Source organism: Falco rusticolus, chromosome 2 (genome assembly GCF_015220075.1).
Source record: "Falco rusticolus isolate bFalRus1 chromosome 2, bFalRus1.pri, whole genome shotgun sequence".
Taxonomy (NCBI): Eukaryota; Metazoa; Chordata; class Aves; order Falconiformes; family Falconidae; genus Falco; species Falco rusticolus.
This window is the reverse complement of record NC_051188.1, coordinates 66,863,117-67,007,295: the sequence shown is the minus strand read 5'-3', so window position 1 is coordinate 67,007,295 and position 144,179 is coordinate 66,863,117. Positions and strand designations below refer to the sequence as shown.

Sequence of the window (144,179 nt, the reverse complement as noted above, 5' to 3'; positions counted from 1 at the left end):
GTGATCCATGCAAGATATTGGTGGCAAGCGCAGATGGTAGCGTCCTGGACGTTGCCATCCATGAAACACTAGAGGAGGGTGAACATCTTTCCACAGGGTTTCCTCTGAATCACATTTTTTTCTGTTACCTAGGCACAGGTATTAGCTGGCGGCTTCCAATTGGTGCAAACCAATGTGAGATGTCAAGTCTATTTCTGCCTCTATCCTGCCTGAGATAAGTGCCAGGCATGAGTGTCCTTTCTCATCCCACTAGGCCCACTCGCTTTCCTGACCCATTGACCATTAGCTTGAGAGTCTTGCTCCCTGGTCCCTTTACTGCTGCAGTTGAAGGTGAGAAGTAGCTCTGAAGGGTCTCCTGTATCTTATGCCTGCTCAGATCACTACCCTTTCCCCTTATCAGGAGCCCTTGGCCTTCTCTTTCCCCACTGATTACTTTCCTCATAATTTCGCCCTGCTGTTATTCCCCCATTTCTCTTTAATCCAGATTTTTCTGGCAGAAAGAATTAGTTTAGCTTCAAGTGCTTTTTTGATTTCTTGCTGCACTCAAACTGCAGAACCTCAAAGTGAGCCCTGCCTCTCCCCATCGCCTTCTTAGCACAGCCAGGTTGTAAGAGTGTGCCATTACTTTAATTCCTTTCACTCCCTGATTGAAGAACACATTTAGTGGGTATTGTTCAGGTTTTGGGGCTAGCAAACCCTCCCACTGATTCTGTTCAGTAAAAGACAAAAATTGAAGGCTAGAAATTTTCTTGACCAGATCAAGCATGCTTACCGAGACCTGTTTGGCTGCACCTGTTCCACGTATGACTGCCTGCTGAAGACCTCAATTGTTGTGGCAATACAGTGTTGAATTGTCCATGTCCCAGGAGGGACTTACTTGGTGCTACTTAAGTGGAAATGTCAACAGGTTTGCAAGTATGATGCTATGACCAGAATCTGCTCATGAGCGAGCTCTGGTAGACTTCTATCCACCTTAAGAAAATGATGGATTTGTCTGAAGATCGTATCCTCTGGTTTGCACAGCCAAGAAGCATCAATCTCATGGAGTTATTTATGGTGTCTGCCTCACATCAGTGATATTTTCCTCCTTTGGAGCGCTGTGAGCAATCACTGGGTACAGCCAAGTTTGTGAGATTTGGGTGGGACTTTTATTTCAAAAGACTTCTACATAACAGCTAAATAAGGTTTGATTTGAACCCTGAGGAGGAAAGCACAACAAATAAGCAACAAACTCCCACTGATTTAGAGAGAAAAACATCTACTGACATCCCTTGACAAACGGACTTGAGTGAAGCTTAACCAAGAACACTAAGCCATGGGCCCAGATGAAGAAGCTCCCAGAGAAGTCTTCTTGCAGCTTGTCCTTTCCTTTGGCAGCCCCAAGGTGCTGGAGGCTCTAAGTTTTGTTCCTCTCCCAACCCAAACCCTAACCCTATGCATGGGCTAAGCCCTTTTCCAAGGACCACAAGCTATAGCAGGAATCAAGAAGCTATTAGAGGAGAAATAATTTGGCAGCCTCTCTTTTCAGTCACAACCCAACTGGAGTTCAAGGATTTTCCGTCTCCTAACCCTAAATACTGGCCTTGGCTGGACTATCACCGAGTAGCACAAGCCACACCAGTGATGAGGTTTTCAAAGGCAAAATCCTAACGAAGCCAGTCCCTCCCTCTGAGGGAGCTCCTTGGCAGCTCCACATCACATGGAGCTCTAGGATTTGACATTCTCTGAACCCAACCCTAAACCCTGCATGAGCTGAGCATTTGCCAGAAAGACCAAGCCATTGCCAAAATAAAGAAGCTGCGAGGAGAGAAAGCTCTTTGCAGCCTCTCCTTTGGCAGTGCATTAACAACCCCATGCTGGCTGGAGCTGTAGGACCTGTAAGTGTCCTCACTGTAAACCTAAGCTGGGGTGTGGGCTGCTCCATGGATAAATACGCTCAGCCATGGCTGAGATGCAAAATTTAGCAGGGGCTAAATTTTTTGCTGTTCATTCCAACCTTTTCCAAACCCTTTTCAGACTTGTGCCAGCTGGAGCTCTAGGCTTGTCCCTCCTCCATCCCTAGCCCTAAAAAGCTTGAGCACAGTTGATGCTTAGCCAGGCACCCAGAGCAATGGTCCAGAAGAAAAAAGGATCAGAGGAAAAGTCTGTGGCCTGCACTTTCCCTCAGAAGCTCCTCACCAGTGCCATGCTAACTAGAGCTTTAGGCTTTGTCCCTTTCCCAACAGTAACCCAACTCTAACACTGTGCAGGGGATGAACCCTTTGCCAAGGACTGAAAGCCCAAATCAAGTTGTCAAAGGATTGATCTTTTAGGAGACTGCTACTTCTTTTGGCAGCCTGTGGGAAACACGACATCAACTGAAGCTTCAAGGCTGCTCTCCCTCCTAAAGCAGAAGTCTGACCTGAAGTTAACTATAGCTAGGGACAGCCACCCATGGTTCCCATGAAGATATCAGAGGAACAATCTTTAAGGTAGCCCACACCTTAACCCTAAACATAAGAGTGGAATGAGCCCTGGGCCATCATTTAAATAAAAAAGTTGTTGGGGAGAAACATTTTTGCTGCCTCTTCCTTCAGAAGCCTCTTGGCAGCCCCATGTCAGCCAGAGCTCCTCTCCCACCCCTCTCCCTGTTCCTGTCCCAGACTCTTACCTCATCTCATCTGCAGCCAGAGGCCTGCATCTGTGGCCAGAGGAAGAAGTTGTCAGGGGATACGTTTTTTTCAGCCTACACGTTGCTTTGGCAGTCCAGTGCCAACTGGCGCTTTAGGCTTTGTCCTGTTCTCAACCATTAATGTTACCGTAACCTGAATTTTAACTTTAACCCTCTCCCTAAACTGGACTGTTCAGGGCATAACTAGGTTATTGCAGTGCTGAGATGTTGACAATTTCTAGCCTTCCTTCTAGCTATAGTGACTCACTTTTACTCTTTAAGGCCTGTGTTCCTTTTCACTCTTTTTTTAATGCCACAGCTAGGCACAGTACAATTAAAGATTATTAACAGAGCCATGTGTTGCTAGTGTGCTTGTGAGCATTACTTAGGGTTCTTCTTCTTTAATTAAAAAAGAACTAAAATCCTCTGCCAGGTAGTGCTGTTGTGTCTGTGACTAATTATGGGGAGGGTGGAAGACCAGATCCTTCCTATAGGTACGCTAACCTATGTGGACTGGTATGGCTGTGCGATGAACTGGTGATGACATGGACTCCAAACACCAAGTATCTTCCTGCTTGTTCTGGTGCAGGCCAAGCCAAGCACCATTCCCCCCTCTCAGAGTCTCTCCCCTGGCATTCAGCTGGGCGGAACAGAAGGATCAAACCAGCTCCCTGTTCTTTTGCATCCGGCTTTTGCTGTTCCTGCCAACGGAGCTGAGAGGAAGACTGCTTGCTTATTTCCATGCAGTATCTCCCACCCATCAGCTGAAGCAAGCCATGGTTCCCCACCATCTGAATCCTGCAAGCAATTTCCTTTCCCCCTCTTCAACTCTGTGTGCCTATGCTGGAAAGTAACTTAATAATAATACTAATATTAAAATAAAAGACTTCCCATATTAGAACATGTTCCAGTGCGTACAAGTCACAGGAGTGCAACTGTGGGCTTCTGAATCTCCTCTGTTATGCTTTGATGCTGGCAAGGCTGGGGCATCCACTCCAGGGCATGTACGGAAACCTCAGCGCACATCTGCCCCAGAGCTATAGCCACTGTGTCCACAGGGGAGGGCTCGTAGCATGTGACACTAGTGGGTCATTCTTAAACAAGACATCAAAATCACCCCTGTGCCCATAGGTAACTGGGCTGTGGAGGAGTTTGGGACTTTTTGATGTGGAGCATGCTGGTAGGCTGGAGCTGTCAGCCCCAGCTGGTCTGTTTATGAGTTGTCATCCCTGCCAGCTCCTGAGACTGCTGCTTTCCTCCACGTTGTCCCCCTCAACCAGAGCTCCTCTCCTCTGCAAGCAAATCGCAAAGTCATAGGTGCCTCTGTCATATATTCCAAGGCTCAAACTCTGGGGCTGTGAGGGGATACCTATCATCCTGAATAAAGACACTCAGGGAGATGGTGTTGGGTGGCCAGAAGGAGAAAGCAAGCAGTAAGGGAAATACTTTCCATCAGGAAAAGGAACAAACCATGTGTCTGGAAAATGGAACAGTGGATGTTAACAGATCATTGCCCTGTGGCGTGCCCTCTGCTGATTAGTATTTCAGATGGCCCTGAGAGAGGGTTATCGGATCCTGAGCAAAACAAGGCAACCTGTTTCTTGAGATCAGCCCAGCTGCAGCTAAGTCCCTAATCTGAGCCACAACTCAAAGCTTTAGGAACTAATTTAGATTAGTGCAATGGAAATTAAGGTAAACCTGGTGTACGTGCAATCGCTTTTTCAGAAAGCTTGAGGGTGTGGGGCCAGGAAGGGAGGATGGCTGAAAGTTGGAGGAAAAATGGAAAGAGTCACTGATAGGAAAGAAAATTTCTGTATTAAGGATTTCTGTAGGCAAACACCAGGTCAAGTGTTGACAAATGTTAACTGCCCAAGCCTCACTCATGGGTTATTGTGGGATGGAAAGTAATAGATTACATTGAGCATCCTCATTCAGCAGGGAGGGCCCAGCTGTACTTTAATGTGATGCACAAGGGCTTTTCTAAATGGTTTTGGTAGTGCTTTAACTCCATCTGTAACAATTAAATCAGGACAGCCCTCTGGCATGGATGCAGTTACACCGACAGGACCCGGTTCCCCCACATCTAGCAGAGGAGGCTGCGTGTGAAGAGCTCCAAGCTGATACAGCCATGACTCACCCAAAGGTTTGTACCGTTGTGATGACACTGGCAGTAAATCACAAGTCTCTACCCAAAGCTAGAGCAAGTCACTAAAAAACCCAAACCCAATCCATGTGTTGTAATTTAAAAAAGAAAAGGCAAGTTGTGTTTTGCTGCATGTTCACCTTTCCAGCTCCTTGAAGCCAAGAGTCAGAGGGATACGTGGATCTGCAGGTAGCAGCAGAGGGGAAAGGCAAGGTGAGCTAAGGGTACAAGAGCTGTCCTTGGCACAGTGCACCGAAGCCGTGCTGTGCCCGCAGCAGAGCTGCTGTTGTGCAGTTTAACAGGCAGCACAAAAAGAGCAGGGTCTAAGGGAGGGTTTGGTGAGGCTGGAGTTGCTTGAAGGGCTCTGCAGCTGTAGGAGACAGTGACTGGGAAGGTGGTGAGGGGAGGAGTGAGTGGATGGTGGAGCACGCACAGGGATAATGCAGTTGGCATTGGAAAGTCATAAATCTTCAGCTGTGGCATAGATCTGACCATTTCGTTTGCTTGCTAGGTCAATCGTGGAAGGCTTATTCATCAAATGGCTGTATCCTGAAATGTGCTGCATTTTAGTAGAAATAACGCTTTGGAGCAAGATATATTATTTATTCTAAATCCTTTCACTACAGCCAGAACGTTTCTTCATGTGATTTAAGTGAATTAACAAGTAGGCTGTGTGATCTGATGAAGCAGTGAATTCTGCAGTGGTGCTACAGGGCAGAGTCTTCTTGTCCCTGGGCATGGGTTGTGCCATCAGATCAGAGCTTGAAAGAGCAGCCAGAAGGAAAAAAAGGAGCTAAAAAGAGCATTTTTAAAAAATACATGTTGAGGTGGTGTGAATGGGCAGGCTGGGGTGAGGGCTTCAGCTGACCTTACCACAATGTTGTCAAACCTGAGTCAGCACTCATGCAGAGCAGAGAGAAGTAGATGAGGAAGCAGCAGAACTAAGTTTGCCAATAGTTGCTGCGACATCTTTTCGTTAACAGCAGTCACAAAAGCTTACAAAAGATCACATCTTGCTCACAGGACCAAATTAAACATTTTTTTCTAGAATAGAAACGAGGCTGAGTTTATTGGATTATATATCTACGATGAGCAATATGCCCATTCCTAGTACGGAAAACAGCTGTATGTCCAGAGGTCCTGTTGTCCTGCTGCATTACATTTAATTGTTACAAAGCTTCTGAAGTGCACTTTCAGCAGGAGGCATGGAGGACATGCATGACCACCACTCACACAGCACTCTGAAAACGTGCTTGTAAGTGATGGTCCTCTCTGGTCGCAGAATTTGGGGTGACATTCAGAAAGCCCAAGGAAATCTTGTGAGCCTTGGAAATGGCTGGCTGCCTCTAGGTACATTTTATTTTTCCAGGAGTAAGTGACCGTTGCTTCCCATGGTTTCTCTGGGTGGGGTTTGTGCTGGCTGTCAGGGCGGTGCCTTGTTGCACACCCTGTTCCCCAGTTTGGGGTCCCTTTGCTACGTCTGAGAGGGATGCACTGGATGAAATGTGTTTACTAAGCCTGTCTCAAAAAGTACAGTGGAAGGAAGAAGAGGGCCCTCTCCCCTCAGAAAGTGCCAGCATTAATGCAGGATGCGGTTGTAGATAGAGGTTAGCTTTCTCCTTGCTCCCCCCAGCTCCCTGGGCACATCTGTCGCACCTTCCTGTTGAAGCTGCTCTACCTCACTTCAGCAGTCACTTGGCTAGAGAAAAAAAGAGCCAACATAAGGCAATTGCAGCAACAATAATAATGATGATGATGATGATGATTTACTGTTGGCAGCTGCATGGATCACACTGGGATGTGACTGCTTTTCTGATGACTTTTTCCCCTTGCATGAGAGGGCAGGAGATTTGGTGGCCCTGCTATCCACAGGTGAGTCAGAGAGACACTGAGGAAGCAAATCTGCATCACCAGAGTCTCAGCCTGCTGTGCCTGCAAGACACTTCTTCTTCCTTTCCATCAGAACCAGGAATGAAGGGTTACAGCCTGCTCAGCTCTGCCTGCGAGGGAACACAGCTGACGCTCAGCAATCAGGGTGAATAATTCCTTTTGCACAAAATAAATTTAAAATGTAGGGAAATGACCAGAAGGAAAGAATATGCAAAGGTGCTGAAAATGATTAGTATTTGCAGATGCAGAATTTGCCTGATCAGGAAGGTAAATGGCTGGGGCAAGGCAGAGGCTGATGTGGGAAAATGTATGTTTTTTCCAGCTTTGCACATCATGACTGGATTTAAGGAGGCAGCAGATGGGGGAAGAACTGGCAGTAGTGAGTGTCATTTCCAAAAGCAAAACCGAAAGAAACCTTTTACAAAAGCTAAACCTTGATCCCCATCTCCCCTTCGCCCCTGCCTTCAGATCACTAACCACTGGTGGCAGCTACTCCAGGCTCAAAGGAGAAAATGCTGAACTAGGGCAACTCTTCCTCCTCCAGGAGATTTATTAAACTAACATCTTTATTATTCAAAATATTTGAACAAGTGGTAGCACAGCCACCTCCCTCTTTCAGAGGTCTGCTGGCGCCGGCTGTAACACAGAGGAACAAAGCGGAGACTTTTGTTCAGCGCTCCATCTCCCCTCTCTCCTGTTCCCCCCGTGTGAAGTGACCCCTGCCCAAGGGCAGGTGGAGGCCTGAGCTTTAGAACAGATTATTTTGTTCACCCTTGGAATTGAAAGCAAACACTCCTGAGTCTCCTTTGATGCCAGCTGACCTGAATCAAAGCTTGCAGACCCCTAGCTGATAATGTTTACCAGGTGCAGCAGTGAAGAAGGGTTTCCAATCTAGTTTCTCGCTTGCGAGGCATCCGTACCGAAAATTAAGTGCACGGGTAGGAGTTTGGCATCTCGCTGCTGTGACAGAAAGCTTGCAGAAGCGAAAAAGCAAATAGAAAACGAAGCAATGATCTTCCTGCATAGCACAATACATTCAGGTACTTGAGTAATAGCTTGTAATAATCTGGGTGAGTGCAAAACCCCCCGTTACAGGTTCTGCAGTGCTGGGGTTCGCTTGCAGCTGGATCCATCCTAACATAGTTTGCCATTTGGGAGAGCAGGGGGAGTCCTGTGCGGCAAATACACATCGGCAGAAAGGCAGAGCCAAGGGAAGGGTAGGAGCAGCAAATGCAACGTTATTAATTTTGCTGACAGAAGCAAAAAAAAATGGGAAGTGTCACCTGAGGGACTGTCAGTGGCAGATACAGGCACTGGCAGGGCCTGACGGTGCTGGGTGACACGGATACCTCTGTCATCTGCCGCAGGGAGAGTGAGAGAGACAGTGACAGCTACCCAGTCACCACATGCCAAATAAAACAGATGCAGATATTACTTCATAACCAGCGATCGTTGTCTCAGAGGGTCCGGTTCTGCCTGCAGCTCTGTGACGGCAAAGCGGAGGAGCCTCGGTACAGGGGGAGGAATGAAGATGTCTTACCAGAAAAGCAAGAAAGGCCCACAAACGCCCAGCTTCCAGAGGCACGATGCGTTACGCGAGCACTTCAGCTGAGCCTATTGAGATGGGGAGAAGGAGAAAGAAGGGGGGGGGATATATGCATTCATATTTCAGAGGCCCAGCTGCTCAAAGCAAACCCAGACAAAAGGCGCTGTTGTCCTGTTGCTGGAAATAGCAGCAAGATCAGGCTTTCAGGGCAGCAGGAGAGAGCTAAGCATCGCATGACAGGATATGCCCACCCTTACAAGGGCCACAGTGCTGTAGGTACAGCTCTGTATAAAATACAGAAAAATACCACACAAAAGACAAAAATCCAAGCCCCACAACTCACATGTGTGTCCTTGTGCTGTGGGGCAGCTTGCCAGCCAAGTAGTCACATCCATTCTCCTGGGCTCCTGGGAATGCACTGGCCATCCTGGGGGATGGACCCTCCTTTCAGAAATTGCCTTAAAAAGCAACAGCAGGCTGGGGGCAGGGAAAGCAGCCAAAAGATGCAATGTTGCGCTGAAATCTTCCAGGCTTTTGCAGCGAGCAGGGGAGCAGGGGGAGCTGCTATTCTGAAACAAAGGCTGGTGAGTGCAGCCAGTGTGGGGAGTGCAGCCCCCAGCTTGTCCGGGGTTCAGGGCAGTGGCCCGGGGACCCATCACGGCTGCAAGTCCTGCATCTGAGGAGGGGGAACATAAAACAGGGCTAGATCTGAGTCCACAGGGATGCTCTCCCGTCCTCCTCCTCTGGCCTTCTGTGCGTGTGTGTGTGCCAATTACTGATTAATTGCCATCCCCAAGAGATGGTGTTAGGATAGTTTGACCTGGGCTAAGACCTCTCATCTATCTTTACTTTTTAAAGAATTGGGACATAACCACATTGTATGGCCAGAGAGCTTCACGCTGCCCTCCTTCACCCCAGGCTTTGCTGTCTTTGAAAAATCATTAACTTGCTCTCAGCTCCATGAGTCTCTCTAGGGGTGACAGCCAGAAGACCAAAGAGCACTGCATGGGATGTGTACAGCCCCTCCAGAGGTCGAAGCTGCTACTGCATAGTAGCTGGGCTCTCCATTAACTGCCAGACCTGCCTCAGCTGTGTTACAGCTGCTGGGGTGCTCCTGCAAGCCCCCACCCCACGTATCACTGACACACAAGGGCCATAGCCTCTTCCCCAGCACTGGTCCCAACTAAGTCCTACAGCCTTCTCCCAAAGATGTTTTTCCCTCTGTTATTCTGCAGCCCCTTTGCCTGAGCAGGATCCTGACACTTGGGATTCAGGCAATAAATGACACAATTAAAAAGTATACATGACCTTGTCTACCGCATGCTGTTAACCTGTTCTTTGCAAGGAGCAACTGGTAGAACCCATCTCTCCTCAGCAGGTCTTATCCTTGGCTCCCAGGAGCCTGCCTTCTCCACTCCCCGTGTCATCACGGAGCTGATAAGACATCACTGTGATGTCTGAGCCAAACCCCCATACAGGTCCAAGTTTTGCTTCCTCCCAGCTCCCTTGGTGCATCCTGCTGCAGCCCCCCACACCCAAGATGCAAGCCAAGGATAGACTAAAAGGGACCCTCTGCAGTCAATGCAGATCCCCAATGCGCAGTGAGAGACAAGGTCAAGGCTCTCCCTGTCAGATCCTGAATCCTGGGATGCAGCATGCCTGGCATGCCTGTGCTTTACTGTAAGAATGTCAGTCTCAAGCTCACTATAAGCCTGGCTGAAATCTTGCCCCCAACCCCTTCCCAGTCTGCCCGGTGCCTTTGGTTCAGTCTTAGACTGGAGCAGCCTGAAGTGAGACAATGGCTCTCTCAGCCAGGAAACTTGTGCTTGGGGCTGGCGCTGGTTTTTGGGTTGGGCAGCGCAGGTGCACATGGCTGCACCCGCCTAGCCCTCCCTCCATGCCCAAGCGGTGCTGGTGTTGCAGCGCCTGCAGCCTGTCTTTCCCTCTTTTCACCCAGAGCACCTCAGGGAGGTCACCCCGGCACAGAGCTGCCTCCCAAAAACAGGGCTGCTAAAGATGACGTGCATTTAAATATTCTGTAGCATGCGGTTTGCATGCTGTCTAGTCTTTGCTTGAAAGAGCAGTGTATAGGAAAAGAATGAACAAGACACGTTTTTTTAAAGTCCTTGAAGAGCTATAAACCCTACTGCTCAAAAGTAAACCAAATCACTGATGAAAGGAAGAGCCATGTGTTGTTGCCACAGGTAAGCAGCCAGGCATCTGCTTTAACAAGGAGTGTTTAAAGGCCCCCAGTGAGCACACCCTTGCTCAAGTTCCTATCAAAAGGAAATTCAGTCTCAGAAGGATATTTTTTTTCCCCTGAGAAGTTTTCCAGCCATATGGTGCAAGTCTCAAAAAATCGTGTCTGAATCATTTATTTTTAATAGGTAAATATCTTCCTTCTGTCTCTTCCTTATTCAGGCTTCCTTACTGGGAACAGAACGAAATTATCATTTTTCTTTTTTCTTTTTTCTTTTTTTTTTTTTTTTAATAGAGAACAGGCTTCCCAGTCTTGCTCCCTTGGATTTGTGGAAATTTTTCCTTGAGAAGTCTCCCCAGAAGTGGAAGGTGGACACACTTGCCCCATCCCATGGGGTGGCTTGAGGAAGTGCAGCTCTTCACTGCCTTGTATGCAGCACAGGGCTGCTGGTAAACTTCCCTGCTGACATGGGGGGAAGTCACTCAGAAACCGCATTTATGCAATAGTATACTTATGTTACAATATATCTGTCCAGCTCCTCTTACAACGTCGTTTTCTTTCTGCTGGCTGTCTTGCAGCATCTTTGGAAAATACATTTCATCAATTCAGCGGTCCTGTTGTTCTCCAAGTTGCCTGCGATCATCTCTTGCAAGCTGGAAATGAAACTGTACTTTCTATATCTCCTTTTACCTCATGGAAGCCAGTAATACAGATGTGTGTGTGCCTGGATGGGCATGGTTGTTTGAAATGTGTCACCTGTTCCGTTGCTCTATACCCAGCAGCTGAGCAAGAAAACCAGCACTGCAGTTGTCCTCCCCTTGTTCCTCTAACTGGACCCTGCCATTTTAGTGCTAAAATGTCCTCCCAACAGGGGACTGAGAGCAACAGTGGAAAGATGCTCTGCGTTCAACCTGATATACTCAATTTGGGCTGCAAAAGTGCCTGAATTACATATTGCAATTGCATTGCTATCTGCAGCGATTAGGTGTGCGCTAGCTTATATAAGCAAGTGGGTGCATCCAACTTTGTAAAAGATTTTAAATAGGCAGTTTAGACAGTCCTGTCGATTACTCTCAACATGAGGATTTTCTGCTTTACTGGCTTACTTTTGAACATGCAGACTGCAGAAAAAGAAATTTTCTTAATAGAGGTATGGAGTCTCATTTGTGAAAATAACTTTTCAGAAGTATGAGGGAACATTGTGCTGTTATACTTAAATCTATACATGTTTTGCTGACTTGGAAGTTGGTACCGCATTTCAAAGACTAACTCGCTAAGCCTGATCAGTGTCCTTTATCTTTTGATGTTTAAGAAGCTTTTCTTTCCAAAATCTCCTTTTCTTTCAAGGCACTTCAATGGAAGTCTTCTCTTGCCCACCTTCAGAACTGCACATAAGATCCTTCTATTCTCCCTGATTTATCTTATCTATTCTCTTGACTAGAGGCAGACCATAAATTTGCCCTAATTTATGATCTGATGATTTTCTTTTATCTTTTATTTCAATTCTGCTATTTTCAGAAACATTTATTCTACCCTAATGAAATAATGTATCTACTGAGGTATGCCCATACCTCTGAAAGTAAACTGTGATGGTCTACCACTGCAGAAAGGACATTAAATGCATCGACTGGAAGCAAAATCAACTGATTCTTTGCTGACATTTTATCAAGCATCTGGCCCTTCCCCCCCCCCCCCCCCCCTTAAACTACTACTACTTATGCAAAAAAGTGTGTTTAAAAATAAAGTGAAGGGTCAAACTCTGGCCTTGTCTTCTGTGGGAACTGCACTGATGTGGTGCTTAAGACCATGTTCTGGTCAGAATTCTGCAGTAGAAAGAAGAGCATTATTGTTTTATTTTGGCTTTTTTGGGGGGGAAGCAATAGCTACAGGGTAAAAGACTCACTTACGTCTTTTTTGGAGGCTTTAAAACAAACCATAGTCTTCAGTGACAGTTCTGGGACTTATACATCACTTCATTTTTGTATTTCTCTTCTTCTGGCTTTTTGTCACCAAAGATGTTTGCAGGAAAAGAGGATTATCATTATTAATTTTAAAGAGGTCATCTGCTCCTTATTCATATCTTTCTCTCCTGGAATCATTATTTTCTGTTTGTGACCTCAAAATCATTGCTGTGGAAGTGTTTATCATCTCAAAAATAGCAGCACATGACATCATGCAGGAAAATAACAGCAGGAGCTGAGGAACTTTTAAAGGTGCCCTGATTTTTATTTTTTATTTTCTTAAACTCTGTTTTAAACTGCATTTCCCTGAATAAATTAATTTGTCAGGCAATAGGCCTCCTGCCTACCATGTCCCTTGCCAGCATGTATGACTTCCCAGAGCTTTCATGTTTCAATATGAGATGATCAGCAATGTCTCAGGATTTAAACTTCCAAACCAGGGTTGATCAGGAAAATGTGGCTAGATCTTCAGCCACAGATTCCCTGGCAAAATGATCATGACTCCTGCCAAGTTGGTGTAAAGATTAATTGATCCCATGTTCCTGATGGCCCTTTGTAGGACCCAGGGTGCATCATGTCTTCCCTTCATGCTCATTTTAGTTGAGGGGAATAGAAAGGTTTTGGAGAAGATGCCATGCTTTGTGTTCCTCCTTTTGGAGGTCAGAGGGTGGCTACAGCAGGAATGGGGAAGGTGGACAAGAGGCAGAGGTCCTCTGTGTAGGACCAAGCAACCTTGTGAGTGGTGAGGTCATCTCTTTGGTCCTCAGACTTAGAACTGAGATGGTCACCAGGTCAGAATTAAGAATCAAATCAAGAACCAATGGAGATGTTGCCTCCCGAGGTAACACAGGGTGCAGTCCAGCCTGAAAGATCGTCTGGGCTTTTTCCCCTGACAGACTTCTTACTCTGGCATGGTCCTAGGGCTCTAGGACGCTTTTGCTACTTTTCTGTGGTCCTTTGAGGTGGCTGTTGTGTGCTTTATTTCTGCACCAAAGATCTTAAGTTTGTCACAGATTAATGAAGTGTTTTGTGGCAAAGCAAAGAAGGGGTGTGGATCCTTCCATTGTATGGTTGCTTGTTACTGCCAAAGACTGGATTTAATGACTCAGCAGGCTTCTTCCAGTTGCATTACTGATCCTAGTTGTTCAGGCTGAGCTTGTAGGGGAATCTGGACTATTGCCCTGACAATGCCTTCCTTACTTGCACTTGGGCCTGGGTTGGGAAGAGGACTCTTTTAATGAGCTCTGAAAGTTGCAAGGTACCCAGAGGAAGGAGCTGAGGGGAGCAGTGTACCGCCTGAAATCCACAGCCTTCACAGAAGCCTTTTGACTTTGAATCCTGTACTCTTCTGAATTGTTGTCGGTTTGGTTTTTTTGGTTTTTTTTTTTTAGAGAAATGCTTTCTCATTCTCCATGTAGCAATGGAGTGTCTTCTGTTATCACAGTCCGAAACTTGCCTGAGGCCTCTGGATGCTATAATCATGAAACAATAGTTCAAGAACCAACAAGGAAGACTTTTGGCAGCCACCGCAACCCTGAAGACCCAGTCCCCTCCTTATACAGTGCACCGGCTTGTGGCAGAATTTGACTGAAGTTGTTGTGGGATGACTCCTTCATGCCTGTTTTTCTTCTGGGGTTTTGGAGGCCTCTGCAGAGTTCTTATCTTTACCTTCTCTGTTTATCTTGTTTGTCCTCTGTTTATCAGGTGAGACCATGCGGTCAACATGTAGAGGCTGTAGGAGCAGCATCCTCACCTCACCCCACAGGCATTTAATGAGTCCACATGGCTGCATTACCATCCTGGCCAGGGAGGCATGACCCTGGCATGAGAACCAGAGACCAAACAATTAGGGTACATGGAAGGGCTGAGGTAGAACTACCCAAGTGATTCTTCAAGGCTTCATCATGAATTCACATGGCCAAAGGGTCTGAATGCAGCATTAACTATGACAGAACAGAGGTACACCCTGCACTGCACCGCCAGCCCTTCTGAGCATCTCAGAGGCTTTTCTGAAATGGAGAGCACAGGGGACCACGGTGCATGCTTCTCAAGGTAGCTCCATGGCGGCTTTAGGGAAGTTGGAAAGATCCACGCTGGTCTTGTGGTAATGAGCCCTGCCTGGCTTCTGGAAGGAGTTATAAGCGAGGAAGCCACCCCTGTCTTCTCAACAAAAGAAAATACGAGACAAAATGTTGCCACAGCAGTTTTAGAGGCCTGCCTTAGAACAATCTTGATAGAAAAAGCAGCAACTAAATGCACACAAGATAATGGAAAATAGAAGATTTAGAAAATAACAATTGTTATGTGGAGATAAGTAGATGTGATTTAATGATGGGAGCTTTATCCTTATATTTTTATTTAATAGAAAAGATGATTACATTCTCTTTCATATGAAAAATAAAGCAGACTGTAAAGGAGTGAATAGTAAATTGTTGGCTGCCTATTGAAAAACACAGGAGCTGCAAAGCATTATTCCAAAGGCATTTTCTTCATCTTGCTCACTAACTTGTAACTCAAGTGGAATAGCTAATGAATCTGAGACATTCTGAAATGTGCAAGTGTGTTTCCCAGCATGTCCTGTAATTGATCGCTCTACAGGGAGATGACTAATTTATCAAAATTAGAAATTCTTGATAGGGCTGTTTCACAGTTCCTCTACGCTTAAAGAGGAAAACAAAACATTGAATTAAACAAAGGGGGGAATTTCTCCAACATTATGATTCCCCAGCCAAATAAGACTGAACTTATTGTGATAATGGATTTATTTTGGGCTTGGTGAGAAACTTGGTGAGCTCAGAAGGTAGGCAGCAGACATAGAGACCAGTGCCTAGAACCTGTATGAGCTCTCAGTCTGGAGCACTGATAAATTATCAGTGCCAGGTCTCTCAGCACTTCCTCCTAAGCTGCTCAGCAACACTTTGAAGCAGCGGCTTAATTTTAAACTTGTTGGCTCACTGATTGACTGCCGAGGTGCAGTTTCACCAAACACGTGGCTGCTGGGATTGGACATCTGACCAGCTGCCCCCTCTGCAGGTTGGTGTCACCCTCAGGAGGTGCTGGTGGTCATGGTCCCTGCAGCAGCCCCTGCTGCGAGACGTGACTTCTGTCCACCCCAGCAGAGTGGAAGCCACCAGGCCTGAGGCTACCAAGGATGGCTGCCGGGCTCTGCCATTTCTCAGGCTCCAGCAGCCATTAGGTAGACATTCACTTACAAATCTTGATGTCTTCCTGGATGCTTATCTGGAGCTCAGCACGATGGTACTTCAAGTTTGGGACTTTTGAGTGCTCCTACAATGCAAATATTAGATAATAATTCATTAAAGCAAGAATAGGAAAACAAAAACCAAAAGCTTGGTTCAAGCTGTGTTGAAATCAGTGAGGCCTTTCTTTTGAGCCCATTAGGACTTTGATGTGGCTCTTGAGAAAAAATATTCTTTCCCATGAAAGAAACACTGAAAGCGTGTTTGTTGTTCTTGTGTTCAAGTATGGGACTCTCCCATGTTTTCTCTGCATAATGAAGAATTATAGACTTACCCCATATCAGTTAACAGCAAGGATTGAAGAACAGATCCTACACACTAGGCTTTATTGGAGAGATGATGAAACCCAGATGACATTTCAGGAAGAACTTTGAAATCCTTTTTCCTTAGATAAGCTATCATCTGCTCTGTAAGCAAAATTATTGTGACTATGGTTTTTTTCCCCTTGGTTTTCATTAACACAGCCATTTGCATAAAAAACAAGACTCTTGTTTCTGAAAAGTTCATATTCTCCTGCTGCTTATTCCCCCCGCCTCCCCCCGTCCCCGAAGTTTTCACTCTCTGTTAGCAACCTGATAAATCACTTCCACTAAGCTCAATTATGATATCACCAACATGGCTTTATCACTTGGGGTGATAAGGAATACGCAGCAAGCACAGCCACAAAACCTGCAGGAATACAGATTATGTTTCCATGTAATTTGCTCTATTAACAGCTTGTATAGCACGTTTGAAAATAAGGAACAAAAAGAAGACATGATAGAAAGAGATTATGTTCTTTATGTACCTCAGATGCTTACAGCTGGGGTAATGCATAGATTATGAGCCTCAGGTAAGGCCTTCTGAGACCAATGGAAGGACTTCCATCAGATTTAGGGAGTTTCAGATAGAACTATGCATTTGGAGTGGAGCAGAGTATCGCTATGTAATCAACACTGACAGAAATTGGAAAGAAAAAAAAAAAAGCAAGTGAGAATAGAAGAAAGGCTGCAGGCATTTTTGCTGACTTGGATATGAGGGTTCACAGCAGACTCCACTGAAGCTGAAACAGATCCATATCTAAATGAAAATAAGGAAACCACTACATCTGAATAAGATTTTGCTGATTCTGTCTAATTAACCTGGTAAAGGTTCAGGTACTTTAGTAATTAAACATTAACTTTAGAAGCTAAATTGCTTCTAAATAAACTGCTGGGATTTACTTTTGGCATGGAGATCAACAACCTTCTTGTCTTCTACACTACAAGAGCCTGGAGCATCATTATGACGGCCAGCATTATAGTCCAAGCCACCACCAGAGACATATTTGAAGAGTAAGAGACCCATATTTAACTGTAGTCAAGAAGACCTGTGGAAAAAAATATTAAAGAATTTTAACCAGCAAAATTTCATCTAATATTTAAATCATTGAGTGTTACAATCAAGCTGTGCTGTAAAATAAAACGCGCTGTGGGAAAGTTAGTGGATGAAACTATGGTGATAATGACATATTACTGAGAAAGGATGTCTGTTTAGTAATCACCCTTCAAAACATGTTTAAGTATTTCTAAAACAGAGGCAAGTTGCAGCTTTGAAAATGTAAGGAGTACCTGTAAGATAGGACAGTCTGTCTCAGGAAGGAACCTCCTTGACACAGCTTCCCAGGGCAATGCTGCACATGAAGAGGGGCATCAAACAGAAGCAGGCACGTTGCCGTGCCATGTCTCTATGCAGCATGTGCAAGACCACTTCTGGAGAGAGATGCCCAGTTATGTGGTCCACACTGCACAGAGGATGAGGAAATACTGGGAAGAGTCAACAGGAGGACAGTCAGGGTAACTCTCAGCCTGGAGACCAAGCCTGCCCAGGTGTGACTTCAGACAGGCTGCCTTGCTTACTGAGGAGGAAGCTGAGCAGTGACTTAAGTCCTTACACACAGGAAAATCTATCTGATAAGGGAATGGTGGGGTGGTAGAAAGTTGCAGACAAGGGGCTAACAAGATCCAGCAGCTAGAAATTGAAGTCAGGTGAATTCAACTTTGACACAAGATGCCATTTCCTACTGCTAAAGTTGATGGGGTGTCATTGTGCCCAAACAGGGGAGGAGGTGGGCTCTATTCATGACTTCACTAGGCACCTCTGTCAGTTTATGGTAACACACGTTCTCTTCAAAATGCTGCTCTCTTAAAATCAACCGCACACAGTCAGCACAAAGTCAAGGAGGGGTGAGTAGCCAAGACGGAGCAAGCTACAGGGGATGAGGGTCAGAGAGGAAATGAGGGCAGAGGAGATTCTGGCACAAATGCATGTTATTTGCACTGCTGCAGATGACTGTACAGATGAAAATACAATGATTTCCCTCTTTGTTGTCTCCTTGCCCCATGGAGAGGCTGGGGAGTGCTGTGGCTGGGTAGTGCTGGCATGTGCTGCTAAGGCCATTAGTGCAATGAAGTTCCCTGCATCCAGGCTTCACGCAGTTCCCAGAGGGGGTCTGGGGGGATACTTTTGTCCTGTCAGTGTGTGACTACTAGATATGTATTTCAAATGAAGGCAGAAAGAAGAAATTTAACTCTAACTGGGCACAATAAATCCAAACAGGACAGATCACAGCACACCAAGGCAATCATTTGGTGCTGGGAGACGGTATTGAGACGTCTTTTAAATTTTGTTTAGCCCATTAGCAGATACAGAATTAGACCAGAAAAAAACTTTGGGTAACACCTGCTGGTGTCCACCACACCAGGCACAGACCACCTGCTAGCACGGTGTCCCACAGGCCCTGGGATGTGTTGCTTCCCACTGCCCACCCCTGCCTGGCAGCAGCACAGCCTCCTCGGCTGCTGGAGCCCAGGCTTTGCTGGTGTCTCCAACCAGGAGACACCAACACTATGTGGTGCCAGCGTGGGCTTCCTGGCCTTCGGCTGCCTCAACACTGAGCAGAAATGAAAAGCTGTTGGTTGAAGACCGAGCTCCTCTGGCTTCCTGCTGAGCCTGGCTGCAGCCCTTTAATTAGGGGAAGCTAATTACATTTGACAGAGGAAAAGAGGCTGTCAAGTAGCATGGGAGAAATTCTTTTTGATTCAGCAGAAAACATTTTAACCTGAGGTGTCCTGTAGGCAGCAGGCACAGGTAGGAAGCCAGCATGTCTGAGAGCAGGATGTGTTGTCTTTTCAGCAACATTTCACCTTCTCTGGGGACGTGTCCTGTTTGGACAGTGGCCTAAAGACAGGAGATGAAAGGTTGCTGAGGCTGAGGTTTCATACCAGCCAGCAGCACTCCAGCTTCCCCCTGCATGGAGGGGCAGCAGCCACCAGTGGGGTTGGGGCTGCCGGGGCATGCTTAGGCTGGCATTGGACCTGAAGAAGGTTTAGGATGTGCAAAGCCTCTTGACTTATTTTCTTATCAAAGGATTTAAGCTGAGCTTTCTAGAAGAAGCTGGCATGGGCTGAGCACAGCCCAGCCCCACCAACATCCAGGAGGAACTGGGATGCTTTAGTTCCCGGACGTCTTTGAAAACCCCAAACTTCCTCTCCCCGCTTGCCCCTGTGGGGCTGGGACTGGCTCAGGGTGCTTGCTCATGACTTACTTCATAATGTAGTTAAGTAATCACAATATCACAAAACTTAAACTTGTTAAACTCCAACGACTAGTGTAATGTGGAGTTTGAAGAGCTGGCGATCACAAATGGTTAACTAACAAGTGTTTACAGTGCCTCATGGTAGTTGCTGGCACTAAGACAAGGGCAGTAAAAAGTGGATTAGATGAAGATAAATGTGAGACACAGGCAGAAACAAGTACTCCAGCAGATGTGTGTGGAAATTAATGGGGTGGTGATAATAAGAAATTCTGATTCGCCACACCATAAATACGTCTCTTGATAATCGGTTTCCAGTAGGATACCAACCAGGCATGCAGGAGACAGAAACATGAATGGGGTGACATCTCCACATTGCCAATGCATTGGATAGACTCCAAAAAAAATAGCTGCAAAAGTTGGATTTGTTTCATCCCCAACGGTCTTCCCACCTCAAAATTTTACTTTCTGGATCTGTGACCCAGCCTCTTGACAAATAGATCCTCAGGGCTACCAGAAAAGATTGTTCCAACTCGAGTATAAGGCTGGTGGTCAGAAGATCTTGGTCAAGTTCCAACTGCTGCTGCAGATATCCTGTCTGACAAGGGGCAGGGGGTCACTACCAACCCCACATGTCTGTTCATCTACAGAATGGGGATGTGAAAGCTCTCACACAGCACAATACTTCACCAGATGTGTTGTTGAACTTCAAGAGTTTATGTTTGTGAAGAGAACGCAGGATGAAAGGCATTACAGAAAAACAAGATATGATTTGTTATGATTTAAACCCATTCTTTAGCAGTGCCACTTTCAAATATTTGCACGCTGCAGCATTTCCAGTTAGGGACTCAAGCCCAGCTTTTCTTTCCCAGTCCCATTTTTTTTAAAGAAGCAGAGTAGTTTCCAAACCCTTTGGAAATGGATCTTTGAGCTTGCCCATTGCAGCCTGTGTGACCACAGGGACCAGGCTGTGGCTCCATGGTCATGGAGGCATGAAAAGCAGTCCCTGCTCTTGCCTCTCTCCCCCTTGCCTATGGACGCGCTTCCTCTCCCAGGTTCATCCTGCACGTCTATCCTTGTGGATGTGTGCAATGAAGGTGGCACACACCCATCAGGGCAACTTCAGCTGCATCCATTCCGTGGTGCCTGGGAGGAAGCAGGAGAGGGAATGAGTGGAAGTCGAGAGGAGGGGGCTGTTTTGTGGTTCCCATACAGGAACCATAAGGTGCATGCCTGGTGCGCCGTGGCAGGGTGTAGGTCTGCAATGCAATTTTTTTGGCAGTGAAAGAAATCATTCAGGAGTCCCATTCCTCCATCCTCTGCATCACAGTTTTCTGCTGCCTGAACTGTGCGTATCAAACTAGGCAGCAGCTCTGTCCACTGAGGCCTTGGGAAGCTCCAGCTTAACAACAGCAAATGGAGTTTTTTTCTTTGCTTGCTTTGTTTGAGGAAGGATTGGGTTTTGTTTTTTTTTTGGGGGGGGGGGTGTCATTTTGGTGAAGCTGTTTGCAGACCAGTGCTGTAAAGATGTTTCCCAGCACAAGGGAGGTTGGGGAGATGAAATTCAGCTTCTGAAGGACCTGATCAGCCAAGTTGGGATTGACCCAATGCCAATTTTGCCAATGTGTGTGGAGCTCAGGCTGTAGCAGGAGAGGAGGATGGGAAGCCCTGAGGCTGGGTCACCACGAGGCTATTTGTAAGAAGGACCCACCTTATCACTGGTGCTTGGTATTTCTGCCCATGTGCCTGGAGTGAGGTTGGGTGAGGGTGAGAATAAATCCTGAGGGACCTCTCTAAGCACCTGCTAAAATTCAGTAATTTGAAAATAAAGACAAAAAAACCCAGAATTTGTAGATTTCTGTCTTACATCCTAAAAGAAATATGACATTTTTCACTTCTGGACAAGGCAGCAAGTGCCTCCCTGCCCAAAGGACAGTCTTCCTTGCTGAACATTCTGGACACGTGTGATGGCACTGCTCAGATACTCTGTGCCCTGGCCCCTCTTTCCTGGCCTCCCCATGTTCAGCCACATCAGCCCTGGGCTCCCTTGCCTCAGGCATGGGCAGCAAGGGGTCAGCAGCTGAGTGCGCCGGCAAAAGCCCCAGAAAGCAGCGAGTGGGGACCTGTCAGCTTCAGGCTACTGTCGATGTAGCCCAACTGAATGCATCTAATTTCCCAGTCACTGCTTCTTGCGCACATGACCTGTTAAAAGGATTAAATTAAAAGAATTCCCAGAGCTCATCTAGTGATGATATGATGAGAGACAGGAGCTCAAGCATATCCCAGAGGTGGCTGATCGGGTTTTCTAGGATGTATTATTTATGGGGCCATCTGCTTTAGACAAGTATTGAAAGGGAGGAGGATTTTGATGGCATTCACTCATTTAACTGGGACAGGGGGTGGGAATGCTGTGGGTATCATGCCCTGCCACCAAAAAAATGCTGCTGTAGTTATTTATGGAATAAAGCTGGCAGCAGGGTACCTGTGTGCTGATGCCTTCAATAAAATGCTGCTCAGCCCTGAGAGCTCACGTGTGTCCTCACAGAAGGGGCCATTCATAGCACGGTCCATTAGCGTAAGGTACAGACATACAAATGAGTTCCAGTCTGAGTTGCTGGTACTGTGAAATACAGGCGTATAAACAGAGCTGTGGCTGGAGCTGGGGGGAGCAGCCAAAAGAGTCAGAGTCTGCAGGAGAACAGGAAGAATTTCCCCAAAATAGCTGATTTAGCTACTGTATAGCTCAGTAACTGCAGGATTTGTTTACCAGTATTACAGGCAACACGAAGCAAAATTGCAAATGTAAAAAAAGAAACTGTCTCTCTTTCTGATCGGGGCTGACGTGCTATTTAAATAATATGGGTCAAGAAATTTGAAATAGAATATCTCCATGAACAGGATTTGTGTTCTTCTTGTCCATCTCCCATGGTGCTAAAAGCAGCCACCTTCTGCTGACATTTCCCCATCACAGTTGCATCATCAGATTTCTAAATATCGAAGGTTCCTCAGGCTAATGTCTAAGCCTTTCTTAGTGATCAGGAATGAAATTCCTCTCAAAGCTTTAGTTGGGAAGGTTCTACTAAACATGTATGTAGAAATTTGCTGGAAGCTACCTGTCAGTTTTCTGCCCCTTTCCCAGTAATTCAGACTAATGACTCGTCACACCACCCCCCCTTTTTTTCCCCTTCCTTTCGCATCTGTCTAGAAGTAGCTTTCTGCTCCAGTTACCGCTTTAATAACAGCTATCTACTGAGGCGAAATTCTCACCCAGTCTTACTTGGTTTGTCTCATGACTGTTTTCATAATCCTTATTTTGATAGTTATTAAAAAAAAAAATACCTGAGCAACTGGTTGTATATCCAAAGATTTGTACCTCTGAATTGGGGTACTGCTCAGGAGCTGTTCTCCTGGACACTGGACCTATGCAGGAAAGTTTTGATTATGAAAAACGCAGGCTTATAGTCACAGGCTGTAAGAAAGGCAGCTGTGTACAAAACCAGAAATCCTTTTATGCAGCGTTTTTGCTTAGATGAAATTTGAGTTTCTGTATTATGGAAAGTTTCTCCCAGAGTTGCTACTGTTTTATCTGGACAAGCAGGGAATTCGGTTTCTGTCTGATAGGCAACTCTTTGTATCATCCATGTGCCAAATGCTCAGGCTGGGAAGCGCAGCCCACAGAAGAAGCCTGGATCAGGCCGTACAATGGAGTTGTTCTCACTCTCAAGCTTTACTGCAGTGTCTTCCTGATTAGCTGCCTCCCACAAACCATCCCACCTCCCCCCGGCTGTGGCATGCCGAGGCCTGTCGGGCTTTTCTGGCCGGGGGACAGTGCCTTGGGACATGGGAGGTGGCAGGAGGGAGCAGAGGAGCTCCCCTACGAGTGACCTTGAGCCACGTCAGCATAACCAGTTATCTGTGAGGACCTACGGCACAGGGCCGGGTGCCCTCAGCATCCCTGCTCGGTGGCACCTGGACAGTAAGGGCCAGGGTGCTATGAGCTGGGTGCATACAGCAGAGGAGAGTCACACGAAGCCCCAGCGCTGGGGCCACACAGGTGGGTGTCCCTTGTGTGCTGCCATAAGGTGCCATGAGGGCAGCCCCTTGGCGCATACTTCAGCCTCTAAATACCCAGCAAGGTGAGTGCTTGAAACCTTTCAAGCAGAAACCTGCATGAATATTAGTGCTTGGGGACACGCAGGGACGTGCACTATCTTCTTGCTGGGAAAGTCAGTGTTAGCAAAATGATAAAAAGCAACCAAGCCACTGGAGTCCTTTTTTGTTCCTGTTGCTGTAAGACAGAGCAGTGGCAGATTTCTTTCCTTTCCCCAGCCCAAAAGCCTCCCAAGGACTTGTTTTCTCTCTCAGAAGTGGTCCGGGTGGCAGCCCTGCACCTAGTGCAGGGAAATGACTCACAAAAGACAAGGCCTTTGGGCAGGACAGAGGGCCAAGGATTTTAAAACCCTTGCAGGACAAAATACTGGAGAGCCTGGCATCAAATAGGTTTTGAGCAGGTGTCTCCACAGAGGCTTCTCTATTTTCCAGTAAATCACCAGAAGAGTCATAAGAGTTTCTTAAGGAATACCTACGAGCAAGAGACATCATGCCTCCCTGTGTGTTTGTACAGCCTTTGTCACAAAGCGTCTGGCTGCTGCCACTGCAGAATTAAATCAGGGATGAATCCAGGCTGCCTGATTGCACCACCATTAGCCACCGCCATGGCTACACTGCCACTCTGGGTGGCAATGCTTCCTAAGTCACCTCTTTTGCTCCAGATAATATTCTGCCAGGCGTCTGGAACAATCTCACTCCTTGCTGCTGTTCAAAGGAGAGCCCCATCACCTGAGTTCAGCTGCCCATTTCCACGTCCTCCCTGGTCCCATGTCATACACTTTTTGGGCATGTCACTGAGCTCAGCTCCTGAAGCCAGCTGGGAGAGAAACCTGCCTCTGTTGCTGCTCGGTTCTGTCTTCTGCTAGATAACTCTTCTGCTGGCTTAGTGAGCTAATCTGGCCGGGTAAAAAGACACACTGTCGGAGCCAGGGTGCCATAAGTGGTGACAGCAACTCCTGAAGGGGATGAAGGGATGGTGCTCATGGGGGTGAGACATCAGGATGGCTCAGTTGTGTCTAACCTGGTCCTTGTCCCTGCCTGGTGCCTTCCTGTCTCCTGTGCTGCTGCTCAATCAGTCAGTGACAGAGTGGATCAGGAGATCAGGTGAAGTGATGGGGAAGTTGTTTTGGTTTTTTTTCCCCTTGGGGTACTTGCAGCCAAAGCCACTTCCCTGACCCGAATTGCTGCGTGACTGTATGAGGAGCTGTGTGGGCAGACACAACATAGTGGGGAAAGGAAGGGTAGGGCTTGCTTAACCCACCTCTGCTGTTAAAAAATATTCACTGCATCGGAGCTTCAGGGACCAGACCTGAACTTACATTTTAGTTTTCTAAGAGGTCAGCTCTTTGCATAAGCGCTTATCTTTTCTGTGAAGTCAGCAAAGAAGGAAAAAAAAAAAAGCAAAAAAAAAAAAAAAAGCTTTTGGAGGCTTCCAGGTCCTGTTCCTTTAGCTTGACATGCCTACACTAGGTGGACTGGGCTTTGCACAGTAAACAGCAGCAAGCCACAGTAGTGATATTTTTGAGGTCTGCAGGATCATGGAATTTGAGGTCTGCATGATCATGTTACTTCCAAGTGGTGGCAGTAAATACAGCCTTGCTTCTCAGTACTCGTATGTAAACGCGGACGTGTGGCTGGTTGCCTGTAGGTGAGCTTTGTGTGGAGTTTCTGGGCCTTTATAGACTGCATACAGCTGCTTTGCCACTGTATGGCCAGGTACATTCATACCATGGCCATGAATATTCACCCTCATGTGGTCAGGCATCCTGAGGTATGACACAAAGGGTACATCCCTTTCCACTAAACGCCTGGATATGTGTCTTGTCTTAGCTGTTATGGCACTAGAAATATATAATGTGCCTCCAAAATACAGTTGTAACTGCATCAAACATTTCTTTAAAGTGATTGTGATTTCCTTGGGCCGTTTGCAATGCTACTGGGATGTTCCACTGAAACCTGGAGCTATTTAATACGCAGATGTCATGGTCGTTGCCTGTCCCTGACTAGTTACAGATTCAAAGAAATTGTTTTGATATTACTGATGTCCATCCTGTTTATTTCTCCTGGATTATCCATAAAAGGAGGTAAAAAACACTATGCCTAGAGTAAAACAGAGTTTTGCTGTTGCAGCCTTGTGAGGGTTTGAGTGTGGCTTGGATTTAACAGCAACATGGGTCTTTACAAAACAGACCCTGGGTTCCTGCAGTAAGCTGAGCCTGCTGGTCACACCTCCTACCTGTGGCCCTCCTGCTGACCCTGGGTGCACCATCTCTCCAGGTACCTCCTGCACATTGGGTCCCAGCTCTGCTGCACCAGTGTGTACTGGCTCCCAGCACCTGCAAGAAATTAAAGAGCACTCAAATACTGCCCAGAGCTGGTCGCTCATCATACAGCTGACACAAAAGCCCAAATTCCTTTCGCATGAGAACATGGGTACATCTGCTTGCAATCATCTTTCTCCAGTCAGCCACCTGATTAAGCAGAAATGTGATTCTCCACACTTGGTCCAAGAAGCACTCAGCAGATGCCTGCAGCTGAGGGGCTGGGATTCAGGAGAGGCAGAATAAATGCGCCTTTCACGCCCAGCATCCCCAGCAGTCCTGTGGCTCCCGCACTCGCAGCCTTGGTTGCTTCGTGCCCTGTTTGCAGGACGCAAGACATGCTGAAATAAAGAGAAACTTGTTCTGTGGCAGGAAAGGTCATTTCTTCTGGCCAGGCATTTGGGAAGGAGACAGGAAGCATATGATTTTAAAGGTAAACTGATAAAATATTTATTTGCTGGAAGAAGGGGAGGAATGTCTAAAACATGTCAGTGTTTTTTAGTAAAAAATATTGTGACATCTTACTCCTGCCCTGACAACAACTGCGGGGTGTTGTGAAGAAATATTTTAGCCTTCAGTGGTCTGTAGCATCGTGCAGGGTATTTTCCTTCCTGGACGGATACTCTTTGTTCATCTGTGCACGTGTGTGTGTGTGTGTGTGTACAAGCACAGGGATGTGAATGCACACTCCACAGTGGAGGAAATGGCTGAAAATATCAGAAGTGAGTGGACACAGAGGGATATTAGCAGTCTCTGGTAATGCTATTGTTTGTTTCTTAATTTTCTCTTTATTGCAGCTGACCAACGTGGAAACAACTAAAAATCACTACTTTAATGAAAGCTGCAGTTTGTAACGCAGATGCATTACAGTTTATGCACTTTTGTAGATTTGCCAGATTCCGTTTCAAAACTTGCCTTTCGTGCTGAAAAAGGACCGAAGAAGTAATTTATAGGTGCAATTAAGAATGCCATGTTTGGGGAATAAAAGGAAAGTATTTTTAACAAAAACAAGCTTGACAATCGAGAAGCTCAGCTTCACTGTGATTCCTGAAAGCAAGCAGAAGGCAGCAGCCACAGTATACTTTTAATCCTCAGATCTGATTGTGAGTCAGTATGTTTGTCAAGGCTAGGCTGCGCCCCTCTCCTAAGACTGGTTTTAACCAGCTCATAGTCCAGGTAGCCTGAGGACTTAAGCCAGATCTGCAAAAGGCGTACTTTGCCAGCAATGCAAAGTAATGCAGTTGCAGCTGCAGTGCCCTCAGAGCACGTGTGTCCCAGCCCAGCCGCAGCATCCCTCCTGTTTTACTGATTAAAATGGTCAGAAGTGACAATTCACCACATCCTTGACGAACACAGCTGTGCAGGAAAATGCTGTGCTGGCAGGCTGGGCAGGGGGGCCCGACGCAAGGCGGCCTGCTTTATGTTTGCTGTTTGGAGGCACATGGTTAAACCAAGAATGGACTTCTAAATTCTTTGAACTGAACCCTTTCCAAGACCTGCCAAGGTCTTGTTTTAGGCCAGGCTATATTCCTGGTGTCAGACAAATGCCTGACAGAGAGGAGAGCTCTCCTGAATAAGTCTCACTCTGGGCATTTTTAGGAATCTATCTGATTTAGGGAAGTTCCTAATATAAGGGTAGGGTAAAAGAACATCGTCCCTTAAAAAGTGTAGGGAACGGTGGTGGACAGACAGTGTTATAAAAAAATCTGGCATGCCAGGGTCTATTAACTTGTCTGCATGTTACCATTACAGTTTATTTACCTGCATTCATGTACACATGCAGAATTTTAAGGTGACAGTAGAATGACCTATGCTAGTGCATGAAGATTCAAGGGGAGCATCTGTCATTAAAAAACAAAAAGAAAAAACATTTATTTAGCACAGGCTGAAATACAGAATTATTTGCATGCTGTATTTGGCCTGACTTACTATAGGCAAGACTTAATGATGTACAGAAGGGTTGTCTGAAAGAAACTGTGCAGGCTCTGATCTTTTCTAGGGCTTCTTTCCCGAATGTTCATTTGGATGTTGCAACACACTGACACTCTGTAATAAATCCATTTAGATATTATTTAGAGGTCTCATATTCAATATCTTTTTTTAATACAGCTTCATTCTCTGTGAATGCTAATGTGGATATATGGAGATGAGGAGCTCGCTGATGATAGACACAGATGGGGTGCCTTTAAGGCTGTGTCAATGGCCCCTGACAATATTGATCACCAAGTGTCATCACTGAGAAAAGACACTGAAGTCTTTGGAACCGAACAGTTAACAAAGTGTGGATCAAACCTGGATTTTCATCTGTAGGAAAGATAAACCCTTATATCAGTCTGTCCCTATGCCAGTCAGCCAGTCTGATGGTTGGGTCTCAATGTAGCGATGGGAAAATGCACATCTTTTTTACCGTGCTTAGTGAAGGCTGTGTTTGCAAAGAATATTCTTACCACTTGCCACACAGCTTTCATCCTCAGCAGGAGGATGCACAAGCACAAGTCTAACTTCTGGGAGTAAATGTAATTTGTCAATGCCTTGCAGAATCAGGTCCCACTCTCACCCCTTGGTCTTTCCAATCTGTTATGCTACCACTCTTTGCCTGCCCTGCTGCTTACCTGCAGCCCCTCTGCTCCTTGTAGCACTGTCATCAACCATTGTTCTTTTTCAGATATTGCCTGAAGCCACTGCCATGCAATTGATGGGAAAATGATAACATTTAGGTTGAAAGAAAGTTGGCTTCAGCTGACATTTTTGTACAAATTCGGAGCAATCAGTTTCATGGGTGATTTGTAAATGTACAAACTCTATGCTACCACCTGTCTTTTCCTTCCTTTCACAATCGAGAGAGATGTATTGATTTTAAGGCTAGAAGACATCACTCTGGGCTGACCACCTGCATAATTCAGATCCTCTGACATCCTTGTTTAAACTCATGTTTCAGCTTCAAGAAGAGTACTTGTGACAGAGACTGTCTTTTAGCAAGAAAGAAAAATATCCCCTTGATTCAGAAAGATCCACATAATTCATGACAAGCCTTGTTCCAGTGTTGTCCAAGAAAAACTTCTTATACCTTCCATGCGCTTGTTAACTTCCATCTGATATTTTCCCTCAGAAGAGAGACTCTGAGCCCAGTACACCACCAATTAGCTTATGAGCACTCCAGAAGGGAGGCTGCTCTGCTACTTGCACATGCATTGTCCGTGCACAGAATTAAAATACCAGTAAACAAAATATACATGTTTCATAACTGTAATTGTTCATGTCACAAACTCAGACTCAGATCGTTTTGGATAATTTATTCCTGAAGCTGCTTACATAGTCTGGAAAGGGAAAAGGCAGATACATTTTCCAATATATTGCTATGCAGAGAATGTGCTTAGATCTTTGAATAACATTACTGGTTTGTATTGTTTATTTACATATAAGAGTTTAGTTCTCTGTGTGTCAGAGCTCATTTTTAAATGAAAATAAGTGATTTTTAAGTGGAAACCAGAGATGAATATGGGAGAGGAACCTCTGATGAAATAGGAAGAGGTGGAATGTGTCCATAATGAAACCAAAATGAAGGTATTCTGTCAGCCTTTGTTTTACTCTGTTTCTTTTTTAAGGCTAGCCTGGAGTTGCCTGTGCGCTGGCAGGGAAATCAGTCTGTGCCTTGGGCAATGGGATCTCTCCATGGCTAGGGGACACTGATTGATTGTTTCACATATTGAGACTGTAGGTTTGATGGGAACTGTATAGGAATGGTGACAGTAGTAGAGATTGGAGCATTTGGGCTTCTTTACTAAAATATATACCTTACAACGTATGCTCCTTTTTTTCAGATAAAAAGCCTTCTCTTCACTATGCATTTCTCTTTTCTTTCTGCTGTATGTTTCTCCTCTTTTTTCCATGTATTCCTTTCCTTGGTCTAAACATTTCAGTATGGTTTAAGTAAGTCATGTAAGATTAGTCTATGGAAAAGTTTTTCCATTGGCATATTTAATGGCTTTGTAATGATTTAGTGATCTGGTTATACTGGTCCTTTTTTTTTTTTTTTTTTTTTGTGTCTGTGTGTGTGTTTCACACTATTTCTCGTGAAACGGCCAACCCAAACCCCATGATAAAAATGATCAAGGGGAAAGTGTTGACTTTGCTAAACCCAAGGACAAGTGTTGCATTTGAATCAACAGGACCAGCATTCTTCTTGTCCAGGTGCCTAAAATTTGCTTAGTGGCAAGCCAGGCCAAGTCTCTGAAAAATGTGTTCCCATGTCAGGTACTGCGTGCTTCCAAGTATGACTCACTTCTGCTCCCCCAGTTTTCTCTTCATTGAAAAAAAAAAGCAACAAGTCTCCCATCTGCTCCTATCTCCTCCCTGCTGCCCAGGGAATTGGTGGAGTCACCATCCCTGAGTGGTGTTTAACAGACGTGTAGATGTGGCACTTAGGGACCAGGTTTAGTGGTGGACTTGGCAGTGTTGGGTTTGCAGTTGGATCTGATGATCTTAAAGGTCTTTCCCAGCCTAAATGGTTCTATGATTCTACGATCTTACTGTCTCTGATTAACAAGTGATTACCAACAGCAAAGTTATATTGCAAGTTACATGCTGTCCCTGCATCTGCGTTGATCAATGTGAAAAATAAAAAATTAAATGACCATTTTTAAGAAGATGTTTTTAACCTAGTTATTACTTGAGTGAAAATAACTAATCATCTAATACAACTGCATGGCCTCTCCTGATCATGACATACATTCATCAGTAATGACTGATCATACAGTCATTACTGTGCTTGTACTGTTTCTGTAAGGTACATATCTGTAAGGCAGTCCTGGGTTATCGGTTGGACTTGATCTTAAAGGTCTTTTCTAACTTAAACGATTCTATGACGAAGTCCTCAAAGGCTTGTCTGCATGTTTACTCACTGCTGTATGGCTAAACACTGACCTGGACACGCATGGGAGAGAAAGAGATCAGTGTCACATCACTGTGCTGTTACTCTGGTAACAATAATTAATGTTCAGCTAATATGTATTAGACTTACAGCCACTGCCTCATTACTGGTAATTAGTAGATGAAAGCATCTTTCCATTGTGATCATTAGGTGGTAACTTTATCTAATAGGATGGCAGTCACCATCCTTCACTTAGTAAGAGTACCACAGACCTGCAGTGCAGGGTGTGACAAAATGTTAAACAAGTAAAATGTTCTTTAAAGCAAAAATCACTTCAGTAGTCTTTTTTTTTTAAAACCCTTGAACACAAGGGTTTGTAATGGCAGATTTTGAGGAAGGAGGAGGCAAAAGACTTTTGTGCTGGTTTTGGTAGAAGTAAGTGATTAAATTGCTCACCCCGTCTTGAAGAACTACAGCCTCCGAATTCCTGTTTCTGAAGTACATTAGCTTTCTGGTTGAAGTATATAACTGGTCTGGCCCAAAACAGAGTGATCCGGCCCAAAGCAGGGCTGTCTTGCCCACCGGGACATTTCTGGTGGAGAGGACACAGTGTGCTGGAGACGGACAGCAGCGTATTAGTTCCTCTGTGCCACAGCCATCCCCAGTGGCAAGAACTCTGGGGCATACAAGCACTTACACCAATGCCTAGAGGAGCTTGCAGGGACTTCAGAGGCCTGTCTGCATCAACAAATGTGGGCAGTTTCTTTTGCTTGGGTGAAGGAGAGCCAGCCTGAGCTCAGTTGTGCAGCCCTATTAGCACAGACAGCTGATGGGCCCTGTGGTGGCCTGGGTCAGGCCCCGTGCAGGCCTTTGGGAACAGCGCTCAGCAGCATTTTCCTCCACTGAACACTGAACTCGAGGAGAGCAAAGAGCCAGGGATGAAATGCCTGACTTTCCAGGGGAGCCACGTTCCTGTATGATGGCATTCTGTGAGATCCAGGCATATAGCAGCAGCAGACCGGGATTTAATCTCTATGGGATTCCATAGGGCTCCTATGATTAAAAATACTTGTGTGCATGAATACTTGCAGGACAGATGCCTAAATGATCACAACAGGTAAAAAAATCTCCCCTCCAATTTCCATACCCTCACTGTGCAGTCGCTGGCATCCAAGGACAGCTGGGTGCAGCAGGGCTTCATGCAGGAATATTAAAGATGCCATGATCTTTTTTACTCAGCAGCAGCATGGAGAGACTACAGAAAGTGCATTCTCCTGGAAACAAACCGAACTGTAAATCAGCAAGGTAATCCAGCGTTGGATGAACAGAGGCACAGGCTTGTTCACAGGCAGGGCTTAGGTAGGGCATTGGTGAAACTGCAAAGCACAGATATAATGCAGAGCCAGCGGGAGCAGCCACGAAGCAGATCAAGAGAGGTGTAAGGTCACACGTGATAACATCAGGAAGACAAGGGAGGTTTCTGCTCTGATAACCTGAGAGTCATGCTCCAAGCTGGGATGCTCTGCCTCTTATTAAGGCTCCCAAAGGCTGGTGTTCCACCCGCGGAGAGAGCAATCGCCCGCTCTCCGCTGCGGATGACTTTGCTGTGTTTTGACCGCTTGGGCAGACATTTTGTGTGCTGGGGGCCTGCCTCAGGCAGGCTGGCGGTGCTGCTGAAAGGTTCAGCCCATGTGATTCCTACCTGCCTGAGAAGGCAGGTCAGGGAAAGCAGGTTGTTTTGTTCACGCTAAAAATGCCTGGCAGGCTTCAAGCAGTGCTCCAGCTCCCATGCTTTAAAACAGGGTCTTCAAACTGCACAAGGCGTGGCAGCAGCTGTCTGGGATGCATCCCATTTCTATCCCTGTGAAAAAATGCAACCACTTTGTCCTATTTCAAATTTTAAAAAATAGCACATGCTAGATAGGCTTGCATTGTGTCCCTGCAGGTCTCTGAGGCTTACATACACGCTGGTGAGGTTGCAGTGGCGGTGCGTGGGGCTTGCCCTGCCACCCCAGCAACAGTTGCGCTGCTGCTGGGGCTGAGGGGACTGAGGCACAGGGAGCGAAACCTTAGGCAGAGCTAACCCGTCCCTGTATCAAGCCCTTTGCTCTTCAGCAAGCAAACTTTTCTGCTCGTAAACTTTGCTGCACAGGCAGAAATCCACTCTGGAGCATGCCCAAGTGCAACAGGCACTAAGGGATCATGAAGACACCGATTTGGCCTGCAGGGACCAGTTTTAGACATTGCTAAAGCCTCAAACACAAGACAGGAGGAGGAAGCGACCCAACCGCAGTGCTGCAATGGGTTCAGTGTGGATTCAGTTCACTCCTGTCTCTGTACTGACCTGCTCTGGGGACAGTGCTTACTGAGCACCAAGTGGGCCCAACCCCCGGCTGTTCCTCAGGGTGTGGTAGATGTAATAGCCTCCTCCAGCAAGAACAAGAAGAAGAAGTTCTGTTTCACCCGTTTTACCCCATTCTCACTTCTGGCCATACTCTCCCACAGCCTTCTTCCTTGCAAACCACACAGCTCTTGCAAACCACCTACCTGAGCCATCACACACCTCACTAGTCCTGAAGACAACTAACGCAGAAAAAGTGAACTGGCTCTGCTTTTGTAACAAACTGAATTGGCTCCAAAAAGTCCTAGAGCCAGTGCTGGTAAGAGGGAAGGATGAGGGAGCAGGGGGCAGAGAGACTTCCCCATCTTCATGGTAGCAAGTCACCATGTTGACTTAAGCTCTTAAGGGTAAGGCAGCTACCTCGGGAAGCACAATCTGGTTTCCAGCCATTCTCCAGTTTGTGCTGGATTCATCATAAGGTACTGAACTGTGCATTGGAAAGGCTGGCTCCTCTGGTGACGCTCTTTACAAAGGAAGAGACTCGTGTGAGCTGTTCTGCAAAGGGTTTTAGGGCTGCAGGTGGTGCAGGCAGGCATATTGCTCTAGCCATGATGAAGGTACCCAAGTGTTTGAAGGTGGCTGGGCTTGCAAGAAACTCCTTGCAGCTTCCCCTCGTTTTGCAGTTGCTGATGTGATGGTGCTGCATCCCCACACTGGCTTTCTGGTGAAGGACAAGGCAGGAAATAGTACTTTTGTGATGAGGATTTAGTTGGGGGCCTGAGAAGATGGGGAAACCACGGCAGCTGTGACAGGGCAGCTGGCAGCGGTATGGGACACTCTTCAGGGAAGGGCTTGATCACTGCAAACAGCACATGGTCACTGATGACACAATGTAGCACAAGGTCAGATAGCTTTTTTTATTGTATGAATAACATCCACCCCATGTGTAAGCCCAGAGTTTTGGAGAAAGAACAGAAATGTGTATGAACCATTAAGACAGCATTAATGTGTAGAAAAGGGATGCTAAACCCAAATCACTAAATTTAATTTTTGGGGATTTTGCATTTACTATGATATCATACCTATGAATAGTTGCAGCCTGTTTGTTGGGTGGGGTTTTTGTTGTGGTTTTTAGGTGTTTGTGGTTTTTTTTTAAGGGTGTGCATGCATTCTGGATGTGAATGCTAAAATAAGAGAGTAAAAAAACCACAAAAATAGGTCAGAAATAAGAGTTCATTAAAAATGTTTTGAAGCATGGAAAGAAGAGTCCCAAGAGACAGCAGTAAAAGAATGTGATTTGAATGAAATCAGGCTGTGGTAAAAAGACACGTAATGCACTACAGTCCTTCTCCATCTCTCTTCCTGTTAGATCTGACTTGCAGACTTGGTATATACTTCCAGGTTTATCCTAAAAATATACTGGAGGCAGTGGAAGAGAAAAAGGAGAAGGATTTCTTAGAGAGAGAATGATTTTGGTAAATAAATCAATAGCTCTGCAGAAAGGTAGCAGCTGTGATCAGATAACATTGCCGAACTAATCTGCTCCTCACACTCTTATCACAAGAGCCATAAGGTTAATTCTGTAGTGAGGGCAGCAAAGTACCCTCAGTGAGTGAAGGGAGGGAGACGGACAGAGTAACAGACACCATTTCTTGTCTGACAGCGTCCGCCAGAAGCTGCAAAAAGTATCAGCAGTAACCAAGCACAAGGAGAAAAAAGAAAGACTGTCTTTTAAGCTATTTTCTATGGAAAATATAAACACTAATAATTCTTAATAACATGGACCAAAGTAATGGTGCACCCAGTTGAGATGCAATGGATGAAAGGTGTCTCAAACCATGTGTCAGGGCCAACGAGACTCATAGCCAGCAACAAATAAAATTTTCCCTAAAGCAAAGGTGTTTGTCCTGGGACTTGGGGATAGTCCTACCATTATCAGGAGGACTCTGGAGCAGTGAAAGCAGAAGTATGGAACTCAAAATGTTTTGGAAAGAACTGACTGATGACTTAAATGTTCTTCCTTCTGTTTGGAATGAAAACATGACTCCTGCGGTTTCTTGGAACAGGCTGCAGAAAACAATCTGGAGTGCCAAATGCCTCTGTCCTAAGGCAAGTGACCAGGCCAATATAGCCGGGAAGTTTTGTAAAAACCTCATTAGCAGAAAATAATAATTTCCTGAGCGTTGGGAGCACTGTTCAACGCTGCCATATTCTTGATCAAGTGTGTCATTTTAGTGGATCATTAAAAACTTCATGGTTCTTCTTTGCAAAAGATGAAGGGTCATCTCCTGCAGTCCCTGGCCACTTTCCAACTTATCTGTTTGCCTACCAAGTTATGCTGATGCCAGGTCTCACTAGTTTATCATGTCTCATTATATGTGGTGGGGTTTTTTTTCATTGGGAATCCAGCTTTGGGAGTCCTGTGATTATATACTCATTTAATCTACATCGTATTTAAGAACATTATTGTGTTGAAAGGCCTGAAAACATGAGACCTAATAAAGGAAGAAGGAAAGAAAGCAAGATAAATCTTTTCAGTACAATTTTTTGTGCTTTGAACTGCTGAATATCTTTGAATGGCCATTACTGATACTATCTCTTACATTTTAATGAATGCAACACAGTTATCTCAACAGCTACTGTGGTGAGATGCAAAAGCAGAAGTGTCTCTTTGCTATTCAGGATTCTCTCTATATTAAGTTTTATGCATAATGTGCAATAATAATCAAAAAATTCAAACACTCAAAAATTCAGTGATGCTTGGAGGCAGATTCCCCTCCCCCTCTCCCCCCGTTTAGGTCAGATCAGTTAAACAGCCATGCATGCCCACACCACTTTAGGCATTTGTAGAAGCCACTAGGCTTAAAACCACTAGGTGTAAACTCAGAGATCACACAGATGAAACGGGGTTGCCCGAGTGGTCACCAAACGTGCCGCGAACTGCAGAGCTGCAGGCTCCAAAGACAGCACTGGCCGGCAGTAGGCTCAGCAATTGGGATTTCTCTGGCTCCAGTGAGCTCTTTGCCTGGCTTCTGCCTGTTGTTTCTCAAGGTCAGGCTCAGAGTGGCTTTCTGTTGGATCGCTCCCAAATTTCTGCCTCAGGCTTGCGAGATCATAGTCCATAGTCCAGCTCCATGCTGAGGAAGTGACAAAACCTGCCAGCTCCATCCCACTATCCTGCTGTGAGCATCCCTCCGGTTAGTGGTCCCTATTATGCTAGGGGGCTTGATGGAGTTTTACACCGTTCTGGGGAACAGTCCTGCTGATGACATTAATTAACATCTTTCAACAAAGTTTCAACTCCAAGAGTCTACTGTTGTCACCAATGGTGATGAAAGACATTTACCTGAATGATGTCATTAGCACAGGCTTGCTTACCTAGAGCACTTGGGGATGATGCACAGCCACGCCAGCAGACAGCTCCCAACCTTGGCATCCAGTGGAGGCAAACTAAGCCCTAAGACAAGCCTTAAACTCCTCCATGCTGAAGAAAGGGGTGTTTTAAAGAGAGCAACGTCACTGCTGATTGAGAGATCAGAGGAAAACATTGCAGTCTCCAGGTCGCATGCACAGCAGCTGTAGTTTTACATGGCAAATAGCAGAAAGGGGTACTGCAGGTGTGTCAATAAACATAGATGCTCACTTGAAGGTAAATACTTCTAATAATGATGCAGCAGTCGCAAGCTCAGCAGAAAAAAATGTGTCTTACTACAACACCAGGGCAACACTGCCTTAGTACTTAAAGCAACCTGGAACAGAAATAAAGATTGCTACTGGAAAAAACACCAGTCACCATTTACCACTGCCTTTGAAAAGAAGTGGTGTTATATTTTTACACAACTTCTTTACTTTTTGTCAGAATCTTCTGTCCCCTGAACTGGGAAGGTGACCTCTTCAGGGAAGATACTGCACTCAGTTTAACCCTGAGCATTATATTCTTCTGTCATCTGCTTCTTCCACCACTAGAGCAATGATTTTCAACAATAACCTTGTACTTGAGTCAATCCATTCTCTGGGTTTCACCAGGTAGCATTTTATCTCAGCACTTTCCTGAGTCATAGTGGTATATTTGGTATCCGGAGGAGGGTTTGTGCTTTATATTCCCAGAGGCACCAAGTACCTGAAGTTCTGCAGAGCTCCATTTCCATGCAAGGCTCACTACAAACTGACCAGCTGAACAAAACACCCTTTGCCATTACCAATATAGCAGTAGACTATAAATATTCACGAGTTATTGCCCTGGTTTTATAAATTGTCATGGCTGTTTCATGTAGCCTTCACTTCTGTCCCTCCTAGCTATATTCTGCAACTAACTATCCAAAAACCTCAGGTGGTTTTAGTAAAAAGGCTGTCAACGTTAAGCTGATGAAAGAGCGCGTTGATTCAGAACGGGTGTTTGCTCCAAGACACAGTGTTAAGTCTGCTGACGCTTGAAGCATGGGGCTGTAGGGACAAACCACTCAAAAGCAGTGACAGAAAACCAGACAAACTAAGTTTGGTTCCCAGCTGCGTGGGGGTTGAGCTGGGACTTCAGACTCCTATGGGAATGCTTCCACCACAGGGGTGTGGAAGGCGCTGCTCCCTCCCACTCTGCCCCCCCTCCCAAAGCCGTGGCTCCTGTGGAAAGCAAGGGGCGTTTTGGCTGGAGCGACTACATTCCTTTTACAAGCTGTTGCTGATGCTGATTTAACTGGGACGACCAGAGAGAGGCCTGAGCTAACGCTGGGGGATGGAGGGAGGCAGGGGAAAGACTTTGCGTGCAGCTCCAAGCACTTTTTTCACAGGGGGAAAGATGCATGGAGCAATCAGGAGTGGTTGCCTGGAGCAACATTTAGGCTGGGGCTGGGGAACCACTGATGGACCAGCCCGTGCTGGTGCAGCTTCTGTGTTTTGCAGCAAATGGTAAAGCCAGACACAGGGTCTTGTCACACTCCCAAAATTAGCTGTGCCTGAAAAACAGCACTGATGGGCTCCACATGTCATCGCAGGGAGTTGCCACACCACTGCACAGCTCCCTCGCCATACACGTGCATGTATGTATATGCACACATACCAATATACGTATTTATATACAATTACAATATATACAGTATATACAGTGTGTATGTATATATTCATCTGCAACGAATCTGGAAACAATCCTTGGATCAGGGAACCAAGGCCTCTGCGCTTGCCAGATTTCTCACAAGTAGGTTACAGAGAGAGCTGGGCTCCCCCTCGCCTCCCCCTAAATCCCCCCACGCTCCCTGCCGTACCCTGGCACAATTTCAGCAGGAGGTGAAACACCCGTAACTCTCCTGAGCGTTGTGGGTCTCTGCTGTGAGGGAAGATAGAGGTTTGTGTCCGAGGCCAGGCAAGGATCTTGCTAGACTTCATCTGGGATGTTTCCGGCATTTGCAGGGGAAGGATCTGAGAGAAGCTGAATTCGCTGAGGGAAGCTTAACTCTGATTTAGGAAAAGGCAGAGTAAGTTTAGGCACCATTGCAGTTATGATCCTGCTGTGCAAGGACTTTGCATTTGTGAGCTTGGCTTTCGGTCTCTGAGGTGTTACTGTAAGCTAAACCTGTCTATATGTAGAAAGAGAAATCCAAGTAATTTTTTAAAGCTGATCAACTAAAATGCATTGTGTTTTTCCATGGACTTGGGGAGTGGGAGGAAGGGAGAAGAAAAGAGACCCTGAGCTAAGTCCCCTTTGGCTGATGGATTCATTTTCCCACAAAGACAATTTCCATCTGCTTTTACAGGTGACTGGCAAATTGGCTTTATATAGAGAAATGTTAAAAGACATGCTGCTACCATTTTTTTATTATTATTATTATTATTCCTCTGTAAGAAAAGCCTGCATGAATTGCTGAAAGTTCTTTACCAGTTGCACTGGATCGTGTGTAACCACAAAAAGAAGGAAAAAAAAAGCAAAAAAAAAAGCGCTGCTGCGAGCGGGCAGACGGTGCCACGCCAAAAGAAAGGGGGGATGCCTCGTCCCAGCGGGACGCACCGCACTCCACGTTCAAGCACAAAGGGCACAACCCCGAGGAAGCCCACGGCCGCCGGTGTCCTCGCCCTCCCGCTGCGGGTGCCCCCGCGCCCCTCCCCGTGGCGTCGGGCCGGGCGGGCCGGGGCGCGGCGTGGGGCGGGCGGGCGCGCCCTGTCCCTCCGCTCCGGCTCCTGCTCCTGCTCCGGCTCCATCTCCATCCCCACCTCCATCCCCTCCGTCTCCTCCCGCCCAGGTGGGTCGCCTCGCCACGCCGCGCCGCTCGCCGCCCCCCGCCGCCATGCCGCCGCCGTGCTCCCGCGGGGCCCTGCCCGGGGCCGCCTTCCTCCTCCTCCTCCTCCTCCTCCCGCTGCTCGGCGCGGCCCCTGGTGAGTGAGCGCCCGCGCCCGGGCCGGGATGCGGGATGCGGGATGCGGGGAGGGAAAACGTCCTGGGGGGCGGGAAGCAGCCTGGGTGAGCGCTCCCCGACACGCCAAGGCTTGTGCAAGTTGAGCATCTTTTTTTTAAAACCTTGTTTTCGAGTGAATAAAGCATTTCGGAGCAGCCGAGCGCTTGCAGGTCTCCTGTTGCACTGCCCGGCCGTTGGCTAAATCCTTGGATCCTTCTGGGAAAGCGTTTCGGCAGGACGGCAGCGCCGATGTGCTGTGGGATGAGATGGGCTGCGAGGCACGGCGCGGAGGTAGCCCGCTTGTAGCGTGCCTCTAGCTCTGTGACCGGGGTTTTCCGGGGTTACTATGTCACCTTGGGCACTGTGTCATGCTACGGGCACCAGCCGCAGTCTTCTGCTGAAAAATACAATGATTTAGTTGGAGAAGACAGCCAGTATCAGGGTTGCCTTGCCGAGAAGAGCTGGGGAGAAGATGCCAGTGTCAGAAGCTTCCCTGCAGAGCCTATGTTTTGCTCGAGCGTGGGGACGGAGGCAAAGGCAGGCACTGGGAGAAACTTGCTGCAGAGTTTTGCTGTTGGGCTGGAGCGATGACAAAAATACTTTCAGTATTTTTTGAGATATGATCTTTTTTTGTTGTTGTTATTACCTTCTTAGTAAATGCACGTTTTATTTTCGCTTATCCAGATGTTCCGAGGGAAAATAAGCTTAAACTGATGCTTCAGAAACGAGAAGGTAAGTAAAAGGCAGCAAAGTACTTTCCCTTGTTTTCCCTTTGTGCCAATTGCTATCAGTCCAAGCTGCCAGCTCTAAGAGGGCAGTCAGAGGAGCAGCGTACCAGCACCCGTTTCAAAGCTGGTAGCACACAGCCCCTCTCGCTACGTATCGTGCCAACCCCCCCTGCGCATACGAAGTCTGCACCTGCATGTCCATTTGGGATTTGGTACTGGCAAGCTGGAGGCTCTGCTTATCACAGCCCCCTCTGAAAACCAGCGTTCCCAGCCTCAGGCAGTACGCCTGCCTTTTGCTCTGCACCGTGTATAGTACCTACCTTCTCCAGCGTATGCGTGGCCGACGTGGCGTGTATCTGGTTTATTCTGTGAAGTCACAAGTTTTTCCACAGAATTATAATGCATGGAAATACTGCTGGCTCAGGTGCAGAGAAGAAAATGTGCAAACCAGGCTTGTCTGCAATGCCTTGACTTGTTCCCTTTGTTCCTTGGCCCCACGTGTGCTTCCTTCTTGGAAGACTGCTTTCTGCACAGGAGAGATGATGGCCAAGGGCCCAGTGGGCAGATGCACCAAACAGCTTGCTGGTTGAGGGAAGGGGGTAGAAATGAAGCTGGCTAGGGACAAGCAGCACAGCAGCAGATGTGGGGGCAGGCTGAAACACCCCAGAAGTTTTGGTTGCCTCCCCTCAGCCTGTTCTATGGTTGAGGCAGAGGATTTACACCCTCTGTGAGGGACTCCCACTTTATGCAAGCCTGCCTGACTTCTCACTGTTTTTTAGCCAGCATCACTCATTACCTCTTGCCAGCCCTAAAGTAGGTGTCCCATCCACAGCTGCTTTCCACACGTGTGGGTTCCTCACCTCACCATTCTGCAGTGCTTGCACACAGGCAGGAGTGACCACTTGCAACAGCAACCCTCCCTGTGCCCCAGCAGCAGTCCACTTGTTTGTTCAAGTCCCCTGGTGAGATGCACCTCCCACCCAAGGGGAGAGGTTTTTGGAGCACACAGGCAACATGACCTAGACCAGGAAGAACTGCAAAGCCTTGAATTGATGATAGAGGCAACATACAGCCCCTTAATCCAAGCCTCACTCCCCTTTTCCAGTTGTGCGCTAAAGCGAGCAGGCTAAGCACACAGCACTGGCTCCCTTGCTGGCAGCGCCCCTTGCACAAGGCTCATTCACATGACATTTGTTCAGCTGTCCCCCTCCCCAGTAAAAACACCTAGCTCAAGCACACAGTGAGTTACCAGTTTCCAGCTCATCACTGCAGGGCAGCCTGCTGTTTCCCACTCTTCCTACGACAACACATCTATCACTTCTACCTCAAACCTCCTTCCCACTGCAGTCCTTTGTCTCCCGCTGTGAGTCCGCCTGGCTCCTACTTCAATGGTTTTCACATCTCTACCTGACTTCCCCATCAGTCCCAGCCTCTTCCCTCACATCCTCTGAAAATCCTGACCCACATCCATGTTCCTGGCCTGTTCCTCATTGCAATGAACCCTCTGAAGCCAAGAACATTCCTCCTACTCCTACACATGCTTCTTGTTTGGTCTTGTGAAGACCAAACATCACGTTTTATCATTCCCACCTGTGGCAGGGGGCTAGCTAGTCCTCACATCCATACCTTTCGGAGGTATGTAAATTTTTGTGGCTGCTCTAGCAGCCACAGCAAACTGCCTGCCTCCTAATTGGGCATGGGGCAAGCCAGATGGCACATCTGGGTCTGGCAGGTTGAGGGCATTCCAATGCAGCCACTGAACAGTGTGCTATGAAAGCCCAATGGGCTTTTATTTTCAGGCATACAGGGCATTTAGTGGCAGTCATTATTTAAAAGCCACGTTTTTACACAACAGATTGAAAAATCTTTTTATGTGTGTCTCCACCCTAATAAGTTGGCAGTGTTTCTCCAGCTTCTTCAGGCTTTTTAACGTTACCTCGCATCTTCATTCCCATTTCTGCAACAGCAGCACACAGAGGCCAGCTTCCTGTTCTCTCCTCAAAGCACAAAAATATTGTGTATATGCTCTTTGGGTTTATTTATTTAAATTCCTCACTTAGCTTCTGTCTTCGAGCTCAGAACAGCTTTTTGAAAATCCAAGCGAGTGAGAGTAGATAAGCAATCCTATTACATCTATGATTCCTGGGTTTATTACTGTTACTGCTATTACACGCATCGCACTGCCAAGCACAAAGGTGATGGCATGATGCGAGAAACATTTTCTTACTTGCTGCAAGCAGTACGCTTCGGGCTGACTAAAAATTTCCTGGCATGCCTTTTGGGGGGGAATTAATTTCAGCCCCTGCTGACACAAAGCCTGAAGTGTCGGTGAAAGAAACAGCGGCCAAGGAGTTCCTAAGCAGCCTGAGACGCCAGAGGCGTCAGCTGTGGGACAGAAGCCAGCCTGACGTACAGCAGTGGTACCAGCAGTTCCTCTACCTGGGATTTGATGAGGCGGTGAGTATTTCAAGGGTTGGTAGGGCTTCAGAGTGAGCGGCTGCGAGCGTGGATGCACAGCCATGGGGGCAGCCAGGGAGAGGCTGCCCTGCTGTTCATAGACACTCCAATGTCTTTTTTTTTAAAGTAGCAAATGTTGCACAGAAATATAAGCTTTGTTATCTGTTAGAGATTTCTGCATTATTTTTGTAATAGAAAAAAATGACATTAAAAACCTGCATGGAGTTCTTGCCTGCTACCAAACTTAAGCTTAATAAATTGCAAATGGATGTTTAAATAAAGTTTGCTTTGAGAAACAGGTGGCCAGACCCAAACCAATCAATGGTGTTTCAGGATATTAATTTGGCAGCCTCAACCTAATCAATTTGCTTTTAAATATGCCAAGAGATCCACACCAAGCCGGTCATGATCGGCATTCTTCAATGAAATTGCACTAACATTATGTACCTCACGCATGCGTGTGCCTCAATGGTGTGGGCAGCTCCTGACCATCACGAGCACGAGCAGCTGTGCCTTGACTCTAAATGTGAAAGGAAAACCATTTGATAATGTGCAGCCAACCTCTCTTGAAATGAGAAGGATACATTTTTTAAAAACAGTTAATTTGTAAAAACACTGGAATGGAATCGGGAGATCTCAGATCTGCACAAAGCTCTACTAAACAGATGCTGAAATAGGGCAAAAAAATGTGCATTTAGTTGCAGTCCCACATGTAGAATAATTTCTACATTAATAAGAGGTAAAAATAGTTATAGATGTTGAATTCTTGGCTTCTGTCAGCTGCATGAATGTGTTTAATGAGATTGCATTGGCACAGGCAAGCTGGAGTACATTTTGGACCTTCATGCTATGTGGATTGCTCAGAAGATGAATGCACTTATTTTCTAAGCTGGAACAATTAGAAAAATAATCCCTTGCTTGGACTGAAATAATGAAGAATACATTTTTTTTTGGTATCTTCCTGGACATTATGCAGCTAAAAATGACTTTTTAACAGCATGGCTATACCCCCTCCCCCAGTAGGAACAGGAAAATAGGAAAAGTGGTTTTATGCACCAGAAATTGAAGACTGGGGGCAAATACCAAGGAATAAGTAATAAGGACAAGCCATGCAGATAAGATGAATTCTCCTCTGAGTTCCTGTGTCCATTTCAAAAACTGAAATGAGGCCTGTTGTGAAATACAATGAATCCACTTAGTAGGTTTTCCCGAGTATTAAAACACAGTTTTAACAATGAAATAACTGTTTGTTCCAGCAAAGGACTTGGGCCATACTCGCCCATTATGTATTTTGCAAAACTTTTTTTTCAAATCTCAGCCAAAAATATTTCCAAAGAGTCATTCAGATGGAAAGGCTTTGGCTTGGCAAGTATTTGATATCCTTGCACACTGTTTTTCCTCTGCTGTTGGGAGCAGAATTGAAGTGCTTATTGCATTTCCATAGCTAGAAGGCTGTACTGTACCTTCATTTTCACCCATGCATGATGGGAGTGGAAAATCACAGGCATAAAGCAGAACTCTGCTGCACCTGCTTTACAGTCAGGGACACTGTGACTAGAGGCATGTGGCAATGGAGAGACATTCCTTTAGATTTTTAATGCAAAACATTGAAATGTTTTTATAGTCCATCACCGCAGAGGTAATGGGAATATTAGAGGTGCTTGGCGCGTGTTTCAGTTGCAGGCGCGGTCAGTTTGAGCATTTTACAGTGGGCAGAGCGTGCAGGGGTGGGTCCCAGGTGGGGCTGGGCAGGGCAATTCCTGCACTCCGGACCATGATAATCCCGTAGAAAAGGAAGGTACAAGTTGCAAACCCCCTTAGATCTACAGACTTTGTTTTGACAAATATGCAAAGAATCTGAATTTCTGAAAGAGACAAAAGGACCCTCCTGCACCACTTCTGTTTCACTCTCTTGGTTGAAAAGTTTCAGGCTTGGAAAGCAAGTATTTTCTTTTTTTTTGGCAGAAATTTGAAGATGACATGTCCTACTGGACGAGCTTAGGGCGTGCTCGTAATGAATACTATGGTGGATACTACCAACACCACTACGATGAAGATTCACCAATTGGCCCGCGAAATCCACACACCTTCAGGCATGGAGCAGCTGTCAACTATGATGATTACTAGTGCCATGTACCATACTATAGCTGGTGCCTATAGGGCTGCGCTGGGCGAGGCCGAGTCCTCCCTCAGTCAGAATGACCCTACTTTCCTTCTATTCATGTAAAATACCAAGAGTAAAGGAACTGCCAGTCTTCAAAGAAGCCACATTTTTTTTTTGAATTATCACTACTTAGTAGTACACTACATATAAAGTGTTCTAGAAATAAAGCTTTTTTGATAAAATAAACAGGTTGCCATTACTTAGTAGTTTGTAACAGGTTTCATTCCAACTGTATTACTAAAGATTAATTTTTAAATGGCTTTTGCATTTGCATCTTACAATCAGTTGCAAAGTTACATTATGTCATCTAGTTAAGTATATAGAATACATAATGTAAGCCAATACATTTCAGATGTGCCTGCTCGTTCAGATTTGTGTCAACAAATAAATCCAATTATTCTTGGAGAAAAAGAAAAAACCCAAAACACATTCATCTCAATTGAAGCGCTGCCTTATTGCCTCCTCTGCCGTTTCTAGACCTACTGTGCAGAGCCCTCCAAACTTGCGTGACACAGCAATCCTAGAGTTCTGTTGGGGCAAGGATGCAGATGTTCATAAAAGCTGAATTCAGCGCAGAGGAGCTCACCTACCTGCAGAGCCTGTGAAAGGAAAGGATTCTCCAGGGAAAGTGCTCAGTGCAGGAACCTGACATCAGGAGTGACTGCTGAGATGCAGATCACCTAATGTGTGTGGCCCCAACCCCTTCCAGGCACGATAACCCGAAGGTTATCTTTGATGAATACTCCCCTTTATGTCCGTTCTACTTAGCTGCAAGCTTTCAGTCCAGCTCAAAACAGGGAATAAAATAATAAACTAAGCTATTTGAAATGAAGTTAGCGTCAGATAGCATCCAACACAGTCTCCAGTTCCCTCTACCCGCAATTCAAACTGGAATTTATACACATTAGGCTGAGCACCAAAATATGCCAGAGATTGGGCATTTGTTAATGAAGCGTAGTGGATTAACAGGGGGTTGGTTGGTGGGGTTGTGTGTGTTAGGAACCTTGAAATGCAACCAACTTTTCTACCACAGCAACATCAGCCACGTTGCTGCTTCTCTGTTGTTACTGCAGAGAAACTCCTCATGCAGACCTAAGCCTGGAAGGGGGATCTCAGCTGTCAGGGGCTTCAGGAGCTGGATGGGGGAGAGCACTGCTGGGGCTTGACAAGCGTAGAGGACTGGGAAGGGGCAGGTGAGGAAGGCTGGCTGCTCCATGGCTTCTGGAGCTAAGAATCAGGATAGAGGTGAAACGTGTAGTGCAAACTGTAGCAGTCAAGAAGACAGCGTGGATACTTTAGCTGTCCGTCATCCAAAGCTTACAAGAAATTTCCAAAGCATGGATCACGGTAACACCATTCTTTACACTTCACTTCTTTCTTAACTCAGTGTTATTTCCTAATCTTTCCTTTAAAGCCCCCACTACGTGATGGACTGGTGTCTAGGAGAGTCAGCCCAGCACTATCCAGTTCCCTGCAGGAACACTTCCAGGGAGACAGCTCTTTGCCGAGGGAGCCAAGTTGAACAAACACGTTAGTCACTTCTCCTCGCACAGATACATGCCTAGCCTAACATGCTCCAAAACCTCAGCTTTCCCCTGGGTTTTGGACGACTTGCTCTCAGCAGAATCCTTGCCAGTTTAATCAGTTTGAACTGGTGTGTTTCCTCGGTAGAAGACCCTTTGTTCCAAATACGGAATAATCATATTGAGTCAAGCACATACTCTTTTGCACAGTTAGAAAACACCTATTCCTAGAAGAATACTTCCATTTCATCCCCTATCAAAAAAAATGCACCAAATTTGGCAACATTTGAACCATGCTGATAATCTCCATCATTTCCCAGAATTTACAAGTGGGAATTCAGACCTGCTGAATAAGGAGGAATAAAAAAAGTCTTGTATATAAATAACATCCCTCCCCAGGCCTTTGTAAGCTGTGTCCATGCCTGCAGACTGACTCAGTCCAGCAGCTTTCTGTGCCTTGCAGGCTCACAACCAAGTTTATGATCTTTCTCTTCTGGATTCTCTAAGCAGGGGGGGTCGGGGGGTGGGTGGGAATAATCATCTTTTCCATTACGCTGTGTTGCATGCTGAAGTCTCACACCACATACTGGGGTCTGGGACAGAGTTCTTCATAACAATACGTATAATGCCAAGTTTTAGATTTGTGATTGAACCACTGTTGATAGCATATCAATGTTTCCGCAGCTGTTGAGCAGTGGCTGCACAGCATCAAGGCTGCCTGTTTCCCATGCTGTGCCCCAGCAGGTAGGCTAGCGGTGGGTGACAGGTTGGGAGGGGACACAGGTAGGACAGTTGATCAAAACTGACCAATTCTATACCATATAATGACTTGCTCAATGCTAAAAGCTGGGAAGAGGAACAAGAGGGTGGGGGTTTTGCCATCACTGCTCAGAGACTGGCTGGGCATCAGTCCTGCTCAGGGGAGATGGTGAGTGGCCTTTACATCACTTGGTTTCTTTTCCTTCTTTCCTTCACTTGTTAAACTCTTATCTCAGCCCTCAAGTTAGCTCACTTCTGCTTTTCTTATTCTCTCCCTTGTCTCGTTGGGGCAGGGGGAGCAACTGGCTGTGAGATGCTGACTGAGGCCAACCCACCACAAGGCAATAGCTCTGAGGAGAGCACCCTCCTTGCAGAGAGATGCAATTGCCTTGGAGTGCAGCAGTTGCAATGATGCTAAAGCACAGGCAATAAGCTACAAAGCGAGTACAAGCTGTCACAGGTTTGGGCAAAAGGAGAAAGACTATTAAAAAAAAAAAAAAAGTAAGTGCATCAGATTTGCATGGAGTGCTTCAAAATTAGCTACATTAACAAAGTTAATATCCTTTGACTACTTCTGTCCCAAAACACAGACGAAAGCTGTGTGCCCCCTCCTAGCCTTTCCGTTCTGCTGTGCAGACAGCACAGAGCACTTCATCATCATCCCCAGCCACTGGCACCACGTAACCTCCCAGGACAGAAGAGTGGCCATTGTTCATCGTGGCTCCCCACAGAACAGCAATAGCTTGGCCACGGACCAGTGCTTCACGTTTCAAGACCCGATGCTGCCACATCCCGCAGTTTGCAGGTGTCAGCCAGGCCAGCCAGTCTGTCGGAATAATGCAGCCCTGCCTCCTTTGCTGGCAACACCTGCCAGGTCACCCCTCTATCAAAGCATGGAAGTACTACTGCCATGCCCCCACAGTCGCTCTCATTTACTCCCCGAAGTCTAGACACAGATCCTCCTCTCCAAATGCAGTGTCTTCATCAGCAACCTTAAATATATATTTTCTTTCCTTTTTTTTTTTTTTTAAGTTCCTATTTGCAAAGCAAAGACATTGGGGACTGGGTACCTCTATCCCAGGTGGAAGATGTAGGTTTCCTTGCTCAAAACAGCTTTCTCGGCAGCGGAGTGCACAGAGCCCAGGTTGCTGTGCTTGGCTTTGGTAGCTGTGCTGGTTTTGGCTGGGATAAAGTTAATTTTCTTCATAGTAGCTGGTATGGGGCTGTGTTCTGGATTTCTTCTGAAAACAGTGTTGACAATGCAGAGATGCTTTTATTATTGCTGAGCAGCGCTTACACAGCATCAAGGACTCTTCTGCTCCTCACCCCATCCCATCAGCGAGCAGGCCGGGGGCTGGAGGTGGGAGGGGACACAGCCCGGACAGCTGGCCCCAACTGACCCAAGGGGTATCCCGTACCATACGGCATCACGCTCAGTGGGGACGCTGGGAGTTAACAGCATTTTGTCTTCCCAAGTCACAGTTACGTGCGATTGAGCCCGGCTTTCCCGGGGATGGCTGAACCCCTGCCTGCCCATGGGAACTGGTGAGTGAATTCCTCATTTTGCTTTGCACGTGTGCATGGCTTTTGCTTTACCTATTAAACTATCTTTTATCTCAACACATGAGCTTTTCTCTTTTACCCTTCCGATTCCCTCCCCATCCCACCGTGGGAAGACTGAGTGGCTGTGTGGTGCTCAGTTGCCAGCTGACGACAACCTCACAGTTCCTTGTGGCTTCATGTTTTGGACAATCCAGCTGCTTCAGCCATCACATGGACCAAGGCATTCAGAGGATCCCTCTCCTTGCTGAAGAGCGTATCAGAAACTAGGGATATGAATGAACCGACTGTGGCTTGTTCTGGGCTGTAAATGGCAACAAAACCAGGTGGACAAAACGTCGGTTTTTGTTTGCTATTATGGAATAGGCAAGTGACAGAAGTGACTGGGAAAAGAAATAAGAGAACCAGAGTCTCTCCCCACTACCCCACCAAGAAATACAAACTGTTATTGCAGCAGAACCTTCCTGTTGATATGGAATCATATTCAGGAACCTCCTGCCATACAAAAGGAGCCCTGCTTTTCTCCAGAGCTGTTGCTGCTGCTCCTGGTACTCCTAAGGAGTCAGAGCCCCAAGTAAGGCATTCCCTTCTCCTGCCACTTGTGATCCAAGCACAGAGAAATGTTCGCAACAGGGCAACTACGGATTTGTGGTGGCTACATTCCCACTGATTTCAGGGAGGGGATGTACGGATGTTAGGACTAGGAATGTTGAGTACACACTTCCCTTGTTATTAACAAAGCATCTCCTTCCTGGGGACAGGTCGTCTGATCAGCTTCTAACAAACCTCAAGGACTTCTTGGCCTCAAGTAGTGTTAAACTCAATACTGTTAAGGCTGGGGACGAGCCCAATCCATCACACTAATCAAAGACCTGTTTTACTCCCTGTAGCCTGTTCTCTAAGGCCAAAGAATTCATGCAGTTGCGTTTGCCTGTTCCCCCTCCTCCCTTGCCACTTTCTCTCAACTTTGAAACTCAATTCCAGCCCTATCTGACAAAAGTGAATGCTTTTTTCACATCTATTACATTTGTAAAATTAATTGAAAAAACAGATCACTAAGAGACGTTCATAAATGCCCAGGGCGTGGTGAGTTCACTGGCTACTAAATCCACCAGTATATAGGTTAGGAGAAGCTGCAAACACCCTAGACACAGGAAGACTGTCAGATCATGATTTTGCCACACAGCAAATAATCTAACCTAAAGATAGACATGAGGCTTCTCTAGACTATACAGTCATGGAACTACTTAAAATTAGGTCTGCAGGCCCCACTGTAGCTTGTCTGTAGACCTGCAATGCAGTTTACAATGCTTCTGAGCAGTCTGCATATAGAAATAAAGCCAAATTACATCATTTTTTTAAAAAAAAATATAAATCCAACTGTGGGTCTTATGCCGTGGTAACTTCCAGCAGCAAGAGTGGTCTCTCTTCTGAGGTTCAAGGAATCCACAGCAGTGGATGCCTTGCACACCTCTCCTTCTAGAAGGCTGATGTCACTCACAGGCACCAAGCTGGCCAGCTCACCACAGACCTCTGCCACACTGCATAATCCCTGCTGAGAGAGGAGGACTAGCATCTAACAGGAGCTCAGGTGCCCGTTCGTGCAGGACACTGTGGCTAAACATGCACCTGAAGTCTGGTCAGGTTATATTTTGCTGGCCTGACCAGGTGACAGCAGAAAATCCCAATTCTCAAATTTCCTGGGAAAAAAAATATTACAATACATTGTGTTCAAGCATGGAAATAAGAACACATCTTGGCTACCTCCAAGCCCTACGTTTCCAAGCTTTCAATGCTGCATTCCACTGCCCGCCATCAAAAGCGGCTCTTCTGGAGAGGCTGCTTCTTACCTGTGGTTCCTTGCAAACTTGATGCCTCTTTTTCTACAAAGATGTGTAACCCCAGATGGGAGCAGAAAGCACCACCATGCAAACCCTCATCTGCCTTCTCGAAGACTCAGTTCGGATCAGACGAAACTTGAAATTACATCAGACTTTCAGTCTTAAGCACCAGCAGACTCTGTTTTAACACCCACAATTTATGCTTTTTGAATCAGCTAGAAGGCCCGTCACTGGCTTCAAACACAAAGGGCAACAGCTGTCTCAGCTGCTGTCTCTGGAAGAGACTATTTAGAAAGAATATGGGAACTCAACCAGGAACCTCTGAAACAAAAGCTAGAAACAGTACAAGGAAAGTAGCAAATCAATACAGTCTGTCGCTCAGGCCCAGTGGGAGGCGTGCCACATACTCACAGATGGGTTGTATTGGTACCAGCCATTTGCCCTCTCCCTAATTTTCTCCTTTTATGAAGGAAGTCAGGCTGTGAAGTAACCTAAAAAGCTTTTAAATTCCTATCTGTAGTATCCAAACCTTCAGACTCTGAAGGATTTATTTATTTTTTTAAAATGCACATTTTGTGCTAGTCTCCAGAAGCACACTTGTTCCAGTACAGTTTATGTATTTTGCACTGAAGACATCTCACTGAATGAAAAACAGCCCTGGAAATAACAGCTGGTATCTCACACACACACACACCCCCACCCCCACACACCCCCACCCCATTTATTCCCAATGGCTGCTCTAAATGCCGGACTAAGGTTGCACCTTTGTGTATCAGCTCTTCATAGACGCTTTAGCACCCAATGGCACAATTTACATGAGGAGTAACATATACAGAGAAAGAACAACTTCCCTCAAATATAATCTAGAGCTTAAGGGTTAAAACTACCATGGTGGGAACTGATTAACAGTTCTTGCCACAGAACTATTGAAGAAGCGGGCACTATTTTCACATACATCCAGCTGTGGGTTTGAGTATAGGGAGAGGCTGTGCTTTGTGAGTGTATCGGTAATGACAAGTTACAGGCACATTTGGAGCATGCATGCACACCATGGTGTACTTTTCAGGAAATTTAATACAGAATAAACCCCCTAGATCAACTACTTAGAACAAAGCTTCAAACAAAAAGCAGACCTCAAGCTGCTCAGCTGTGAAAGTATGGAGGCAATGTGCAATACCTAAATTCTACCTCCGAGTCCAGACAGCCGAACGCTCCCTGGCTCCCGATCTTAGTTTCATGGCAGATTTCCACTGAAAGAAAACCTGTGCATGTGAGCAGGGAAGAAAACATTTTGTCTTAAAAGGATCACTGCAGACCCAGCCCAGACAGGGCACACAAATGAACACAGCAGCCCCATCCATCATTGCTGGAGTCCAAGGGAACTTGACCAGGCAGACTGGATGGTACTCCAAGCCTTGCAAGCACTGGGAGGCTCAGGTGGGTGGTATCCTCAGACAAGGGGGGCTAAATACCCCACTGCTCCCAGAGCCTTCTCTGGGTCTGGGCATCCAGTCATCGCTACAGGTAATGCCCACTTCGACCACCAAACTAAAGATACTCAAAAGCTAATAAAACATCAAGCTTTAATGAGATAAAGTCAAGTCGTTTTGCTTGATGAAATTTAGGATTTTCAATTTTGAGTGGCACTAGGCCAAAATACCTTTTAAAAACTCTTTGCCAATGTCCTCTCCTAGGTATCCAGTCTCAGGTATTACAAGTAAAGGGGAATTATTAAAAATAAAGGGAATTGTTGGGGTTTTTTTATTATTTTTTTTCCCAGTGAAGATGACAGGCATCGTCATCAAAGTTGAAAGCATTTACTGGCAATTCAGTAACTGCTTAAAACAGAAACAGTTCCTCGGTTAGGGAGGCTGAAGTTAAAGACTCTATGTTTTAAAGAAAATCTTATACCCCTGCATCACTATCAACTACCTGAATTGGAACAAATCATGTTTTTGTCCCATATATTTCATCAGACATCCTGCAGCCCTTTGTGTATATCTATAAAGAGACAAGCAACAAAAGACAGAAGTTATTAACTTTGAGCCGATTATGTAGAGACAGTTACTTTCTAATAAATATACAATAAATGCACAGATGTGTAATGCCTGAGAAATGCCCACAGTGAAACCCTGAAACTAGTAAATTGAAGTTTCAATATTTTATTAAAATAGCATATTCAACCACTGTAACCAATAATACATTAACTTTATTCCCAGAGTACGCACAACACAGTAGTGATTCAAAATATCCTTATCCATGGTAATCAATGAAAATATCTCAAATTCAAGTGTACAACTAAAACTAAACCTTTGCAAAAATCTCTCCTTTAAAGAATACATAAAGCTCTCATACAGAATTCTTTTAAACTGCTCTATACTTAGATATCAGTGTCTCTCACCTGACAATACCACTAGCTTTTTTCTTATGCATAGTAGAACATCTCATATTTTATAGTACCCATTTTATAAATAAATTGGCATTTTCCATCCCGTTTGTGTTTATCTTCAGCTTCACAAAGAAACCAGTAAATAAAACTGTCAAGGACAGTCTCAACAAAATGATCTCACAGCAAGATATAAAACTCGATACTAAAAGATGCTTCTACTCTATTTTACATAAAAAGACAGATTTAAAAAGTGCAAGGCAAGATTTGCAGGGGAGGGAGAATATTTGTTATTTTTAGGCACATCCACTTCTTTAAAGCAAGCTTCAGAATGAAATTCCAGTTTGTTCTTCATGATACCTGTTTAAAAGTCTCTCTCTCAAAAAAAAAACCAAGAAGAAAAAAAAAATTACATCTGTCAAATGTCAAGGAGGGAATTTCCAAGTCTTCAGTTATGTCTTGTTCTTCCTTTTTTCATCCTTGCAGGTTTTGGTTTGGGAATATACTGATTATTCGCCTGATACTCAAGTTCCTTACGGAAGTAATGAATTGCTTTATTCAAACCTTCTTCCAATGGGACCTGTTCCCAAAAGTGAGGAAAGAATCGTATCACTCCAAGTTCACATCAGCTCTTTTCACAACAGTATCTTTAACACAGCTATCGAAAGACTGCTAGGAAGACTCATTCTTAGCCAATGTAAGTATTAACAGCACCACATACTGGTTACATCTCTGCACTGCTAATGCAATGTTAGCTCTTAAACATCAGATATATTTTCTGACATAGTTAAGTCAAAAGACCCTACAAATTTAAATCTCATCAGACGGTTACGATTGGTCTGTTTAGTGTCAAAACAGACTTAGGTAATTCTGCTTTCAGTTCATAATTCATTGAAAGAGACAGGCACACAGAAATCTACGACCCTTCTGTTTTTACTGATTAAAGATCCTCATCTCACAGAATGGTATATACCACACAAAGGTGATGGGTCGGTGGGGTTTGTTTTTTTAGGTTTTATTTCTTCAGTGCTCCACTGATATGTGGAAAAAAGGATACAAATTATCACCCAGTATCTCCTTTGACATTCTTAAATTAGACACAAATAATTGTAATTCTTCATATTCTATGCCTGTCATATTCTATGCCTGTCTTTAAACGCTATGATTTGTAGACAGGAACAACAGAAATATCACCCACTTTCCTCAGGAGCCGTATGGTCTGACATGCTTGCTGATACCATCATCAATACAGGAGGATAAAACAGCAGCATAAAACCGACTTGCCTTGATGTACCAACAATGTACTTCTACTTCAGAGTAAGCTTTGTTAAGGACTGTGCCAAACTCAAAAGGTCAGAAGTACACAAAAGTTAACTGCTACAAACCTTTTGTGATTGTAACACTTGCTATTGGCCTTGTGCTTGCAGGCACAGTCTATTAATACCTGGTGCCTCTGTGAATCCTTTCAGAAAGGTCTGGAGCTACCTTTTGACACCAATAAGCTTCCATTTACTAGACAGGTTTGCATGTTTCCTGGAAAGATTTTTCGCTGCACATCTAAAAAAGCCTAGCTAGCCCAGTGGTTTGTAGAATGGGGAGCTGGCTAAAAAAGTCACACCCTTTCTAGTGATTAAGTAGACCTTACCCTCCCCAAACAAACCAGCTCTTACCATCAGCTATGCCTGGTCACACACCGTTAACTTCACCGAAAAAGGTGAGGCAGGAAAAAACCAGCAAGCATGGGCATTTTGCATTTCTTTAATATTAGCTGTGCAGAACAACCACAACCTTGGCATCACCTCAGGTGACTGGTAACTAATCTTTAGAGGTCAACAGACGTTACTGTGGGTGGTGAGATGTTAGACTAAGCCTGAGCACGTTTCAAGCTTATCAACGCACAGAACAAGCCCTGAACATCTCTACGTATACCTACAGTCCACAATAAGGGCTCCTTATTCTGGTTTAATTTAGTCTACCAAAATTAAAAGAAAACAAAAATGTATCATGCCTCTCTAGCTAGCTTCTGTTTTGCCTGGCTTTCACATATTTCCCTTTAAACAAACTCTATAACCCAGAACATTTTTCTAGTGCTCATATTTGTCCCTATTCATCCAAACAAGTATTTTGGTTACAATGATGTTACAGATAATCTTAAAAATTTTAGTCCAAATTTCTAAAAATTCTTGAATTAAATAAAAGCCACTTTTTCCCTCCACAGCAAACAGGAATGAGGATTGCTGCAAACTCATTAGCTCCCGTAACTACGTACCATGTACTTCAAAGGATTCATCTGGCTTACAGAAAGGCAGACATTTCGTGATACACATGTGAAAAAGTTAGAATGTCTATCCTAACAATGGGTTTTTGTACTTAAGTCTATTACAAATGCTCATCTGCTCTTCCACATGGCACAGGCCATACAATCTTACCCAGCTGTTTCTGGATCGTGAGCTAGGCCAACATACGAGAGAGTGCCTTTTAAACAACTGTCCTGGAGACTGTGTTAAGCAGATATTCTGATAACTGAAATGTGTCGTTACCATGTAGTCCTCCCTGATCCTCCTTTGCCTCCCCATGTTTTTGCACACAGGAACAGCAGTAATACGGCTGTACATACCACAGGTTCCCAGCCAAGCAATAATTTGGCTTTTCTGATGTCAGGTTTTCGTTTCTGAGGGTCATCCTGGGCTTCGGAGAGAAACTGGATTTCACTCCCACTGCCTATTCAAGAACAGAGAGAGCATTACCATCCTCAACTCACTGTTTTACATTTATATCTTTCTTACCTATTGGAGAATCAGGTCTCTGCAGCTTTCTGCTTCATAATCCTACCACTGAAATGCCTTCACAGATACAGCTGCACCGCATGCAACAGCTAGGTGAACCAGCTGTCCCACAGCAACACAGATTCACAAAGCATTTCACAAGATTTCAGCATGAATGCACGATAAGGAAGTTATGCTTAACCAGTCTAATAACCTTCTACGATGAAATGACTGCTTCAGTAGCCAAGGGCAGAGCAGTGGATCATCTGCCTTTACTTCAGTGAGGCTTTTGACACTATCTCCAATGACATCCTTACTGAGGGCTGGATGAGCAGTGAGGTGGATTGAAACCGGGTCCACGGGCCCAGAGGGTAGTGATCAGTGGCAAAAAGTCTAGTTGGAGGCCAGTAACTAGTGGTGTACCTCAGGGGTCAATACCGAGTTGCTGATACAGCAGAGGGCTGTGCTGCCATCCAGAGGGACCTTAAGAAAGAAGGCTAGAGAAAACGGCTGACAGGAACCTCACGAAGTTCAATAAGAACTGCCAAGTCTGGCACCTGGGGAGGAACAACCCCAGGCACCAGTACAGGCTGGGGGCCAACCAGCTGGAAAGGAGCCTGGTAGGAAAGGACCTGGGGGTCCCTGGTGGACACCAAGTTGAATATGAGCCAGCAATGTGCTCTTGCCACAAAAGCAGCAAATGGTACCCTGGGCTGCATTAGTAGGAGTGCTGCCAGCGGGTTGAGGGAGGTGATCCTGCCCCTCTACTCACACTGGTGAAGCCACACCTGGAGGTCTGGGTCCAGGTCTGGACTCCCCAGTAGAAGAGACACGGACATACTGGAGAGATGATGAAGAGACTGGAGCATCTCTTCTGTGAGGAGAGGCTGAGAGACCAGGGACTTCAGCCCTGAGAAGACAAGGCTCAGGGAGATTTTATCCATGTGTATAAACACCTGATGCAGGAAGTAAAGAAGAGGGAGCCAGGGTCTTTTCAGCAGTGCTCAGTGACAGGACCAGAGGCAATGGTCACAAACTGAAACACAGGAGGTTTCCCCTGAACATCAGGGAATGCTATTTTACTGTGAGTGTCGCTCAGCACTCGTACAGGGAGGCTGCGGAGTCTTCAGACTTGGAGATACTCAAAAGCAGTCTGGACATGGTCCTGGGCCACTGCTGGCTGTAGGTGGCCCTGCTTGAGCAGAAAGGTTGGACCAAGTGACCTCTAGAGGTCCCTTCCAACCATTCTATGACTCTGTTAGCCCTTTTGCATCGTAAAGGGACTTTATCTCCTCTTTGCCCATACTCTCCAGTCTGATTTAAATAGAAAACATAATACTTGCCTTTCCTCATGACAGTACACAGAATAAGGACAATTTTTCTAACCAAATCTATCAAATAGTTTATATGCCATGTTGCTGTCGGATTTTATGGATGCAGAACTAAACCGCCTCTCTGGAAGGACTGAAACAGATCAAATTATTTGTGAACAAACAGACAAGGGAAGGTAACAATTATTCTATGTGCTTGATGCGTTTGGTGCTGTGATTTTTTATTTCCTTCCCTGATCTGTGGATTCACAGATGCTTTCCAGAGGGGACAGTCCTCTATCAGAAACATTGCATGCATCAGCTGTACTGTAAGTTTGAATTTGTCTTTTTCAGATCCCTCAGAAGCGCTTCTGGAATCTACGGACTAAAACCCCTTGGCTAATGGCATCAGTATTTTTATCTCATTAGGAAGCCACATTAGAAGACTAAACACAGCCATTCACTTCTATTCTTGAGAGCTCCGATTTGCTACAGGTATCAGAGCAAGAATGAAGAGAAAGCCACAGTGTTTTCTTCCCAGCCGCACACAAGGGAGGTGCTGACAGCCCTTGCAAGAGTCACTGCTAGATTGGTGAGAAGTTGAGAAAGACTGTCATGACAGCATGAGATTTTTGATGGTAGTTGAAGGCGAACAGCCTACGTAACTGTGAAGAACCACCTTGCCGCAGTATCCATGTTTCAGCTAAGATGCTATGCAAAACATTCTCATTCAGGTGTTTCAGATTTATGTATTGTCCTTTTGTCAAAACAAAGCTAAAAACTGCATAAACATTATACAAAATAATGTGTACAGATTGCACAGATACACAAAACCACTGTATTCATTCTACTGTTCATGCAATATTTTATATACAATTGAGAGGATTTGGATTATTTTAATAATATGTAATTATATGATTAGGATACAGTTAAATGCCTGTGATAAAGTTATTAAGAAATCCAAAGACTAATTAATGATCCATATATTACACACACTTATCAAGTAATAATTACCTAACAACAGTAAGTACTTCATAAGCTTTACTAAGAATTAGTTATCATACTCACCAACAAGTTTCTTGATTAACTGAGCAAATTCTAGGATAGTGTGCTCTTCTGGGTTTCCCTAGAAGTAGAAGGAATATTCATTACAATAACAATTAAACACCTTAAGACATGCTAGCTTTCTGATGTGAGACAACTCTTAACAAGTTCATGTTAGAGTCTGAAAAAGGTAATCACTATGCTTTATTCCTACTTTGACGAAAAAAGGGTAACTTTGACAAACTCCATACTCGTTAGAAAAGTTGCCTTCCATTACATTTGCCTTGGCAATTCAATGTATGTAGGGAAGTGCCCCAAACAAAATAATTTTGTAAAGAATGGGCAAACGCATGCCAATCACAGTAAAGGCATGTCACTCAGCAGCCCACACAACCACGTCATCAATTTGAAATCTGGATTCAAGGACTTAAGGACTACTTACTTTCCTATACAACATTCCTTAACTTTTTTTTTTAACCAACTGCATGTAACCTCCTCATCATTTTAGAACAAAATGCTGAAAGCTTCCTGTTAGCATTAGCTCACCTTCATCAGACTCAATTCCCTCCGTCCCTAGCTTTCCTTGTTGCAAAACTCTTCTTTACTATATCTTGTTTAACCTAAAGCTGAGCATTTTGGTATAGATTTGAACACTGAGTTTTCTGAAGATAAAACATGTGACAGGGCTTAAAAATATCAGCATTTGGATCGAAATGTAGAAATGAATTCATGGCCACAGCAATGAAGGAAAATCTGATGAACAACTGTCCTGCAGAGTTGAATGGTTGATTTTGCAAAAGCTGGCATACACAGAAATGACCTGGCACATGCATCCTTTTTCTATTATATCCACTGCTGAGAGTAAGGTGACAACGCATGGGACAGAACAAGAATCTTATTAGACAAGTTATAAGCAGCCTTAATCAATATTAGATAATTATACCATCAAACGCTACCCCATTTTCCTCTTATAAAGGATAGTATGAAGTGATTTCTAATTATTTAGAGCTAAGTATTCCTTCAGTGCTTTTTTTCATTAAAAGCAGTCTTTAAACATTTCCTTGGCATATTTTGCATGCCACACCTGTCCCCCCCTCCATATTTTGTTCCTGTTTATTTTCATATTCTAATTACATACATCTTTTTGCTAAAACAAATTAAAAACTCTAGAAAATTTATCCTGTTCTTGGAGCGGTAAGATCTCAATATCTAAGGGTTTCATTTTTTTCTTATAAAGAGAATACATAGAAGAATACATTATTCATAATGGAAATAAATTTTTGCTCCCTTTCTTTTTTCTAGAAATCAGCATCAGTGACAAGGAGGAAAAGAGAGGTGATGTTGGCCACTGCACAGTGAACACAGTAGAGTGGAGCTCTCATACTCACCAAGTTGACAGGACTGCTGACATTGCTGTTCATCAACGCCACCAACCCATTCACAAGATCACTATAAAAAGGGAAGAACAAACCGAGGCAATTTCCACTTCCCTATAAATAATACTCTTGTCTAAAAAGAGAGCTGCCTTCTCAAAGCCCCAGTAGCTGAGGAATGCTGAAATCAGATTTGCAGTGTATACTTCAATGGGTGTATGCTTTCTTGGATGTTTGTTCTACAGTCCCTGAATGTTATTTGAATGTTGTTTGAAAGGGTGATTATCTTTGGGATACACTGGCTAAGTTCACCTGAGCATACGAATGAATACAAAAAAATAAAGTTACTAAAAAACAATTAATACTTCCTCTTCTCTCCAATACCCAAGCATATTTAGAGGCTGGAAATCCAACACATTTCAAGCAAAGTAAGTTATAATACAGGAGCACATGACATGAACACCTGTTTTGCAAATTGTTGTTTGAATTGTCATCTCGCTTTCAGAAATCCTTAAACCAAGTTTGTTAAAAATGATATTTTGGTGTTACCTACCCCCAGCAAAAGAACACAAAACCCTTCTGCATTATCAGCAACAAACTTAGCAGCTTGGCCCATGGCATACAAATCCAGATCCCTTTCATTATGACTTAGAATCAGGAAAGGAGTGGCTACTTTGAACGGATGGGGTTTCCGTAATGCCTATCACTGCTGTTACTACTTTCAGCAGTGGGAAAGAACATTTCCAAGCAGAGAATGACGAAAACAACCCAGAAGCCTGGCATAGAAAGTTAACTAGCATGACAGAACAAAAGAATCTGAGGAACAGATTCACTTTTTTGTAGTGAAAGTACATTCTGGCGTTGCTTACGCTGCAAATATTAGCTGCAGCAATATCCCCTTAGCCTGCTCCTTCCTCCAGAAGGGGACACACATGTACAGCCCACGCACGGACCGAGCACCCCAAAGGCACAAGGTGGCAGCATTGCATTAAAATGCAAGGAGTGACAAACTGCTTGCCTTGAAAACTTAACCTACAAGTTGCTTGCTGTCCCTTGAAGGGAAGAACATATTAATATCTCAGTTCAAAGCTCTAAACCAATTAACATTTTGTTTCTCGGTACTTTTAAAAACTTCTGTGTCTCCCTTCTGAATGTACAGCTGGCCTAAAAACGAACATCATTTCTTTGACTAAAATGCACATGCATACAAGGTTGGCCAAGCTCAAAGAACCATCAAGTAAAGTAAGTAACAGAAGGCTTACCTGACATACTGGAAAGCTCTCGTCTGAGTTCCAGGTCCATAGACCTAAAACCAGACAAAAATTAGAAAAGTTACATAAATATAAAAGTCCTCTCTAGCCCAATTATCTTGTCCTCCCCATTACAGAAAAACATCCCAAGGAGAAACACCTGAGACATCAGCTCAATGTTACGGGAATGCAAAAAGATGTGCTTGCAAAGCCTTTGGCAAAGTATCAGTTCTTTGAAGGTCGTCTTCCTCTTGGACGTGTCTCCAGTAAACACCTCCTTAGGCATTTTGTTAACCAGAACTCTGGATGTAGGAAACATTCTCAGGGATGTAGGACAGAGTGATCCTTTGTCCTCTCCTGGAACATTGAAAGAGGCTGCAGCATGCACTCAGCCAGAAAAGAGCGCCAAGCATTTAAAGTAAACATCAGGCTACTAAGATGTGGTTATGACAAGCACTTTTTTATTTGCTTATTAACAACGGCCAGCTTCAAAGCGACCAGCAAATGTTAGTGGTGTCTAAAAAAATTGTCAAGAAAAACAGCACTGTGTTTAAAGCAATCAGAACAACAACAAAAAAATAAAATTCATGTCACACTAAATATTACTGTCTGAGGAAATGAGAAGTAGAATAATTTCTAAAGGATGGCTCCCAGAGTCACTTGTACAGATTTGTACCAAAATTTACAGAAGAAAAACTAAAAAGTTTTCTCAGGTTATGTGATGGCACTTTGGAGCAAGCAAGTTGTTTCAGTTCTGACATTGAAGTATACTTAAAATGTACATAATGGTATCAGATAATAGTTTTTTTCCCACCACAGTTTAATTGTGTGCAGTGTGAAAAAAAGAGTAAATCTCTGGGGAAAAAGCAAATCCTTAGGAGATGCAGTGAACACAACATTCAAATTACTACAGCTTGTTACTCTAAAGTAACCACAAGTCTAAACCAAAAATTTAGCAATGGTTAGGAGCAAGAGAGTAGCCAAGATGCATCACTGATGACATTAAAACACAGTAACAAGCTACTGAAGTTAACAATCACTGATAAACAGCAAGCAAGTAAGCAAATGCTGACCTCCAGAGAAGACCAATCTTTCAAAAAATTATCAGCGTACTTAGGTCAGGTGACATGCATTGCTTTGCAGAATATAGACAATTTGAGCTTTTTAAATTATTTTTTTTTTTATAAACAGTTCTAGATTTCATCCTGTCAGTAGGGTAGTGTCTACTACCCAAGTTTTGCAGATAGCAACCATATTTTGGCATATTATTTGGAAAAGATTAAAGTTAGGGGAGATCTATCACAGGACACTACGCTTCATCTTGCCTGGGAATGACTTACTCCCTGGTCTATGATCTTCAGTGCTCTGTCCAGTTTCAGATTTTGCTCTATGAGAATCGTGGTAGTGGCAGTTGCCACAAAACTTTCATCCTTTTTCTCTTTGGATTGCCTGCTCCTTCCTAGAGGAATTCCTGGCTGAACTCTGGATTTTACAGTCTCCAGTAGAAGGAATCGTGTCTCAATCTCAAGATAGCTGCTCTGTGGAGGTACTTAGCAACATTTTTAGCTATTTAGCAGAAGCCATTAAGTGATTTCCTGGCACTTCATTCTTCTAATCTAGGCAACATTAACAAGTACTTACATGAAATGTCTGTTGTATATCACATAAACTGAAAATGTTTCCATGGCTCACAGCTGATCCCAGATTCCGAACTACTACTTCCCATTTCAGCACATCTCCTCGTTTATTTTACATAACCTCATTATTTTGTAACAGTAAAGTAAGCAGGATCAGGGTATAGGTCAGGCATTGTCTGTATTGCTAAATTACCAGCAGCATCTCTGTAGAGTATTGGCCTGTGGCAGCTCTTGCTCTCCCAGACAGTGTTGTGACATTGCTTAAGCATTATCAAGAGCCAAGGACCATTCACCACAAACAGTTTGGATGTGGCAACTTGTTTTGGCAGGGAAATTTAGCTATATGGATGAGGGTCATGCCACACCAGTTTGTCAATGGTAATAAGAAACAGTCCTGGCTGGCTTTGTTTACTAATAGGTGATGTAGCCTGAAGGCTTCTAACGTTGTTATACGTGGAAAATTTAGGCTGATCTCCAAACTTGCTAAAAGACATTTAAATGCCTAACTTCCCAAAATGGTTCACAGAAAGTTCCTCAACAGAAATAAGTACCAAAACACGATTCTGTGAGCCTTGTCATGTCATGTCCCCATAGCAGAGTTGTGACAGACAGAGAGATTCAAGTTCAGGATGACTAAAATACTTTCTCAGACTGCAACTGGTAATCTTGTTTCTCTCTGGGAAAGGAATACTAATATCATCAACAGAGCACATATTTGGATATATAATCCTATAAATTTGAGCTTGGTACACTGAAAGACTACGGTGGGTTGGTTTTGGGGGGGGGGGGGAGGGCCTCAGTCTCAGTGTTTTCTACAATCCATCCTCTTTCACAGCACATGAGGACAGGATACAAAGATGAACAGTTCTTCATGTCACTAAGAGGTCATTACTTACTGTTAGTGGTTCTCCCTGGAGAGCCTGCAGGATAAAATTACTGACAACTCTACCATCATTCATATGCATTCGAGGACCAAAAGTATTGAATATTCTGGCAACCCTCACTTCAACTCCTTCCTGTAGGCAAAGAAAAAAAGAATTGTTACTATCTTAAAATAAGAGTGTCATTCTTCCTAAGTTAACTCTCTCTTGCCCAAAAGCTTTCTTAAAATCCCTCTTACAGCTTTAACAAGCTTGTTTTTTCACCATAAAATATTTCTAACATCACCTCAATGCTTCTGGAAACCGTAGTGCATACAGCAATGTAATTTATACTAGTTCTCAGTATTTGTAATGCAAATTCTAAATCAGTGCTGGAACAGCTGATGATTTCAGTACATCGTTTTCTTCCAATAAGAACTTTAAGATTTTTCAATAGTGCCCTTCCAACAACAACTTATTTCCCAGAACGTATCTACATTTTTTGCACATAAGTGAAGTCCCACAATCACCAGAAAAAGTATATATACCAGATACACCAAAGCAGCATTTCCAAAGATTGGAAAAGTTGAGTACTTCAGATAAGTATCTTTACAAATGCCATAAAGTAAGTCGCTTTGTAACCACAGCTACCATGTTTCTTATCTCCCTGCTACTTATTAGGCTATGTAAATGCATGCATTACAATCCAGGCTTAGTTTTTTCCTGAGAAACATTTATATCATTGCCCAAAGTCCTTTCTGCAGGGTATTCTGCAAATCTTCGAAGTAAAATGCAACAAATACGTGAAATTAGAAACTGTTTGGACAAAACATTTTAACACTGGGAGACTGGAGACTGAAGTAATCTCTCTCTAGGTATTTTCTGTTTGTTGATACTCATTTGGACAAGCCACAATTCATGACAGAAGTCTACAAGACGGATGTTTGGTCTTTGTGAGCTGAAGCATGCACATGGCTCCTGATGAGTTCAGAGCAGTGTGGTATGCTGTAAACATCTTGTATTTTCAATGCCCTTTACTAAGGCTTAGACTGATGCTTGGCATTTTCTTGGAAGACAAGAGTGTGTGTGGAAGAAGTGTATTGTTGTTACACCTGCAGCTGAAGCTTGTAGCTCACACGTCACTCAGGAGAGTCCTGGGAACATGTTTTTCTTGGAAATAAATGTAGCTTCATGTACAAGAGAAATCTGCAGGAAAATCTGATCTTCTCTCTTGGGTCTCCAGTTGATTCATAAACAAATGAATACTCAGAGAAGTTTTGTGAAAGCAATAGCATTAGCTTTTCACAGATGAGAGGGACAAAAAGCACATTTAACACTTTAGCTGTTACTTAGTGTTGAGAAATGGGAAACATCAAGCTTGTATAGGTAAAGCTCCATGCTTCCTAGTATGGAGAAGGCCAAACAACATCCATTCTGTTTAACTGCGGGTAAACTTTCAGTCACCATGATCAAATGTTGTTTATATTTGCAACTAAATTGTAAGCTAACAGTAATCAGGGAGGTAACTTGTGCCACAGGAAGAGCTACAGTCTTGGGTCTTTGTCACATAACTTGCTTGCATCCCCAACAGAGCCAAAAAAAATAGCCTCACAACATTCACTTAGTCCTGCTGAGAGACCCTGGAAAGCGCAGAAGTCCCTTCTCATGCAGAAGACATCAGCTGGGAACACATTCTTTATTTTCTGTTAGCTAAAAAAGCACGGCAGTGCAACATGGCAAACATATACTGCCAGCAGCGTATTACAGAGCCATTCCAAATCCCTTCACTGTATCTGCAAATATATACTCTGACACAACTGCTCCTTCTTTTGTTTTGCCCAGCACTCTATCTTAAAAAGGACACTGACTCTTCAGGGAGGGACTGTATTTCATGTGGGCTTTCCAGATATTGCCATTAATAACAGGTACAGAAAATGAGGCACTTGGAAGCTAGCACTCAAAAGGAAAACAACTCATTAAACAATGCTGACCAAAAAGCTTCTCTTGTACTGTTACAAGCTACAGCAGCACCCTTGTTTTCCAGTATTAGCTAGACAAACACCACGTTCTCTATAGGCACTTATCCATAGCCACAGTGAATCCTGTGTGTCTTCTCCCTTCTATTTATTCTCCTCCCTGCACCATAATGCTGTCTTTTAAAATGAGTAATTTTTTATTTATAGTGTCATCTAGCAAAGCTCTTCTTTGTAGCCTACTGCTTTGAAAAATCTATTTTCTATGTGGCTGAACTACTTTTGTGACTGCAAAATTGGGATCTATCTTCTCAAAACAAATTCTTCCACAAACAGATTTTGGAGCCAGGAACTTAGAAATTGTCCTAAGTTTCCCTTGCCATTTCATTAACATCTTTGAAGTGATCCTTTCTGCATGCTGAGCAACTATTCCTTTTTGTATTAACTGCCTATGAATACTTTTGGTACACTCTTACCTATGTCCTGTTACTCTGAGCATCAACAATGTATTAGTTACAACTGAGTACCTCCACCATATTCCCACTAGCATAGCCAATTACTTTCCCAGATTCGTGCAGTAAGTCATGTACAGTATTTTATTGTATACTGGAAAAAGGAGAAAAACTTCTTTGACCTACATTTATACTGCTAAACAAGAGAGCTTGAGACCAATCCCTGATGCCAATATCAAATGTGATCAAGTGGCTTCTGTCCTCATGGTTTAAAACTATGCCCTCCCATAGCAGATTAATCAGAGAAAAAGTTCCTTGAGTAATCCAAAAAAGAACCTGGGAGCAAGCTAATAAAATGCAGCAGTGTAGGCTAGCAAAACGATTTACCTCACTCTATTATTTACCAGTAAGGACACGTTCCCAGAGACTGTGCCTGTACAGATGGAGAGGGAAGACAGAAAAGGTACAAGAAAGATCGTTATGGCTTTCAGAGATACCTCCTCTGAATAAATACTCAGACTATTCTATAGCTGTTAGTCAAAAGGTAGCATAGATTAGAGAGTGTCCCCCGCAAAACAAACCTGTCCATGGTCTTCAGCATGAGTGTTTGCCACTTAGTTCTACAGATCCCTGCTCCGTATCAAGGTATCAAGGATGCTATGGTAACATCTTAATTTAAAAATATGTATTTTAATTTTATCAGCCTTTCAAGAAAAGATCTCTCCTTGTGTTGACTGTATCAGAAAAGAATAATACAGAATACAGCTCAAATGTCAAGACATTCTTTTAAGTGAAACAGCTTGAACATATGCTGTGACTGTAATTCATAATGATATTAGGCAAGCTTCTCTTACTAATTAACAGCGTTTCCTTCTTTGTAAAATCTGTGGAGCTATCTGAAGAGTAATCATGAATTAGACCTCCCTGCATACAAAATAATCAGGAAAGGAAAGCTGCAATTGTTTGCTCTCCAGCAGACAGCTGGATTCAAATAATGTTCTAGGGAAAGCCCAGATAGTTGCACGGGTATCATGGTGACCTGATACAAGTCTTTATCGATGTTTCAAATTAAATTACTAAGATTGTTGCCTACACGCTTTGCTTTACTAGTTACTTTCTTCCTGATTTATATTCTTTCCCATGTGTCCCAGAGATCATTAAGTCTCAAAACTGTTCCCAAAACCCTGAACTGTAATCACAGCAGAATTACCAGCACAGTGTTCACCAGGATCCACCTGTGACGTGCTTAAGCTACAATGCTCTACACTGAGGCTTGGTCCAAGGTATTTTATATACGTGTACTGTCTACTGTATAAGCAAAATTAGATTAATTCCTGGTTACTAACAGCTTTTTAGACCTGTTCTGCAAAAACAGTGATGCTGAGATCTGAATTTCATAAACAAGCTAGAAAGGAGAATAACAATCATCTGACTATTTTTGCCATAACGCAGGTCCCTGAACACAACCAAGGCACACCTTCACTACTTTTATCTTACAGCTGAAATATTACCATGGTTACAGTTCAATATTTCTCAGACTAGAGAAGCTACAACTTCTCTTTGACAACTCTTCATACCATTATTTATACCTCCCTGCTAAAAGTATGTCCTATTTCTAGCACTTGCCTCAGCTTGCATACCTCTTGTACATGCTGTACATGGCCAACGCAAACAGCCACAGGCCTGTTCCACCAACACCTTGACAGGAGACATTGCCATTGGGAAGGGATGGGTACCCACTTAAATGCATCTGTGCGTGAGTTGCTAGGATATTCCCTTCAGACAGGGCTTTTAAATTCAGTATTATACTGCACAACGCGGCTTCTGAACATGAGGTGGCAAATAACATAACCAGTGCAATAACAGCCAAGGAATGAGACCTGTTATCACAGCTTCCAGTAGGTTTCCAGTAAGGGCCAGGAATACATGCAATACAACATAAACCTCAGGCAATTTAATCTTAGTCGTCCGCACAACGGAGAGTTCTGCAGTTATATTCATGAACTAGTGTAACAATGACAGTTACAGGTGAAAGACAATGCCTTACCAATGCTTTTAGAGCAACGGTGGCTGTTTGAGGAGGACGTATCTTAACAGCCAAATTAAAAGAGGTGTACCAAATTGAAAAAAACATCAGAAACAACACACACTTTGCATCAAAAGATGAATGCTGCTATGGATATATACTTATTCAAACACTGATTGAACTTATACCTCCCAAAAAAGCTTAAAATCTTCGTGACTTCAAAATTCTGTTTGCACAACAGTGCAGCAATATCAAACCGAAAGAACTAAGTTCTTCAATTACCTGAGGGAAATCAGAAGATGGGATTTCTTACAGAACAGCAAGGAAAGAAAAAAAACAAAACCCAAGAGGGCAGAGACTATGCAAAGTATTCAGACTTTTCTTAGGAAACTGGCTGTATTTGTTTAGTCCACGACTTTGATAATCATCGTAATACAGTCTTCTAACCTTGTCTATGGAACAAAGTTATTTTGCAATTGTTATCAGCACAGAGCACACAGAAGCAGTAAAGATACTAGAGCATTAGTAAAACCACTGTGTGTGAATACGGGCCAGAAGACCTGACAGTTTTTTCCTGCTTTATTTTCATATAATTTGAAAAAAGTGTTGCTCCACTGACAGAAAAAAAGCCCCCTATTACACCCATGCTGTTTGTATTAGGAAGCTCTGAGAACACAGCTAAAACAATACAATTTAGAAACAGATACTCAGATAATGAAACTCTCCACTTAGAGGGGCTTCTGTTACCAATGATCCAGTGAAACAACACACTGCATTTTTATAATACTGCCTCATTACTGCACTGTTCTCCTCCCCTTTTCACCTCACTTCCTCCAACTGAACATTAGCAACAGATAGCTTTGGAGAACTATATGCCACTTCTGCATTTGTACAGGACCAAACACAACGTTTTGGTTCATGCGCCAAGCTCCTACACAGCAAAAAACACTCACAAAGCTACAGACGGCTCTAACAACTCATTAGAAAATGTGCAGATCCATTAATCCAACAGCATGGACAATACATATCAGCAGGGTTTAGAAAATGGCAGGACTATCAGAAGGACCGTACAAAGGTAACTGGAAGAAGCCAGTTTCAAAAGCTTAGCAATATTTAATCTCTACATTATTAAGTTTGCAGGACTTAACTTTATTGAACTATGGGGAAGGATTTTTTTCTGTGGTTTCTCTTTTCCAAAGTATAAAAGCCTATTTGTGAGCCATACAGTTACAATGGCTGAAAGCAGCACTGTTTCCTCTTTCAAAGTGGAGCCAGTTAATCAAGAAGATAAAAACAACTAACAACAAACAGTACTTGAAATATTCAATGGAAATGCCATATTTATTGAGAATGTTACTATAACTGCGCGTGTGTGACCTCTTAGACTGCAGAGAAGGAACTGTGGACAATTTTTTTCTTTTCTTTCTGAATTTCGTTGTCTTGGTATATAACAACTCAGATGGGATACTAGTTGCAGCACTGACACCTGCACTTCAGTGGTGTCAATGCCCTCTCAGTCAGCAGTGCGAGGGACTGTAGCATCTCAACTCTTTACAGGCAGTGCTCAAGGTGGTTGACTGCTTGTAGCATCTTATGGACTCCCCTCTCAAACCTTCGCCTCACTAATATTCCTGGATGTGAAACTTCTCTGCATGACCTCTAAAAGGCTAAAGGAATCCATGATAGCTCTTATCACTAAAATTTAGCTTTGACATCGTATACATCCAACAGTAACCACCATCTGTATCATTAAAGGGCTGCTGTCTGGGCCTGTGACTATTACCCCAAGGAGATGCAATGCCTCCCCTTCCTCTCACAAAAAAATCAGTTCCATTCTTCCACAAAAAACATCAATTCTGCATCTTTCCTTAAGCAAACTGCTAGCAAACATATGTGACAACACCAAAAAAGAATGCTGCGTGCTTAAAAGCAATCTATATTGAGTATCAAGGAAAGAAAACAATGAGAAATTATTGGAGAATACAGGATAAACTCCCAAAAGACGTTAAAGCAAACTAATCCAACACAGGTATTTGTTTTCTAATTATTCGATAACTACCCCTTTATTCACTGCCTTATTCAATGCCTTCTCAGTTGCAATTCAATCAGAAGTTTTCATTAGCCCCACATTTTACATCAAGGCTTTTTATGATTACTGAAACCAACTCAATTTGCGAATTAAAGATTAGGGGGAAAGTACAACTCAATATAAAACAGAAAATCACCCTCATGTTGCAATTGCAATGCACTTCTATATTTAACAAATTTCAACATCAGTTTACATGTGTTATTCTCTCACATTAATATAATAAACTTCACCTCTAACATCTTTCCATTCTTCTGTTACCTATTAAGATTTTTTGGCATCTTGAGTCTTTGCAGTCCTGGTTATAGAATATTCCGTAAAGCAGAGCATAACACTTCTCCACTTAAAGAAGGTTATAATTAATAGTTGATTCTGACAACTCCATTCACTTCTCTATGCTTAGAAAGGCACCCACTGGAATTCTTAATTGGAAGATCTAAGCTATTCTAAGGCAATTTGAAAACTATCACATCACATCATGTACAACTAAGCCCACTTGCTACCACTGATGCTTGCAGTCACACAGTTGGTATGAAAAGAAGGACAAAGGAAGCAGAAGAAGATGAAAAATTTCCCTGCAACATGTCATGGTGACCTGAAGTTGTTGCTTCAGCTCTGGAGAATTTCCTTACAGATCAATGGTATAAGAGAAGAAATTAAATCTAGTTCACAAAACACCCTTAATACACCAAGCATTTAAAATGCAGTGTACTTGTATTTACGATGTGCTTATGCAATCATACCAGATCCCTGCTATGAAGGTAGTATTCAGATTCTGTGTAGTATTTAAATGAAGCCAGCATTGGAGCACACATGAATATCTGGATTTCTAGGTAGCTCCATAATTCAAACCACAACTTTTTTAAAAAGTTAAATGCATACAGAAAGGAGACTCCTGAACAAACCACAAAATTCACACTGCAGTATTATGTGCTGAAACTCTCCTCTCACCCCTGTAATGTTTTCTCTGCCTATATATGTCCAAGAAGACCCTGCATTTGGAAAACGCTGCTCATTCTGGAAAATGATGGTATTACCTTATCTAGCAAAACAGAAGTGCCATAGTGGAGGAAAAATACTAGGTGTGCAATCGTATCACATCTGTATCACATCACACGCCTGTATATGAAGTTTATGCAAAAAAACACTTTGGAAGAACAGGGAAGGAGAGGCAGAACAGTAACAAAAGTAAGAGTATAGAATGGTGAAAGCAAACAGATCAACAAGCTGTTGTTATAAGCGAGTTTCAAAACTATGCCTTGAATCTTGTTACGGCAATTGAGCGAACTGAAAAAGGCTTTCCAGCAGGGAGTGCTAGCAAGCACTGAAAGAGAGATGATGACACAGGATAAGCATGGCTGACCTATGCTACCACATGAATTTATGGAGGGAAAGCTGCTCCCAGAAGCCTACAGAAAACATCCTCTCAAACCACATGCTCGGGTGCCTCATGTGATGAGATGAACTTGTGTACGTGCTTTGAATTCCTGAGCCCTGCATTTCTCCAGCAAATATTTCACTCCCCACCTCTCCTTTCAAGCACACGCTTATGTATTGTTGAATGTTACTACTGTTCTTGGACTCTTTGATAAGGAAGTACTGCTGGGCTTTTTTTAAAGACAGCAGTTGTAAAGGGTAGATGAAGTCAAAAATATTTAATTCATAGGGTCAAAACAGGTGAACAAAACAACGCTGCCAGCAGTGCACCAAAAAGGTCTCGGTCAAGGCAGGCTACCGAGGAACTCTGACAACTGTGAATAAAGAGTCATCTTTGACTAGATTCAAGAACTGTTCTGATTCAAAGAGCCTGTCTGCAAGTATAACATAGCAATGAATTTTTATTTTAGTTTTTGGAAACACGATTCAGTATTTAAGGTACCTAATAATGTGCATGATGATGGAAATCTTTGGAAGAAATGACAAAAAGATGCAGACCTAAGTTTGCTTGTTTCTTTTTTTTTATTGAAGCTGAGAAGATTCTGGAAATATTTTAACCTGAAATCCTTCAAATCAAATTGTTTTGGGCAATGTCACTTTTGTCTCAAAATCCTCTTAAAAGCACAATATTTATTTTCATAGTAGACATCAGACCTTTCCACTAGCAAAAGATAACGTTTCCTCCACTAATAACAGCCTATCATCTAAACTCTGAAAAAAACCCAGCTCAACAATGTTTCAGAATATACCTCAATGTGGGACAAGCTCAGGCAGACTTCACTAACCCATAATAAAGTACAAGACATTTCATACAGAGCTGCCCCTAGGACAGAGAGCTCATTTGCATCATGAGTTCACACTTAATGTATGTGTGCACTGCAGTTCCACCTTACAAACCTTCTCTTTTGTAAATCCTGCAAAAAAATTACCAGATAGTACCATGACTCATCCTGTGGCTTTAAGATTTTAAGTGACCCATGATTTTCAAAATGACCTATAGTCTTGCCCTTCTAAAAGAATACTGCAGAGTGTACCACAAACTTGTAAAAAATTTGATACCCTACAGCGCAAGAATTTCTCATAAAAATGACAATATTCAACAGTGAATGGATTTCCAGACCCATGAGGAGTATTTTGTTACAGTGAAGTACAGAAGACATCATACTGAACAAGAGCAGTACCACCACGCTAGACATTAAATGACTTAAGAGAACAAAGGAGACACTAACTTCTGCCTTCTCTGTCTGGCAGAAGAGAAAATTACTACCACCTCTGTACTAAAATACCATCCACAAAGTCTTACTACTTACTTTTGTTTTCATGGTTTTTAAAAGCACCTAGTATTTTATCATTTAAAGATTTAAAATTCTACAGAATATACAGCTGATTTATAAGTTTAGTCTATTAAGGCTGCAAACACCAAGAAACAGTGATATGATATTCTTTAGTCTGTCACATTGTCTAATTGAATAGCCTCACAGAGACTAGCTGAACAGCAATTAAGATTTACATACAGGTAAAGAGTCTATGCTGGGTTAGTTAATGAGGAGTTTCTACTTGTTGATTATGAAACCCAAGGGAAATGGCACGTATCATTTCAGAAACATATTTTAAATTGCATTTTTATTCTGATGTTACTGTATTAGTCTGAAGAAGTGCACTACATAGCTAAGTATAGGTACCCTCCATTAAGGTCTGTATTTATATCTACATAATTATAAGACATTTCTAAAGAGATTGAAAATACATTGCTCCTATATAGGTACTCATTAAAGAACTTCCTCATTTTTATCTGTATACTCTGATTTCAATTATGCTCATTAAACATGCCACATTTATCTGCAATAGTCCTATTCAGCAAAGCACTTCTCAGCACAGGACCAACTTAAAACAACTCTTACTTGGCTCCCAAATTGGCAAGGTCATCTCAGTTTAATCTGTCTAAAAACTATTTACGATACTCAAAGACTTATTATGTCTATTAAGAAAAGTAAAGCACATTTTCTTTAAGAACGCTGCTTATCTGAAAAAAACAACAGATGGGAGCAATAAAACTTCTGCATTAAAGAAAACAGTTTTTGCAGCTATAGTACGAGTATTCCTACTTAAGACATTCTCTTTTGCCCTCCTACCTCTAAATACACATATTCCAGTTTTGCCATATGTTTGGCCTTCATTAATTACAGACAATTCATTGAACCTGATACAAGTTTAATACCTGCTTCATGTATGCATAGCACATTGTCTCTGCAACCCGTTTTCCTTCATCATAGCAGGCTCTTGGACCTATTGGATTCACATGGCCCCAGTAATCCTCATTTTGAGGGTGAACTTCAGGATCTATAGAGAAAAAAAAACACCACCTTAAATGATCTTCTATCCCAAAGGTGACTATATACAATGAATCTTTCATTAGTGTTATACAATTCAACAGGTTCTCTTTAAACCATGCATTTAAAAAATACTATGTTTCAACACCATTCCTTGGAAGTGTATTCACTGGTACCATGAAAATGACAGTTATGGAAGATGTGACACTAGTAAGGTAACTGAGTAAAGTGAACAGCTGCCATCATGATGCTTTTCTTTCCCCTAAAAGAGTGTGTGAACAGAGGGTTAAATTCAACTCTTCTCTGCAAAGACAAACTACCTCAAGGGCACAAATATGACTCCTATCTAATGTAATTCAGAGGAAGTATTATAGGTTATGTAGGCAGCATTTTTTACTGTATTAGGAAAAAAAGAAAGTAAAGCATCTTCAAGTTTTATAAAATAAGAAACAAAAGAAAACCAGAAAAAACGGAGAGAAGTACTGCACTTCTTAAAGAACAAAGAGTAGAGCAATATACCACAACATACTTGCTATGTTTCTTCTGTTTTATCCTAAGCATTTTTACTAGCTGTCACTGGGCACAGACAATCAGGTTAGGCAATCCTCTGGTTTGATCCAGTACAGTAGTTCTTGATTAAAAAAAACCCCACCCAACCAAAAATCTCCTAGGAATCCTTGTGTGCGCATGCTCCTTATGCTTAAAATAATACAATCACATTTCCCCACTTTGCTACCTGTGCTGCCATATTCTTCTTACTGGGTTTGAAGTTTGCATACATTGCTACAAAACTTTCAAGTGTTACAGGCTTTTTTGAAACAGCTTTGATGGTCAGTTTCTGATTAACCCTTCCAGTTTTTATGCTGCTTACAGACATCATTACCGATGAATTCCTGCCATACAAGAGTCACAGAGCAATGGTAAATGCGGAGAGGTTTCACATGATCATAAAAAACCTGTAACCATTCTTAAAAGGGCCCCAGAAGGTGCCGTGATCTGGAAGGCACCTTCAGTTTCTGTCTCCTTTCTGGCAAAGGCAGCCCTACAAAGTACTTGGAACCCCCCTACAAAACACTGCTTTGAGAGCTCTTGTGGAAACAGCTAACAGATATTTTCTGACTTTATTTTCTGTCCTTTATTTTTCAACAAAATTATTTTGCCTGTTTAAGTCAGAGTATAATGTGAGTAGACTCTCCCTGCTACATTTGATTTACGGACACGACAAAGCCTGAGTTTCAAGTTTTCCACCTCAGCAGGCAGATTGCAGCAGACCAATGAAGCTTCAAAACTTGGTTTCTTTTTTGCCTGTTGGTCCCCTGTTCCAGAAGGGAGTTTGCTCAATTACAGAATAGTCCTTAGGGCTAGCGTTTTTCTCTGTGGAGCCTGACCATGGATAATCAAAGGCAAGGGACGCAACAGGAATGCTGCACGTGCTCAAGCCACTTATTTGGCTGGCTGGTCACCTTAGTTCTCTCTTGCTTGGGTATTTGCTTTGAATCTTCTTGACTGAAGTTAAACCACCGAAAGTGTACACCTTGAGGTATGTCCTTTGTCTTTCCTCACTTTTTCTTCAAAAAACTTTGTATCTTGTTACACAGATGAGTATTTTTGTTTGCTTGTTTGCTCTTTAAAGCCCACTCACAACCACTAATGTTGAGCAGGTGACTGTGATTGCAAAATTGCTATTACCTATTAGGCAAGAGTTCCCAACAGCAGGAATTTTCCCTAGTAAGGCATATGGTCTGTTACACACCCCAAGGAAGTACTAAAGATTCTTGCTGCATTCAGCCAGCAGTTCTATCAGTCATCCTCTCACTACTTCAATTCTTAGTAACAGTAATAGGATCTTGGAGAGATATGACACTATTGCTGAATATTACATTTTCAGAGACACCACAAGAGCCTGCATGAACAATCACTGTTTTCTTAGCTTGGAGGTTATGTCCTTGTCTCTTGCACACCAGGGTGATTGCTGATTCACAACACAATTCATAAGTGACTGGAAAAAGAGATGCAGATTTACTACCGAAATTATCTCTCTTCACAGGTTTTCATTATGGCATCTGAATTTTAATTAGCATTCAACACTCTAAATTACCCCACAAGCCCTTTGCAAAAAGAGACACAAACTATGACAAAGGGAAGTTACAAACAATAGTCAGAGCCTCCTTCTACCACTCTGGTTAGAGATTTAAAGCAAGTGTTAGTTGCCCACATTTTAAACTGTGAGAAGTAAATCTGAAAGAAATCAAGCAAGTGATGAGAAGTTATCACTCAAACATCTGACAAAAGGTTTGTAAAAATCGTTTTTTTTTTTACAAAGCCACATTTCAAGAGATCTAAACACTGTTTTATCCTTCTTACCTCCATATACCTCCGATGTAGAGGCCAGCAGCAGCCGTGCTCCAACACGTTTAGCTAACCCTAAATTTGGGGTAACAGGGAAAGAACAACATAATTATAGTAAGCGCAAGGATCTCTCCATCATGTTAACTGTTTAAGTGTAATCCTTTACTTTTACTAGATAAATCTAGCTGTAAATCACATCCATAGTGCCCACTTCCAAGCTAGAAAAAGAGAAACAGCAGAGTAGCATTCACATGCATGTGTTTGCTACTGGGACTAAAAGTTACCCTAAACCAAGATCCAAGAACTTAATATATTATTTCACCCTAAATAAAGGTCAAGGAAGCATGTAGTATTCCAGTTATGAAATCAGCATCTTGAAACAACTCACTATATTATGATTACCAAAACTTAAAGATAAGCTACATAAAGAAACTGGTAGAGAATAACATGTTATAGGATAAAATAAATCATGTTCCCTTCATTATGCCCCTTTAAACTGCCTGGATGATCCTACCAATCACTCAAGATTATTCTGCACTCCATTTCAGTGACTTTCTGCCCTTCAAGTTGGTGGCCAATCAAAGAAACCTCTCATCTATGCCGTACAACTGTCCGGTACCTCCATAGCTTCTAAATCACTTAAGTCTCTGAATTGTACTCAGTAGAGTATCATTCAAATGAGAAACTCGGCTGAGCTAATGCCCAGGAAATTTTTTGCCTCATAGCTCCTCTCAGGATCACTGATACTCCGTTCAAGCTGCAGCATATGCCAAATGGATCAAAGATGAGAGGAAAAACTAGTGAAGGCTTGTGGCCTTCTTTTCACAGGGCCATTTCCAGCATAAAACCCAACAGACAAAACTGAAAATGTAGCCTCGTAATTACCTAGCGTGAAGCTAGACATTACACATTCTTGCAGAATTTGCTAGCCAAGGCATGCACAAGAGGGTGCAGTGCTCTTGATGTCTGGGGTTTACAGTTCCACCTAGTTCAATGTTTGCTGTGGTGGAAAGGAACAGTCACTCATGGCAAACGTAGGAATGTTCCACAGTCGCCAAAGCAAGACACAACTTCGCTATAAAAATCCCATGCTCTTAGTTGTTCCTATGACTTCTGTAATTACTGCACGCCACAGCCAAGATACAGGCATGAAGTCCCTGTGCTTTGACAACCAAGTCTGCATGTTGTCAGAGTTTATCTGCAGATATATTTAAAGGAAAAGTAGAAAGGAAAAAAAAAATCTTCAAAGAGGGAAAAAACCCAAACCCAACCCTCATTTTTCTTTGAGAAACAACTTCTTAAAATGTACAACTCATCTGCTCTATCCTCCCCTCTCCCAAATAACTCTGTCCATGTTATATTATGTCTAACCAAGTTAAGAAAAAAGATTTCCACTTACCCAGCATGTTTAATGTCCCAATAGTGTTGGTCTTTAATGTTTTTATAGGATTATACATGTAATTTGGAGGAGAAGCAGGAGAAGCTAGATGATAGATCTGGTCCACTACAGAAAACCAGAGAGAGGGGGAAAAAAAGCATTATTATTTTCCCATTAACATATAAAGCATTAGCATCAAGAAACAAGTACTTCTTTCTGCACTTCCTAGCACTGGAACTCGGCACTTATATTGCTACCTACGGATGATACGTATGCAAACCTGCTGTAACCCAAAGACAGACTTAATTTTTAGTAAAAAAAAATAATAAGCATAATCAACACTGTTGACAGATACAGAAGTCTGTGGGTGTGTTGACACTTTCCAATTGCAAAAATTCTAGTTTTCAGTACTTCAGATGTTTAGAAGCTGCAAAAGCATATGCAACATTCTATCACCCTCAAGTTTTTAAGTGACCACAAGCTTCAAAGTATTTTTCCAAGATGAATTCCCAATCAAAGATGGTAGAAACATTTTTTAATCCCTGGAGAAATGTTTTGGGAAAAATAAATATTTTTATTTATAAGCCACCTGGCAATGAAATATTAATAGTACTCGTATCTTACTTATATTTTAAATATATATGCCAAGATATTGGCACGCAACCTTTGCCCTTTTTCCCCTATTCCCTTTGTTCTATGCTATACTTTGAATAATACAGCATTTTAGCTTTAATAAGAAATAAAAATCCCCAATACAGAGATTGCCCACCCCACCTGATCCCTCCAAGTTATGAAATATAATTATCCAATGCACTAGACAGTACCTTACAATCAAGGAAGGTATACTAATGCCTAACCTAAATTAAAATAAGGTAGCCTGGGTATTGGCAACAGATTGCCCAGGTAACAGAAGTCCCAGTCTTAAATAATTGTATTTGCTGCATTTCTGTGACTGCACTGTAAACAAACCTAAAGATACCTATCACCCACAGGAAATACATATCCAACACAACAGCAAAATAGGGACTAGTACAGCAAAGCTAAACAGTTACACCATTTTCATGAGCATAGACTCGATTAAAACCTAGGATTTCTTAATTTAACAATTATTCCTAGCACAAGAGTGCAGAGAGAAACAAGAGAACTAAAGCTGTAACAGATTTTAAGTTCAAGGGCCAAATGTATCATCAATCAGGGCTTCTTTTCCTCTCCACCATTTTCTACTTCAGTTTATTTCTATCTTAATCTAAATAAATTGTGTTTTGCTGTCTATTCATCTAGTAATCAGGTGTACTTGTTTATTTTCAGCTGTTTACCTGTCTTCCTAAAATGGGTTTATTCCCTGAACAAGCATGGCAGTCATCTCTGTCAAGGTAGTTCAGAAGACACATACATATATTTGATACAAGGAACACAAGCACACAAGACTTCACTCAACTTTGGTTTTGTAACAGACCATCAGGAAAGTTGCTGGCTCTGTACTTCTGAACTTCAGAGCTCAGCTCATCCCAGGAAATTTAAAGAACTGAAAAAACCCCACAATAAACTGTGCGGTAAACCAGAATTGGTCTTAAATATGAAACCTAAAAGAATCCCAAAATACTAATTGATTAACATTGGTAATCATGAAAATCTCTAGGCAAATCCTAATTTGAGACCAGCTTCTGCATATCAGAGCTGCCGAATTCACTGCATGAGATAAGGGTGCAGAGGCTGGAGATAGTACAGGGAAAAAAAGGCTTTTTTGTTAAATCATAATAAAAACAAACCAATCAAAACTAGACTAATTTTCACAAGCAGAAGCCAATATTCAACAAACCTCAACCTGCAAGTCTTTCATTATACAACTATTGTAAATATAAAACCATATTTGTTTTCTATGTAACATGAATCTCAGTTAGCCAGAACTACTTAAAAAAAACCCTACAGATAAGCGAATGCCAAAAAAAAAAAAGTAAACAGAAGATCAAATTAGAAATAGTGATGCTTAAGAAAGAAAAAGAACAAATCCCCCCCACCAAGGTCATCCAAGAAATGTATCCAAAAGGTTATGTAAGAATTAGAATAGCAGGATGAAAGAAAAGTAATTACTTCTTTATGTTACAAAGGGAAAGTTTGTTTTTTAAAGCATATTCAGCACTGAAACCTGAAGCAACCTGGAAAAGTCATATTCTGACAAAAGACAGTACCACGTGGCATAAGGCTGTCTTGCCCTATAACAGAACAGTATTGGTCAAATGGCATACTCAAACAACCCTTTTTATTTTTTTTTCTCCGGTGTTTTACAATTAACAAGCAGTAGCAAATGAGAGCAATACGAAGTAAAGCTTTATTTTGTCAACGTATTATTGTCACCCCTCTGTTGGGTTTAACTTTCACAGTATCTGTGACATAATGAACTTTTTTCTCCAGTTTTAAATTAATTCTCCTGTCAAAAACAGAGTAGAAGCATCCTTGACTTTCAAATTAAAAAAAAAAAAAATATTTTCATTTGACAAAGCAAGCACACAATCCTTTGCTTCCTGACCTCTATCCAGTATAAAAAAAAGCAGAGTGGTTAGGGTGACAGTGTGTATAAGTGGCTTGATTTATCCATGTAGAATGTACCTAATTACTTTCCAACAACCTTTTAAGAAATGAAAAAAAAATAAAAGTAGTTAAAAGGCTTCAAAATGCAAGCCTCTCCTCCACACTGAAACATTACATCCTTTTTTTAAGATAAGAATGTGTTCTGAAAATAAAGCTTTAAAAATACTGGCAACAGTGGCAAGGTAAAATATTGAACCTACTTTCTTTCAGAATCCTTAGTCAAGTGTGCTTGCAACATACAGTCACATTTTTCTAGATTAACTGTTTTTTCTAGGTCTACTGGACAAGCTCATAGCTCCTTATGAGAGCATATTAGCTCATCTCTAAGAGGCATAAAAGTTTACCCCATACTACATCTTTGCATTATTGCCCCGACACAAGAAACCCTGCAAAATAATTTTAGATTTTATTCACTGCTTAAGCTTACCGTGTCGATAGTGACCAAAATAAGGAGACATTCTTTCAAGTCAAACGTCATCAGGCAGAACAACTATCAGCATAAACACAGGATCAGCTAGCTTCTAAGGCAACCTGCATGACTCCATCACCCCAAGTTTTACTGTCTTAGCAAAGTAATTATATTTGACAGTTAGTATGCTCAAGCAGATGCCACAAAATATTTCTGCTTCCTCCATGTTGCATGCTGTCTTCGGTCTACAGTTGTTTAGAGTAGTAGAGAAGACCAGCTGCCCACAAGATGTCAAAACAGCCCAGAAAGCTAGAGAGATACAGTTTTGGCAGATACGCAGTATCAGTGAAGATTTATTCTCACATTAAAAGTGTAGAGAAATACAATTTAACGTAGCAGATTTCCTGCTATTTGTTCTCAAATCAGCAGAAACTGGTATTTCCACTATCAGCACTAGTGCAGCATCAAAAGAAAGCTTTTCACAGAAGGCAGCGTACAGTAGTACTCAAAGACAGCCTGACACAGTGAGTGCTGGAGGAAGCAAGCTCCCAGCACAGGCTCGATTCAAAGCCCTGCCTGCTCTGCTAATGCAACTGAAACTTTTAGGATGGTCTGCAACATGGAGATAAGTTAGTTGTTTTGTGTGATGGACTGTGACACGGAATAATTTCTCCTTACTTTGGTCCCTGTTGACTCTGTAAGCTTAAGCAGTGAATAAACTTTAATTACATTATTTTGCAGGATTTCTTGTGTCAGGGTAATAATGCAAAGATGTAGCAAGGGGGAAAGTCTAATTGGTCTATTGAACTTTGATATGCCTCCTACATATAAGCCCTGAATATGAATAAAATATATGACTGCCTCAAGCTATGCCTCTGAATGTAAGCATCCCCTTCCCACAGCACAGTGCTGTCATGAAAACAAGGAAAAAGAGCAGACTGGAAGCTGACAAAAACATCAGAGTAGCCACTGACTGCTGCTTGCAGGCAGCAGGTAATTCAAGCACAGTGGCTCAGAAAAATGAGCAACGCAATTGACAGTTATTGCAACCAACTCAGTTTAATTCTGACCTGCATTTTATGCTATTCCTTTCTATCCATTCCTTTACAACCCTTTCCAAATCTAGTTTTCAGCAGGCTGTGGTGGAATTTTTGAAGAGTGAAAACAACACTTAAAAAGCGTTGTGGACCACCAGTAATTTACTGCCCAATCATAGTCTGTCAAATGAACACTTCCCTTCCTCCCTCTCCATTCACTTTGTTTTTGCTGTTTTCTAAATGCCTGCTGAATTTTCAACACACAGCATCTTCTACGGGAGCAGTTCCTTTAACAGCACGTGGCAATTCAGATGAACAGGGCCAAAACCTCCCTTTCCTTTTGCTGCATCAGGATACAGCTAGGCCTTTGAGTATCCAAGTGATCATATAATTGTTAGTGGGAAACAAACACAAACAAAATACAAACCCCTAAAGGTTCCTTATAATCTTCAAGTTTGTTTATTTTTAAACAAAAAGCTAAGTGTAATGGACAGTGCTTAGAAAAAAAGAAAGAAAGAAAAAAGAGAAGGCACTCTTCTCCTCCTCCTAGTCCTTCTTCTTCCTCTTGTTCTCCAGCTAGTAATTGCTTTAAATGAAACTAAGATAAGGAGCTGGGGGGAAAAAAAGTACCTGGCTCTGGTTGGCCTCAATGTACTTCTTCCCATAGGTGCAAAGGCAAAAATAAATCCTTATGACAAAAAGGGTCAGCAAGGGCAGAATCAGCAGAGAGATGGAAGATGGGGCATTTGCCAAATGTCTGATGCCCATCTTCTAGATCAAAGGGGTAGGCAGCCAGGCAGTTCCAGGACCTTTCCCTCTTGCCCAGGAAGGAATCTTTAGAGTATTGAGCCTCAGACCAATTAAAAACATCACTAGTATTCCAAAACATTTAGAGAATGTTGGATATTTCAGAAGGGTAGAGAGACAAGTTTCTACCCAAAACTGGTCAAGTTTGCATCATCAGGCTAAGGATGTTGAGACAAATACAACTATTTCTCCTTCCACCTTCCCTCTTTTAACTGCTAGGTCTAACACCACATAATTTTTCGTGTCATCATTTCAGCAGGCCAGCCAGAAATGCCAGACAAAGCCATCCACCTAGTCTAGCTGACAACCCTGTGTGCTCTAGCACAAATTTTGCAGTTATTTAAGAGGCAGCAAGCAGCAGGCAACAAACTCTCCTCAAGCCAGAACTGTGGAAAGCTGTCCTAGCTACAGCTTTTCAGGGGATTAACTGTCTGGGACAGCATCTACTGAAGGACAGGAACGAACAAATGCATCTTGTAATTGACCTCCACACCTCTTCCTTTTTTATGGGGTAAAGAAAAAGAAGTTTTACAACATTTAATTGTGCCCACTAAGAAATCTTGAGCTAGCTTTGCAATTAAGCCATAATACATTTAATTGAAAATAACTCTGAAAGGCTGTGCAAAGCTTTACTTAGGTAAGGACCACAGAAGAACAGATGATAACAATAAACTTCAGCAAGTTTTGTACGTAACTCACATCAGGGGCTAGAACTCTGTAAGCCACTGAACACTGCAGCAAAAAGTCTTTTACAAAGCACAGGATGGTAGACTAGTTATAAAACAAAGAAATACATCTTTCATGTTACAATTTTGCTGAAAAAAAGCCAAACATTAATTTCAAAATAGCACAAACGTAGAAGCTGGCATAAACATTCAAGCCATCAGGTACACAGTGACAAATACAGAAATCCACGATCGTTGCAAAGTTCTAGCAACATACTACAGTATCAACAGCAACTAAAATTTGTCAGCTGTACCCTTTTCTATGTGAAAAGCTCAAAAAGCCTGTATAATTTAGTATGCATGGAATCTGTAATACCTAAATCCAGACCCAAGCATTCGGTCTTGTGTTTTCCTTAATGCTCAACAAGTATGATCAATACAATCACTTACTTTAACAAAATATTGCAATAAAACTACCTTCCTTGCTATCATCAATCTTTATTTTCCAGCCATGTGTTCTGTGTGCTTTTTAAGTGGATAGTAAGGGTAGAATCTACAACCTTTCCTATGACAGGAAATTACATTCCTTCCTTCATCTTCAATTTCTGCCTTCAACATGTGTCGCAGTACCAGAAAGGACTGAACGGGTCACTATGTCCACTAAACATCTGCATCCATCACTGTACTTGCCAATCAGGAAGTACAAGCAGTAAAGCTTTGATCAGAAGCGAACAAACAAGTTTCTCCAGCTTATACACAAGGACTTTTCTTGTAAACAGCAGCTATGTCAATTCCATTACTGTAGGTCAGGCCAGAGAAGCTGACACAATGAAGTGAGACATTTTTATTGCACTGAACTAAGGACGACTACAAATACAAATCCACTTTCCTGATGTTAAAAATGTTGCCTGTAACTCAAGGCAAACTAAAATATCCTTATAAAGGTTTACCATATTGCTTGTAATGTGGAGCAGTTTTGTGGAGTTTCACCAGAGTGGCACCATTGCACTTCGCTCTGGACAAACAAGATTAAGTTAAGTATATGTTATCTCCCGCCTTGCCATGATTTTCCCTAATCATACAGTTTAGAACCATCGAGTTGGACGTATTAAGTATCTGGCAGAGGGAATGAAGACTAGAGGGAGAAAAACCTGGGATGGAAGTGCTGAAGCAAAAAAAAAGCAATGTATTGAAGGCACTCACATAAAAAAAATTAGAAGCTGTATGTGTTTTAAATTACCAGTGAAATGACTTGGAGACTAAAAAATTCTGGGATACTGTAGAACAGTGTTTAGTAAGATGTTATCATCTTGATTTCTGGAAGGCTGTTATTTACAAGGCAGCTATAGCCTATTCTTTCGGCCAATTTTGTGAAACTGTTCATTTTAGCCTTAAAGTCAACTCAGACCCACAAGCCAGCAAAGTCCTTAAGAAAAGAAGCATTTTTAGTCCCAGTCAAGCCAATAAAGCTATTAAATTTCTATAAATGTTATTTTACATACCTATGTGCCTGTTACTAACAACTTTGTATCTTCTGAAAACTCTGAAAGCTAACCTCCTTGTCACTATGTATGCAATGTGCCTACAGCACTTTTCTCAACTTGCAAAATGTGTTTTTATTCTATCATTTTGAAAGCTTTTTGATGAAAGTCAGAAGAGCCCAAACTGCCTCTGCATTTGCAACAGTCACTGAAACAGAGCCAACATTTTAATATATGTTTTGCCAGAAACCAGACTGCTGCTATTATGAATTAAAATTTTAGAAGTATCGTACTGTTATTTTTACCAAGAGCTCCTGTATTTAAGCAGTGAGATGTAGAAGTTTTGTTGATGGTCTCCAACTCCACAATTGTGCTCCTTTGGTTCAAAACCAAAGTGGGCAGTGCAATCTAATTAAGTTGGAAAGAAAAAGAAAAAATTTCAAAGTGAAGCCTTATGACTAAAAGCATAGTAACTCTTGAGGACTACTGTGAACATCTTTCAAGGGAAGAGGATCTTTAAGCTACATCATTTTTTGATACAATGATGAAGTATTCAAACCATTTGTGACTAGGGAAATGAGATCAGTTCAACTGAGTTAACAGTTTCCACTGCTGATTGGAAATCTGTGGCACTTTCAGGCCTGGTTTTGTTTCAGATTTGTGAAGAGTGGAAAGAAAAAACCCTCACAACCAACCAAAAAGAAACCAAAGGCCTACACGTGTTCATGTGAACTGTGAAAGAGTTTGGCTGAGGAGGACGTCTTTCAGACACAAGAGATGGCTGGGGGTAAATGGAATGTGCATGTATCACCTTATAAAAGACTGCTTTAAGGCTTCCAAAGATTGCTAAGTAGGAAGGAGAAACACCAACGGGAGAAGTATAGGGGCTGTGCACACCTGTCTGATATTTTCTTCCAGGTTTATTCAGCTGCTGTAGCTACTGTGGACAAGGAGGTTTGTATATCGAACACCAGTTGATAACCAAGCCTCAAGACTGAAATCTGAGAGGTATTCCTTCCTTTTTAGGAGTCCAGTTTAAGATCTTAAGACATCATCTTGAAACTGGCTTTATTTTTCAGGGTGTGATTTTTTCAGGGGTTTGGTGGGGCATATAGTTTGGGACTGTTCTAGGGCTTTTTTTTCAGGGTGCTGCTGCTTTTTCAGGTTTTTGGTGTTTTGGTGGGTTTGTTGTTTTTTGTTTTTTGTTTTTGTTTTTTTTTTAATGTGTGTTTGTCTGTCCTCCACCCCCCCTCCCCACCCAATATTTCAGGCATAACAGTACTTCACAGTAGAAATACAGACACAGACTTTGGTGGCTCAACATTTTTTTAAAATATTTTTTCTTTTTATTACAAACACACAGTCAACTCTAATGCAAAGGTGGGTATAAACAAGACAAGACTAATCCTCAAGTCACTATATAAATTAAGTACATTACTTCTCGCCAACAGCTGTTTATTCTAAAATTTCATTTGGTAGTTTTTAATGCAATTCTATTACTGTGAAGTGCAGTAAATCACAGTAACACCAGATCAAGCATTCATTCTCATTTCTTCTCCAACTAATATCTTGTGTCTTTTTACACTACAGTTTGCAGGAACAGGAGACAGTACTTCAAGTAACCACCTTAGGGAGCTTGTGATCTTAAAGAACGTAGAGAGTGAAAGGCAGAAAATAAGCAAAGGTGGACAGGTGGATTTCTATACATTTTTTTTTTGCTTTTAAGAGAAAAGAATAGTAAGATTCTGTCCTTTACACACCACCCTTCTGAAAAGAAAATTTTCTTCCTGTACCAAAAAGCTTCCATTTATTAGTAGATTAAACCTCAGCATCAGGTGTTAGGAATTTTAAAGATATTTTCATTTCAGCCTAAGTACTTAAAAAACACAGAACTCAACTACAACAGAAAAAAGTGTTAATACAACTATTATGCAAAGTTTTGAAAACTTTCTTCTCAGACTCTCCCCCCCCCGCCTTTTTTTTTTTTTTTTTAAACTGTCCTCTGTCTTTCAAGTTCCCTCAAATACGTTCATTCCATTGAAGAATTCAGGGCCTTTGTTTTTGTTCTTGAAAAAGCCTAAGTGAAAGCTATGTTCTTGTGTGTTGCTCTACTCACATTTTCCCCAAATGCTAAAGCAAAGGGAATTCTAGTGAAAGAGAAGAAATTCAGCACTACAGTTAACTATAGTTACCACAGGGCTAAGAAATAAGACGTGTGTTTAGATGATTTATTACTGTCTGGCCAATCTAGATCAAGATCCAAGAATGCTCAGTGCCACTTCATACCATGGATCAAAGATAATGACTCAGACAAGGCAGACTGTGCATAGGCATCACTGTGAAGCTAAAAAAAAAAAAGCATCAAGAGATTTAGTGAAAGCTATACATCTTGAGACTAAACTCACTTTCCATATCAGAAGTGCAAACACTGTGTTCTTTTTAGATCAGAAATGAGGTCTCTTTCAGAAATAAAGCACTGATTACTTTCTCTGGAATTTAAGTGTCAAACAACCTTATATGACCTTGTTTAAATAGGACAGCAAATAAACAGGAATTCTTTAGACACAAACCTTCTTTTGTCATGACTTCACAACTTTCAACTTTATTTACAAGTAAAAAGGAGAAACTGGGACTAAGAAAAGAAGTATTGATACATATGCCAACTTGTTACTCTGTTAAAATAACTATCCACATTCCCTCACCTTTCCCCCCCCCCCTTTTCCCACGTTGGGCTATAAACTCGGCTATGAAATGAAATTTTATCATATTCTTACACTAGTATATACAAGTTAATTTTATTCTAACATTCAGCCATGCCAGCTTCAACTTACGCTGTTAGAGGATAAGACGACATCCAGTAATTACTCCCTGAACAACATGTTCTAATTTGTTGTCACTACAAAATGGGCAATCGGTGTCTTAATTACATAGAACATGGGAGATGTAGCCGAAGAATCTCAGAATTTCCATTCATTAGTGCTAGTACTGGGCAACACTATTAGCAACGATGATAATTCTCTGAGAAGGTCTCAAGTGTAATCAGTCAGAAAGAAGGTAACACAGGGGAAAGATTAGGAAAGCTGACAAACTGAATTGGCTGAAGCATAAGCTACCAGCACCTGAAGCCAATTAATAAGACCATAGTCCCCTTATCCCGTCAGTGGAAGCAAAAGTTTGAAGTAAAATAACAGGCAGTAACTACATCAGTGCATTGTCAGAGCAGAGGAGGAGCATGTATTTGAAGGACTGTTTTCAATGGTATTGTCAGAAATTCAACACAAGCAAATGCAATTGCTAGAAATTTTCCCTGTGAAAATCCATCCATTACAATTCAGGAAGAATAAAAAAACAACCCACAACCTCAGATTCATTTTTTTGTTTTAAGAAATGAAACCACTACCTTGCTACAAAATTTTAAAGCGATACAGCAAACCCACCAGAACTACAGTATAACCTGAGTAACGTTTTCATCGATTCACTATGTGCTCATATACTCCGAAAGACGTCTATAAATGCTTATCTCAACTACAGCTATGTTAATGCTGTCTTGCAATTTGCCGTAATAGTTTGAGGTTTATGACAGCTCAGATATTGAGTTACTTCTTCAAAGCAGAATGGGTTTTTGTTTCTTTGTTTAGGGTTTTATTTTGGTTTTTCTGTGGAAAACTGGGGAAATTCAGTTCTGCTTTTTCCTATTCTACAGGCTGTGGAATCACTAAGGAAAGTGAGATGACTTGCCCTCTGAAAGAGCTTAAGTCTTCTCTCAACTGATGATACACAGCTGCAGGATGCATGTCATCTAGTAACTGCAACCCTGAATTAAACTTCTCAGTTCATGACATCTCTAGCCCACAGAGACTCTGTGTGCAAGCCTGTGCACGCACACAGGGATGTGGGACAATGGATGGGACAGATAAGACTGACCCATTGCAATCCTGCCTTCTCACAAAACCAGTCCCATTAGCAAGTTTTGAAGATTTCCTTCCTCCTATCCACTCAGAAAGGAAGAACTGATTTCAAAGATGAAAGCACTCTGAACCTCTCACTGCAACGGTCCCAGGAAATAGGCTAATAATAAACAAAGCATACAGGCATTAGGTAGCTCAATCCAGAAGTCAGTGCGTAAGTTTCACTTCTTTGCAGACAGACATACTTACAAGGGTTAAGCACAACAAAGTGCAGATACCAAAGCAGAGAGTACTCACCTTCAATGTACAGGGGCTCAACGACATCGTGATTTATCAGTTCGAAGTTCTCATGACCAATCCAGTGTTCCACATTTCTTTTCCTGCCCGTAAAGAAGTTGTCCACAACTGTAACCTCATGGCCATCCATCATTAGTTTGTCAGTAAGATGAGAACCCACAAACCCTGCTCCTCCAGTTATCTGCGTTAGGACAGTTGGTATAAATTTCTTTTTCTTTTTACAGAAACACCAGACAAAGTCTACAAACATGAAGACAGAAGAACAGTAGCTTTCAGATCTTTGCTTACTCCAGGGGAAATAACTCCATTTCCATGCTTAATTTTTTTTTCTTCCAATATTTACAGCATTTAAAATTTCAAGAGACATGCTTGACATGTTTCATCAATGTCAGGCTAGAGGTTCAGCTAACCATTCACATCAACAAAACATTCAGATTACAATATTTTCCTTTTTTCCTTCAAATTGGATTGTGCCCTTTTATGCAACAGCAAGGCCTATAAAGACCCAAAAAGGTAAGAGGAAAATTCTCTGCAATTTCTATTTCTCAGAAAAAAAGATGACAGAATGCCAGGTTATTTTTGTGTAAGATTAATAATATCAGACATGTCAAATCCAGCTTTTGTCTGGTTTAAATGGAAGGCATATGCTGGACGTTTTAAGTTCTACAAATTCTTTCAACCTTCAGAGAAGGAAAGAAGGAAGGAAGGCTATTCTTCGAAGACCTCTCATTTGAAATATCTGCTAAAACCAGATCTATTCCTTTTGCATTTTAATGCATCCGTAGCCCACATCATTCTGGTCTGAACTGGTCTGGCAGTTGGATTGTCGTAGGTCCCTTCCAACTGAAAACATTCTATTCTATACCATTAGTTCCAACATCCAGCATTTACCTGTCTTGGAACTTTATGATTTTTTACTGCAAAAAAACAAGCAGAAATGAAGTATTTAACACCTTGTACTCTTGTTCCACTGCAGATGTAGAAGCAATAAAGTAGTTTACTTTTTCCCTTTCTGCACATCAGTCTTTAAGAGAAAAAACAAAACAAAAACACTCTGTATTGAAGCAGTCAACACAGCAAGCAGAACTGCAAGTTGTGACACATCCAGACAGATCTACAGAAGCAATTGTTTTCTCTTCATTTCATAAGCTATTTTCAAGAACACACAAAGATATGACGAATGACCACTCTCAAAGAATGAAGGGACATGTAAAAGCCCTATGTGGCATCAGCTGTATTATATGACTGCATGATCAAATTCACATTTTGAAAGTGATTCAGCTGTTGATCTCCACTCTTCAGCTGCAGCAACACAAAAGGACATGGTGTAACCGTCAAGCAGGAATCTAATGAATGAATGGTGTGCTACAATGGCAAAGTGCTGTGTGGAAAAGGATGTAGATGCCTGAAAGCTCTTTTACTTTGGGCTAGTCAAAGCCTAAACATTTATCTTGTCCACTCCCCCGCCATCTACTACTGAGAAAAAGCCATATTAGCAGAAATTCTTTTTTTTTTAAACTAGGAAAGAAGACAGACAAAGTAGAAAGCTATCAAAAAAACAAAAGGGAAAATTATGATAACTACATCTGTTTTCTTCTGTAAAAACTTGAACATCCATTTAGATTCTCACACTTGTTTTTCTTATTAAAAATTCAGGGCCACCAGTGTGTCAAAGACATTGTAAGCACTAGTTAATAAAAGAATCATGTAGTTGCTCTGTTTAGTATTCTTCTGGGTTTGTCAGGGCTTCCTTGTAGCAGATTCAATATGTGATTCAGTTCCTTGACAAATCTGAAGGAGAAAGAATTTAGGAGAAGTCTTCCTTGAAAGAAACACATAATCTCAAGGTTATCACCACCCCAGAACAGACAGGAGGGAAGAACAGGTTTCTGGCAGAATGCTACAAACAAGGAAAGAAGAGTAGTAACTAAGGGAGAACAGCCATCTGCCAGGTGCCACCAACTTAAAAAGAGAAAAATGATATGCATGTAAAACCTACTGCCACAAGCTTCTCTGGACTCAGAAGCAAGCTGCAGCCTTGCTCAACGTTCCAAGGGTTTTGCGTTTTTGTGGTGACCGGGACAAAAGGTTTCTGTAGATGACCTGAATCTGTTCCTTCAACTGAGGCCGAAGAAAATCCCCTGCTGCTACTTCTATTTCCAGAATTCCAGAGAAGACAAACTTGACGCTCACAATACATCTTTGTTGTAGTAAAAGAAAGCATCTCCTTCCCCATCTCTCTTTTGGGAAAAAACATAATGAAACCAAGGACTGCTTACAGCACTCTTCTATGCTATATGCAAGCAAAAAAAAATAAAAGGGAAGAAAAAGCACAAACCAATTTTGTCTGAAAAGAAGTTTCCAATTACTTTAAATCTCTAAGTTGTTTTTATGATAAATCTACATTAGCTTTATTAACATATCACTTCCACAGGTATTTGATAAAGAACTACTTGGAAAAGGAGCTGAATTTCCCCTGGAAAAGTAAAAAACTGCATAAACTATGTTTTTTACCATTACTTGAGGCTACATTAAAAAAGAAAAGATGATTTATCACTGAAGCTCTCTGTGTAACCTTTCTCTAATCACTCATAAAAGCAAGGTCAATATACTTCATTTCTAAATATGATTTCCTGCAAATCACAATGACACATTAATCTACAAAATCATATACTGTACATGAATTATTTCCACATCAGAATTGAGTACCACCACCTGGAGCTTAAATAGGCATTATTTAATAAGACATCATTAATAAAAATACTTAATTACTGAGTAGTGCCAGTATGCTTGGTAACTTAAGCATCTATTATTACTGATAACTTCCTCCCCTAGAGGGACTTAAAAGTTTGTCTAATTGTTATATGAGTTCATTTCTGTTGGCTGCAGATTCAAAACAATGTCTCATATGGAAGTTGTATTAGTTTTTTGTTTTATGCTTTCATCAGTCTACTGTATTCAATTCAGAAAAAACCCCACACAACAGACTGAACCAACGTCAACACTGTCTTCCATAAGACTAACAGAATTCCTTGCATACGAAAGCCTGTAGCCTAGTCACTTCAGAGAACTGAGCAAAAAATCACGACAACAGGATTAAAACCTGAGTTCTTCTGAATGAAAGAGTATCTAGTCTCAGCTGAAATACCACCCTTACTGGCAATCACCTCCGAATAGATGCAGTACAATAAAAAAATAATTGCTAGAACTGTTGTCTGGTCAGGTCAGTGCTGTGGGTATCTCCAGGCTGGAACTGGAGACTGCATTCAGAGAAAAAACTAAAATAATCAGAATACAGAATGGATTCTAGGAAAAGACACAGTATCAACAAAATATGAAGCAAATAATCTACCAAAGTTCACTTGGCTCATGAATTCTTGAGAAATTTCCAAGTGTCATCCAAGGTCTACATGAGTCCTTTATTCACTGACCTCTGCTACTCAGAAGCACACAGATTATAATTTCCTGTAGGATTATGACAGCAGCATCGTAACAGAATGGAACTGCCCACGTGGGCAAGAGGCGTGTGAACGTCCACCTGAGTTTGCACTGAACTAGTCCCCAACCATGACAGACAAGAAATGAATGAACAACTCCCTCATCCTTTTGGCCAGCTTTCTCTTCAGTAATTTAAACTCTACAAAACAAGTGGACGCCAAAGAACTATTCAGCTCCAGGTCTACAGAAAACAGTTCTATGCCAATGACTTGCCATGTCTGTTGAAGCAATAGATTTCAACAAAATATCCAGTGTCTTTCAGTGGCAAGGTCTAATACTAAGAGCACCCTATCCAATTAACAGCTTGTACTAAATACTTTTCCTGAAAGCACCTTCTCACTTATACAGAAAAAACATTACACTAAGATAACTTTGCTACCCTTGCACATATGTGCATGTGATTCAGGAATTTTTAGAATTAAGCCTCTCTCTGCTATTTTGCTTAGCTTATCTTCCGTATTCAACAAGGGAACAGGGAGCCTACAAGTTTATTTCCTTCAGACTGTCATAAAAAAATGACAAAGTAACATTGCAGAAGTAAACTAATTTGACAACACACAATGTTTTGCAATAGCAATGAAAACCATTGTCTAACAACACAGTAAAAATAAAACTTCTTTTTGTTTGCACTCTCTCAGTGTTTTTCTTAAATTTTGAAGTCAAAGCAAAAGAGAACACCAGATACATTAGGCACTTTAGCAGGGATCTGACCCAGAGTTTACTCTCTACTACAGAGGCAGAAGTCCATACTCTATATTTACACATCAAGTAGCTATACTTTCTCTGCCTCTTCAGAGCATGGAGACATTGTTTTTCCCTAGGACAAACAGAAACAAGGAAAAATTTAGGATGCAGCTAACTTCAAAAGTGTTTTCAGATAAAACTGTAACACTGACGTTGCAGCACAATTCACTGAGTTTAAGAATGCCTTGAACAACTACTTGTCCTGACTTAACCTGTTCTCCTCTTGTATCCTAAAATGCCTATGATGCTTCAAAATACCAGAAAAAACAGAAGAGATGAACATTCCCTCAGTCTAATTACTGGTCCCTCTTAACAGTGCTGCAGAGCAGCTGCTTTTCTAGCCTTATGATTAGATTTTGTCCAATTTGGGTACACAAGCTTTCTGTCAAGATGTGCTTAAAAAGTTTCCCAGTCTTTGCAAGTTTAAGCTATCTGGGAGCACACAAAAAGATCGTTTGGCAATGCAGTCCTGAGATGTCACAAGAAGAGAACAGCAGCTTATCTGGCAAGTCAAACCTCCAAACCAGAGCCCAAGTCTATTATCCATATGCTGAGTTTGAGAACATCAGCACGAAGTGAAGCACTCTTCTAAACCCTATGCAGCACATACAACACCCAAGGCAATTTACTTTATTCCTGCTCATGTCTTTAATTAATCCTACAAGACTGATTTATATTCCACAGAATTTTTTTATATTTCCCCCAAAAAACCCCGAGTAAATACCAACTTACCAGGATTCTTTTACGATCCTTTTCTGATAAAAATTTCACTGGTGGGTACTTCTGGGTGAAGCTACAGAACATTTCAAAACAAAGAAGAAAAACTACGTAAGTTTCAGCTTTGTTTCTTCTTTCATGTATCCGTCTTTGCAATATCAAAAACTACTTTGACAACCTCCCATTCTAAAAGTTCTGCCAAGGGTACCACCTTTAGTCCTATTTTCTGAAGAAGGATCTGGGCCAACATGAGAAAATGCCTATGCTTTGTAAAAGCACTGTGAGAAATATCAAAATTATCTCTAAAAGGTGCTTTTAAAATTTCTGCTTAACTGATTTTATAGAATTAATCACTTCTATCTCTTGAGAGCTGAAGTGGTGCCAAGCATGACATCACAAGAGAATAAAACAATAAAACACAAGCTGCAATCGGACTTTTTTTAAAACTTTAAAAAACAAGCAACCTTTTTAAAAGTTCTGGAAAAGAAAACAAGTTGTGTTGACTTAGCACACTGACTTCAAACACTTCTCCTTGAAGTTTCAATGTGAGGCTTACAACACAAAGTTTTAATTCTCCTTAAAGTTTCACAGTAATCAATGTAAAGTTTACTATCAGAATGTCAAAAACACTCTAAGATACTTCAGATTCTTACCAGAGACCTATACAGTATAAAAACAGATTAATCTAATTTGCTTCTCAGAAATAGACTGCCATTGTTCTGATGATCTTCAAGCTACTTTCACTTCAATTTTTTTGCACCTTCTTCTTTACAGGAACTTAATCAAAACTAAAACATCCTAAAATAAAGTTATGTGACATATGAATCTTAGGTATTCTCTCAAGCTTTTGATGCTTGGAATCTTATATCATTTAACGAACATGGAATTATATCATTTCTTTCTCCCCCCACTGGCAGGCATTACATAGACAGCAATGAACTCTTCCGAATTCTATTTTACTTCGGTAATGAGTACCGTAGTCTTCACAGTATTTTAATAGCTCAGGTTTTTCTTAACTAAGTATCAGTGTGACACTGGACAGAAATCAAACTATGGTTACTCTTCTCCTCCAGTAAGTCCATATGCTAGGGATGCAACTGGACGTAGCATGCAGGAGCATGCATATATGCCAAGAGTTCACACTGAACTACGTTTCCATCTACTCGCAGATAGACTCTGACTGAACTGACCCTACACCTCTGATCTTGAAGCGCTTCCTCTGCTTGTAACCTGCAGTACTGGCTCAACAGGAATTCTTTGGAGGCAAAGCACAGATGCTTCTGTACTTGTGTCAACTTTTTGTCCCAGAGTGAAAGCCGTTTTCAGTTTCCTGGATAGGGGAAATACAGCAGCAGAATCTTCCAATGTTACCCATACAGGAAGACTGAAATAAGCTACCTGCACTTGCCTTATTATCACTACATGGGTCACTAAAAGTAACCCTATTTCTTTGATTAAGCTGAAGCAATGAGAAACAGCAGTGCATATGTATAATTCAGACATGTAAAGCACAGCCTTGCTGTGAGAGAAAGGCAAATCCACTAATCACAAGAGGTTTTCTGGAGTTTAAACAGAAGTGCCAAATAACTTGATGCAAGGTAGAAGTCAGTCCCCTCCACTTTTAAGACCACTATTTTAAGGTCACATTAACCCAGCACAAAGTCATACAGCTGCCAAAGGGACCTCCCAACCATTTTTGCTCTTTGCATTATACCAGCACTAGCTTAGAGGCAGTGCACGGGAGTCTAGAATTGATCCAGACGAATGTTCATCTTTTGGCAGCAACGTTCAGTTTATCTTGACCTAATGCTTGCTTTGATGACTACACTGCAATGCTTTTGCTGTGCAAATTATTAATAAAAGCTTTCCAACTTTAGCTTCATTTAAACAATCTCATCATGAGACTAGCATTAAGGAATTCTTGTCTTTCCTGCTTCCCAAAAGCATGACAATGGCTTGCTTTCAGGTTTTATCAGCTTATGAGGTAAAAAAACCACTGACACTAGCCAGTAAGCTTTGCAAGCAGGATCAGCCTTCAGACATCTGACAGTGATTAGTTACTTACTGTCACTTTACACAGACATAAAATTCAAAAATTATTTGCAACAACCCACATGCATTTGAACCAGAAGAGGTAAATGGCTACACTATTCAAAAAAACCCAACAACAACAGAGGCACATATTTTGATATGGGCCATAAGAGCCCATAAGCCCACATTTTATGAAAGTAGAATTCCCAGACTGGCTCACAAGGAGTTAAAGAAATATTTTCCTTCTCCTTATTATTAGACATTTGAAACAAGACTCATCAATACACTGTAAACACTACTCAAAAAGAAAAGAGCATTTAGATGGCTCCTGGGAGAAGTTTTAACCTAATGGTTCCACCCAACAACTCATTGCTCATTTGGAAAAATAAACAATTATTAAAAAGAGAGAGAATCATGATAACTCCCACAAAGGTCCTCTGTGAATGGCAGAAGAAAATACCTAAATTGCCAACAACTGAAGCTGAAGATACACTGGGCTATCAATGAAGATTAAATAAGTCAGCTGAACAGAGGCAGTACATCAAAAATTTCATTTTAATATAAAATCTTTACAATGTAATTTGACCATTACAGTTGGTACGGTAGTATCACATGATGCAGCCTACAGTTCGTTTCATGTTGTCAATACACAGTCTAGCTTGATCCACGAAGGTCACATTCACATTAAGAGATGAGCAATCGGATCAGTATTCTCACTGAAATAAATTGCATGTGGCAGTTCACTGAACCTTTCAAATCAATTGTAAAAAACCCCAGAACTGACAACTTTTTTAAAAAAAAAAAATCTCCCCTCCCCCCCTTTTTTTGTTTTACAGCACAGGAGGGGTGGGAGGAGGAGGGGCAACTGCTCACTGGCAAGACAAAATTCAAAACACCAAAACACTGCAGGTGTTGAGCATACCTCTCACCAAAAGCAATGGGATTCTGCTCTCTTCTCCAGAGAAATAGCACACAACTACCAGTATGCCACACGTAACCATCCAGGCTTACTGGTACTGCTTGGGTAAGCCCAGACTTGGCCCTTTGTAATGCAGCATTCTCACCTAGCTGTTTGCTTGGGACATCAACAGTGCCACCTCTGAAACTGTATCGTCAAAAGCAGCAGTGTCCTTGTCAGAGCTGACAATACCCACCCCTACTCCAGACTTTAGTTTGTGATGAAAAGTGTCTGCTCATGAGGACACTCGGAAGAAGTGACCTGGCAAAAGGCAACCATGCTTGGGAGCAAGGGAGTTATTTGCAAAGAGAGATGAAATGCCCAGCTTCCCCATCCAGCCTAACATCAACACTTAAGTGGTTCTGCCAACATGAAAGTGAGGAAACTATGTTGCAGGGTAGACACAAGCAGCCAGGGACAAATGGATCAGGCTTGGATTTTATCTCTTTCTTTTTAAAGAACTATGTCAATTTCAGGTGCTTGAGGAACTACAGCATGTTTACTATCTGCAGCTCATCAAAAAGCTTGTCTGCTTTTCCTCAATTGCATCATCCAGTTTAATCCAAGATAACACATTCCCTTACCAATCTTGAGAGGAGTGAGCCTGTTGGGCTCATCCAAACCATGTGCACAGACCAAGGTTCAGAAGCAAATCACTGTACGCTAGCTGGACCATGGTAACTGATGACAACCGTGGGAAATACGTGGTAAAGCGTATTTTCAGTCTCAAAGTTGAAATGAGTATGTTTTAGCACACACCTGGGCTGGTTACTATACCATAGTAATCTGTTTACCAGCTGGACTCCAATGAGCAAATTCCTCCATTGCTCCATAAGATTTGAACTTTACAAAATTCCAGCACTCTCAGTTTACTTTAGTGGGATTAAATAACATGAATACCTTAAGCATTAATGTCTTCAAGCATTCAAGGCCCCATCCTCACTTAGATACAATAAAAATCCAAAGGTACTGAGGCCAAACATTTCTCTCAAGCCTACGACTACAGAATTGACTGCTACAGAACAGAAACTGTGCATTTTAACTGCTTTCCAGATTTAGGTAAAGACTTACCTTTTTTCTAGATCTTTGATTTTCTCCCTTAGAGGTGCAACAGCCTAAAATGAAGGAATGGTATTTAATCTTTGAATAGAACAAGATTCACATCACAAAACATGCATACAGGAAGTTACTTCAAAGCAAAAATCATGGCAGCCTCCTATGAAGACTTCACTGAAGACACTCCAAGAACCCTGCATCTTAAAGCAAGCTTTATTGTCAAAAAAGCCTTGAACACTTTTCAGCACAAATCAGATCACCTAGTATAGAGAAATCCCTTAGCTTATCACTGAAAATAAAACATCAAGGCTATAAGTACCACAGCCTTGTTGAGAAGAACATCCCATGTTATGACTCCTATTTGATAAATCGAAGTAACAAACAAGTGACTTGTCTGAGGTTGTCAAAGGCAATAACAGCACAACAGGACAGTCAGTAAAGCCTCAACTATTTAAATGGACAGCAGATGCACATACTTAAGAGTACACAGACACAGCAACAGAAGCATTAGCTCCAGTGCCAAGGCTATAATTCTCTCAGAACATGATATGCGAATGTAAAGAAACATCAAGTTTAAAAATCTAAGATACATTTCACATCATGATCTGAGGGTATATTTAGGCTTTTAAAAAAATATTAGAAGGAAATCTGTTTAAAAAATACAGCTCACCTACCAAGACTTCTGTTTGCATTTTCACTACTTTGAAACAAGAGAATCACTTAAGTCTGCATCAGTTTCAGGTTCTTTATCACAAGACCCAAATATCTAGCAGTCCAGCCAAATTTCAACAAGTCCCTGAACTCCTGTTTTTAAGTTTAACAAAACCTTGTCACAAAATTTACCATCTAAGGCCATATATAAGTTGAAAGCTATCAGAGGGTTATCACTTGAAATGGTACTATATAGCAACACAACACCAGCCACCATTAATTTGTTTTGTACAAATACTGCTGATTACAGCTAGAAAATTTGGGAACTTCATTGACTGAAATAAGCTGCATAGTCATGTTAAAAGGAAATACAGTATTGTCATTTATATTCATTAAATATCTAGCTCTGTGGAGCAGCAAATAGTTCTTGAAGCAGTTTTACTTATTCTGATAGGTCAAGATACTGTACTAGTAATGCTTTAGAAACAAGATCCAGAAATGCTCAACTTCTCAGTCCTTACGCTAACTCTGACCTACTCATTGAATTTCAAGTGTTTGACCATTCTTAAACAACTGGGATTTTCAGAATGCTTGTCGCAATATCTACCAGAATTGAAAAAAAAAGAAAAAAAAAAGAAAAAAAAGAGGAATGCAAGACACTAAGAACACAATCTTCCCACTGATTTTAAGCAATTTCAGGGGGCTTCTCGCTGTGTCCAGAGGAAAAACTGCTAAGTAAACCTGTTGGAATACAAGACACTAGGCAGACAGACTACACTAGTACAGTCACAGACACCTACACAAGGAGTAGATGGTATTGACCTCAAAGACTCTTGTATTTATTAAATTCTTTATTTTATTGTTATTAGATTGGAAGTCTAAAAACATCCTGAGAAAGGTCTGTTGCACACACTCTTAACATTTCACAAAAAACTGAGGTTGAAATGGAAATTCAGAGGTATTGGTACAGAAGTTCAGAAGCACTGGTGTGTTCAAAACCCATGTCCACTACAGAAATTGCTAGGACTTGTGCTTAAAGCACTAGTACTGCACACCATCCCAAATGATGAACACAGCTACCACTGCTCATTAATTAAGAGCAAAACAAAGCATTTTGGGGAAGTTTCAAATTTCTTATAAAACACTTACATATATGTAACATTTTATAAAGGTGATACAGGAAAAGAATGTGTATATCCTTCATTCGGCAACAAAAATGCAGTTCTCAGGAGGACCCTACCACAGTCTCTGCAGCAAATAAGCCAGAAGAGCTATTACTTTCAAGAAAGGTTTAAAGGAAATAAAGTAAAAAGATGAGTTGCCGATCTATGTTAGAAACTCCTATATTAGATCCTATGTTAGAAACACTATAGTGAAGAACAGTTCAAAAACTTGTGTACAGACACAAATACAATGCTTTGAATAGTTTTAGTGGAATGGAAAATAATGAGATAGAACTAAATACACCCTTTCAGTATGAAATGAGTGAAATGCGAGTCCTCAAAACGTAACAGACTACAACTATTAGCAAACCAACCTCCTCTATTTTACTTTCCACCTTCTGATCCCCATTTTCTTGAAGAGACCTGTTGGCAAGAAGAGAAAAAACATAATCTATACCTAAACAACAGTTGCTCCACAGAACCTGCATCATGCGTTTCTTGTTAAAACACTATCTTCAAAGCACCCCAAGCTAGTATTATTTCAAAAACATACTCAGAGCATATGAAAGTGGATGGTCCCATTCCCACGGAAATCAGCTAGCCCTCGTCACTAACTTTGGCAGAAACTGAACCAAGCCCACAAGAAAGATTAACAACAATAAAAATGACATTAATTTTACAGAGAAAATTAACTTCATTGTAGAAAAGTGTCTAATCACTACACTGTAGCTGTAGTATCAATCAAAAAGAGAGGACTAATGTATCTAGTTTTGACTTTGAACTTCTCCAAACCCAAGGGAAAAAAACCTCTTCTACTGAAAGTTGTCTTAAGCGACCACATAATGGGCAATATTGACTTCTGACACAAATGCTACTCTTGTGAAATGAAGCCAAGAATTAAGGACGTCAAGGTAACTTGTGAAAACAGAGTACTGTCTAAGAAGCTGGTGTCTTGCACAAATCTGTGTAGTCTTATTTAGCATCTAATTGTGTAAAGTACCTTGATCAGTTGTGTTCATTCCTTGAGTAAACTTCTACAAGCACAGAATACATATACAATTTTCCTTAGATTCGTAATTCTTTTTTTCAATTAAACCTTCTGAAAGGGGAATTATTTATCTTTCAGTAATAATTTTTTGCATACTAGAGGATTCATGGGTATCCAACATAAAATAGAGTTATTTCAAATAAAACAGAGCTCCTTTACTTGAGACCTGAAGTCATTACACCCAGGGAAACAGAAGATCCTTTCTTAAGCAGATATACATATGCCACACAGTTAGAAGTTAGAGCAATGATTCCTTTCATATCCCTCTGTATAATTCTTACTAAAAAGTCAGTTCAAAGAAGCAGAATCAAAAATATTATTGATCAGATTAGCTTTTGTTGTATCAGTAAAGAGTGCAATAAGTTCCTACACTAAGACACACTGACCCTGAACCACCTTTTCAGAACTAATTGTAATTTACTGTAATAGTGGCAAATAAAATCCCTTTGGTTAATACAGCACAAAACAATAGTAAGTAATTCCTGTGAATTCTTCAGATGATTTCCCAAATAACAGAAATTGTAAAAAAGCTCTGCAAACGATCTGTGGAATACATAGCCTTTCCCCTCTGCTAAATGAGCAAAGAAAATTTGGAAAACCCCTCAAAAATGGTTCCTACTATTGTTTATTCACAAATCCTGGAACCTAAGGACTGGCACTCTGCAGTTTAGCTTTTAATGAGCTCTTCCTCCTAACAAAGACAATCTTATTGGCTGAGGACTAACATCAGACATTCAGAAATAAAGCCTTCCCCTATAGCTCTGTAAGAGACACCTCAAATAAGAAGTCAGATGCAGCTAATAGTAGAAGTTGCAAGGACACCTTATCAAGGAATGAACACACTGGATCCCCATGTCCACCTGCCCTCCTCAAACCCCTCTCTGAGGTTCTTGACTTCCTTCAGAAATGCTCAGCTGCCATAGTTTGCTGGTCACGATAACGTGGTAATCTAAATGATATCTCCATCTGGAAGCCAGGCTGCTCAGCAGCTGTTTGCCTAACAGCTGAACACTTTGTGGCAAGGGTGGGAAACTCCAAGAGGAGTAAAATGGACAGCTTGGGACAGGAACAAATCCCAGGATAAGCTGCCCTGGGTGAATCAGAGCCCAGAAGAAATTGAGCATTTCTCTTACTTTGCTTCAAACTTTCTTTACACTGTGCTGCTAAGATTGGCAACAGACTATCGAACTCCTTTACCAGCAAAACTACATGGTGAAATATTTTGTCCTCTATGCAAAAAGACTTAGTTGTAAGGAACAGACTGTCTCCATATTCTCTTCACTTTCTTTTTCAGCCTCATCTTCCTGGTGCATTTTCCCAAAGGACAAACACTCACATGCAAGCAGAGGTGCTTTAAAAATCCACATTTTGCATGCGCGTGCTATGCCTTCCTATTTCTAAGGGCAAAAATTCTAGCAGACAGTGCAGGATTTATTTTGCTTTTCAGCAGTTAAAAAACATCAAATTCCCTCCCTGTTAATTGTGGAGGAGCAAAAAACCTCAAAACCACATTTCTAATTCTAGGTATAGAAACTTACTTATGGCAAATAGTGGAGAATCTGCTGCTCTTCAATGTTTATGCCTGTATTGTCACTCAGTCAGATCTGTACTGAGGAAAAGTAGAATCCAATCTTATGTGCCCAGCTATGCTAACCAATTTCCCCAAAATCCAAAATAGTGAGATGCGTTTGTGTAAAAAAAGGAAGATGCTGAAGTGTAAGATCCTGGGTGAGATTTGCAGTAGACATGCAACCCTTTTTGAGACTGAACACTTTATATTTAAAAAATGACATCAGCTGCTTAGCAACCATCCAAACAACAGTGTGAGCAGTTACTGTTCTGTCTGCTCCCTACCTGATATACAGTGATATGTGCTGATGTGAAAAGGTAAGCTAATTTTACTTCAGATAAGAATATTCAATAAAAAAATTAGATACATTACCTCATATGGACAAAGTTTCCCCATACAGCTAGAAAATAAGAAGAGAGAGAACATTACAGTCTCATGTATCAGTACATTAAGTAATTTTCCTACAATCACCAGAAGGAATTTAAAACAATGTTAAATAGCTTAATCACAAATTGCCTAAAGTTTCACACATGATATATACACACACCCCCAAGTGACTAGAACACTGTTTAAGAGTATGGCAGGAATTCTGATAAAATTACACCAGACTATAAAAAAAATTAGGAAAATACAGTAATTAAATAAAAAAGGACCAGACTTACTGCAGTGCACACCAGTAAATGAGCAGATACACTTATTATCCCCACACTACATTACATAAACAAACTGTACAAGGATTCTGTGAACTACCATTTGTCACTGCACACAGATTAAACAAACCACAACTCTGGACTTAGTAGGGATACTGGAAAAAATGGCAAGAGCAAGACAGGAGTCCTGCAGACCTGAGCCACACAAATTGGGAACTGCAGACTGACATGAGTAAAAAGACTGGCCACCAACAGGTGATAGCTGAACCATTCCAAAGAGATGCCACAAGAGACCTGCATTAAAGGTAGCAAGTACTTGTGCACATATGCGTTCTCTCTCTAAACACACGTATATTGTGATGCAGACACAACATACACCTAAGCAATATAACCAAATGCCTCACTAAGCAAACAAAGCTCATTATTACACTTTGTATGGATAAAAGTTTTACGGAAGACAAACTGCAGTACAAAACAGCACAGTGAACATGTATCAGCTGTGTTCACAAAAAGATTCAGCTGCCCAATTTATTTCCTACTAGAAAAAAAAATATCTGAAACTGTTCAGGGTTTAAGTGATTACACAAAAACTATCAGAACACGGATTTTCCTTTTAACTTTCAACTAGAACACAGAATGTAGTTTGAAGTGAAAAACCAAGGAGCCGTAAACCAGGCTACACACAGAGCTAACAACTTCAGGCTGTCAAGACAAACGAGGTTAATACGGAACAGTTACGTAAGGGACTCTGCAATAAGCAACACAGGAAATATATCCCCAGTATCTCCAGAAAATCATTCTGCAATTGCTCTTTAACAGACAAGGCTCAACCTAAGGATCCAACTCCTACCGGATCTTAAGAAGGAGTAGCACCCTATATGCAATATTAACATACACACAGAAAGCTTCTGAAGTGTCCTGAGCTTTTGTAAGCTGCGTTTCAGGTCTCAAGTAGCAGCTAACGAAGTATTTTGCTTACATTCAGGCTTTGCACATACATTTTCATGATTATTACTTACTGATCTCAAGCAGACAATGTGGTGTTACAGAAACAAGAAAAAAAAAAAAAAAATGTGGCTACAGGCACATTCCAGGCAAGAGAAGAAAGGAAGCATACTCAATAAAGAGGCGTAGGGAGGATGTGAGTGAGGATACAGTAACGCTGTTGCTGCTAGGACGGCAAAGCTACTGCACTTTTTTTAACTACTAAGTGCTGATCAGTAATTCAAAGAGTAAGTCAAATTAATCCACGACAGACTACCAGGCAAACTGTAGGAGGGCACTGTGATACCTGTGGTGTATCATAAAACCTCTGTTGTCTTCTGGGGAAAAAGATACAGGAAGCTTTATATTAGAACAGAATATCAATAAAATCCAACTGAATTAAAAAAACCACTGTGGATTTTATGTTAATTAGATACAGTAAATTCTCTGGGGGAAAAAAGGATACAGTGTTGAGCACGAGGTGAAATTCAAGTTATTTACCCTCTGGCTAGGATTTTAGAATTATTTATGATAACATTAATGGAAAAACACTTTTTTTTTTTTAGTGAATGATGACCAACTGGTAACTACAGGTACAGAATTCTCAAGTTACATATTACTCTGCTATACTTAAAATCAGTTATTTTTCTGGGCTACAGAAACCTATACAAATAACGTAATGTATTGTTTACACAGTGGCAGGAAACATCTGGGCTTAGTTCGTGAAGCATGAATCCCTTTAAAAAAAAAAAAGAGTTGCCAGCTGCACCACAAATACCACCCTGCCAGTTCTGTTGCAAAGACAGTGTAGCTACATTGCATACAAGAAACTTCCTAAAGTTTCCTAAAGTCTTCCTAAAGAAAACACGTTAATTGTGTGTGTTCAGCGTCCACAGCAGGGAAGGGGAGCTCAGAAAGCCATTTGTGTATTTCCAGAAACACTATGCTTGATATCCCAGTTCTGTAGGAATAAATGACCTTCCATTAAACTTTTAGGAAATGTATTTTTGTACATTGAAGGGAAAAAAAAAAAAAAAAAGAAACTGCAAAACTAACCACGTAGGAAATACCACACAGAGGGATCTGAAGAACCCTAAAGTCAGTCTTGCATGGAGGGAGGTGCCACAGAAACGTGCTTGAGCATACTGCCCTTACAAAGGATTCTGAATGCACAATTCTAAGGAGGATCTCTTTGGCTACTGTGTGTTCATATACAGCTTACGTTCAAGGCTGAAGGGATCAGAGGTAAGGTTTTGCACTACAACGGAATTAAGGCTTTGTTGGTTTTTTTTCTAAATTAATATCACAACTGTTTATATAACGGACTTACACAGCTGCAGAACCAGCAGTATAACTATGGCTTACAGAGGACTTCCTTGACTTGTTGCAACCTTGTCCTAAAGGTTATGTCAAGATGAGTTTGACATTCAGGCAAGAATGTGGAAACATATTAAGGCAAGTGAGTCCAAATACACATGCAGAATGATGCAGATATACAAGCTTAAATCCAAGATGAAAACTCTCATGGGCACCATAAAACCCCTTGACAGGCCCACCAAGTTCAAGCACCAAAAGCTGCAGATAGTAGATGGTTAAAAAAAACCTTCTATACCAGCAAGAAGGCAGGTAAGAATCAGGCACTACATGCAAATCCAGTTTTCAAAAGTATCAGGCTCCTAACAGACCCAATCTGAGCAAATGCACCTCACTGTAAAAGCCAATCTTAAAAATATACAATTAAAAAAAATGCCAACTCTAAAGCCAAATCTCTTAAGCCAAGAGGTATTCATCCAGGATAACAGTCCTATGCCAGTTCTCAAACCTTAGAGATTCAACACCCTCACACCCCACAGCCACACACAGTAAATACTCTATGAAAAACTTCTATTCATCAAACCAGAGCACATTCATGGCCAGAAAGTCTACCTGCCAGCTACTGAAACTCTATCCAAGGGAAGAATTCATGATTAATTGGATTAGACAGACAGGAGCATGACTTGTAACCAAACAGTTAAGACACTCACCTACAAGAGAAAAGAAACAGAGATTCTGCTTATTTTCTCAAAGACTATTTGTAAACCTCACCTACAGACTGATTAAAGTGATAATAAATTGCCATTAGGAAGAGATCAGAACATCTGGATTGTTCCGAGATGCATGAAAACCTGGATTAATGGCCTGTAAGTGTAAGGTATAGTCCCATTTTTACTTTTATCTGTTCTGGGATGTTTTCCCCTCTCTGCATCCCTTCCATAAAATAATGACAGCAGTAATTTTTATTGCAGTGTTTTTGCAAGGATTAATTGCAAGTGCCGTGAAGATTAAAAATACATTAGAGGCATTAATCACTCCCACAGCCATTGCACTTTAAAGCGACAGCTTCCAACAAAGAGGAATGACATGACTTAGATGAAGCAATAAAGAGCTGTACTTCTAGAAAAGAGAAGATCTGTTTCTTAAAGCCTTAATCACAGTATTGTTCACTCAGGGTTTTCAGAAAACCCCAATCCTCTTTGTTTGGTTTGTTTTTTAACCCTCCGGCCTCTAAGAGATAAAGCTGTAACCATTTGGCAAGCACAGCGTTACAGTAAAATTGTTGTGGATTTCCAACACTTCTCAAAACTGCCTTAAACAAAAGCCAGTCAGTCACAGCTGAATACAGAATGGTTTTCTTTCTACTGAATACACTTATATTCCTGGAAATTTAAGGGTTTGATTATTCTTTCTAGAGAAGACCCTTTCTGAAATTGTGGCAGATGCAGCGTAGTACAATGACCAGGCTACTTTGAGCAAAGGAATATTCCAAGAGCTATCCTTTGGGTACAAACCAGCTCTGCTTACATGCAGTAAAAAAAAACAAACACAAAATCCGTTAAGTCACACTTGAAAAAGTACAGCAGAATTTGCAAGCAATTTGCTGTTGAGCATGCACTATTAAATGGACATTTCCCTATCTACTGTAGTCATACTTCTAGCTCTGACCAGCTGTACTTCAACAGCAAGCAAGAGTTATTCTTCCAGATCCTCAGAATATAGGAACAGAATGTACATTTCCACCTGAATATCCTTTGAGTTTGTCATCTCCAATAATTCGTAGGTTTCTGTAAAACACAGATTACTACTCTGAGAACCTTGCATGCCTTAATTAACCCCCATCCACAACAGGCTAGGAAACCAGAAAAATAACAGACAATCTGAACATGGGGAAAAAACAGAATCTCAAAGAAGTCTGCGCCTTCACCCCAGGATGATCCCTCCTCTCCAGGTCTCTCTAAATAACATCAAAATCAAGTCATTTACCATTACTGCCTTGTGACAGTCATTACTCATAATCCAAAATTATTAGTGACAATATTATTTTATCATCACATGCATTTTAAAATGGATGTTTTAAAAAGCAAGACCATCATACGTATAGAGATCCAACTGTACAAAAACCAGATGTAATCTCTTTCAAAACCATTTTCTTTCCCAATGGCTTTGTTTGCATTTTCAAGACACTCAATTAAAGAAACTTTTACACAAACTTTTGTCTGACTGAGCTGAAAACACAGGACTTTTCCCCTTTACTGCCCTCCTTATAACCTCTGCTCCTCAGAATAAGAGTACAAGATGATGTTCATCTCAAACAGATCTCACCATAAACAGACATGAGCATGCAGGAACAACATGAACTAATATACGGTTGTAACTTGAACATCTACAGCAAAATCGTTAAGGTCTGAATGTCCAGAGTTAATTGCTTCAGCCAAACTTCCTATTTCAGAGACATGCAATGTCATTCAAAAGAGTTTTTTTCCCCTTAAATATGACCTCCATAGTCACTCAGCAGCTTCAGTCTACCACCAGAAATAAGTTTTTTGTCTCTAGAGGAAAAGTTTACAAAAAGGATTAAGTAGGCAAAAGGAGCTCCTAAAATGCTTATTTTTACAGATGCATTAAAGTCTTACTTTAATTCTTTTGCAGATCTCAATTAGATATATAATAATGTAAAGAAAACTATAATTTACTTCAGGAAACTTATTTCCCACACAATGTCCTTGTCACTAAACTGGAGAGATACGAGTTTGATGGATGGACTACTCAGTGCATAAGGAACTGGCTGGGTGGCCATATCCAAAGGATTGTGGTCAATGGCTCAATGTCCAAAGGGAGATCAGTAAAAAGTGGTCTCTCAGGGGTCTGTACTAGGACCTGTACTGCTCAGTATCTTTATTAATGACACACTGTGATTGAGCGCACCCTCAGCAAGTTTGCAGATGATACTGAGCTGAGCAGTGCCACTGACGGCAGGGATGCCACCCAGAGGGACCCTGACAGCTTACAGAGCAGGCAAATATGAACTTCATGAAGTTCAACAAGGCCAAGTGCAAGATCCTGCACCTGGGTCAGGCAATCACCACTATCAATATAGACTGGGTTACCAATGGATTGAGAGCAGCCCTGAGGAGGACTTGGGGGTACTGGTGCAGGAAAAGTTGGATGTGAGCCAGCACTGGGCAAAAAGCCCAGAAAGCCAACGGTATCCTGGGCTGCATCAAAAGAAATGTGGGCAGCAGGTCAAGGGAGGTGATTCCACCCGTCTACTGTGCTCTCATGAGACCCCACCTGCAGTACTCTATTCAGCTCTGGGGCCCCCAGCATAAGAAGGATCAGCTTGCTGGAGCGGGTCCAGAGGAGAGCCACAAAAATTATCAGAGGGCTGGAGCACCTCTCCTACGAAGACAGGCTTAGAGAGTTGGGGTTGCTCAGTCTGAAGAAAAGGCTCCAGGGAGACCTTACTGTGGCCTTTCAGTACTTAAAGGGGGCATGTAAGAATGATGAAGATAAAATTTTTACTACATCCTGTAGTGGCAGGAAAAGGGGGAATGGTTTTAACCTGAAAGAGAGTAGGTTTAAATAAGATACAAGGAAGCAATTATTTATTATGAGCGGTGAAACACTGGAACAGGTTGCCCAGAGAAGTGAGTTCCCCATCCCTGGAAGCATTCAAGGTCAGGTTGGATAGGGCTCTGAGCAACCTGATCTTGTGAAAGATGTTTGGGCCCATGGCAAGGGGACTGCTCTAAATGACTTTTAAAGGTCCCTTCCAACGCAAACCACAAACCATTCTTTGATTTTGCCAATGCATTTCAAACTGCATTTCACAGTCTAGATTCCATAATAATAAAAAACCCTCAATTGTATCCTATCTGTAATTCCAGTTTGTTAATTTGCTTTAGAAAATCATTATACTGATGAGAGTATGTTGCAAAATTAGTGGAGATAACATACAATTACTTATCATAACTTTGTGTTACAGAACGTCACCTTCCGTACAATAATTTGAACATTAAAAAAATTCGAAAAAAATATCTACTTCTCTGGTATGTTGATATGGATTTCTATATGGCAAGTAGTTCTTTCTGTTGTATCTCCTAAACTGACTTCTTGTTCAACAGTAGAGTTCCTGCCCCAAATAAAAGACAGCAGATAACAACTGTAGCTTTTCCCACGTGTGAAGTACCCTAGATACCAGGATACAGGGTTTTCTGAAGTGGAAGATGCTCTCTCTTCAACTTGGGTAACATGACTACTCTATGTCAATCCCTCAGCTAGTCATCACCCAGCAAAACAAAAGCAATATAGTCACCAAGACCTTTTCTGTATCTCCTCTTAAAGAACACATACTGAAACTTTGGCAAACAAATACACTTCTACAGCTATGAGATATCACATTATGCCATTTTTATTTCTTTACAGGGGTTAACAAAGCTTCGTACTGGATGGGAAGCTAACCATGAATCCTTATTTTAACAGTTCAGTTAGCATCATCACTTCATGACTGAATTCTATTCTTCGTTTCCCTGATGGCAAATTCTTTCCAACTCTTCTGTTAAGTCTTTTTTCCAGTTCTATGTTCAGTGTTTCTACTCCTTCCTGTCTCATACCTTTAGCATATAATTCTTTACCACTACTCACCCACTTTTGTCTACGCTTTGTATTTTGACAGAAGTGAAGGTAACACACTCCAACTGTCAGTTATTACAAACAGAAAAAAAAATCCAGAATTTACAACAAAAAATAAGAACACACATAACTCATCACAGTTATGGAGTTCCAAAGAGGAACTTTCACTTTTCCTGACCACCTATATTTGAGTGTGCTTGGACATCATAAAATGTTCTAGCTTTGAATTTACTGTCTTGAAACAACAAAGGGGTTTGCAAATACATTGACTGCCTACAAAAGGTTTGAATTCCCAAGGGAGACAACAGAAGGACTTTCAGCTATACCTAACTGGAGTACTAAGTAATAACTGCATTCTGAATTGGATTAAAATTATTTTGGCAATGTGAAAGCTAAGCAATCTAAACTGCTAACATCTCTGTGTCCCCTTTTCACTTAGTCATAGAGAAAGAACTGAAAACCCTAAGTGTCTTTTCTTAAACAGCAGCAGATGATGGAAAATACTCTATGGAATTACCTCTATCTCCACATAAATCTGATCTACATAATTCAAAAATGTACAAAAATTGTTAGAAAAGCATTTTCTCCCCTTGCTTTAATGCAACATGACAGGTTAAAGAAACCAGCAGAAACCTTCTAAGCCAACAGACCTGTATATGCTGCTGTTAGGGCCACACACCTCCCTGTTTCAAGTGAAGGAAAAAAGAAACCAGCAGAACTATTACCTCAACAACTAGAATACATCGTATGCAGTTTTAAAAATCATGACTTCTCCAATCTAGATGGCAGTGCTGTTTTTTCAAATTACTTAAAAAAAAAAAAAGGGGGGGGGGGGCGTTTGCACGGGGGAGCACCTGCACAGGGGCATTGTCATCTTTAATTTAGCTCTTGACCTTCCCTTTGTTTCCCAGACATGGCTAGCAAAATAGTGGGACATTTTTCAAGAAACTCAGGGAGGCACAGAATATTCCACACTCCCAAGACAATGATGATACAGCAGCATGCACGTCAAACCCCAGAAACTGAGCAGTCAACCAAGGTAACATGACTCAAATCAGGGTCAATTACTTTCAGCATTTTAAGTTTGTTTACTGCCAAGATTGTTTGCAGCAGACTCGCAGCATGCTCCAATGGTCAGCACTGTAACTGAAACAAACTCACTTCTCCCAGTTGCCTTTTACAAACCTCTTCAGATGGTGCAGCAACCCCCACCTCTCCCTCCCTAGCGTCCACAAATGAGAAGTTGAAAACTACCAGTTTCAACTAAACTCTGCTTTGGTCAAACAACCTTACATAAAAGAAACAATCAATATAAATGATAAGGAAACATCTCCTCTTTGCAAAAAAAACAGAGGAAATAAGATGAAAGTTCAAAGAGCGTTTGCCCTTGAGTGGAATAATGACAGGACCACCTCCTGTGGCCCATGCCACAGAACAGGTAAATACTAAGGTAAAATATTAAAAGCCAAATACTAAACACAAAAATTAAATGGAGATAAACTGGGAACAGTAAGGGTGAATTTCTCTAGGACGCCAAAAAATTGGTTTAAAACATCATGGCTAGCAAAGCAGCGTTGGGAGTCCATCTATTCCCGATACACTCAACTGAAGCATGAACCAATTTTCATAAGCTACACAGCCATGGCTAGTTGGAAGCCTGGTGAGCAGGGAACTGGAAGCTGTTGAAGACAGTAAACGTATTTGCATAAAGCCACAGATGAAAGGCAGCTCTGCAGGACATGAAGCTAGCAAACAAATGTTTTTGGTTCTTTTCATGAAGAATCCATGGCATGCTGACACAAAAAGCAGGCGAGCCTGATGGCACATCAGACCATTTCTAACTCTTCCATGGTCAGTCAATCCTGTTGTCTAGTTGTAAAACAGCTGGGGAACGAAGATTTGTGGTATTCTCCACAGCAGTGCTGAACAATTTTCAGAGAACTAGCCTGAAGCAATAGGAGACACCACAAACTCACAGCTACTTTTCTATTATGAAAAGTGAAAGTAAAAGCTTACAGAACGCAACAGTAAGAGAATTTAACCTTTGTTTTGAACACCTGCAAGACAAGTAACATACAAGGGGCTGGTAAGATTCAAACCAAAAAGCATAGTCACACCTTGATATTTTGAGAAAAAGTGTATGACATTCTTCCTAGCTGATGTAAATCTGACAAAAATACAGCTAACCTTGTAAAACAAAGGATAACAAACTATGGAAACTAACAATGCTGGGAGAAGACAAGCCACTATACTGCAGGATGTACTTCTCTCCCATCATTTTGACATTTTAAGTTGTTTCAGTAGCTCTGCTGTAAATTATCGTATAAAGGTAACGAGAGCTTAAGCTTCGATCTCATGACAGCACCTTAGTGATCCCTCTTTTTTCCCCCTTGGAAAAGGAACGAGGGAACTGACATACTTCCTGAGAACTATGTGAGCTACAAATGAGCAGAGAACTGTTCTACCTCACCAGAAATAGAGCTCTCAACTTTATTTTCATGAAGAACGTGCAACTTCCTTGTTACAAAAATACAGCAGCAGATTATTTACATTAGCATCAAGTTTAAAGCAAACCATGCAGATTGATGAGCTCTAGTCTTCAAATCATGGCTACAAGATTTTACAGGGTATTTCCAACAACTTAAATAAGGTTCTGTTTCTACAAAGACCTCACTGAAGGATTCCATATAAAGCTGAATAAACATTTAAAACTTCAGAGGGAGTAAGTTTAAGGTGTCTAATGTATCAACATACCAAGCCGCGAACAGGTGGGCTCTTTAAAAAGAAAACTCTCGGCTTGCATGTAAGTTATTCATACTGCGGTGACACTGCATTTATATTTTTTTAACAGCATCTATTTCATTGCTTGCTGTCTTATGATCTGTCTACGTTTCTCATTATAGACAACAAAAATCAATTAAACCCACTTCACTTTTGTTTATAATCACCTCATGCTCTTAAGCTGTCATTTCACAACAGCTTCAAGATGATGCAAGTGCAGACCATGACTGAAAAGATTTGTTTCAGTTCACCCACACATGCTCCCTTGCTTCTTTGCTTAGTGCTTGCACTCCTGTACTATCTTGCTGTGTATTAAATCAGAGAAAAGTTGTAGCAGATTTTGTCCCTTTAAAAGGGCAATGAAAATTCAACCTTCCCACTATATGTAGTGCAGTACAGCCACGCAATGTCCACAGAAGGAGACAGCACTGCAAGTGAATCAACTAAGCCAATTCTGAAAATTTTTTTTTAAAAATATATTGAGTAGCATTTATCAGACCACAGTGTGATTCAGACAGCTCACTAGCTGCACTATCTCCAGATCTGTCACTTGGGCAATGGGGAACAAAACCATCCCTTTCACCTACAGCCTACAGATAAGTAGTTTAACTGTTCACTTCAGTTTTTCCAGGGAACTGTTGCTTAAGTTACTGCAGCTTTTAACTGCCTGCTGCATAGAAATGTTCCTTTTGGGTTCTATTTTTATATACACAAACTATGCATAGCACACTGTTTAAAGTGAAAAATTTTTTATTTTTTTTTATTTAAAAGAAAATAGATTTACAGGAATGAGACATCAAATATTAATTAATTCAAACCCCGAAGTAAAGTAAGGATCCTTCTTATGCTAAGTGCCACTAGGGAAACCAGTGAAGTCCATAAAAAGGTGTTCTAGGTATCTTTAACACAATCCTGGCTGTGCACCTCATATCACAGCGGTACTTTGACTAAAGTCAAAAAGACTCTTCAGGTGAGACACTAACTGCAGACCTGCAAATGATGGCAATGCTGCCAACAGCACTCCCAGCTGCCTGTTTCAACACTGCAATGCCTCCTCAGCTGGGCCAAAACAGCTGTCTGAATTAACACCCGTACTGCCAAATGGTTATAACCTGAAAAGATCATCATCATCCAGACCAGTTCCTTTACCTGGTGTATACCACAGAAATTTCAGCTCTTGTACATGGTGGATGCTGGCAGGAAATGGGAGATGGGGAGCAGGGATGTCTAAGCCAGCTGAGCCATCCAACACCTTGTGCTGTGAAACTACCAAGAAAGCCACTCAATCAATGACTCTTAAGAGTGAGATGGCAGAGAGCCTTCCAACCCACTGTAATAAGCTTTTCCTCTAGTTTGCAAACTCTCACAGAGAAGTTCATCAGGCACATTTGTAACAAATTTGCATTCAAAAGCAGAAGCTTTTTTATGAAGTAAGACACTTTTCAAAAAGATACTCTCTAAACAGTCTCTCTGAGTTTCACATACAAACTGACAAAATGGCACTGTCAAAAATGTCCTATCTCCTAGTTCATAAAAAAATAATGTACTTGCCAAGAATTTCATTCCCTGTAACACAGCATGCTCCAAATCTGACTCCCCATGTACAAATGTTGAATGCCAATTCAAGGAAAGGAGGTGCACAGCCTGAAAACACTTAGTCATTTGGAGAGTACTTAAGAAAGAAGGAATGTAAGAAGTGCCAGCACGTACACCTACGCCAGCAGCTCAGTTTTCTCAGATTCTATGCTATTTTAGTCTGGCATTATCTAACTGCAACCAGAGCACAGTGATGATTCAGTAATATTGCAAGTACGCTTTTAGGATAGGGGATTGGGATCACAATCACTTTCATAGAAAAGAAAACAAAAAACAGTCTCGCTAGAATCTATTAGATCAGTGGTCTGCTAGCATATCATACTATATTGAAGACACCAGAGACATAATTAACAATTCCACTATTTTTGACCACTAGTCAAAAGATTGAAAAGGACAGCAACCTGACATGTTAGACATGCAAAAAAATTACTCCCATCAGACACCAACCTATTCCTTTTTCAAGCTACTTTTTGCCACACTGATCTGCAGTCCCTGTCCTGCCCCATTTTCTCTGAATCCAAAAGAACAACCAGAAACAAGCGGTGAGAAGACTTCTAAGACTTACAGCCCAGCCAGCAAAAAACATATGGCAGTTCTTCCCTTCCTTAAGACTAGCTTTTACTCACAAAGCTAGAAAGCAAACACCAGCTACTGTCCATAGAATCTAAAGTCCCAATGACCATGTCAATTGCCACTCAACTCCAGTGTTTTCACAGCAGCCTATTGATTTTGTTTTCAAAACTAAGTATCTTTTTTGACAAAAGATCAAGCCTTTTCAAAATAAGAACAGACATTAAGCTGTCCCTGCTTCAGTATGTTGGGACCTGAAGTCACTTGGATAAACAAACTGTCCTAAGAGCCAGAGCTGGCACACAACTTCAACAATAACAGCAGTAATGAAGTCCTGCAAAATACAGTAACATATGGTAGTAAAGGGAATTCTTATGTCATGGTTCTGGGGTAGGAAACACCACCCCTTCTGCCAAATTACTTGAGCTGTAGCTTTCCACCCTCCCAACCACAAAGGGAGAATACAAATCCGATGCTCCCACCCATCCCCGAAGCTAGCTCACCTATATGTGTTTTGAAGCACCAAGAGAATCACTGGTCCCTAGCTAAGCTGACACGGCATCAAAGATCCTTCCTCATGATATGCCATCTACATAAAGTCTCCCTAAGCCTAAAACCAAAACAGGTGGACATAAAGTAAAGTGAATACAAAAAATGCAACAGAAAAATCTGGACGAGAAAGGGCAGAGCGCTGACAGGACAGCGTTATAAAACTGAAGCCATAAACATCCCTGTCAGTGGTTATTCTAAGATTTTCCCAAACACCTCTCTGCCTCTCTTCAGGCTCTTAAGACTCCAGCTACGTGCTGAGCTAATAAACAAACAATCCAACATTTATTTAACCCTAAAGGCCGTCGGAGGATTTTACAGAAACCAGACACGACGCCCGCCCTGGAAAACTTCCCCACAGGCTCGCCTCACGCAGCCCCCAGGTTAAGATCAAGGCGGACAAAGAGCGGTCTGAGGCGGCTGCGGAAACACTCACTCCTTGAGCCACGTCTCCCTCCCACGGCTCCCCCTCGGCCTCCCTGCCCAGGCGGCCCACCCCACCCCACCGCCCAGGCAGCACGCCCGCCCGCCGGCTCCGCTTCACGCCCGGGGCTCGGCCCGAAGGCCGGCCGCCTGCCGCACGGCGCCGCCGGGCCCCGAGACACGCTTCCCGCGGGGCACCGAGGGGAAGCGCGGCCGCCTGCCCCCGGAGGAAGCCGCCCGCGGCGGGCGCCCCCAAGGCCGCCGAGGGGACATGGGGTGTCCCCCCCGCAAGCTCTCGGGGCGGGGCAAGGGGAAGATGCCCCACGGGCACCCCCGGCACGGCCCGCCCGGTCCCAGCGGCGGCCCCGCGGGCCCCTCCGCCACGGCCTACCCGGCTGCCCGCCGGACTTGGGAAAGTTTCAGCAGGGAGGGGAGAGGGAGGAAGCCCCCAGCCCCGCTGCCCAGAGACGCGGGGGAGACCCCTTCCCCGCCGCGGCAGGAGCAGCAACCGGGCAGCGCAACGGGGCGCGGGAGGAACTGCTGCCGCCGCCGCCACCGCCAGCTCCTCCTCCTCCTTCCTGCCGGCGGCGGAGGGCACGGGGGACCGGGGGCGCGCGGGCAACGAACGGCCGGACCGGAGCCGCCCCCACCCCCGCTCACTCACAGGCGACATAGGCGACGAAGGCGAGCCCCATGAGCAGCTTCATCCTCCTCCGGTTGATGGCGGTCAACAGGCGCAGCAGCGGCCCCTTGCTCACCATGCCCAGCGGCAGCGGCACGCAGCGCCGGGCGCCTGCACGGCCGGCCACGCCACCGGGCTCGCGCGCGCGCGGCCACCCACCGCTCGGCTGCGCTCGGCTCCCCCCCCGGGCACCGCCCGCGCAGGCGCAGCAGCGCCGCCCGCCCGCTCGCTCCCCGCCCCCGCTGTGGATGCGGGCGGCGGCCGAACGGCGGCCGGAGCGGTGGCGGCGCAGCGTGGCGCATGCGCGGGGCCCTTCCCGCCTCCGGGGCGGGGGGGCTGCAGTGAGGCGAGGCCAGACCAGGCGCGGCCGTGGTGCCGCGGGGTCCGTCCGTCCGTCCGTCCTTCCTCGCTAACGAACGCCGGGCTCTTGGCTAGAGTCGCCCGCCTCCCACACAGCGTGCCAGAGGAAAAGGGAGGGCGGGCCCGGGCCCATGCCTCGCCATGCCCCTAGCCCAGCCTTTCAGGTTGCGTCAGCATTGGTGGTCTTGGTCACCTGTCGCCTCCCGCCGTGGTGGGCCTTGGTGACCTGCCGGACGGACACGGGCACAGCATTGACAAAAAGTGTGTCACGCCATCTTCTTTAGTGCCCGGTATTTTGCAAGTACCGTTTGCCCCATCCCAAATGAGCTTTGCATATCTGCACACATTATCTTTGCTATGGCAAATGATAAATCTGTGATTTTTTTTTTCCCCCAAAGTACTAGTTGATGAATTTGCCTGTGTTTAGGATAATGAGATTGCAGTTACCTTAAAATGTTCTACATTTCTACTGCAGCTTCCATCTGAGGTCCTTGTGGCCTGCTGGAAACTGCAGGTTTGTATTTGCCTGGAACGGTAGGCACCTTCCTCACATGTCAAAACATGTTCCCCTTCAAGTAAAATGCACCCATTTAATCTGAAGAGAAATCTTCCTTCACAACCCAACCTTCCCCTTTGGTATGGCCTTCACGCAGTTTCTGAGAGAGATTCTTTCTCACACTCGTCTCCCACAGGAGAAATCTGCAAGAACAAGTGTTATCGAATTAAATGACTAGATTTGATCATTTAGTTTTCTTATAGAAATACAGCTTGTTTATATCAAAGAAACTATGACCTCAGTCCAAGAGACCCACACAGTTAGCCAGAGTTAACGCTTCCTTATTGTGAGGAGTGGTCAGTCAAATGGGTGAGTTTTGGAGGGCTAAGTGCAGTAAAATGCTGTTTGGAGTGATTAAGAATATCCTCCTCCAGCCCAGAAAGTCAAAGTGACTTTAGTCAGGAAACCTTGACAATTGAAATTTCCTCACTCCTAACCCTGTCCTTTGATTATAAAGCCACTCCTTTCCTCTTGACTTTTGTTTCCTTTGATTTGTATTTTATATACTTTTACTTGCCTGTTAATTCCACTGCTTCTAGCTCTGTGGAGAAAAGGGAATGAAAATATCACCATTTAAAACACAATCTAGCATCATATTCATCTGCGTAGTAATCACTCAGGTAGTAAGGGTTTTATACCGGGAGTAAATTTGGCCATCAAAAAGCTACAGCTGAACAGTACTACATGAAAGCTAGAGAATTTTACAGGAGTATTATTCCCTCCCTGCACCTCAAACTGCTATTGTTTCCAGTCAGAATTTTCCATAATGGTGTCTGCGTGCACAATACCAATTCCACAAGCCATTAGCAGTAGGCAAGACACTTTTAATAGTTGCCCTGCCCTAAGCTAGGCTGCACAATCCATGATTTGATCAAGCTGCCTACGTTAAGCACCTTGCTTGGCACCATGCTCAGTGTTCAGACAAATTTGGCTGCAGAAACATGTTGAGACGGGCTGCAATCTGCAAAGATGGGAAAAGGAGAGCAAAGGAGCAGGATACTTTATGGAGCTTCATGGTGGAGGAGACTGGAACCATGTGGTAAGCAGCCTGACCGTGCTTTCTACAAGGCCAGCTCTTTGTCACGCATGACACCAGGGCCAGCTCTGTCCACGCTGTTCTCCAAGTTAGCCAGAACATGTCTGACTTCACCACAGGGGGGTGAGCGTTAAGTCCATCATATCTCAACTATAACTATAGGCACGTACCTTTTCAGGACTACATAGTTCTCCAGGCATGTGATGGCCAGCAGTGGGGACACTTATTTCAGGATACAGCTGGTCACATTCACAACCTTGTGCAAAGGACTGGCACCAATAGCAGGAGTTCTGGTATGCAGTGCCTGCTAAATGTGCCAAGAGAAAGGCTGAGGGATGATACAGTTTTGAGTGCTGACTCTTAGGAGTGCGCTACAGACCAGGAAGCAGGAATCCATCTGCCTTCAGGTCTTTATCTTAATCAGGCTGATTGTGTGACTTCAGCTAATGGCAGCCCTCTCTGGGCTGATATGCAGGCAATGTGTCCTGTCTCCTGTACTGCAGTTTGCAACTTTAGTTCTCAAAGTGCTTTGTGAGAGAATTTTGATTATTTTTTTTTTTCCACTAAACTGCGATCTATAAAATTATGGGGGTTTTTAAATGATGGACATTTTTTAATGATTAAAAATGTCGATGTGCAGGTGTATCAACTTGAACGACCAGTATGAACTTAGAATTCAGAGCACCCCTGCAACGTACTTTTCCTTGATACCAGATCAGAACCATGCAATTATCCAGCTGTCATTGCAGAATCAGGAAAAAAAAACCAAACCAAATGCTGCAATTTGCACAATTTCCATATGGTGCTGCATGAGGGAGACTCTTCTGCCATGTGGAAATACAGGGAAGATCGTGTCTTTCTGTCCCAGTTATGTTTTTGCAGGAGATGACATTCCACCATTTAATCTGGGAGACAGAAGTGGATGCTGGGCACTGAGACCAGAGCAGAGAGAACTGCTGTGCATGAGATAAAATGAGTTGCAAAGCACTGAAAAAATGCAAAACCCAAACCAAGCCATTTACCACCACACTACTATGATCACTTTTAAGGTTGGTCTCTAAGTTAGTTAAGGCTGGATGTAGCCAAGAAAGTAATAGAGTTGCACGGCTGTATGTGCATCCTACAGCTGGTGATACTTACCTGGGAGGATTTGTTCTGGTACCCTTCTCCTCTTCTAGTAAATCTACAGATGATTCTGTGGAGTAACCTTGTTGTACTGCATAAGCACACTGACTCAGTCATACAAAGCCCTAGATAATCTTGAAAAACTAATGGCATTCATGTATGCACAGATAGTAAAAAAGCCATTTTTTTTTCCAAAAGGATTGGAATGTGAATCTTTTTTTTTTGGTTAATTCTGCTTTTAATGACAGATCATTGTGAGGAGGGGAACTCAGTCAAAAATGAGTTAAAACTAGCAGTGTTTCTTTTCAGGGAAAGTTAGAAGTTTGAGGATTTGTGTTTTTTTAATAAGACTAATGAAAAGAGAACATGCAGTTCTGGGAACAGAATCAATTCTTTTAGTATTAACTTCTCAAAAGAAAAAGAAAGCTGCTAAGTGCTTCAGACAGTTATTATTTATTATTTGGATGGTGATGGCAATAAACAGTTTCAAATACAGCTGGATCACAACTGTCCTAAGTATTACATGAATGCAGAATTGAGACAATCCCAGAACTTGAAAACATAAAAATTAAGAGACAGATCATCCAGTGAATGTGAACAAACAAGCAGGTGTCAAAGCATAATATGAAAATGACTACTTAAATATGGATTTGCAGAAATTAGGTGAATCATTTAATGATTTAGACAGCTATTTGCAAAGAATAAATTAAAACATATTAGGAAATAATTGTGTTTCAGACTACAGTACAGCTCATCTATTTTTTTAACTGTTTTTGTTAGATATCATGTGGGAGTAGTCCTAAGATTTCATTCTGTAAAAGTTGAGGCTATGTGCTTTACATCAACCACATAGAAACCCAACACACAATGCTACACAGAGAAGTTGCTTCAGGCTCTAGGCTTGAGATTGATACACTGACTAGATTAAAAAAAAAAAAAAGTCAAACTATGTTCCTAAATTGACTTGTAGCATTACCTACATAAAGTACTTGCTTTTCATGATGCATTTTTCCCCTGAGGTAACTGAAGACGGCCCTTTACATTTTCAAAGTTGGGAAAAGATTTTAAGGTGCTGTATCTATTCCAGAAATGCAGAATGCCACATGCAGGATTCTCTGGTAATTGGGTCAGAATGAAATAGCAGAGATAGAGGCTAAATTACCGATTATAAAAACTTGTGAGCAGTTGAAGGCACTGTTCCTCAAAGTTCTTTCATTATCCATCAAAGAAGCTAGTTTATTAGCCTAGGTCAGCACGTTATTAGTTCACTGCTGTTTTACTGCTGTTTTCCCAAGCCCTTCAGAGCTTTTTAATTGGCATCATTCTACCCGACAGCATTTGGGAAGTAGTAACTGAACAGATTTATTTTGGGCTGGATTCAGTCCAGATTATGCTGGAACTGGTACCAAAGAAGCCCATGGCTTCTTTGTCTGGTGGTACAGAGCAATCATAACTACATTCCTCTGTTTCCCAGTTTATCACTGGCCCAGAAAGTGAACAAGAATAAACCTGTCTTGGAGTGGGCCAGGGATGTATATGCATATAATATGCATGTGACCCAGTGGCTGAGGACTGCTCTGTTAAGAAAACCCATCTGGGGCTTACGCTGGAAGTCTGTGCTGGCCACTGCAGCGCTAGGAACAGGGAAGCCATTTTTCTTCTGCATCTTTACTTGCTGTAATACTAGCTGGATATGACTTTAGCTATTTTAGCAGCATGCTATATAAAAAGTCTGCTTCTGCTTTCCTCATGCAAGCCTCAGGCAGATGGTTTACAAGTCACCTCCCTGATAGTGTTTCTCTGTACACTAATATGAAGTTTATCAGCTTAATTGTGAATAAGGGGCTGATACTGAGTAACTGGACTGCAAGGTACTAGAAAACACATCAGCTCTGCAGTCTAGATACATCTATTGGTGTTCTATCCTCAGAGGTAGAAAAAACCTTAGCCCAGTTCAACTACTCTAATGCTGTCAATAAAGCAGAAAGTAAACAAGGTCATTAAAGGTGTTAGACAACTTTTACCATTGAATTTATAGAAAGACACTATAGGGAAGTGCCCATGTCACACCCTGTTGCAGCACAAACAAACTAGTATGCTGCAACAGGACTTTTATCATGACACACCAGGTTAACTTCAGTAAGTAGACCCTGCGCCTTGCCCCAGCACAACCACCAACATCCCACAAGGTTTCAAAAGTTCATCTACTGTCCATGCTGCTTCTCCTTCCTCCAGAGACCAGACCAGACCAGACCAGACCAGACCAGACCAGACCAGACCAGACCAGACCAGACCAGACCAGACCAGACCAGACCAGACCAGACCAGACCAGACCAGACCAGACCAGACCAGACCAGACCAGACCAGACCAGACCAGACCAGACCAGACCAGACCAGACCAGACCAGACCAGACCAGACCAGACCAGACCAGACCAGACCAGACCTCCCCCATCCAACCACCCCCTCTCCCCCACGCCTCAGTGCTATTTAACTACTTAGCAGGAAGGAGCTACAGCTGCACATCATCCATGTCAATCAACCCACTGCCTTCGGGGCAAGGCCACAGCTGCATATTGTCAATGTTAATTAACCCACTGCCTGCATCCCTCTACAACAGCCCAGCTGAAAACTATTTGAAGCGCACAAATTTCTACTGATGTTTGATATTATTCCTCTTCCACAGATTTCCCTGGCTGTAGTATCACAGAAGTTAGAAGGATGGCAGAGAGAACACATACGCTCACACATTTCTGGAAATGTAACACACAAGCATTATTAAGTTTATGTGGTCCATAGCTCTGATGGTCCATGGCCTTATGAAAGGTGATCTAGGACAACTGCAAATAGAAAAGCCTCATGTAGCAGGCTCATTTGAATGATAGGGCAGAGTGTACCCTCAGCAAGTTTGCAGGTAACACCAAACTGGGAGGAGTGGCTGGCATGCTAGAGGGTCATGCTGTCATCCAGAGAGATCTTGACAGGATAGAGAAATGAACTGACATGAACCTTTCAAAGTTCAACAAGGAGAAGTGCAAAGCCCTGCATCTGGGGAGGAACAAACCCAGGCACTAGTACAGGCTGGGGACCACCTCCTTGAAAAGGACTTGGAGGTCCTGGACACCAAGCTGAACAAACCAGCCATGTGCCCATGTGGCAAATACCGTGTGTCTAATGATATCTTGGGCTGCATTAGGAGAAGTGCTGCTAGCAGGTCAAGGGAGGTGATTCTCCCCCTCTGCTCAGTGATGGCAAGGCTGGGTACAGTTCTGGGCTGTCCAGTACAAGAGGCATACTGGAGAGAGTACGATGAACAGCTACTAAGATGATTAAAGGACTGGAGCATCTCTCCTATGAGGAAAATCTGCCTGGAGAAGAGAAGGCTCAGGATGGATCTCATCCATAAGTATAAATACCTGAAATGAGGGTGTAAAGAGGACAGAGCCAGGCTTTTTTCAGTGGTGCCCAGTGATAGGCCAGAGACAGTGGGCACAAACTGAAACACAGAAGGTATGCTCTGAACATCAGTAAATGTTTTTTTACTGTGAGGGTGACTGAGCACTGGCATGGGTTGCCTGGTGAGGTTGTAAAGTATCCAGCCCTGGTGGTCCGGCTTGAAGCAGGAGGGTTGGACCAGATGACCGCCAGAGGTGCCTGCCAACCTCAACCATTCTGTGATTCGGTGTCTACAAAGCAAAAGCACAGATCCACATATTTTACTTAGGTGTGGGCTTTTTTTCTTTTCCTGGATACAGTTGAACAGATACAAAACCAGGTGAGTGCCTGCCTTTATATAAATTGGCTTTAGTTTTCTCAATAGAAATATTAATGTGAGTAAAGACATTAATGAACTGCCTCCTGTGTAACCTTACACAGGTTTGCAATTACAGGTTTTAGAATTATAGCCTATGGTCAAGGTAACTTACCGTATCAAATTTCTGTTTTGAAGTAAGGATGATGAAGAATTTCCATATAAGTTTTCTAGTAGCTAATGAGATTTAACCAAATAAACCTTCATTGTTTCCTTCCAAAGTTAAATCATGGTCTTACATATACAGTAAATTTCCCTAGTGAATACCAGTTTAATGAATTTGGAAACTGTGTTGCAGCCCAACAACCAACCAACCAAATCTAACAAAAGAACACTTGAATTTTCTTGTTATACAGAGTATAAACTCAGTGCTGGTGAAAGCAATAGCCCATAGATTTCCAAATCACATAAAAGCAATGGGAACTTTTGAGTATGAAACTTATTCATAAAAAAAAATGTGACAGTTCTTATGTGCACACTTTTACCTTGTACCTTTCATTGGTACTGAAGATTTATTGCTGCAGTGCTTATTAAAAATAACCAACAAAAGACAGTGAAGGTCTAACACATACAGCAGTTGCATTATTAGATCCAAAATAATTATAAGAAATTTATCTTTTCATGTTATGCAAATGCTTCTATGGGAAGGTTTTATAAATGGGCAAGTTTACATTTATTATGGGCTCCACACTTAGGGACTTAAGCTGACTAGGCCAGGCTTGGGCAATGCAATATGACCTTAGTGGCTCATGCAACCTTCTCTTTTTAGCTATGGAAACAATACTGCAAGGTGAATGGTGAATTGAGAAGGAATGCAATGAAGACAAAGCTGGAACATACACCTGGACTATGTCTGGGAAGTATTCCTAGATCTTGAAGTTTCAACACGTGGACTGCTTTGAAGCATTCTGCAAAAGGTTCTGGAAAAAAGAAGTAATCCTATCATCAAACTTACATGTGAAGTTGGGGGGAGACTAGATAAAAAAGGTTTGGAAACTTTTCTTCTATGCATACATGATAGGCTGACTAGATATGGACAGGATCTCAAGGTCTAGCACCTGTTAAAAAGAAAATCAGATTCAGTATGTTAACTCAAGTTATTGGTAATTTCAACAAATATATGGTTTAGATCAGGGGTCCTCAAACTTTAACCAGGGGGCCGGCGCGCAGATGAAGTGGCAGGCAGTCATCTGCGGCTGCTTGGTTTCCCCCCTTCAACCCCTGGGGGGGTGGGGGTGTCTGTAAATACCGGGGGCCGGATTGAGGACCCTGGGGGGGTGATCCGGCCCACGAGCCATAGTTTGAGGACCCCTGGTTTAGATGATTGTCTATTGTACATACAGAAGCATTTCCCAATGTAGTTGTGCTGGATTCACTTCCAGATATTGCAAATGTGCCCACATAGATTATATTGGAAAAATTAGTCTTTTGGCAGGAACCTAAACTAGTTCCCTGAAAAGAATCAAACAATATCAGTAAGATGAGTTCTTGCTAGATATTTTGGCCTAATGTCTGTGCTGGTGCTGGCTGCTAATTTTTTTTTTTAGCCTGAGTACATACCTGTATAAATGTATGTAACCATTCCTGTGTCTCTTTATGTCTCTCTCCCTGCTCTTCTGTCTTTCTGGTCCTTTTTTAATCACCAGCTTGTTTCATGTGAAATAGCATAGGTCTCAGAGATGTTAATTTCCCTATGCATTTATTGGTGGTAAGCAGGTGGAAAATACATAGGTTTTGCTTAAGTCTTATTAAACAGCAAAGAGTCCATGCAGGAGAAAGACATATGAACACCGTGACTATGAGAATTTTGGTCAGAGCTCACAATTTATTAGATATGAAACAACCCAACCACAAGACACAAATGCTTTGGAAATCGGGCTTAATTAGCTCTTCTGTTCCTGGAATTACTAATTGTTGTAGCAAACCTGAAGAGAAAAACTTGCAGTGCCAGCTTCCTGGGAGAAATGAATGGGGCCCCAGGAGGAGAGAAATCTGCAGGAGAAGATGGAAAGTAGTACGGAAAGGGGAAAGGAAGAGAAAATAGTCTGTTGAAACTAAGAAGCTATGCCCAAATATCTTGAAGCAGAAGCTTTAATTATCCATGTTTCTCTCAAGAAGTTTGAGAGCAATCCCAGGTGATAACAATCTAAAGTAGATTTCTGATCCCTTTTTCTCCCCACACCCAGTACTCCATGGCATTTAAAAAAAAAAAAAAAAAGAGGTTGTTTGTGTGAGGAGAGAAGAAGGAAGTATGTCATCCATGGTACTTGGTAGCCCTTGGCTCAGCCCACCCACTCTCACCCAAAATGAACTTAGCTGTAGAGACCGATTACTCACGCATCTCAAGCAGCCTTCATTTGCTAAATCCAGCCAACTGGAGAGCAAGTACAAGTAAACCCAGTTTTGTACTCCATCTGTCAGGCCATTTATTTGTCTTCTGTATGACTTTGTCACATCAACGGACATTTCAAAAGAAAATGCATTTGAAAGGCATTGTTTTCCCTTTTTGTTTTTTAAAGAAAATGACCCTACTGAAAGACTACATCAGCAAGCCTTGTGTAAAGATCAGTGTGGTCTTCTACAGAAGTTCCAGCAAGACATTCCTGAGTTCCTGTATTACTTATTTCAATGTTTACAGCCATGCAGACTTACAATTTATAGCACCTAAGTTAATCTTATGAGACGATAAAATCTGAAATATTCTTACAAGTGACACCCTTTGTATTTGTCTATCTTGAGTAAAGACTGTGTTTATGAGCTAAGGTACCCTGGTTGCTGAATAGAAAGAGCTATGCCTAAACAAAAACTGTTATTAAAAACCTAGCTGTTAAGGCCCTCTGATGCCCTTCAACATGGTCATGCACTTTGGGAAATAGTTAACAGTTTATTACCAGGGACAAAGAAAACTCTTTTTTTCACGGTAGTTGCTATCTATATTGCATCCTGCTATTGGTTAAGATGCTGTCTATAGGGTCATTGTTCTTCACTGAGAGCTGAAGGACACTGTAATACCAAATTCCTGATGTTCCTCACCATTTTGGTCTCAGACCACCCATAAAGGCACCATTAGAGTGCTACAGCTGACACAACAGCAAAAAAATCTTTGTATTTCCCAGCTTTCACATGCCATCTAGTATGTTCCACTGCCAGTCTCGATGACTCCTGTAGGTTCAAATGTTAACAGCTCCTATTGGGAGCTGCCAAGTGCAGGTCCTGGAAACACCATAGTCAAGCCATAGAGAATGGCAGTAGTCCAGAGATGTGGACACCTGGCCTAAATTTTCATCTTCCCCACATACAGCTAAGGTAATATGTTGGGCAAAGTGAGTAAAATGGAAGGGTCTTTATGTAAGAGAGAGATACAGAGCTGGTGTGTTGTGGGTTAACCCCAGCAGGCAGCTCGGTCCCATGAAGCCGCTTGCTCTGCCTCACCCCTGCTGGGAAGGGGTAGCTAATCAGAAAGGTAAAAGTGGGACAGATCATAGGTTGAGATAAAGACAGTTTAATAGGTAAAGGAAAAGCTGCACGTAAGCAAAGAGAAATAAGGAATTAATTCACTACTTCCCATCAGCAGGCAGCTGTTCAGCCATCTCCAGGAGAGCAGGGCTCCATCACAGGTTACTTGGGAAGATAAAATGCCATCACTCCAAATGTCCCCCCCTTCCTTCTTCTTCCCCCAGTTTTATAAGCTGAGCATGATGATATGGTGCAGGATACCCCTTGGGTCAGTTGGGGCCAGCTGTCCCAGCTGTGTCCCCTCCCAGCTTCTTGTGCCCCCCCGGCCTGCTCACTGGTGGGGTGGGGTGAGAACCAGAAAAGGCCTTGATGCTGTGCAAGCACTACTCAGCAATAACTAAAGCATGAGCATGTTATTAACACTGTTTTGGTCACAAATCCCAAAGACAGCACCATATGAGCTACTGTGAAGAAAATTAACTCGGTCCCAGCCAAAACCAGCACATGTGTGCAAACAATTGAAGGGAGAAGGGCCCTGGAAAGATGTGGCATATTGTTTGGGTTTGTAGCACAGGCATCACAACCCAGCACATTCCATGCTGTGTAGATATGGCTACACCACTGAGAGAAAGGAGCTGAAAGCATGCTCTGTGGCCCTGAAGGGGGCTTTCCAGCTGGTGCTTGTTCGTAGACATGCACTGCAGCCATTGCTACAATGTCTGGCTGGAAGTAGGGGCTGGTCAGGCTTTCTGTATGCTCACATGAAATGGCTCACTGCTCTTGCAAATGCTTCCTTCCCCTCTGTTGCTCCACTTGACTTGGAGACTCAGAAGGCCATTGATATTCATTAATCAAACAGGAAAAATGCAGGCTGAGAGGAGAAGGAGAGGGTGCTAGGATGAGTTTTGGTGTAACGACTTTTTATAATTAGTAATTTGTATTTCCAATGACTTTTTCTGCAAAATACTACTTAAAAACTACTTAAAAACTATGCTGAGCCTGTTTCTGGGTATTGCTTCTGCTTGAGATGATTTTTATTTTTTTACTTTTCAGCTTTTCAAGAAATAATTTTCCCCAAATACATAGACACTTCCTTCCTCAAAAGTCTTTCCTTTTGATACCCCTGGACAGAGTGGAAAGGTAGACTCTGAATATAGGGAAGTAACCAGTGCAGAATTTATGCCTCCCTGCAGTAAAGCCAGAGCAAGCACTCTACAACTCAGATCTTCAATTTATCCATTGAAATACTTTGCCTTGAACCTGCTCAGGTTTACTATTTGAAATCAATCATTGCAAGTGAGGCAGCAAAGGGATTTTTTTCATCCTTTTGATGTATATAGTACTTCCATTAGCATCACGCAAAAGATCTTCCCAGTTTACAGATCAGACTATTTCAAGAAGGTAAGTAAAGCCTTCAGAGCAATTAATGCAAGTCACTGAAAAAGTGTTCATGCCTGCATTTTTTTTTTTTTAGACTTCAGTGCTTTAATTGCCTCTTGAGCCTGATGAGGTGTTGATCTCTGCTAGATTGCAATAGTTGAGCCTCCTCTGGCAATAACTTAGAAATGTAAATAGGCTAATTATCGTCTGACCAGCCGGTTTTCCTAATAAAACCTGGAGAAAAGTTATTTAAAATCTCTTCCATCAGCAGAAATGATCATACAGTTTATATAATTCTGCTTCAATCTGACAAAATTAAGAAAGATTTATTTGTAATCCACCTACTCACTGCTTGGTTTAGATAGAGGAATCATTTTATGTTTATGTTAGCACTGTCTCCCGCCAGTCCTGCAGGAGCAAGCAATTCAGCAAGAGGGAAGACAGGAGCTAAGGGGCTGCTTTTAAGTCAGACACTTCAATGTTTAATACGTTGCCCCTCTTCCAGAGTACACTTTTTAACAGTCTTTCTACTCCCTGTGAATTTAATGTGAGCTGTACATACAAAACATGCCTTTTAAGAATGTGGGTCACTGCCAAGCCAGCAAAGAGCCTCGTACAAGAAATTGGGTGAATTCCTTGAGGTACAAGTTAAAAGCAATGGAAGTAAGGAAAGTAAATTTCACAGGAATGAATCACTAAAAGTGTTGTAAGGAAAGTGTTAAGCCACATGTTTAATGAGCAGGTCATAGAAGCACAGAATCATTTAGGTTGGAAAAGACCTTTGAGATCAAGTCCAACTGTTAATCCAGCACTGCCAAGTGCATCACTAAACCATGTCCCTCAGCATCACATCTACATGTCTTTTAAATACCTCTAGGGATGGTGACTCAGCCACTTCCCCAGGCAGCGTGTTCCAGCTTGACCAGCCTTTCAGTAGCGACGTTTTTCCTAATATCCAACCCAAACATCCCCTGGTACAACTTGAGGCCATTTCCCATTGCCTGTTACTTGGGAGAAGAGACTGACACCCACCTCGCTACAACCTCCTTTTTGGGTAGTTGTACCAAGCAATAAGGTCTCCCCTGAGACTCCTTTTCTCAAAGCTAAAAAAACCTTAGTTCCCTCAGTTGCTTCTCACAGGACTTGTTGTCTAGACCCTTCACCAGCTTTGTTGCTCTTTCGATGCGGTGTAGGTCCCAAACTAAACTCTGGATTGGGGGTTGATAACGAAGGATCCATGAATGCTGAAGCAGAATCTTGTCTGGCTGTTCTAAGGCAAACTGCATCACTTCTGTGCAAACTTTTTCCTGTTTAAAATAAATATTAAAGCACTAATTCCAGACTCTAGTCCCACTACCAAACACCAATCCAGAAACCCCTAACCCTCCGTATTTTCCACTGAAAAATGCATTTGCTAAATGCTACTTGTATCCTATTTGCTAAAGGCTGTATCTGCAATTCATATGTAAGCACACTTTGAAGCTGTCTGGTGACCCTGCTTTAGCTATAACTGTGTTGCAGGATAGAATGGCATCTAGTAAGTTGAAAAAGGTGAGTGGAATCTTCACCCACCCTACAGCATTATAGCAAAACAGTTAGTATGACATAAGGGAACTCCTTGAAGGTCCTGAATCTACTAGGACCACAACTTACCTGATGCCAGGACCACAGGAGACAATTTATACTTCATTGTTCAGATGGATTTTACCCTGAACTAGCTGATTCTCCTCATATATTATGCAAAGAACTCAAGGCACAGGGGTATAGCTTCAGCTTTGGAGTCAGACGTCTAAATATTGGACTCTGTGGTATTCACTTTTTAGATGATTACATCATTCATCATAATCTAGTTCTTTTTTGAACGTCTTTCATTCTGGCTGTCCCTCTCTTGCACCAGTTATCATCATGGGACTAGATCAAAACTATCTTCCCCCTTGTTTCATGAAAAAGAGGAAAACAATGGAGCAACCTATTGGAAAACAACTGCCTAAAGCTAAATCTGCATCAGACCTCATTTGGAAAAGACATAGCAGTGATCCATCAGCAGTTACTGGATTGCACTTACACACAAGATTATTCATAAAGAGGGAGTTTTACTGATAGCAACTTCCCAGCAATATCCAAAACTCACACAGACAGCAAATTAAAAAACAAAAAATAACAAATTACTGCAAGCAAATCAGCTCCACAGTGGAAATCTTGCTGTCAGACATTCACTCTACATTATGTATTCTTTGTGTTCTGCATACAGAGCTGATGTTGACCAGTTGGAAATAAAAGCATCAACACATTTGAGGCAAAAGCAGAAAGTGTGTGGAAAGAAAGAGACATCTTCCTTTGCATTATCTGTTCTGGAAACAGTGTAATTTTTGCAAGATTTTACAAGACTACCCAGAAAGCTCACTTATGTGTTGCAACCCTTACCTATCTGCTAAGAGGCTTCTGTCTCTGGGGCTGTATTACACTAGGGCATTGGCTTACTCAGTGTGTGCACATTTTTCTGGAGGGTTTCCCACGACTACCTCAGCTCACTACTCATAACTACTGCTAATAGTCTGTCTTCACAGCAGAGTGAACTCAGTTGCTAACATAGTGAAAGTACGATATCAGACCACTCAGATGAAGAGTCTGATTAGGTCTGGAGGTCTTATCCTTGAGAGGCTGTAGTCCAGACCAATATGACTGCGTCCATAGAAACGCTGTCCAAGCCTAGTTGCTTTAAAAAACTACTGTTCAATGAACTCATTTACAAGGTGCACTCCTGTCTGCCCAGAGATGTCATCTATGGCAGTGACGTGAAAACAATGCTTTATGTAAGTAGCTTCCAAGCAGTTACTCATTATTAATGTAGACATTTCTGACAGCAAAAGCAAACAATATTTGGCAGCAAGAACTTAATAAGAATATCATTAAGGAATTCAGTCTGCCAACCAGCAAGTGCTTTGCAGTGCAGTGAGCTGACTTCCCCGCCTCTTTTTTTTTTTTTTTTTTTGGGTGCTAAACATAAAAAATGTCATTGTAAGTATATTTTCCTTCTTGATGTGTTTTACTGGTACCATACCACATCTTACCAGAAGACTGATGTTGGCTTCTGGCAATCTGCCTTCTCTGTTGTTGTCACAGAGATGGAACAGCAATAAATGAAAAATGCAGAACATGAGAGAAATACAGCGAAGAAATACAATCCCAGTAATGCAGGTGTTGAAACTCGAGGGCTAGCAGTATCAACATTTAATTTCCCTGCATATTCATTGAATGTATTTGCAAACACAGGCTGTTACTTGTGTAGGTGCTTTGTCAAGTATTAACAAGTGGCAAAGAATAGCCGATACGGATGAGCCCTGATGAAAATTCCTGGTATTTCCATTACTCATGCTTATTCAGTGTCACAGAAATGAAACATGTGTAAGATTAAGAGAACTAAGTAATGTTTAAACCCTCATTGATTTAACTTGGCCTGGACATAGTAAAACATTTTTATCAAATGGCTGGAAAGAATTGATGTATCAATTGCTTTGGAAAGGTTAATCAACAAAATTGGCATGTGGCACTGAGTCTTGGCATGCCAAATAGCACCCTATGTGTCTGTACAGAGAGAAAATAATGTAGTGCTCTGGTCTTGGTCCAGATTCAGCTGCCTTTGGATCAGCAAGTGAGCATGTACCTACTGTTTCACTACAGATGACCTGCAAAGAAGAATAATTTTTATCAGTTCTCTTTAAAAAAAACCCACAAGAAAACAAAGTACAGAACCATAAATGGCCTCATGTTTGGAGAATGAGCAGCACTTCCCAGACTTTTTTCCTGCTTCACTTTCCAATGTTAGAAATATCAGGAGCAGAAATCTTGTCTCTTAGTTGAAAGCTTTATTCAGAATTTAGTTAAAAGAGCAGAAGTTTTGATTCATTCACACAGATAGTATTTATTGTGGATAGTTTAATTAAATGAATGTAAACTAAAAATACCCACAATGAATCACACAACTGAAGTGTTTCAAACAGTCTGAATAATGATCTCATTTACTTTACTTAATCAGTCTGAGTTCCTTGGTAGGTGTCTTATCATAGCTCTGCCATTTCTCTAGCTCTCCATTGAAACAGGGGGAAAACAAGCCCTGAAAGTGTTTGGTTTTTTACAACCCAAATAGTCAAAACTATTTTTTTTTTTTCTTTCTCCCAGAGGAAGACTTTCAGACCATCAACTTCACTATACTTTAACCCTCTCCTCTAGGAATCATGCCAACTTGTGTTCATAGGATCATCATCAGCTACCTCTATTTGAAGTACAGAATGATAATTCACAAGATCAGAAATTGGTAGCTTCTTTCACAACCACCCTTTCTGATCAATACATACGCAATCAAAGTAAAGGAGCTGGGATGAGTAAACATGGCACACAGAACAACTAGGGAGCCACTGTATTCAGAGCTTGAGTGTCTCTGAGAGTATTCTTAAATACTGAATAGGTAATTGCTTCTGCTATGTTTTGTATTCTCCTAAGACTGAGAGTTTTTTCCATAGTTACAGAAAGAAAAATCAGTAGTACTTTGACCCCAAGAGAATTTGATGTTTGGTGGTGGTGATTCGTGTGCTTCTGCATCTTACTAGGTGGAGAATTCAACTCTATTCCTCACCATCCTTACACCACAGGATATTTGTTTTGGAATGTGACCTATCCTAGCTAAAGATGATTTTAAACAAGCAGAAGATCTGCTTTTTTCAGGCAGTCACTATCTGTAAAGATCCCTACCTAGATCAAGAATGCACAGGGATCCATATTAGTAGGCATCTCTTTAGAGTTGCTTGTGGTGTAGCAGAGTTCTTCTTAAGACAATATCCAAATGTTGATTCAGACTTGTCCCACATGCTTCCCTTTATCAAGCCCTCAGGCTTGGTAGCACTCATTTTGCACTGGTGCCAATGATTTTACAAGCTGCCTCAGATGCTGAACGCCCCACAGACACTGGCAGCCTACATTAAGGCCCACAACTGCTCTTACTCTACGAGCACGGGACTGAAGCAAAAAGAACAAAGAATGCCATAGCCTACTTCTCTGTGCAGGTTACCAAGTACTTCCTTCCATGGTGGCTGTCCCTGGCTACTCACCGGGTACTCAGCTCAAGTAAGGGAAGTAGAGCTTGGCTGTAAGTGGCCTACCTAGCTTTGGACAGCTGAGCTGTTTAATTTTTGTTGTATACTCTAAAGCACCATACATGTGCTAAAAGTAGCAATCCTGCCTTTCATGCAGCTGCAGTGAACCAGACTGGGAACTGATCTGGTTGAAAATGCACTGATTTTTTTAGTGTGTTTTGGGGGTTTGCAGACAGCTGGGCTGATTATTCTGGCAGAGGAGCTGCCTTATGCAGGCCTCACCTGTTAAACTGTGTGCTCAGTTTCTGGATACTGTAACATCTTCCAGGGACAGCCACAACCAGAGAAAAATCAGTTGTGCTGATTCCTCGGCTTTCTATTCTTGTTCAGTCTATATTTATAAATACATCTCGTTTAAAACCCATGGGTCCATCAGAACTGTGAACTTCCGCAGTTTCATCATTTTAGTTCTATAAATCTTTCTATGTCTACATGTTGAACAATTAGAATTAATAAATTACCAGCTAAACATGGCAAAGCTCAATTTAGATAACCAATGTCCAATTGGTACAGAAAGGATACATGTTTTCTTCTGGATTATTCTGCCTGTGCTGCTGCTGCTTTAGATGTTGTAATTGAGCTAACTAGTTTATTTTGCACTTCTTTCAAGGATTCCTTATGGGCAACTGAATTTTAACAATGCTAATTAGAAGCTTCAGAAGTGACCACTACCAGCACCTTTGACACTTTACACATCACCTGTGACTTTTTTTTGCTATTACTGAAAAAGTAAGGTACATAATTTTTAAACTCCCCCCTGTTGCCTTTTTTTTTTTTTTTTGTCGTTGTTGTTTTCTATAGTCCTTCCTTCACTAAATTTCCCATCTTTGGAATTAATGTAGTTTGAAGAATTGTTGTTTAGTAGCCCAGTTCCAATCCCACTGAAGGGCAGAGCAGCTCTGTAGGAAAGCAGTGATACCTATACTATTAAGCATTAGTGACACTCAGGAAAACTGGGTCTTCTGAGCAGACTCTGCATGTTGCCAGTTCTCTCTACCATTCAGTACTAACGAAAGAGTCGATGCCATTGCTGCAGCTAACAGTTGCTGCAGGAAAGGTTGCAAGGTTATTAATTAGGAAGGCAAATACAGTGTATTAAGACTAATTGAGCATGCTGATTCCTGTGGCGACTGTGATGTTGCTGGTTTGAGAATGACACCTCTGCTGAGTTTCTGAAGACCTTCCAGAGTTCTGGCATAGGAGCAGATGAAAATTTCAGGATAGCAGCAATTTCTCATGTTAATGGCAGCACCAACAGTTCTCAAGACAATTAAACAGGGAAGAACAGTCTGCTAGAGTACCAAAATCTCCAGGTCTGCTCCACTGTGGAGAATGCTGAATTGCCGTCAGAGTAGCATGGCAGAGTTGGTTGGAAGGAGCCTTCAGGATTCAACTATCAGCTTCCCCTACCCTGCATTCCTGGGAATTGTTTGCTGAGCAGCTAATGGGGACTCTTAGAGCTCTTAGGCAGTCTATTTAAGTGCTGCACAAGTCCCATTTCTTCAAATGGAAAGGGAAAGCTGTTATCTCCAGTACATTTAGTTCTTCAAAACAGTTTTTATTTCTAGACCAGATTACATCAGGAAAAATATTGTTTGCCTTGAACCAGCTGCTTTCCATCCAAGAGTGCTTTTTGGAGAGGAAAAACTGGTTCAGAAGCTTCACAAATGGCAGCAATTCTATCAGCAGTGAGGCACACTAGGACAGCATACCTAAGCTCACAGCATCTTGTGGTCTTATGCTTTTGGAAAGAAGAAGCAAAAATAACAAACCCTACAAGTCCCTAGTGGCAAGAATTTCAGAGAGGAGGAACTGTTCTCTTTCATAGCCTGTTTGAGTTTTTCTGCAGAGAAAGGCTTGAAAGCTGTTGCTGGGTCCTCTCTCCATAGTCTCTTCTATGGGCAAATTAGAAATACCCAATCTCTAAGAAGTACTCATTCCTGAGAGGCCCAGAAAGGTGAACACAGGTCTTCAGGACCATGGAAAAAAACGGCTTAGTACAGCATGACTCCTGTCTGCCCTTTGCCCTCACCTGAACTCTCTCTCTAAGACATCCAGAACATAGACAGCTGTTGCGTATATTGCAACTTGGCAATTATTTCTTATTTACTGACTTTGTCCAGGCATTACAGCCTGGAGGAGGACTCGCAGCTGGGTGGCACTTAAGTCTTGTCTTTTTCAGAATGGGGTGCTGTACAGTGATTTTTAAATTATTTTGATATTAGAACTTCTTTGCCAGAGGGATTTACTATTTCTTTTAAAAAAGGACAAAGGTTGATTTTTAACAAATTCTACCAGCACAGGTAATCATATGTCTGTTTCACAGATTGCAGCTCTGTATTTCTCAAAACTTTTAAAACTTAAGCATGAGTGAAGTGGACAAGGTCAGTCACAAATTATGGAGAAGATAACATTCAAATGTTGAATCACCACATCCTTTTACAGGTTGTCCACCACCTCTTCTCCACCATAAGGCACTTCCCACAGCAGATGTCTTCTCCTTTGCAGCCATAACTGGCAGGAAATGTAGTATAAGTGTCAACAAATGCAGGTCTTGTAGCAGGCCCTGGAATTTACCAGAATCTAAGCTACTGTCCTCACAACAGAAGGAAAGGGAATATTTTTCAAGGAAAATGGTTATTGTGCTGCAGAACATCCACATTTTTCATGTGTTGTGTACTTTGGGATTTGTTGTATCTCTTTTAAACTCCACTATGGAACTATACCACTGAAAACTAAAAAACATGGTAGATTTACTTCTCTGGAATTGGTGTGCATCTCCTTGATACTGTGAAGTGAATGACTTCTTTGGAACCTTCAGCTTTGGTTTCTATTATTTTATACCAATGTTTTTATTAGTTTGGGTTTTTTCTAACCTATGGAGGAATTAGATGAAAATTCAGAAATTAAAAAAATACTACAAATAAAAGATCTAAGATTACCTTAGAGGTACTCATGAGAACTGATGTTTGGGTTTCTCCTGGCATGCTTTTCTGTATAGGTGAGACTCCTTAATTCAAATAAAACCCATCTGTGTTGTATGGTTTCCCATCTTGATAAATCATCTGAGGTTGCATCGAGAGTACAGGCATGAAATCCATACCAGGTAATGGAATCAAGCCTGGGATTTTGACCTAAGAAAGACAAGGACAATTGAGGCAATGAATTTTCATGAGGTTTTACATTAGGGCTTCTTGAAGAAGATCTTTTTGATTACTGAAATATTTAATTTCTCTAAAAATAAATTCTTTTTTGCTTTTCAGAATTTTTATTTTTACAGAAAAAATTGAGATTTGCTGCTGTTCATGATTCTGGCCACTTTGAATTGAAAATTTAAAAAATTATTTTTGTTCAAAATTTTCACACAGTTCTTTTAGCCAGCAGAGAGTATGTATGATGATTAGAGCACTAGTTTCTTAATATTTCCTAGAACACTGTCTTCCGTGCTTCCATGGTCTTAATACAAGACTGTGATGGTAAGTGATGCTGAGTCTTTGTGTAGTCTGTTAGTTAAACTGAAAGGTTATCTTGCATTCATAGACAGATAGTTGGAAAACACGCTGACCAAGAATAAGCTTGAAAAATTTGTAACGCCTAATTTTTCACATTGCAAGTGATACGAAAAAATTAATACTGAAGCAAAGACTTGCTTAGTCATTATTTTTCACTTTCCACCTCAGCCTCATTTGGTTTGGCATCAGTTGCTCAGCATATTTGCCATGCTGAATCAGAAAGGAAACAGAAAGCAGTTAATTCCACTTGCTGATGCATCTTTCCTATTCTGCCCAGTTTTCCAGGCAGCGTTCAATCCACTGTTTACAAAGCAATTTTATTCTAGGGCTTTGCAGATAATGATGCAGAAAGTTTGAATATATATTTTAAACTGTACTTGTGTGGGACTGATTATTCAAATTGAAGCAGACATTATGAAACCAGGTGTGTATGTGTCTAACTCCAGTACTGTAGTCTGGTTAAGACCAAAATTAATGGATTTTTTTATATAATCTAAAAAGGTCCAAAAGCCCTATATTGAATATGAAAGGCAACATGACTCCACAAGTCTAGTAATACATTTTAGTCCCAAACACATACAAAAAAACCAAGGGGCTCACAAATTTGAACTTCAAAATGCTGTCTCCAAAAAGGAAACTGAAATTCTACAAGCTCTACTTAGAAATTGAGATTTTTTATTTTATTCATACATTATCTTAATAATGCACAACAGCCCTCTGGAGGTGTCCCAGGAGAAGTTAAACAAGAACATAGTTTGTAGCATCAGTAACAGGAAGAGTGGATCACAGTTTGGATTTTGTTTCCAAGCTGAGAACATGTTGTGGAGACAGAAAGTTCATTCTAGAAAAAGTTCTCATGGTTGAAAAGTGATTTATTTATTTTGTAATGTGATAGACAATACTGGTGACATGCACAGTGAATAACCTTTAAAGCTTTTCAACCTGGAGAAAATGATTGAAGAATTATGCCGTTCCTCACAGATTCTGTTTATTCTGCTTTTAAAGAAAATTTCTGGCAAGCTGAGTTTTTATTCAGTGTGACTTATATGATTTGATGTCTGTCCAAAAATTAATAGGAAATCATAAAGTTGTATTAGTTTTATTGTGATTTTAAATTTAAGTAGTAGGACTCATTTTCACAAGCCCCTCCTCCCCACAAAAGCTCCTCATTTTCATGAATATTTTACATGGCTACCAGATATGAAAAAAGACTAACATTCACACCAAAATGTTATGTTTCAATCTCCAATTTTTCAGTGGTTCCATACTAATTCTCCCAGCATAAAGACAAGCAGTTCATACAAGACATTACTTGACATTTGCTCTAGCATGTTATGGGAATCTATAGCTGCATCTACATTATACTTTGCTTTGATATAGTATTGAAGCTATGTAGTGAATTCCTCTAATTGTCCCCAGCTGTGCACTGATTGATTTGGCTTGTAGAGCAGATGGATGTGTGCAGACCCAATATTCTTTTGATGAATATTAAACCAGAAGCTGTGCTCCTGCTGCGCATCTGTTGCACCCCAACCCATAACAGACCTAAGGGTCTGAATCAACTTCAGTCCACAGCCAAGAGGAAGGATAAAAGTAAAATTCCGGTATCATCTTGTCTAGCTATATAAGACAAGCATTGATTGCTTCCCTGCTGAGCCACTTCACACCCAAGTACTTGCTAAAGTTGATGTTGCCTCTGATTCTTAACTTCCTATGATGTATTTTAATCTCCTTGCACTTTCATCTCTTGCATGCCTCTTTGTTTCCCTTTTTTTATTAATATATACACTAGCCCCTTGCCACAGTATGACATACCTTTTCTGATTTGTTCTTGGAAACAAACCAGTGGCCTGAACAAGTTCTCCAGTTTCCAGTTTATACGTGCTCTTTAAATATAATTTATCACTTTCCTTTTTTTCTTTTTATCCTTCCTAGAAGGTTTTGCTTATCACTTTTGTGTCTTTGAAGTGCCCGTGCCCCTGTTAAGTGGAGTGGCACAGAGTGAAGAAGTTGCTTGCTTATAAATTACCTACTTCCCTTGACTTACATTTCTAGCACATTTTGCAATAGCTGGTGTTTAAAAATTCTTTGGTAGCAGCACTGTTACAGGGGACTCTCAGCAGATTGCTCACAGAGCTTAACATATTACATATTACAGTGTAGCAAAAGCATAACAAAGGCATAATTCAGGAAATGTTATTAAATTTTAATATGCTTGAAATAAAACTGCAGCAAGCTTTCATCTCTGCCCTTGACTGGATTTTGTTTAAATGTCACTCATACATGGCTATGGTTTGTGTAAGAAGTTTGTTTTTAGATCTTTTGTACTGTTTTTTCTTCAGTCTCCGTCCCGCACTGTCTTTAGATTGCCAGGCAGTATAAGCAGGTGTTAAAACTTTACATGGGTTCAAGAGAGGGTTGTACAAATGGCCAGAAGCCACGTGCAGATTCCAGGATGCAGAGTGATAGTTGGCAGAGGTATTGTATGTGTTCAGCCTGCTACTGTCCACTCTCAGGAATCTGATTCTTATCACCCAAGAGCACTTCAGACACCTTTGCTGTCCTGTGGATGCCCTAGCTGCTGTGACATCGCTGGGCCCTGACAGCGGTTATCAGCTGCAGTTCCAGCCCCCTAAGCTTGTGCTTCCTCACAAAGTGAGCGAGTGACTTTTTTACTCCCTTTCCATCCTTCAGAGTATCTCTAAGGAAACCCTTCTACCCTTTCCCCTGCATCTTCAGAAGCAGGTAAACAAAATCCCCTTAGGGAAGAGATATTCCTTGAACAGGAGGAGGTGTCCTACATTTAGCAGTGGATGGCAGATTTTTTAATTATGTACTGTGTGGCTACTTTTAAATTTCTTGCAACTATTTTTCCCCTCAGATGCTCTGGAGCTTTTGTATTTATTTTTATATGCAAAAGTTGCAGTTTTGTGGATAGTGGTTATATAGAGGTACCAGCCACAACACACTCGGGTACTGGTACAGCCCAGCGAGAGACAGGTTGCATCTGATACTGTTTTGCAAATTACTTTGGAAGTTTGCAATAAAGTTACTTTGTAAGTTTTAGATTGGTCTTGCAGCAATAGCTGGAAAGAGAGGAGTGTATTTTCAGACATGCTGGGGCCTCCCTGCTCTAGGAATTTAGAAATATGCTGAAGTTAGAAGAAAACTCTTCCCTCCTGCTGTTTTGGAATGCAGAAAAAAACAACCAAACAAAAACCAACTCAAAAAGCCCCCAAAGCCTTCACTATTTTTAGTGCAGGACCAAGCTAAACATGCTGGCTACAAATCCATATAGATTATGTGCAGGATTTTTTGAAGGTGAGCTTGTGTCCTTTCCATCGCTTGGTCCTTGGGGTTTTTCTTTTAGGTAAATGGGAAGCTGTAGCCCTGAGTGCAGATGTTGGTATGGCAGCAGTAGCCAGTCACTTGCTCTACTAAGTGCTTGTTGTCCTCCTGAGCACCAGCAAGGAACAACAGGAACTCCTGAGAGCATTGCCTGCCTCTACTGAGTACGCTGATCTGACACCAGTCTGCTCATGATATGAGTTAGAAGAACTACGTTAGACCCAGTCAGGCCCACAAAGTGGTAATCTTCTCAGCTAACCTTACCAATCCAAATGTGAAATTTTTTGTCTTTTTTACCAGTTCCCCTGGTATGCCAGGGTATGAGATCACTTCCAGCTGGGGATGTATTCCACCTGCAGGTGCCTCTTTCCCTCTGCTTGCACAGAGGACCTTGAAAGACTGCCTTCCATGCTTAAATTCCCACCAATCCCAATGACAACAGAAATGCTCACCCTTATTAAGCTGGGGGGATGACAATACTTTAAATCAACTTTATTCTAGAGGTGTCTAGGACAATCCTGTTATTACTGAGGTGGTGACTGTGTACCCATAGTTACATCTCATTTTGGGTGCTCAGTTTAGACACAGCAGCTAGTATGATGCCAATTCAAGAGCCTGAGACCCATCTGATCACTGCTGTCTGGTGCTGCCAGGCCCAACCTCTCTGTGAAGAGAATCAGCTGATAATGTGAACATTTAGAAACAGCAATTTCTGTCATCTCAGCAGCACCAGGCATAATTCCAGGGTTTCTTTGAAAAAATAGTTGAGTTCAGAGATAATACATCCACACCCAAATTAAACACTGTCAAGAGTTTTGGGGTTCAGCCCTGCAGCAAATTGAGTAACTTGTCCTCACGTAAGCAAAATGCCTCAGAAAGAAGTCAAAACCCACAGGATTGCCTGACCTAGTAAGTGCTTTGCTCAATCAGTGCAAAACCTTCATATATTGACAACTTGTTCAGATATATAGCATTCCAATTATCTAGAACAATATTACCGTAATCTTTAAGATGAAAGCAGATGATTTCATCATAGTGTTTTAAAAACCTACTGTCAATAACCATGCTGAGAGGGAGTGCAGTAATTTAGCATTTACTTAAAAGGCTATTGCTGGGCCAGGTCAATGTGACATATTTATTCCCTTTAACCACATTAGTGTTATGTTGACAATTAACCTTTGATGATACAAAAGCCTTTTGAAATAACTAGTGGCACTATGATTCTATATTTAGATCTAATTAAAACTTTTGTTCTGAAGGTGATTTTCCCTGTAATGCCAGCTGCATTACTCTATGTGTTACGAATGCAATCAGAATTGAATGGATTTGAAGTAGTAGCTTAAAAATAAATGGACATCTGAGTGAGGAAACACTTCAGGAAAAAATGAAATGGTAATTAGCCAATTAGTTGGCTAGCACAGTGTTTTTGTGTTGTTTTATGAAAAGTAGAATGTTGCCACATTCTGCATTTTATTTTCATAATGTCACCTCTGGCTTTTCCTATTTATGCTCCTTTGCTCCTTGGATTAATCTAAATCTAACTCTTAATCTAATTTTTTTTCTTCCCAAGGAAGATTTTTTTAATGCATATGGCTGCCACTCTCTTTGGAGTGCAAGTGACTGTTGGGTTGGAGACAGTTCTAATTGAAAGCAATGAAATGCTCACTTTGGCATCAGTGTTTTCAAGATATGCAGAAGGCTTAGCTATTATTCTGAATTGTTACCATTGTTAATTGTTTCCTGTGTTCTAATCTTACCAATTCTCTTTCTTTCTAAGTGAGAGAAATTCAATTCAACGACTCAGATGGACAATGTGGTTCATTTACATATTGTATTTACTCATACACATGTAAAAAACACATATATACTTATATACACACCTTTCCGCTTCCTGACCTACCCACCCCCCCCACCCCCAGTAATCTACATCATGAACAAATGAATGCTTCATCTGGTAACTATAAATTAGCAGTGGTTTTAGGATATTTTTGGAACGTGTGTTCATTAGAAAACATTAGCAAAAATAATTTTTCAACGTACGTTTGTTAGCAAACACCAGCACCCACATTTCATTTAAGAGAGCTAGGCTAACAACAAATTAATGGAGCAGTTGCTTCAATTTAATTGCTTCCCTCTCACACTCTGGTCTGACCGGAGGGGTCAGTAAGTAACCATGGGCACCTTATAACATAATACATGTCACTAGGTGCGTCATTCCCTCCACCTCCCACTGCCTGGGGCAGGGTCACACTGCCCCTGTCTCCTGGCCGACTGGCCTAAGCTGGATGGTGGAGGTGGCTTGGTCTGAGTGCCTTCCCCTGCCAAAGGTAATGGCACCCACGTCAAAAGGGCAGACAGGTGAGAGAGAAAATGGGGCCAAGTGGTGATGTGCTTTCCTTCCTTTCATTGCAATGGGCAAGGGATGGAGTCAAAATTACCATAAAGGTGAGAGCATAATTTTTCACTTCTTTTTCCTATGTTGATGCTGTCCCATTTGCCTTTCTCTGTCTTTTGTGCAGATTTGGTACTTGCAGACAGGGAATTTCTGCCTCAGAATGGTACCCCAAAGAGGGACTGAGTTATTCCTTATTCCCATGTTTTTGAGTGGGGGTTCATTGGGATTTGCAAGAGCAAAATACAACAGGAAGCATGCCAGTGTTCCTGGCATTGGCCCGAAGGCTGCCCAGTTGTTTCTAAGTGAACTACCTTGAGTTTTTTTCATTAATAATTCTGTTTTTCTGAGGGAGGCAGAGTGCTTGTAGAGCAGAGGAATGAGGCAACTACTTTTGAGTCACCATCATAAGAAACCATCTTTCTCTTTCACTCAGATACTAGTTGTGTAGGTCTCTTGTGGACTAAAAACATCCACATGAAGGCCTCCCAGATTTTTCCTCTAAAAGGACACATCTCTGCGTCTGGTCAGGAGGCAGGGAGCGTGGCTGGTGAATGGTGCCACGCGAGGGGACAGATCTAAGCACCCACTGGCCAGCCGTATGTGGCATGCCAGGTGACAGCAGGAGAGTCTGCAGCACTGCATTGCCTAGCCATAGCGAGCCTGCCTCTCTGTGGGGCAGAGGAGGGAAAAGCCTGTCTGTTCCCTACTGAGTGGGAATCTTGACAGGCATGATATGCCTGGCAGGCCACCTTCACACTGGCTGGAAAGAGGCACGAGAGGGTATCTTTAGTGCCATAGACGTCCTACTCAGTGCCCACAGCTCAGGGGTACCCTTGCTGGGAATTAATGGGGTACAGTCTTGCAAGTAGTCAGTGTTTTTAAATGAAGTACCTCTGTGCCTCTGCAGTCAGTCAGAGGGGCTGTTGCAAAAGCAAGAAACACGGATCCCTCTCAGATGGCCAACTCTTGTAAGGGTGGTTTAGGCAATGAGAACTGTCATACCAATCAGCAAGAAATAAACCTCTCTGTTCTGCCTTGTGGAGAAATAAGTATTTGCTCCTGGAGTGCGGTCTTTCTGCCAGTGACTGGCAGCAGCAAAGCTGCTCTGAATAGAGGGCCCCGGTGTATCAGTGATAAGCATTATAAAAAGGTGTTACTGCTAAGGACTATGCTAAGTACACCTTTACTGCACAAGGAAAGATAAGCGTAGGTTGTGAGGTGGCACATAGCACAGTTGTCAGATAGTATTTTGAGTAAACTTGGAAGGGCTTGGGCCATGATAGAGGATAAGAGGATTAAAGAGTGTGTCTTTCTTTAGTGAACTACATTTTGCATAAAACTAGTGACTGATTGAATAAACAAGTTGTGTAAAAAGATGACTGCACAAATGTGATGTGAAGTTTAAATAATTCTCTTACAGGAGGTTCAAGCCTTCATATGACATCAACTATTCCAGGCAGATTTTGGGGACACAGCCTGATAGAAAGGTACCCACTTGTCCCCCAGATTGCACATAACAATTTGTTTCTCTGAGGTGTCAGAAATAGGCTTAGGGGACTGATAGTCTTGCTTTGACTCATACGGCGGTGACTTTGCTTTAACTCGGCTTGTAATTTCTGGAGAATGTAGCAGCTTCAGGATGATTTGGAGGTGTAGAAAGCCTCAAGGAGAGAAACCCAGGGACATGGTCCAAGGCCAGCCTTAGTCATTCACTTCCTGAAGGGGCACAGGAAAAGGTACTTTTCAGTGATGTAGTTGTAATTAACTCTTCAAAGGCACAAGTGCTACAGTCATAGAATCATAGAATCATTTAAGTTGAAAAAGACCTTTGAGATCATCAAGTCCAGCTGTTAGCCTAGCACTGCCAAGTCCATCACTAAACCATGCTGCTAAGCACCACATCTATGTGTTTTTTAGACACCTCCTCCCCAGGCAGCCTGTTCAATACTTGACCACCCTTTCAGTGAAGAAATTTTTCCTAATCAGTAATCTTATTCAGGATGAAAACTGTGTCTAATAAGACCGTCTGTCAATGAAAACATGAGAAACAAGTAATTCTGTGCACAACAGAACTGAAGTAGCCCTGTTTCCAGTGTCTGTTTCTCCTCATCCTTTCCCTGCCTCCTTACCCCTACTAGGGGAATTTTTGGTGTCTAATAGTCAGTAAACCTGGCCCTTAATGGGAGCACCAAATACAGAACATGACTCCATGACCTTTATTTCCTTTTATGACCACACTAAAAATAGGTAATTTTTTCTTTTTTTTTTCTAAATTAATTTAGAAAAAAAAATTCCTAATTTAAAAAGTTGATTACATGCTATTAAC

The 144,179-nt window shown here is 42.1% G+C and overlaps 2 protein-coding genes across 2 annotated transcripts; one reads left to right on the top strand and one right to left on the bottom strand.

Annotated features, from left to right (window-relative positions):
- The first annotated feature begins 25,926 nt into the window (after positions 1-25,926).
- On the top strand, positions 25,927-44,773 carry ECRG4 (ECRG4 augurin precursor). Its single transcript, XM_037378505.1, has 5 exons — positions 25,927-26,067; positions 39,073-39,205; positions 39,910-39,957; positions 42,253-42,410; positions 44,376-44,773. The coding sequence occupies exons 1-5, from the start codon at positions 26,056-26,058 to the stop codon at positions 44,535-44,537; spliced, it is 513 nt and encodes a 170-aa protein (XP_037234402.1). The 5' UTR covers positions 25,927-26,055; the 3' UTR covers positions 44,538-44,773.
- A 7,630-nt stretch (positions 44,774-52,403) lies between these two features.
- UXS1 (UDP-glucuronate decarboxylase 1) lies at positions 52,404-115,926 on the bottom strand. The gene is made up of 15 exons (XM_037376974.1): positions 115,709-115,926; positions 101,915-101,942; positions 99,299-99,347; positions 97,126-97,169; positions 93,081-93,141; positions 88,107-88,287; positions 76,935-77,039; positions 75,551-75,610; positions 73,075-73,196; positions 62,919-63,038; positions 60,398-60,441; positions 59,151-59,211; positions 57,787-57,844; positions 55,261-55,364; positions 52,404-53,223 (listed from the first exon to the last, which is right to left on the bottom strand). Exons 1-15 carry the CDS (start codon positions 115,803-115,805, stop codon positions 53,092-53,094), a joined length of 1,266 nt encoding a protein of 421 aa, XP_037232871.1. The 5' UTR covers positions 115,806-115,926; the 3' UTR covers positions 52,404-53,091.
- Positions 115,927-144,179: the final 28,253 nt, after the last annotated feature.

Excerpts from the sequence above, each read along its gene's own strand:
- ECRG4 (XM_037378505.1), top strand. Across the intron at positions 39,206-39,909 it reads GCTGCTCGGCGCGGCCCCTG|ATGTTCCGAGGGAAAATAAG; the intron begins GTGAGTGAGCGC and ends TCGCTTATCCAG. Across the intron at positions 39,958-42,252 it reads GATGCTTCAGAAACGAGAAG|CCCCTGCTGACACAAAGCCT; the intron begins GTAAGTAAAAGG and ends AATTAATTTCAG.
- UXS1 (XM_037376974.1), bottom strand. The coding sequence starts at position 115,805 with ATGGTGAGCAAGGGGCCGCTGCTGCGCCTGTTGACCGCCATCAACCGG. Across the intron at positions 60,442-62,918 it reads TCCAGGGAGAACCACTAACA|GTCTATGGACCTGGAACTCA; the intron begins GTAAGTAATGAC and ends GTCTGGTTTTAG. Across the intron at positions 53,224-55,260 it reads TGCTTGGCTGGGAACCTGTG|GTCCCATTGGAAGAAGGTTT; the intron begins GTATGTACAGCC and ends TTTTGGGAACAG.